The sequence below is a fragment of the Bufo gargarizans genome, chromosome 1 (genome assembly GCF_014858855.1).
Source record: "Bufo gargarizans isolate SCDJY-AF-19 chromosome 1, ASM1485885v1, whole genome shotgun sequence".
Taxonomy (NCBI): Eukaryota; Metazoa; Chordata; class Amphibia; order Anura; family Bufonidae; genus Bufo; species Bufo gargarizans.
In genome coordinates this window covers 737777532-737921710 of record NC_058080.1, presented here as the reverse complement: position 1 = coordinate 737921710, position 144179 = coordinate 737777532, and the positions used below count along the sequence as shown (strand labels likewise).

The 144179-nt window shown below is 45.5% G+C and overlaps 2 long non-coding RNA genes and 1 pseudogene across 2 annotated transcripts; all 3 read right to left on the bottom strand.

The window, feature by feature from the left end:
• Positions 1-11501: 11501 nt before the first annotated feature.
• Positions 11502-12401, bottom strand: LOC122937818. Its single transcript, XR_006389924.1, has 3 exons — positions 12340-12401; positions 11866-11990; positions 11502-11551 (listed from the first exon to the last, which is right to left on the bottom strand). It is a non-coding gene; the product is annotated as an uncharacterized LOC122937818 (long non-coding RNA).
• A 39148-nt stretch (positions 12402-51549) lies between these two features.
• LOC122930355 lies at positions 51550-99889 on the bottom strand (annotated as a pseudogene).
• Positions 58509-59449, bottom strand: LOC122924927. The gene is made up of 3 exons (XR_006387456.1): positions 59392-59449; positions 58865-58989; positions 58509-58549 (listed from the first exon to the last, which is right to left on the bottom strand). It is a non-coding gene; the product is annotated as an uncharacterized LOC122924927 (long non-coding RNA).
• Positions 99890-144179: the final 44290 nt, after the last annotated feature.

The window sequence follows — 144179 nt, the reverse complement described above, 5'->3', positions numbered from 1 at the left end:
TATACCTAGTAGACCGGTAAAAAACAAAACAAAAACAAAAACAAAAAAAAAACATTTGTCAGTTACATTTTATGAACAAATTCACCAATTTGTGTGTGTAATATACCCCTCCTCTACCTAGTTGACAGCTTAATAAATTTCAATAATTTTTATTTTACATTTTCGGGTGACAATAAACAATTGTTTTCTGTCATAGACCCCTGCTCTACCAAGTAGACAGGTTAATTAAATGCTGTAATTTTTCTGTTACATTCTTGGGTTGACATTATACAATTTTAGGACGTGAATAAACCCCTGCTCTGCATAGGTGACAGGGAATACAATTTCTGAAATGCTCCTTTAATTGATGCGCGCCACCTCCTTTGATTCAATGCTTAAACTTAAACAAGTTGTACCACATTTAAGCTTCAATACTTTGTCCCGCATTTCCGCTATACTCTTTTGGCCAACATTTGCGCCTCAATAGCTTTTCCCACAATTGCGCTTGACTCTTTTGGCCCACATTTGGGCTTCTGTAATTTGTCCCACATTTGCACCTCAATAACTTTTCCCACATTTCTTCTTGATGGCAATTTTTTTAAATACATTTATCACCCTTAGATTTGGTCTCTTTTTCTCACGCTCCCTCTCCAGCCTGGAACCCCGATTCCCCGCCACCCGTAATCACCATGGTAGACGCATAAAAGAACATCGAAAGTTGATAGAGCAGATATCAAATTGGATCGTGAACATCACGGGGACGTGCGACATGGTGGGTGGGGCAGTAAGTATGCACACGCCTACACTAACTGACAGGGGTCAGCCCCTGCAACTTCTGGGTCTCCAAATTGGAAGGTGCTGGCCTGCCCTGCAGCCGGTGTATTGTCTGAACGTGTGTTTAGTACGACTGGAGGGTTATATTTCCTAATGTTTTGGGGTGTACCCCAATTAAAAAAAAAAAAAAAAAAAAAAAAGTAAAACCAAAAAGCAGCGTAGGCTACCTCCTCCACTTCCACCTACACCGCCACTTCCACCGCCTCCTCAACCTCCTTCTCCGTATGGACCTGGTCCTCCTAGATCAAGATTATTTATTTTTATGTATTTTGTTATTTTAAGTCATTTGCAGCCCTCTAGCCCTTTCCATGACATTTTTAAAACCATTTTAGTGCTCAAAAGTTCGGTTCCCCATTGACTTCAATGGGGTTCGGGGTCAAGTTCGGTTCGAGTTCGGGTTCCGAACTCGAACTTTTTTCCAAAGTTCTGCCGAACCGAACATCCAGGTGTCCGCTCAACTCTACTTACCACCTGTTTTGGGAGTGACCCTTTGCAAAGGGCCTGTTGGATGCACTAGAACATGAACTCAAAGACTGTGTCCAGGAACAGCCTGCAACACACCTCAGTGTATGGACTATTACCTGGGATTCATACTGTTGGAGCTATCCAGGAGGCCTGGCATCTTATAAACTGTTTTAGGACGCTATATGGCTTGTCAGGCATTGCCTTATTCTCAGGAGGGACAACATGTCCATCCTGGACTGCCACAGGCTCATACACAGCCTGCTCAGGGACTACAACATTTTGGACTGCCAGGATTTCCTCAATGAAGAAGAGTATTAAACCCCTCTTCTTCCTCCCTCTGTCCTTCAATAAAGCTTTGGGCATGTGATTTCCCCTCCCTCCCCGTATCACTGTCTGTTGCTTTGTTGTGGTATGCACTGTGATGTATAGTGTAGGCCAGCTTGTGCTGCCATGCTATGTATGTGGAATGGGTTATTTATTGAGTACTGCCTCACGACCGCACTGCGTCGCAGTACCTTGTATGTTTGCGTGATGATTTGACTGTAATAAATCACTTTTCAATGAAAATAATAAGGTACTGCTGCCTTTACTACTACCCATATACACCTGCACATCTCCTGCCTTGTCCGTCAGGTTCCACACTATACTGCTGCTGCTCCCAAAAAAGGGAAATTTTAGAACACATGTTCAAAACAAGCCATTGCTTCTTCTAACACCACTGTGCATGCATAGATGCTGTCAGACACCTTACCCCAAAAGGGATAATTTTTGGACAATTTATTTTAAAACCATAACTAAGCTGTTTTATTTAAAGGGTTTCTACCACTTAGGCGTCACATATTTGGCTGTCAGACACTAGCGATCCGCTAGTGTCTGCTCTGGCCAACCATCCTAATATAATTGCTTTTGGGGCGGTGGTTTGGCTAAAAAAACTACTTTTATTAATATGCTAATGAGCCTCTAGGTGCTATGAGGGCGTCATTAGCACCTAGAGGCTCCGTCTACCTTTAGAAACTGCCGCCCCCAGCGCGTCCCCCCAGCCCGCCCATCTCCTCCTGAATGCGATCCTCGTATGTATTATGCGCATGCGCAGTAAATGTCTGACAGCTTCCCTGTTCAGACATCTCCACTGCGCCTGTTCCTCGGAGCACTATGGCGTCATCGCGCAGGCGCAGTGGAGATGTCTGAGCAAGGAAGCGGTCAGACATTCACTGCGCATGCGCAGAATACATACGAGGATCGCATTCAGGAGGAGATGGGCGGGCTGGAGGGACGCGCTCGGCGGCGGCAGTTTCTGAAGGTAGACGGAGCCTCTAGGTGCTAATGACGCCCCCATAGCACCTAGAGGCTCATTAGCATAATAATAAAAGTAGTTTTTTTAGCCAAACCACCGCCCCAAAAGCAATTATATTAGGATGGTTGGCCAGAGCAGACACTAGCGGATCGCTAGTGTCTGACAGCCAAATATGTGACGCCTAAGTGGTAGAAACCCTTTAACAGGATGTCTACTACCACCTGATACCATCCGTTTACCCATAGCTATATGTGTCACTGTCACTTTAAGATTACTAATGTTGTCTTGGCATTAAAGAGCTTCACAGTAGTTGCATACAGTCCTAAGAGAAGCCCAAAATGTAATTTACAACTTGTCAGAGCAATTTTAGATTTGGGTATCCAAAACAAATCTGCTGACCAATTCATATGAATTGAACCTAAAACAAATTTCAAGAAATTCACTTATCTCCACTTCCTTCATGTGTGACATCTCTCATATGTAACAAGATCAGATTTTCCACATTCTGAACATGAATTTGGCTTCCCTCCTGTGTGACTTTACTCAAGTTTAACAAGACTTATCTGTAAAGCATTTCCCACATTCTAAACATGAATAGGGTTACTCTTCTGTGTTATTTTTGTGTAAAACATTTCCAAAATTCTGAGCATTAATATGGCTTCTCTTCTGTGTGACTTCTCTGATGTGTAAAAAGCACTGAATTCTGTGCAAAACATTTTTCAAATTCAGAACATGAATATGGCTTCTCTTTTGTGTGACTTTTCACATGTGCAACAAGACTTGCTTTAACAAAAAAACATTTCCCACATTCTGAACAGGAGTATGGTTTCTCTCCTGTGTGAGTTCTCTTATGTCTAATAAGATTTGAGTTAGCAACAAAACATTTCCCACATTCTGAACATGAATGCGGCTTCTCTCCTGTGTGAATTCTCGCATGCGTAACAAGATGTGATTTTTTTTTATAACATTTCCCACATTGTGAACATGAATACGGCCTTTCTCCTGAGTGACTTGTCAGATGTGAAACGAGATGTGCCTTTTGTTTGAAACATTTATCACATTCTGAACATGAAAACGGCTTCTCTCCTGTGTGACTTCTCTCATGAATAATGAGACTTGACATTTGTGTATAACATTTCCCACATTCTGAACATGAATACGGCTTCTCCCCTGTGTGCCTTCTCTCATGTGTAACGAGATCTTGTTTTTTTTTAAAACATTTCCCACATTCTGGACATGGATATGGTTTCTCCCCTGTGTGGATCCTCTCATGTATGACGAGATGTGATTTACATGTAAAGCACTTCCCACATACTGAACAAGAGTATGCCTTCTTCACTGTGCGAATTCTTCTGTTTGTAGAAAGAATTGTTCTCTTTGTGAACTCTTTATCATAGTGAAATCTTTTACCCCATATCTGACCTGTATTTGCAGTAACAATCTGTGATTGGTCAGGAGAAGTTTCCCCATGTTTAGGAGGATTATATGACAGATCTGTACTGTGAAGTCCTGGATGTACATTAAGGGTAATAATATTTTCTCCAGAAGACTGCTGTATGATAGCTTCATCTTCCACTTTATAATTCAGTGATAACGTGAAGTTTTCCTCAGGATTTTCTGTTAAGATAAAAAATTAAATTTGTTTTCTTTTCCAAACTACAGAGTAGAAAAATTATAACATTCCTATTAGGCTGAAAGTTGATTCAGCAGGAAGGAGAAGTAAAAGCCATATGAATGTGTGAATCCAGCCTTATAAAGGTTTGTATAGTACTCTGACAAAGTTCAGTATTCTGGTCTAAATTAAGCAACTACTGATCTTACACAAACTTGGCTTAACATTTTTAAAGACCCGACCATGTATGGCGATCAAGCCTGCCTTCTGCCAACACATCTGGCCTTTCTATGCCAAGTGCTCATCATATTAATACAGGCTACTTTATAGATCCCACAGGAAGACCACTATTCTAAAACGTAACCTTTAATAATTCAATAATAAAAGCCAATACACCCTTAGAACAATGAAAATAAAAATAAAAAGCTAATGCAAAATGACTATGATTGTAGGAGGGTAGGCAGACGTCTCATGAACATTGGATAAGGGCAATGTCCCTGATACTGGCCCTATCTCTGCCGCCCTGCCTGCAAACGGAACAGCCGCCCCGATAGGGGCGATCCCGTGTCTCGTGGCTCCTAATGGCCCTAAGACAACCCTGACACGGGGAAGTATTCCAACTATGTGGAATGGTGGCCTTAAATATGGACCTGGACTAATATAAGTACCAAAAATAATACCTAAAATATAGCTTTTATTAGGAAATGTTAAAAATTACCATAAATCCCACACATGGGGACAATAGAGCTAGACAGACAAACAAACAAGCATAAATGGGCTAAATTAAGGACAGGGGGGAATAGATGGTATAGTAGGGAAAAGGGCAGGCCAGAAGGGTCCCTAGTGTAACCCTAGGGTATCCCTTACTAGTACTCAGCCCAGAGATGCACCCAGATGGTGGGAGCACTCTGTCCCCGTGCCTAACCTATCTGTCCTTAAAACAACCCTACAACACACAATAGACCCTTATGGATGCCCAGGTCATATAATATAGTAAGATATTAAATACCAAAAATAATAACCAGATATAGTGCCCCAGATGGGGTGACAAAAAAAATCCAATACCATATAATAAAGAAAAAATAGTGATACACAAAAAAATAGAAAAAGTGTCCTAAAAGATGTCCTTCACCGTCCCTACGCGTTTCGCCTAGTTGATTTCAGAGCAAGAGCAAAGAAAAGACAGAAAAATACTTGTCTAGAAGCAAAGTAACCGTTATTATGATGACTAACGGACTGCTGGATAAACTATCATTTATAGATCCGTCACCACATAGAAAGTGTCGGCAGATAAGAACCATTTGGCCCATCTAGTCTGCCCAATATACTGAACATTCCTCCACCCAACCTGCATTCATTATTACACAGATCTCTTAGACCTGATGAAGCTGATGGATTCACCAGAAAATCCATACCATAATGCCCACCTACAACCACTTTTTAGTGTACCTCCTCCCCAGCTCCCAAAGTCTCAGTCTGCAAAACCCTTTTATCTATTAAGAAGAAAAATCACAAAAATGTACAGATTGTTTAATATCTCAAAATGATGTTTAACCCTTTCCTGCACAACGAGGTACATGTAAGTCACTGGCGGCATGTAATTCCTGCACAATGGCGTACATGATCGCACAGACACAAAAGCCTTGCCCGTTTAATCCCCAGTGGGTGTGTGGATGTGACTGACCGCCATGTCCTGCAGGAACAGCCGGGATCAGAGAAGAATCTGATCAGAGATCGCCGTCAGCTGGATAAGGGGAACACTTCATGATGTGATGGGGACATCTCCAATTAAAGAGCAGCAGCCGGTGATCAGATTCTCATCCTGCCCTGAAGGCACCAAGGACAGAATCTGAAGTCACTTTCTCTATTCATGATTCCATACCTGTGGTGACATCTCCTGGTATGTCCTCCTCCTCTTCACTCTTACACGGGGGATCGCCCATCATCCACTCTTCTTCATCCTCCACTTTAATATATGTCAGATCTTCCTCCTGATTTGTCATCTGTAACAATTCAGTACAATACAGCGGACAGGTGGGAAATCTAACAGATCCACATGAGAGACCCCCACAATCTATGACCCCTCTATGACTGCAGGACCCCCCTATATAGATGTGTATAGGGCTGAGATCCATCTACCTGAGGAATCTCCAGGACCTTCTCCTCTGGGCAGTCCTGGGAATACAGAGGACGGGGACATCTCTCTGGTGGATTTGTCCTCCTGGATCCATCTGTGGAGACACAAGCACACAGTGACTGAATACATGGCCTCCTGTAGATCTGTCTATTCTCCACTCCATCAAGCACCGAGGTGTTGGAGAAAGCTCTACATCTATATCCCCCTCCAAGTCTCCTTTTCCTGCAAAGACAATTGTTTTCTCCTAAGAAGCTGTTATGGTGAATGGGGAAAAAAATCTCATCAGCTTGAATCTGTCCACCTTCTGTTCTGTCCATTACACCTTTTGTTATATCCTGTACGCCATGATATTTCTTTACTGTGTGGGTGGTTGTGCAGGGGAAGGAGTCGCATCATTTGGAACGTAGCAGCACATAACTGACCATACACTATTCCTGGGAGGCTGTGTTATAGACAGAGTAGGGGGGTGTATCTTACACCAGTCTAAGTAGTGAACTACACTGGTGTGTGATGCGCCCATATTAAGAGGTGTGACGATACCGTACCTCGCAGCCCTGCCTCACATCACTCTACGTCAGGATCACGCGGTACGGTTTTGTTACTGGTTACGTGATGTTACGCCCTCCCTGTGAGTACATAAGGTCAGCTTCGCACACTTTACACAGACAGCTCCTGTCCACATGGGGAGTAAGTGAGGGTGGCCCATGCTGCAACGCACGTCTTGGCCCAACACTCGCTCACAAGCCTGACAAGTTGAGAGAGCCCTTCCACTGCCCCAGTGATACAGAGCCCTTTCCGCCCGGCAGTCTGCCACCAGCTCCTCGTTAGATATAAGCCCGGTCCGTTAACGGTATTATATTGGGTCAGAAACCAACCCGAGTAGCATATAACGTTATGCCAAAACACAGACGTGGGGATTCATGACCGAGATACAGAACAGAGTAAGATGAATTTATATATTTAATTGCCTTTAAGGGCGCACTAGACACAACACTATATACACACAGATATATACAATGGTCAGATGTGCAAATACAGATGGTGGTACAATCAGCAAATGAAAGTCAGTTACCGGATAAAGGCGTAATACTTTAGCTGTGATGGTGAACGCCGTAGCCACATGGGTGGCAGTGACATAAGCATGTTTTCCAAGGTCCCTCCAAACACGCTACACAACGTGACCCCCTTCAGAGAAAGACAATGGCCTGTGCCTTGAATGGGCACTTTAACCCTTAGTTAGTCACGACACTCCATTTCTCTGGGAGGATACCACTTCCCCTCCTTGGTCCCGGTAGCCAAAAATTCACAAACTGATTATGGATCATAGCCCCTCACTGGAAGGTCATAGGGAGATGGGTCTAGTACTAATGGACCGGCTGGGGACCAAACATGGTGCTGTTATTTGGTTCCTACTAGGAGTTCTCCGTATCTCCCCTTCCCTGCGTCCCACAAGCAAATGAACTGGGAGAACGTCCGTCTCAGTCCCAGGGTCGCAAATAAGTAAACGGGGTATTTATGCGATGTACGATCATTTCAGAATTTATGAACTCCTGGTTCCATGATGTCTACAGAATTGGGTCAATTCCCCACAGGCATTTATCCTGCAAGAGGAGCTGAGCTGCCAGTGGGGTGTTAAATGTAAACAGGTGGCCAGGCTTTGAAGCAGGGCCACCTGTGGAGACTGGTTTGCTCTGCCCAACTACCCCTCACCCTGAGCAAATGGCAGGACTTAAATCATAACTCCACATATTCCTCACAAGAGGTAATGATTCCGGAGCATCTTAAGGAGTTCTGTGTGACAGACAGAGAAATCTGAGGATGCCGGGGAGCTGGAGTAGATATCTGGTCTAATGTGCACCAGTTTTCTACTCAACATGTTGTTAAATCAGTGAAGCCGTGGAAGTGTTGGTGCAAAGGAAACACAGGTGGCGCCACTGAGTGAGTGCAGGTCTGAGGCCGGAGAGTGAGTGCCATGAAGGAGTCACAAAACTGTGGCAACTCACTACCTCAGAGCCTGATCCACTATGGAGGATGAACCACAGATCTAGGGTGGAAGACCTAGCACATTACAGGAAGCCACCTGTCATCTACGAATGGGAGAGACAGACTATGGATCCTCCTTCCCTAGTAACTGGGCCAAGGAAGAGATGAAGAGCAATCATCTGCTGCACCAAAAAGGGGCATCTGTCCCCAGACATCCCCAGCAGCTCCTGGAGGAGAATTACTTCAGCAGGAAGCCTCCTGAGATCCTTCAAGTGAATGGAGCCCATCAATATGTCTGACTAATAAGGCAAATGCAGGGACCTAATGTCATGTGTAAAGAGTCTAACTTGTGGTGCTCCTCCATTACACGTCACTGCACACACGTGTATACACTGCACATGACGGGTCTTACCTTGTGATATAAGAGGCTGGTGCTCCTCCATTACATGTCACTGCACACACGTGTATACACTGCACATGACGGCTCTTAACTTGTGATATAGGAGGCTGGTGCTCCTCCACTACATGTCACTGCACACACGTGTATACACTGCACATGACGGGTCTTACCTTGTGATATAAGAGGCTGGTGCTCCTCCATTACATGTCACTGCACACACGTGTATACACTGCACATGACGGCTCTTACCTTGTGATATAAGAGGCTGGTGCTCCTCCATTACATGTCACTGCACACACGTGTATACCTGCACATGACGGCTCTTACCTTGTGATATAAGAGGCTGGTGCTCCTCCATTACATGTCACTGCACACACGTGTATACACTGCACATGACGGCTCTTACCTTGTGATATAAGAGGCTGGTGCTCCTCCATTACATGTCACTGCACACACGTGTATACACTGCACATGACGGCTCTTAACTTGTGATATAGGAGGCTGGTGCTCCTCCACTACATGTCACTGCACACACGTGTATACACTGCACATGACGGGTCTTACCTTGTGATATAAGAGGCTGGTGCTCCTCCATTACATGTCACTGCACACACGTGTATACACTGCACATGACGGCTCTTACCTTGTGATATAAGAGGCTGGTGCTCCTCCATTACATGTCACTGCACACACGTGTATACACTGCACATGACGGCTCTTACCTTGTGATATAAGAGGCTGGTGCTCCTCCATTACATGTCACTGCACACACGTGTACACACTGCACATGACGGCTCTTACCTTGTGATATAAGAGGCTGGTGCTCCTCCATTACATGTCACTGCACACACATGTATACACTGCACATGACGGGTCTTACCCTGTGATATAAGAGGCTGGTGCTCCTCCATTACATGTCACTGCACACACGTGTATACACTGCACATGACGGCTCTTACCTTGTGATATAAGAGGCTGGTGCTCCTCCATTACATGTCACTGCACACACGTGTATACACTGCACATGACGGCTCTTACCTTGTGATATAAGAGGCCGGTGCTTCTCCATTACATGTCACTGCACACACGTGTATACACTGCACATGACGGGTATTACCTTGTGATATAAGAGGCTGGTGATCCTCCATTACATGTCACTGCACACACGTGTATACACTGCACATGACGGCTCTTACCTTGTGATATAAGAGGCTGGTGCTCCTCCATTACATGTCACTGCACACACGTGTACACACTGCACATGACGGGTCTTACCCTGTGATATAAGAGGCTGGTGATCCTCCATTACATGTCACTGCACACACGTGTATACACTGCACATGACGGCTCTTACCTTGTGATATAAGAGGCTGGTGATCCTCCATTACATGTCACTGCACACAAGTGTATACACTGCACATGACGGCTCTTACCTTGTGATATAAGAGGCTGGTGATCCTCCATTACATGTCACTGCACACACATGTACACACTGCACATGACGGCTCTTACCTTGTGATATAGGAGGCTGGTGCTCCTCCATTACATGTCACTGCACACACGTGTATACACTGCACATGACGGCTCTTACCTTGTGATATAAGAGGCTGGTGCTCCTCCATTACATGTCACTGCACACACATGTATACACTGCACATGACGGGTCTTACCCTGTGATATAAGAGGCTGGAGCTCCTCCATTACATGTCACTGCACACACGTGTATACACTGCACATGACGGCTCTTACCTTGTGATATAAGAGGCTGGTGCTCCTCCATTACATGTCACTGCACACACGTGTATACACTGCACATGACGGCTCTTACCTTGTGATATAAGAGGCCGGTGCTTCTCCATTACATGTCACTGCACACACGTGTATACACTGCACATGACGGGTATTACCTTGTGATATAAGAGGCTGGTGATCCTCCATTACATGTCACTGCACACACGTGTATACACTGCACATGACGGCTCTTACCTTGTGATATAAGAGGCTGGTGCTCCTCCATTACATGTCACTGCACACACGTGTACACACTGCACATGACGGGTCTTACCCTGTGATATAAGAGGCTGGTGATCCTCCATTACATGTCACTGCACACACGTGTATACACTGCACATGACGGCTCTTACCTTGTGATATAAGAGGCTGGTGATCCTCCATTACATGTCACTGCACACAAGTGTATACACTGCACATGACGGCTCTTACCTTGTGATATAAGAGGCTGGTGATCCTCCATTACATGTCACTGCACACACGTGTACACACTGCACATGACGGCTCTTACCTTGTGATATAGGAGGCTGGTGCTCCTCCATTACATGTCACTGCACACACGTGTATACACTGCACATGACGGCTCTTACCTTGTGATATAAGAGGCTGGTGCTCCTCCATTACATGTCACTGCACACACATGTATACACTGCACATGACGGCTCTTACCCTGTGATATAAGAGGCTGGTGTTCCTCCATCATGGCCTCCTTGTACAGATCCTTGTGTCCTTCTATATACTCCCACTCCTCCATGGAGAAATACACAGTGACGTCCTGACACCTTAGAGGAACCTGACAACACAATGACACCGTCATCACCCAGACCCCTCCAGTGCTGTTACTGGAGAATTTCCCAGCATTCCCAGCAGTGTCACCTCTCCAGTCAGCAGCTCCATCATCTTGTGGGTGAGTTCTAGGATCTTCTGCTCATGTATCAGGGGGTGAGGGGGAGGCTCTGTGATGGGGTGAGGGGTCCTACTCCGCCCTCCTGACTCCTGGAGATGGATGATGGGAGTCACACAGTCCCCCGATGTCTTCTTCACTATTGTGTACTCCTGTGGATGGAGAGAGACACTTAGGGAATAAACCCTTCAGGGGCCATGTGCTCTCCTCCGGCCCTTTCCTCCTGGTACACCGTGCCTACTTACCTTCTCATGGCTCCTACAACATGACTATTGGTCACTGGTCACATGATACATCACTCACCATACTGGGGGCTGATCTTCAGGTTCTCCGTCACTTGGAAGGTCTGGAGGCCGTTCTCCAGGACCCTGGACTCTTCCTATCACTTCCTATGATGGATTCTCCTTCCCGATGTCTGACTTGTTACAGAATACAATAAAGAGGAGAGAAATCTAGAAAAGTTTACCTCTCCGCTCAGCAGGGAGATGATCTCCAAGGTGAGGTCTAATATTCTTCTGCTGATCTCCTTCCTGTCCATCCTTGGTGGATCATTCAGGAGAAGGGCCGTATTGCTGGTTTTCTTCATGACGTCTCCAAAAAAAGGAATAAAGGTTAATCAGTGAGTCCCATGTCCCCAATAATGAGGCCGAGAAAAAGTACAACTCATCCCGCAAAACTCAGACCCTCATAAAGCTGCACTGACGGGAAGACCCTGAGCTCCGGGTGTATCTAAGCTCCTGGCAGTGAAAACCTCATACTCAAGGAGCAGATTCTCTCATTAAGCACTGAATGATGACAACCCCCACTGTCCCCACTACTACTCCCCCCATCATACTAAGCTGAGGAGCGGAGAAGGATTCCTTGTGTGTAATGGAGGAGAATCTCCAGAGGTGACATGTCTGAGCTCCCCACCACACTGTCTCCTCACAGCTCATCTTACCTGCAGGCTGGAGGAATGGCTGATACCAGAGAGAACAAGAGCTCTGACTACCGACCAGGACCTGCCCAGTATCTGCTGCACTGCCAGAGCTAAAGGACCTGCGGTGATGTCACTGTCATGTGATCAGTGCAGGGGGCGGGGCTTAGCAGTGGAGAGGAGAAGAGGTGGTGACAGGACTGTGATGATGGTCATGTGACATGATGGGCGGAGCTCCTGTGTGAGGAGGAGAAGGCAGTAGAGCAGTGAAGGACAGGTCTCTAGTCGGTGACTATTTCCAGAAGGAGCTTCTCGGTGTCTTCTATGGGGGCAGGTCTCATTGTGTGAGCTCCTCCTCAGTGATGGGATGGACGGGCCTCTCATAGAACTGTCTCCCATTTGCAGCGCTTCTTCATTCACTGGTTCATAGTCAGACATAAGCATTTGCTCGCTCTCTGACTACATTGTTCTCTCTTTGCAGTTTCGCACCCGGAAGGTTCTGTATTTAGTAAGATGTGTGTCTGTTCTGTAAGATCCGGAGAACGAGAGCCCACATCCCTGTATAGGAGATAAAAGGTGAATACCAGGGGACTTCCAGAATAATGCCCTTAATATTAGTCTCATAGGACACTACAGGGAGTGTAGAATTATTAGGCAAATGAGTATTTTGACCACATCATCCTCTTTATGCATGTTGTCTTACTCCAAGCTGTATAGGCTCGAAAGCCTACTACCAATTAAGCATATTAGGTGATGTGCATCTCTGTAATGAGAAGGGGTGTGGTCTAATGACATCAACACCCTATATCAGGTGTGCATAATTATTAGGCAACTTCCTTTCCTTTGGCAAAATGGGTCAAAAGAAGGACTTGACAGGCTCAGAAAAGTCAAAAATAGTGAGATATCTTGCAGAGGGATGCAGCACTCTTAAAATTGCAAAGCTTCTGAAGCGTGATCATCGAACAATCAAGCGTTTCATTCAAAATAGTCAACAGGGTCGCAAGAAGCGTGTGGAAAAACCAAGGCGCAAAATAACTGCCCATGAACTGAGAAAAGTCAAGCGTGCAGCTGCCAAGATGCCACTTGCCACCAGTTTGGCCATATTTCAGAGCTGCAACATCACTGGAGTGCCCAAAAGCACAAGGTGTGCAATACTCAGAGACATGGCCAAGGTAAGAAAGGCTGAAAGACGACCACCACTGAACAAGACACACAAGCTGAAACGTCAAGACTGGGCCAAGAAATATCTCAAGACTGATTTTTCTAAGGTTTTATGGACTGATGAAATGAGAGTGAGTCTTGATGGGCCAGATGGATGGGCCCGTGGCTGGATTGGTAAAGGGCAGAGAGCTCCAGTCCGACTCAGACGCCAGCAAGGTGGAGGTGGAGTACTGGTTTGGGCTGGTATCATCAAAGATGAGCTTGTGGGGCCTTTTTGGGTTTAGTATGGAGTCAAGCTCAACTTCCAGTCCTACTGCCAGTTTCTGGAAGACACCTTCTTCAAGCAGTGGTACAGGAAGAAGTCTGCATCCTTCAAGAAAAACATGATTTTCATGCAGGGCAATGCTCCATCACACGCGTCCAAGTACTCCACAGCGTGGCTGGCAAGAAAGGGTATAAAAGAAGAAAATCTAATGACATGGCCTCCTTGTTCACCTGATCTGAACCCCATTGAGAACCTGTGGTCCATCATCAAATGTGAGATTTACAAGGTGGCTATATTGGTCACTGATTTGTTTTTGTTTTGTTTTTGAATGTCAGAAATGTATATTTGTGAATGTTGAGATGTTATATTGGTTTCACTGGTAAAAATAAATAATTGAAATGGGTATATATTTGTTTTTGTTAAGTTGCCTAATAATTATGCACAGTAATAGTCACCTGCACACACAGATATCCCCCTAAAATAGCTAAAACTAAAAACAAACTAAAAACTACTTCCAAAAATATTCAGCTTTAATATTAATGAGTTTTTTGGCTTCATTGAGAACATGGTTGTTCAATAATAATCCTCAAAAATACAACTTGTCTAATAATTCTGCACTCCCTGTATAAGCCGTACCCTCCGAAGAGGAGATGGAAGGATCTGTCCATAGGACACTATAAGCCGTACCCTCCGAAGAGGAGATGGAAGGATCTGTCCATAGGACACTATAAGCCGTACCCTCCGAAGAGGAGATGGAAGGATCTGTCCATAGGACACTATAAGCCGCACACTCCACAGAGGAGATGGAAGGATCTGTCCATAGGACACTATAAGGTGTACACTCCACAGAGGAGATGGAAATATCTGTCCATAGGACCACTATAAGGTGTACACTCCACAGAGGAGATGGAAGGATCTGGACCACTATAAGCCGTATACCCCACAGAGGAGATGAAAGGATCTGGACCACTATAAGCTGTATACTCCACAGAGGAGATGAAAGGATCTGTCCATAGGACACTATAAGGTGTACACTCCACAGAGGAGATGGAAGGATCTGTCCATAGGACACTATAAGCTGTACACCCCACAGAGGAGATGGAAGGATCTGTCCATAGGACACTATAAGCCGTATACTCCACAGAGGAGATGGAAGGATCTGTCCATAGGACCACTATAAGCCGTACACCCCACAGAGGAAATGGAATGATCTGTCCATAGGACACTATAAGCCGTACACCCCACAGAGGAGATGGAAAGATCTGTCCATTGGACCACTAAAAGCTGTACACCCCACAGAGGAGATGGAGGATCTGCCCATAGGACCACTATAAGCCGTACACTCCACAGAGGAGGTGAAAGGATCTGTCCATAGCACCACTATAAGCTGTACACCCCACAGAGGAGATGAAAGGATCTGTCCATAGGACACTATAAGCCGCACACTCCACAGAGGAGATGGAACGATCTGTCCATAGGACACTATAAGCCGTACACTCCACAGAGAAGATAGAAGGATCTGTCCATAGGACACTATAAGCTGTACACCCCACAGAGGAGATGGAAGGATCTGTCCATAGGACACTATAAGTCGTACACTCCGCAGAGGAGATGGAAATATCTGTCCATAGGACCACTATAAGGTGTACACTCCACAGAGGAGATGGAAGAGATGGAATCAGAAGAGATGGAAGGATCTGCCCATAGGACACTATAAGCCGTACACTGCAGAGAGGAGATGGAAGGATCTGTCCATAGGACACTAAGCTGTACACTCCACAGAGATGGAAGGATCTGTCCATAGGACAGTATAAGCCGTACACTCCACAGAGGAGATGGAAGGATCTGTCCATAGGACACTATAAGCCGTACACTCCACACAGGAGATGGAAGGATCTGTCCATAGGACCACTATAAGCCGTATACTCCACAGAGGAGAGGGAAGGATCTGTCCATAGGACCACTATAAGCCGTATACTCCACAGAGGAGATGGAAGGATCTGTCCATAGGACCACTATAAGCCGTACACCCCACAGAGGAGATGGAAGGATCTGTCCATAGGACCACTAAAAATCGTACACCCCACAGAGGAGATGGAAGGATCTGTCCATAGGACCACTAAAAGCCGTACACCCCACAGAGGAGATAGAAGGATCTGTCCATAGACCACTATAAGCCGTACACTCCACAGAGATGGAAGGATCTGTCCATAGGACACTATAAGCTGTACACCCCACAGAGGAGATGGAAGGATCTGTCCATAGGACACTATAAGCCATACACTCCACAGAGATGGAAGGATCTGTCCATAGGACACTATAAGCCGTACACTCCACAGAGGAGATGGAGGATCTGCCCATAGGACCACTATAAGCCATACACCCCACAGAGGAGATGGAAGGATCTGTCCATAGGACACTATAAGCCCTACACCCCACAGAGGAGATGGAGGATCTGCCCATAGGACCACTATAAGCCATACACCCCACAGAGGAGATGGAAGGATCTGTCCATAGGACACTATAAGCCCTACACCCCACAGAGGAGATGGAGGATCTGCCCATAGGACCACTATAAGCTATACACCCCACAGAGGAGATGGAAGGATCTGTCCATAGGACACTATAAGCCATACACCCCACAGAGGAGATGGTGGATGTGCCCATAGGACACTATAAGCCATACACTCCACAGAGGAGATGGAAGAATCTGTCCATAGGACACTATAAGCCATACACCCCACAGAGGAGATGGAGGATCTGCCCATAGGACACTATAAGCCGTACACTTCACAAATTCAGGCTTTATAGAAAAGCATCCAGTAATCAAGATGTGAATGGATCAGGGCAACAATGAGAGTTTTTGTTGTTTCCACACTAAGAAAGGGGCGAATTCTAGAGATGTTTTGGTGGTATAAGCTGGCAAAAGGTGGTAAAGATGTTAAAGGAAAGATCAGTGTCAAACATAACACCGAGACAGAGGGCGTGCTGCCCAGGCATTATGGTAGTGCCACACATTGAGATGGAGATATCAGGTTGAGGTAGGTTAGTAGATGGAGAAAACATCAGTAGTTCAGTTTTGAAGGATTCCACTTCAGATAGAGAGAGGACTTGATGTTGGAGACAGTGGACAGACCAGAGGTATAGCTAGCAGTGGCGTAGGGATCGCCATAGCAACCATAGCAGTGGCTATGGGGCCCTACGCCACTGGGGGCCCGTCCGGACCGCATAATTTTTTTATTAATACACACAAGCAGCCAGGCCCGACTGCCCGCCCAGTGTAGTGGGCGGGGAGCTGGTGGTCCGCGTCTCGGGCCTGGCTGGGGGGAAGCCAAGGAAGGAGGAGTACTGTAGGCCTGGAGCAGGCGGGCCCGGGGCGCACTGCAGCACAAGGAGAACATGAGGTAGGCGGTGGAGGGGGCCGGAACGGGGGCGTAGCGGAGGCGGAGCCAGGCTGGCACCAGCGCCGCAGTGCAGGAAAGATTTCCTCCGTCTCCTAGTAACTATAGGGAGGACTCAGGAGGCGGACTCAGACTATGGAGGGGGCGGGGCCGGGGGGTTGAGGGGGGACGGTACCTGTTGTGGAGGGAGTGGTCGCACTGGCCGCACTATGCTATCGTCAGGGCAACAGATATCACCCCCCCCCCCAGCCTGTGTGTGCAAGTGCGGCTGTGTGCTGGCTGGGCTGCCCGGCCGGACTCGTATTCAGGGCAACATAGCAGCAGCAGCTAGGCAGGCAGAGCTAGATGATCACAGATGAATGATAGATATTCATTCATTGGCTCAGCAGCGCGCCGCTCTGGCTGCCACTACTAGTGACAACTCAAGTCACCTGACCTGCACAGGGGGGCGTGAGCGGACAGTCACACAGGCGGCTCTAATCAGATTAATCTGATAATTCTGATTCAATTTCTTGGCGGGCGCGGGCCGCGGCTGCCGTCTGAGGTCTGACTGCTGAATGTATTATGTCTGAGGGACTGAATGAATTCTGATCTAATATATTCAGCAGAGTCAGACGGCAGCCGCGGCCCGCGCCCGCCAAGAAATGGAATCAGAATCAGAATTATCATCAGATTAGATCAGATCATGATTCTTCAGTCAGTCAGACCTTCGGACAGACGCACACTGGCACTCTGGCAGGCGGCAGCAGCAGCGCAGGAGACGGCACTCGGCAGCAGCAGCGCAGGAGACGGCACTCGGCGGGCTTTCAGGACTGGACAGGGGTCAGGACTTGTTAGGGTAGGTTCCAATTGAATTTTGAATGTTATTTTACAATAATTAATATGATCATTTGATTTAAAATTAATTCAAAATGATGAGATGAGCGCCAGGGCCATGTGAGCGCAAAGCGCTAGGCTAGCTAGCGCACACACTGACTAGCACCAGAGCAGAGGCGCTCAGGATTAGCACAGCATCAATCATGTGTTACATTTTTTTTATGGGGGGGGGGGGGTGATGCCGTGCTAATCCTGAGCGCCTCTGCTCTGGCGCTAGTTTGTGTGACCGTGACACTGACATGATGAAGCCTGGAGGGAGGGCCGGGGGGGACAATGTAAATGTCTGTACTCTGTATGTGACATGGCAGGGGGGGGGGGCAGGGAAGGGAAGAAATAGCCTATTGTGTGTCACATTTCTCTCCCCCCCCCGGCCGACCCTTCCTGGCGGCCTGGCCCCATTCCCATGAAAAAAAAAATAAGGTGAAAAAACATCTACCGTATGCACAGGAGGTGGGTGCGGTAGGAGCATTGCGTGTTTGCATGGGAGCTCTGGAAGGGGTGGTGGGAGGCCCGATAGATATGTGGGGGCTGGGGGGGCCCCATGCATTTCTAGCTACGCCCCTGATAGCTAGGTTTTCCTGTACCCGGGGAAAGAATTCAAATTTGCACTCAAATGAGCATAAAGAGGGGGTGGCTAAGCGGTGCGCATACATTTTATTTTACACTAAGCCCAATGCATAACTGTACTCACCCAGTCCTACCTAATAACATCTATCATAGGGTACATGGTACCAACACCCCTTGCACTGGTGTCGGCGTGATGTCCTCTGGACCCCGAACTGGGTCCCTGTGGTGATAGATAATAATCACATAAGGAAGGGATGGTGACTATTCCTGGTAAATACTTCCGAGGGGCGCTGTGCTGGCCTGGAAGACCGAGCCATCCCAGTGTATAACAGGGTCATCTAGGCAGTGGCGTACTGCGAATATAGGCAGACCACGCAGCTGCTATGGGGCCCGTGGGAGGGGGCCCGGAGTGCATGGAAGCAAGGGCCGGCTCCCAGCTACCACCACCCGCCCTTCTCTGCTGCTGGACTGCATTTAGTTTTACTTTGGTGAAAGGGGCAGCACAGTACCTTGCAGGGCTCGTTCCTTTCTCATATGCAGACAGCCCCCCCCCTCCTATCTGCAGTGTGATATTCCATCATGTGTGAGGAGGAGCCGAGGCAGCAGCAGGAGATATGGAGACCCTGCCTCTCTGACCTCCGGTGTCACGGTGCCTCCAGTATAAACTTCCGTCCCTCACTGGTCCTACACAGCAGCACTGGGGTAAGTCACTGTGGGAGGGAAGTCAGTCCTGAAGCTGCTGCCCCCGCACTGTATCTTGTGCCCCTCACAGACCTCTGACCACTGACTATCTCACCTATACTTCATGCAGAGGAAAAACTTATGTCTCCCAGCTTTTATCCTCCCATGTATGATGTAATATCTCTGGAGGTTATATCAGCGCTGGAGCGTTATAAGAGGAGCGGCTGATATCAGTCACATAGGATGTAATGTCTCCGGAGGTTATATCAGCGCTGGAGCGTTATAAGAGGAGCGGCTGATATCAGTCACATAGGATGTAATGTCTCCGGAGGTTATATCAGCGCTGGAGCGTTATAAGAGGAGCGGCTGATATCAGTCACATAGGATGTAATGTCTCTGGAGGTTATATCAGCGCTGGAGCGTTATAAGAGGAGCGGCTGATATCAGTCACATAGGATGTAATGTCTCCGGAGGTTATATCAGCGCTGGAGCGTTATAAGAGGAGCGGCTGATATCAGTCACATATGATGTAATGTCTGGAGGTTATATCAGTGCTGGAGCGTTATAAGAGGAGCGGCTGATATCAGTCACATAGGATGTAATGTCTCCGGAGGTTATATCAGCGCTGGAGCGTTATAAGAGGAGCGGCTGATATCAGTCACATAAGATGTAATGTCTCTGGAGGTTATATCAGCGCTGGAGCGTTATAAGAGGAGCGGCTGATATCAGTCACATAGGATGTAATGTCTGGAGGTTATATCAGTACTGGAGCGTTATAAGAGGAGCGGCTGATATCAGTCACATGTGATGTAATGTCTCTGGAGGTTATATCAGCGCTGGAGCGTTATAAGAGGAGCGGCTGATATCAGTCACATAAGATGTAATGTCTCTGGAGGTTATATCAGTACTGGAGCGTTATAAGAGGAGCGGCTGATATCGGTCACATAGGATGTAATGTCTCTGGAGGTTATATCAGCGCTGGAGCGTTATAAGCGGAGCGGCTGATATCAGTCACATATGATGTAATGTCTCTGGAGGTTATTTCAGCGCTGGAGCGTTATAAGAGGAGCGGCTGATATCAGTCACATAGGATGTAATATCTCTGGAGGTTATATCAGCGCTGGAGCGTTATAAGAGGAGCGGCTGATATCAGTCACATATGATGTAATGTCTCCGGAGGTTATATCAGCGCTGGAGCGTTATAAGAGGAGCGGCTGATATCAGTCACATATGATGTAATGTCTCTGGAGGTTATATTAGCGCTGGAGCGTTATAAGAGGAGCGGCTGATATCAGTCACATAGGATGTAATGTCTCCGGAGGTTATATCAGCGCTGGAGCGTTATAAGAGGAGCGGCTGATATCAGTCACATATGATGTAATGTCTGGAGGTTATATCAGTGCTGGAGCGTTATAAGAGGAGCGGCTGATATCAGTCACATAGGATGTAATGTCTCCGGAGGTTATATCAGCGCTGGAGCGTTATAAGAGGAGCGGCTGATATCAGTCACATAAGATGTAATGTCTCTGGAGGTTATATCAGTACTGGAGCGTTATAAGAGGAGCGGCTGATATCGGTCACATAGGATGTAATGTCTCTGGAGGTTATATCAGTGCTGGAGCGTTATCAGAGGAGCGGCTGATATCAGTCACATAGGACGTAATGTCTCTGGAGGTTATATCAGCGCTGGAGCGTTATAAGCGGAGCGGCTGATATCAGTCACATATGATGTAATGTCTCTGGAGGTTATATCAGCGCTGGAGCGTTATAAGAGGAGCGGCTGATATCAGTCACATAGGATGTAATGTCTCTGGAGGTTATATCAGCGCTGGAGCGTTATAAGAGGAGCGGCTGATATCAGTCACATAGGATGTAATGTCTCTGGAGGTTATATCAGCGCTGGAGCGTTATAAGAGGAGCGGCTAATATCAGTCACATAGGATGTAATGTCTCTGGAGGTTATATCAGCGCTGGAGCGTTATAATAGGAGCGGCTGATATCAGTCTCATATGATGTAATGTCTCTGGAGGTTATATCAGCGCTGGAGCGTTATAAGAGAAGCGGCCGATATCAGTCACATAGGATGTAATGTCTCTGGAGGTTATATCAGCGCTGGAGCGTTATAAGAGGAGCGGCCGATACCAGTCACATAGGATGTAATGTCTCTGGAGGTTATATCAGCACTGGAGCGTTATAAGAGGAGCGGCTGATATCAGTCACATAGGATGTAATGTCTCTGGAGGTTATATCAGCGCTGGAGCGTTATAAGAGGAGCGGCTGATATCAGTCACATAGGATGTAATGTCTCTGGAGGTTATATCAGCGCTGGAGCGTTATAAGAGGAGCGGCTGATATCAGTCACATATGATGTAATGTCTCTGGAGGTTATATCAGCGCTGGAGCGTTATAATAGGAGCGGCTGATATCAGTCACATATGATGTAATGTCTCTGGAGGTTATATCAGTACTGGAGCGTTATAAGAGGAGCGGCTGATATCAGTCACATATGATGTAATGTCTCTGGAGGTTATATCAGTACTGGAGCGTTATAAGAGGAGCGGCTGATATCAGTCACATATGATGTAATGTCTGGAGGTTATATCAGCGCTGGAGCGTTATAAGAGGAGCGGCTGATATCAGTCACATGTGATGTAATGTCTGGAGGTTATATCAGCGCTGGAGCGTTATAAGAGGAGCGGCTGATATCAGTCACATATGATGTAATGTCTCTGGAGGTTATATCAGCGCTGGAGCGTTATAAGAGGAGCGGCTGATATCAGTCACATATGATGTAATGTCTCTGGAGGTTATATCAGTACTGGAGCGTTATAAGAGGAGCGGCTGATATCAGTCACATAAGATGTAATGTCTCTGGAGATTATATCAGCGCTGGAGCGTTATAAGAGAAGCGGCTGATATCAGTCACATAGGATGTAATGTCTCTGGAGGTTATATCAGCGCTGGAGCGTTATAAGAGGAGCGGCTGATACCAGTCACATAGGATGTAATGTCTCTGGAGGTTATATCAGCACTGGAGCGTTATAAGAGGAGCGGCTGATATCAGTCACATAGGATGTAATGTCTCTGGAGGTTATATCAGCGCTGGAGCGTTATAAGAGGAGCGGCTGATATCAGTCACATAGGATGTAATGTCTCTGGAGGTTATATCAGCGCTGGAGCGTTATAAGAGGAGCGGCTGATATCAGTCACATATGATGTAATGTCTCTGGAGGTTATATCAGCGCTGGAGCGTTATAATAGGAGCGGCTGATATCAGTCACATATGATGTAATGTCTCTGGAGGTTATATCAGTACTGGAGCGTTATAAGAGGAGCGGCTGATATCAGTCACATATGATGTAATGTCTCTGGAGGTTATATCAGTACTGGAGCGTTATAAGAGGAGCGGCTGATATCAGTCACATATGATGTAATGTCTGGAGGTTATATCAGCGCTGGAGCGTTATAAGAGGAGCGGCTGATATCAGTCACATGTGATGTAATGTCTGGAGGTTATATCAGCGCTGGAGCGTTATAAGAGGAGCGGCTGATATCAGTCACATATGATGTAATGTCTCTGGAGGTTATATCAGCGCTGGAGCGTTATAAGAGGAGCGGCTGATATCAGTCACATATGATGTAATGTCTCTGGAGGTTATATCAGTACTGGAGCGTTATAAGAGGAGCGGCTGATATCAGTCACATGTGATGTAATGTCTCTGGAGGTTATATCAGCGCTGGAGCGTTATAAGAGGAGCGGCTGATATCAGTCACATATGATGTAATGTCTGGAGGTTATATCAGCGCTGGAGCGTTATAAGAGGAGCGGCTGATATCAGTCACATTATTTAACCACCCAGGTGCCATGATCAATGCTGATCGCGGCACCTGTGAGTGAAGGCGGAGAAATGCGGTTTCCTCTAATAAAAAAATAAAAGAATGATTTATCTGTAACGGTTTCAAAAGGTTATTTATACATTGTATTTCTTTACTTATTAGCAAATGGGTGTGACAGGGGAGGAGCCAGGGGTGGGTAATGGGCGGAGTTAGGGGGCCCAATTCTGATTCTTGCTATGGGGCCCAATGATTTTTGTGTACACCCCTGCATCTAGGGCATTTCCCCTTAGTGCTACCACAAAGTACTAATGCCCACATTGTGCCTCCTTTACAGAATAAATGCCCACAATGTGCTCCCCTCACAGTAGTTATTCCCACCTTTGTGCCAGTCACTATAGTTATGCAACTTCAGAGTAGTTATGCCCACCTTTGTGACCCTTCACAGTAGTTATGCCAACTTTTGTGCCCCCTCACAGTAGTTATGCCCACCTTTGTGCCCCTTCTCAGTAGTTATGCCCACCTTTGTGCCCCTTCACAGTAGTTATGCCCACCTTTGTGCCCATTCACAGTAGTTATGCCCACCTTTATGCCCTTTAACTATAGTTATGCCCATCTTTGTGCCCCTCACAGTAGTTATGCCCACCTTTGTGCCCCTCACAGTAGTTTAGCCCATCTTTGTGCCCCTTGCAATAGGTGTGCCCAGTTTGTACCCCTCACTGTAGTTATGCCCACTTTTGTGCCCCCTCAAAGATTTGTGGCCTCCAGTGCTCTATTCAGCTACATGAAGAAAGAACAAATAAACACAAATACTTATCTGCTTCCCAGATGACAGGTTCCCACACATCATCACTGCACTGTAGCGCGATGTGCTGCCTGAGGGGGAGCACGGGGCTCAGCAGAACAGTGAAGCAGGGAGCGGACGGCTCCGTGCTTCACTATGCAAAGGAACTGCCAGGAATTTACGCCAGGAATTTTCTGCTGGATATTTTCAATTTTCAATTTTAACCACTTCAACCCCGCTAGCTGAAACCCCCTTAATGACCAGGCCACTTTTTACACTTCTGCACTACACTACTTTCCCCGTTTATTGCTCGGTCATGCCACTTACCACGTAAATGAATTTTACCTCCTTTTCTTCTCACTAATAGAGCTTTCATTTGGTGGTATTTCATTGCTGCTGACATTTTTACTTTTTTTGTTATTAATCGAAATTTAACGATTTTTTTGCAAAAAAATGACATTTTTCAATTTAAGTTGTAAAATTTTGCAAAAAAAACGACATCCATACATAAATTTTTCGCTAAATTTATTGTTCTACATGTCTTTGATTAAAAAAAAATGTTTGGGTAAAAAAAAAAAAAAATGGTTTGGGTAAAAGTTATAGCGTTTACAAACTATGGTACAAAAATGTGAATTTCCGCATTTTGAAGCAGTTCTGACTTTCTGAGCACCTGTCATGTTTCCTGAGGTTCTACAATGCCCAGACAGTAGAAAAACCGCACAAATGACCCCATTTCGGAAAGTAGACACCCTAAGGTATTCACTGATGGGCATAGTGAGTTCATAGAACTTTTTATTTTTTGTCACAAGTTAGCGGAAAATGATGATTTATTTTAATTTTATTTTTTTCTTACAAAGTCTCATATTCCACTAACTTGTGACAAAAAATAAAAACTTCCATGAACTCACTATGCCCCTCACGGAATACCTTGGGGTGTCTTCTTTCCAAAATGGGGTCACTTGTGGGGTAGTTATACTGCCCTGGCATTTTAGGGGCCCAAATGCGTGAGAAGAAGTTTGAAATCAAAATCTGTAAAAAATGACCGGTGAAATTCTAAAGGTGCTCTTTGGAATGTGGGTCCCTTTGCCCACCTAGGCTGAAAAAAAGTGTCACACATCTGGTATCGCCGTACTCAGGAGAAGTTGGGGAATGTGTTTTGGGGTGTCATTTTACATATACCCATGCTGGGTGAGAGAAATATCTTGGCAAAAGACAACTTTTCCCATTTTTTTATACAAAGTTGGCATTTGACCAAGATATTTATCTCACCCAGCATGGGTATATGTAAAATGACACCCCAAAACACATTGCCCAACTTCTCCTGAGTACGGCGATACCACATGTGTGACACTTTTTTGCAGCCTAGATGCGCAAAGCGGCCCAAATTCCCTTTAGGAGGGCATTTTTAGACATTTGGATCCCAGACTTCTTCTCACGCTTTCGGGCCCCTAAAATGCCAGGGCAGTATAAATACCCCACATGTGACCCCATTTTGGAAAGAAGACACCCCAAGGTATTCAATGAGGGGCATGGCGAGTTCATAGAAATTTTTTTTTTTTGCACAAGTTAGCGGAAATTGATTTTTTTTTTCTCACAAAGTCTCCCTTTCCGCTAACTTGGGACAAAAAATAAAAACTTCCATGAACTCAATATGCCCCTCACGGAATACCTTGGGGTGTCTTCTTTCCGAAATGGGGTCACATGTGGGGTATTTATACTGCCCTGGCATTTTAGGTGAAAAGAAGTTTGGAATATAAATGTCTAAAAAATTTTACGCATTTGGATTCTGTGAGGGGTATGGTGAGTTCATGTGAGATTTTATTTTTTGACACAAGTTAGTGGAATATGAGACTGTAAGAAAAAATTTAAAAAAATTCCGCTAACTTGGGCCAAAAAAAAAAATGTCTGAATAGAGCCTTACAGGGGGGTGATCAATGACAGGGGGGTGATCAGGGAGTGTATATGGGGTGATCACCCCCCTGTCATTAATCACCCCCCCTGTAAGGCTCCATTCAGACGTCCGTATGCGTTTTGCGGATCCGATCCATGTATCCGCGGATCCGTAAAAATCATATGGACGTCTGAATGGAGCCTTACAAGGGGTGATGAAATGACAGGGGGGTGATCAATGACAGGGGGGTGATCAGGGAGTCTATATGGGTGATCACCCCCCTGTCATTGATCACCCCCCTGTAAGGCTCCATTCAGACGTCCGTATGCGTTTTGTGGATCCGATCCATGTATCCGTGGATCTGTAAAACTCATACGGACGTCTGAATGGAGCCTTACAGGGGGGTGATCAATGACAGGGGGGTGATCAGGGAGTCTATATGGGGTGATCAGGAGTGATCAGGGGTTCATAAGGGGTTAATAAGTGACAGAGGGGGGGTGTAGTGTAGTGGTGTTTTGTGCTACTTATTACAGAGCTGCCTGTGTCCTCTGGTGGTCGATCCAAGCAAAAGGGACCACCAGAGGACCAGGTAGCAGGAATATTAGACGCTGTTATCAAAACAGCGTCTAATATACCTGTTAGGGGTTAAAAAAATTGCATCTCCAGCCTGCCAGCGAACGATCGCCGCTGGCAGGCTGGAGATCCACTCGCTTACCTTCCGTTCCTGTGAACGCGCGCGCCTGATGCGTCCAGGAGAAATAAATCGACCACCTTCCGGACGCATCCGTGCGTTAGGCGGTCCGGAGGTGGTTAAGTAAGTAGTCAGCATAAATCTTCATGTATGGGGGCCCTGTAACACCTGCAGCCCAACTGAAATGAACAGTGTGGCCGGTCGGGGGCGCCACTTCACTCATTTCTATGGAAAGTCTGTACATAGGGTCTCAGCAGCAGGACCCTAAAAAAAACAGTTATCCCCTATCCTGTAATAACCGGAATACCCCTTTAAGAAGTGTAGCACAGTGAGCTTGGCTGTATCTGTACGCCATGCCTCCTCTCTCAGCCTGTAAGATTTAAAATACTTCATTACATAAATACATAGAGTATCTCCATATACAGGATTTATTAGATTTTTTTCTATTTTTTGGTCGCTTAATCCACAAAAAAATTAAATAAAAAGTGATCAAAAAGTTGTACGCACCCTAGAATGTTATCAATGAGTTGTATTAAAAAAAATACAGATTGCCGGGGCGGAGCCTGGCAGCAAAGCGGAATGGCCGCAAGTTAGATCATTCTGCTGAGGACCGACAAAGAGAAGGGCATTATTAGAAGTTATCATCAGCCAACATGGGCAAGCCGCTGAGAGATAAATCCAGGGAGGCCCCGGCTCATGCCAAACACGCTTCTGGGCAAGGAGACCTGGACAAATTTGTCAAAAAGACATCGGCGTTGCAGCCTAAGAAACCTGAGAAAATGGCGCCGCCAGAAGATCCTGAACTGCAAACTGACGCTTCGGACTCTGACGAAGGTGAAGGCAGTGCAGTAACTGTCCCATCACTGAAGGAACACCTCCCGGTCTCGAGACCTTTCATGAGGAAACTCCTGGCAGAGGCTCTGGATCCGATAGTGCAGGAGCTGAAAGATTATAAAAAGGATCTCCAGCACATGGGAGAAAGAATGAAAGCGGTAGAAACGGCCCAGACTGCCATTATTGAAATTGGTTCAGCGGTGACACATTCTCTGGACTACACTCAAGCACATATTAACACGCTGTACACGCAGCTGGAAGATCAGGATAACCGGGGTCGCAGGAACAATCTGCGCCTTAAGGGCTTCCCGGAAAGCATCATGCCGGACGCCATTGCATCCACATTAGAAACCTTCTTCACTCACCTCGTGGGACCAGCAACAACTCTGGACTTTACCCTGGAGAGGGCCCACCGGGCGTTGAGGCCGCCACCAGGACCTACAGACCCTCCCAGAGATATAATCTGTAAGCTGGCGAGTTATCAAGCTAAGGAGGGTATATTGAAAGCCGCTCGCGGCAAAGCTCCTCTGAAGTTCGAAGGGGCGTCGGTGGCCATCTTTCAAGATCTTTCCCCTGTTGCGCTGCGCAAGATAAAAGCGCTGAAACCTTTGCTGGACGTACTAAGAGAAAAGAAGCTTCTTTATCGCTGGTTGTTCCCGTTCGGGCTTCTTATAAATGCGCCTGATAAGAAATTGGTTCTCAGGTCCCATAGTGACCTAAGGCGAATATATGAATACCTGGGCATTGGTGATCAAGACATCTAGGACTGGAACCTAGCACAGGAGATTACCGACATTCCACCTTTGCCGCTTCCTACGTCGTGGATACCAGGTCGACAAGCAAAACCCCAGAGGCAGAGGCAGAGAAAGAGAAGCGGGAACGGGGCCTCAAGGAAGGAATCGGAAGGAGAAACCTGAGACGCTAACTCTTCCTAGATGTAATATTCCAGGACTTGAATGTTTTTGAGGAGAGGTGGTGAGAGTTTATAGGTAGTTTGTCGCCTAATTGTATAATTCCCATAATTTTCATAGGATGTCTTCTCCCAACCCCCCCCCTCCCCCTCCCCCCCTCTCACCTGATATTATACTAGTGAGTACACCGTACTTATTCCTGGTTTTAAGCTCATTGAAGGGTCTTTCTGATGCTTATTTTTCCTCACTCCACTAGAGATGTACCTATGTGTCTGTGGATGGGACAAGAATTCTTCTCTCCACGGTCGCATAGGCTGAATCCTCATTATTGATGATTAATGTTATGGTGAATAGTGACTAGTCGGAGTTTGAATATATCTGGAAGCTCCTTATTAATGTGCTTTCCTAGGATATACCTTGTATGATCTAAAAGTAAATACTTGCTCATGACAATTTAGTTGCCCGATCTTTGTCGTTAGTCTGTTAGTCGGCTTCCCCCGCCCACTACAACTAACACTGTCTTCTTTTTGGAAGATAAGTTTTTCATCCTTATGGATGGGAGGGCAGCCCGCGCATTTTCACTCTTGGTTTAGTGGAATGTGCGGAGCTATACTCCTTCTTTTCACAGATTTATGTTATGTTTCTTATGCTGTTTACCTTGTTAACAGTTACACCCGGCGATGTACACATCATAGATTAGGAGCAGAGGGAAAGCTACTGAGACTAATTGTGCTATATAAGATAGGACTATGGATCCCTTAAAAGTAATATCGCTCAATGTGAATGGGCTAAATGGGCCGCAAAAAAGAAGTAGGGTTTTCCAGATGATAAAGAAAGAGAAGGTAGACCTATTGCTCTTACAGGAAACCCACTTCAGACACAATAGGGTACCTGCGCTTTACACGAAGATGTTCTTCACATGGGTGCATAGTACTCATACGTCAGCTTCCAAGGGTGTCTCAATAGGAATTAGGCAAGGTCTTCCCTTCCATGTTCAGGCACAGTTAATAGACCCCCTAGGACGGTTTGTATTTGTGAAAGGGTCACTCTTTGGTAATAGGGTTACACTAGCCAATGTATATGCCCCCAATATCAACCAGGTCAGATGGTTAGGTGATACTCTACAAACCCTTCACACATTTAAAGAAGGAGCTCTAATCTTGGGAGGCGATTTTAACATTGCCATGGACCACCCTCTGGACTCCACTTCTCTTCTCCCAAGACATCCTGCATCACAAGTGAGAAAGCTGAAGAGAGCTTTAGATGCACTTCAGGTCTCTGATGCATGGAGAGTGTTTCACCCTCAGGGGAAAGACTATACCTTTTTCTCAGCTATGCACGGTACTTATAGGAGATTGGATTATATATTTTTGTCTAATCACCTCCTGGAGAGAGTGGAGTCTGTGAGCATCGGTCCAATTACGGTGACAGATCATGCGCCCGTGTTGGCGAGAATCCATTTTCAGGGAGCCCCTCCTAGATCCTGGACCTGGAGGCTTAATGAGACCCTCCTAGAGGATGTCAGACACAGGTCCCAGATAGAGGAGAAATTAAAAATGTTTTTTGAAATAAATGAAAACCCACAAATGGCCAAACCTATCATATGGGAGGCACACAAGGCCTTTGTAAGAGGGGAACTAATCGCCTTGGGTTCATGGGTCCGCAAACAAAGGATGAAGGAGGTTGATTTAGTAATATCCCGGATAGCGATATTAGAAAACCTTAATAAGAAACAGCCCTCCAGGGTAACCCATGATGATATAATCAAACTACGCATACAACTTAACCGCTTGCCGCCACGCTAACGCCGAAAGGCGTCATCGCGGCGGCTCTCCCAGGTCACACTAACGCCAATAGGCGTCATCTCGCGAGACGCGAGATTTCCTGTGAACGCGCGCACACAGGCGCGCGCGCTCACAGGAACGGAAGGTAAGCGAGTGGATCTCCAGCATGCCAGCGGCGATCGTTCGCTGGCAGGCTGGAGATCCGAATTTTTTAACCCCTAACAGGTATGTTAGACGCTGTTTTCATAACAGCGTCTAATATACCTCCTACCTGGTGCTCTGGTGGTCCCTTTTGTTAGGATCGACCACCAGAGGACTCAGGTAGGTCAGTACAGTCGCACCAAACACCACACTACACTACACCCCCCCCCCCGTCACTTATTAACCCCTTATAAACCCCTGATCACCCATGATCACCCCATATAAACTCCCTGATCACCCCCCTGTCATTGATCACCGCCCTGTCATTGATCACCCCCCTGTCAGGCTCCGTTCAGACGTCCGTATGATTTTTACGGATACATGGATCGGATCCGCAAAAAGCATACGGACGTCTGAATGGAGCCTTACAGGGGGGTGATCAATGACAGGCGGGTGATCACCCATATACACTCCCTGATCACCCCCTGTCATTGATCACCCCCCTGTCATTGATCACTCCCCTGTAAGGCTCCATTCAGACGTCCACATGATTTTTACGGATCCATGGATACATGGATCGGATCCGCAGAACACATGCGGACGTCTGAATGGAGCCTTACAGGGGGTGATCAATGACAGGCGGGTGATCACCCATATACACTCCCTGATCACCCCCCTGTCATTGATAACCCCCCTGTAAGGCTCCATTCAGACGTCCGCATGCGTTTTGTGGATCCGATCCATGGATCCGTAAAAAATCATGCGGATGTCTGAATGGAGCCTTACAGGGGGGGTGATCAGTGACAGGGGGGTGATTACCCTGATCACCCCCTGTCATTGATAACCCCCCTGTAAGGCTCCATTCAGACGTCCGCATGCGTTTTGTGGATCCGATCCATGTATCCATGGATCCGTAAAAAATCATGCGGATGTCTGAATGGAGCCTTACAGGGGGGGTGATCAGTGACAGGGGGGTGATCACCCTGATTACCCTGATCACCCCCTGTCATTGATAACCCCCCTGTAAGGCTCCATTCAGACGTCCGCATGCGTTTTGTGGATCCGATCCATGTATCCATGGATCCGTAAAAAATCATGCGGATGTCTGAATGGAGCCTTACAGGGGGGGTGATCAGTGACAGGGGGGTGATCACCCTGATTACCCTGATCACCCCCTGTCATTGATAACCCCCCTGTAAGGCTCCATTCAGACGTCCGCATGCGTTTTGTGGATCCGATACATGTATCCATGGATCCGTAAAAAATCATGCGGATGTCTGAATGGAGCCTTACAGGGGGGGTGATCAGTGACAGGGGGGTGATCACCCTGATTACCCTGATCACCCCCTGTCATTGATAACCCCCCTGTAAGGCTCCATTCAGACGTCCGCATGCATTTTGTGGATCCGATACATGTATCCATGGATCCGTAAAAAATCATGCGGATGTCTGAATGGAGCCTTACAGGGGGGGTGATCAGTGACAGGGGGGTGATCACCCTGATTACCCTGATCACCCCCTGTCATTGATAACCCCCCTGTAAGGCTCCATTCAGACGTCCGCATGCGTTTTGTGGATCCGATACATGTATCCATGGATCCGTAAAAAATAATGCGGATGTCTGAATGGAGCCTTACAGGGGGGGTGATCAGTGAAAGGGGGGTGATCACCCTGATTACCCTGATCACCCCCTGTCATTGATAACCCCCCTGTAAGGCTCCATTCAGACGTCCGCATGCGTTCTGTGGATCCGATACATGTATCCATGGATCCGTAAAAAATCATGCGGATGTCTGAATGGAGCCTTACAGGGGGGGTGATCAATGACAGGGGGGTGATCAGGGAGTCTATATGGGTGATCACCCCCCTGTCATTGATCACCCCCCTGTCATTGATCACCCCCCCCCCCCCCCCCTGGTAAGGCTCCATTCAGACATTTTTTTTGGCACAAGTTAGCGGAAATTTTTTGTTTGTTTTTGTTTTTGTTTTTTCTTACTAAGTCTCATATTCCACTAACTTGTGTCAAAAAATAAAATCTCACATGGACGCACCATACCCCTCACGGAATCCAAATGCGTAAATTTTTTTAGACATTTATATTCCAAACTTCTTCTCACCTAAAATGCCAGGGCAGTATAAATACCCCACATGTGACCCCATTTCGGAAAGAAGACACCCCAAGGTATTCCGTGAGGGGCATATTGAGTCCATGAAAGATTGAAATTTTTGTCCTAAGTTAGCGGAAAGTGAGACTTTGTGAGAAAAAAACAAAAAAAAATCAATATCCGCTAACTTATGCAAAAAAAAAAAAATTCTAGGAACTCGCCATGCCCCTCATTGAATACCTTGGGGTGTCTTCTTTCCAAAGTGGGGTCACATGTGGGGTATTTATACTGCCCTGGCTTTTTAGGGGCCCGAAAGTGTGAGAAGAAGTCTGGGATCCAAATGTCTAAAAATGCCCTCCTAAAAGGAATTTGGGCCCCTTTGCGCATCTAGGCTGCAAAAAAGTGTCACACATGTGGTATCGCCGTACTCAGGAGAAGTTGGGGAATGTGTTTTGGGGTGTCATTTTACATATACCCATGCTGGGTGAGAAAAATATCTTGGTCAAATGCCAACTTTGTATAAAAAAAATGGGAAAAGTTGTCTTTTGCCAAGATATTTCTCTCACCCAGCATGGGTATATGTAAAATGACACCCCAAAACACATTCCCCAACTTCTCCTGAGTACGGCGATACCAGATGTGTGACACTTTTTTGCAGCCAAGGTGGGCAAAGGGGCACATATTCCAAAGTGCACCTTTCAGATTTTGCAGGCCATTTTTTACACATTTTGATTGCAAGGTACTTCTCACACATTTGGGCCCCTAAATTGCCTGGGCAGTATAACTACGCCACAAGTGACCCCATTTTGGAAAGAAGACACCCCAAGGTATTCCGTGAGGGGCATGGCGAGTTCCTAGAATTTTTTATTTTTTGTCACAAGTTAGCGGAAAATGATGATTTTTTTTTTTTCTCTTTTTTCCTTACAAAGTCTTATATTCCACTAACTTGCGACAAAAAATAAAAAATTCTAGGAACTCGCCATGCCCCTCACGGAATACCTTGGGGTGTCTTCTTTCCAAAATGGGGTCACTTGTGGCGTAGTTATACTGCCCTGGCAATTTAGGGGCCCAAATGTGTGAGAAGAACTTTGCAATCAAAATGTGTAAAAAATGCCCTGCAAAATCCGAAAGGTGCACTTTGGAATATGTGCCCCTTTGCCCACCTTGGCAGCAAAAAAGTGTCACACATGTGGTATCGCCGTACTCAGGAGAAGTTGGGGAATGTGTTTTGGGGTGTCATTTTACATATACCCATGCTGGGTGAGAAAAATATCTTGGTCAAATGCCAACTTTGTATAAAAAAAATGGGAAAAGTTGTCTTTTGCCAAGATATTTCTCTCACCCAGCATGGGTATATGTAAAATGACACCCCAAAACACATTCCCCAACTTCTCCTGAGTACGGCGATACCAGATGTGTGACACTTTTTTGATGCCAATGTGGGCAAAGGGGCACATATTCCAAAGTGCACCTTTCGGATTTCACCGGTCATTTTTTTACAGATTTTGATTGCAAAGTACTTCTCACACATTTGGGCCCCTAAATTGCCAGGGCAGTATAACTACGCCACAAGTGACCCCATTTTGGAAAGAAGACACCCCAAGGTATTCCGTGAGGGGCATGGCGAGTTCCTAGAATTTTTTATTTTTTGTCGCAAGTTAGTGGAATATGAGACTTTGTAAGGAAAAAAGAGAAAAAAAAAAAATCATCATTTTCCGCTAACTTGTGACAAAAAATAAAAAATTCTAGGAACTCGCCATGCCCCTCACGGAATACCTTGGGGTGTCTTCTTTCCAAAATGGGGTCACTTGTGGCGTAGTTATACTGCCCAGGCAATTTAGGGGCCCAAATGTGTGAGAAGTACCTTGCAATCAAAATGTGTAAAAAATGGCCTGCAAAATCTGAAAGGTGCACTTTGGAATATGTGCCCTTTTGCCCACCTTGGCAGCAAAAAAGTGTGACACATCTGGTATCGCCGTACTCAGGAGAAGTTGGGGAATGTGTTTTGGGGTGTCATTTTACATATACCCATGCTGGGTGAGAGAAATATCTTGGCAAAAGACAACTTTTCCCATTTTTTTATACAAAGTTGGCATTTGACCAAGATATTTTTCTCACCCAGCATGGGTATATGTAAAATGACACCCCAAAACACATTCCCCAACTTCTCCTGAGTACGGCGATACCAGATGTGTCACACTTTTTTGCTGCCAAGGTGGGCAAAGGGGCACATATTCCAAAGTGCACCTTTTGGATTTCACCGGTCATTTTTTACACATTTTGATTGCAAAGTTCTTCTCACACATTTGGGCCCCTAAATTGCCAGGGCAGTATAACTACCCCACAAGTGACCCCATTTTGGAAAGAAGACACCCCAAGGTATTCCGTGAGGGGCATGGCAAGTTTTTAGAATTTTTTATTTTTTGTCGCAAGTTAGTGGAATATGAGACTTTGTAAGAAAAAATAAAAAAAATAAAATCATCATCATTTTCCGCTAACTTGTGACAAAAAATAAAAAGTTCTATGAACTCACTATGCCCATCAGCGAATACCTTAGGGTGTCTACTTTCCGAAATGGGGTCATTTGTGGGGGTTTTCTACTGTTTGGGCATTGTAGAACCTCAGGAATCATGACAGGTGCTCAGAAAGTCAGAGCTGTTTCAAAAAGCGGAAATTCACATTTTTGTACCATAGTTTGTAAATGCTATAACTTTTACCCAAACCATTTTTTTTTTGCCCAAACATTTTTTTTTATCAAAGACATGTAGAACAATAAATTTGGCGAAAAATGTATATATGGATGTCGTTTTTTTTGCAAAATTTTACAGCTGAAAGTGAAAAATGTCATTTTTTTGCAAAAAAATCGTTAAATTTCGATTAATAACAAAAAAAGTAAAAATGTCAGCGGCAATGAAATACCACCAAATGAAAGCTCTATTAGTGAGAAGAAAAGGAGGTAAAATTCATTTGGGTGGTAAGTTGCATGACCGAGCAATAAACCGCTAAAGTTGTGGAGAGCCGATTTGTAAAAAAAGGGCCTGGTCACTAGGGGGGTATAAACCTGTGGTCCTTAAGTGGTTAAAGACCTTCTAAATATTAGAACAGCTAAAATGCTTAAAATGGCAAAGTTCCAGACCTATGTCCATGGTAATAGAGGTTCGAAACTACTAACGAGATTAATAAAAGGCCAGAGAGAAAAGACACATATTGCACGCATCCAAAACGGTAAAGGTGAATCCCTGACCTCCACTCCAGCTATAGCAAATGAATTCGCATCTTTCTATTCTTCCTTGTATAACTTACAACAAATAGATCCCAAGGACAAACAAGAGAATGACGCCTCCTTTATTCACTCAGTAGCCGTACCCAAACTTAGCGTAGAAGAGGCAGATAAGTTGTTAGCCCCTGTCACGGAGGAAGAAGTGAGCGCATGTCTTTTAAGCATTCCCTCTGGGAAAAGCCCGGGACCAGACGGTCTACCTATATCGTACTATAAAAAACTTCAGAAGACATTGCTTCCTCATCTTACATTACTCTGCAATTCATTATTAGAAGGATCTTCTCTGCCCACACAGTCCCTGATGGCGCATATCGTAGTTTTGCATAAAGAAGGGAAAGATCCAAACAGATGCGGAAGTTATAGGCCCATTTCGCTCTTGAACACCGACGTGAAACTATGGGCCAAGATACTTAGCCTTAGGATAGCCAAATATCTTCCTCAACTCCTCAAGGAGGAGCAGGTGGGATTCGTGGGGGGCAGAGAGGGTAGACATAATGTTAGCAGGATTTTCCATGCCATCCATTATGCCAGAAGAGAGAGGATTCCTTTAATACTTGTAGGGACGGACGCGGAGAAGGCCTTTGATAGAGTAAGCTGGTCATTTATGAGAAGTGCACTTTTGCATTTTGGCTTTCCTCCCGCGTTCGTTACTGCAATTTTTTCCCTCTATGGAAATCCTTCAGCGAAGGTCTTGGCGAATGGATACCTCTCTGCCCCCTTTCGGAATCACCAACGGGACGCGTCAGGGCTGCCCCTTGTCCCCTACTCTTTTTGTATTAGCTTTGGAGATTTTCCTAAATAAAATAAGAGCCTCTGACAAAATAAAAGGGCTACGGATAGGAAATTACACACATACAGACGACCTCTTATTGTTGGTAACCAATCCGGAGGAAGCCCTGCCAGAAATTATGAAATTACTGAGAGACTATGGAGAAGTCTCGAATTTCAAGATTAACTTTGAGAAATCCGAAATACTTAACGTCTCCATAGAGAAGGAAAAAGTAGATACCCTAGTTTCACTCTCGCCATTCCAATGGCCAAATCGGGCCATAAAATTCCTGGGAATTCAAGTTCCTCCAGATCCCCAGCAATTCTATAGCCTAAACTACCCTCCCTTGTTTGCCAAAATCAAGTCCTACCTTGACTCCATAAAAATACCCTTCTTATCTTGGCTGGGTAGGAAAAATGTTCTGACAACGTATGCCCTCCCTCAGATCCTATACATTTTGAGATGTTTACCTATAAAGATCCCAGATAAACTCTTTGCAGATTTCAGGAAGCTTTTTACTAAATTCTTGTGGGCCAGTGGGAAACCACGTCTATCCTACACTCTTCTCATCCGGAAGAGAGGGGCAGGAGGCCTTTCTTTCCCTGATTTAAGAACTTACCACCACGCTTTACATTTAGAAAGATGGACTGAACTGGCAGATACGTCCAATAGCAAACTACATGTGGACATTGAGCGTAGTCTCATGGGCACCTAATGCCACAAGATATATGTGGGTGGCATACAAAGATAGGAAAAGGCCTTTGTTCCTTTCGGACATGACTAATACTATGCTGTCCTATTGTCAGAAAACAGCAGGACTCCAGATGCATCATAACAAGCTTTCCCCACTTGCCCCGCTCTCGGTACTACCTTATTTCATGAGAGGTAGGGGAAGTGTAAATCAGCAGTGCTGGTACAATCTCACAGAGAGGTGAGAATCTCGAACTTGCGGAAAGCTGTTGACCTGGACTCCTTTATTGAAGGTGTATCAGAGACACTCCCGAGACCCCTGAGAAATTCTTTAGCAATAAGAGACCTGACTATTACATGTGGGGAATACAAGAGGAAGTATGCCAGTGGAGCTTTGGATCCAACATGGTTAGAAAACTTATCGTTGTCCTCCAAAAAACCCCCACCGAAATTCTTGTCCTATTTGTACTCCCGGTTGATCCTCGCACCACCTTGTGAGAAGACTTCTTATTTAAGGGCATGGGAAAATGAGCTTGGTATAATCATACCAGACTTAGAAGTCAAAACTATCCTGGCTCACTCGCATGGCTTTTCAAGAAGCATTCGCTTACAAGAGAACTCTTTTAAAATTCTCACGAGATAGTATAGGACGCCAGACTTCTTGCACAAGATAAATTTACTCCCCGATGACAAGTGCTGGAGATGTCTAGTGGATAGGGGTACGATTTCCCACATATGGTGGTCCTGTTCCTCCTTAAATCATTTCTGGGGAGAAATTGGGAAACGAATAAACACAATATGCAACAAGAATATTACACTTACTCCAGAGTTGGTGTTGTTGTGGAAGCCCCAGTCGGATTTCGTGCCCTCATCTAATAATCTACCCACACACCTGATAGCAGCCGCAAAAATTCTGATACCAAGGAGATGGAGGGATAGGGAGCCTCCGGGAGTGGAAGAATGGTTGGAGGAAGTCCATCATATTTGCCTAATGGAAGAACAGGTGGGGTGGTGTTCAGGAAATAGGGGGGCATTCCTCAAGGTCTGGAATCCTTGGCTAAACTTCCACGCAAAGAGAATACAAACCACGAACCCATGAGAACTCGCATTTAGCCTGCTTCTGATAGAAGGGTCATGATCTGGCCTTTGGTAGTACTGAAGAGTGTTGTCTGCCTGCCTCCTGTTGCTAATTAGCCTGCCCATTATAGTGAGAGTTCGCATTGTCCCTCTCAGCATAGTCTACTAATTGAACAGCTGATCCTTTGAATTGTCCGCTTAGCTATTCGCCGAGTTAGGGTGTGTGTTTGTTTTATGTTGTAACTCATTGTTACTTCTTTCCTTTCGTTCTAGTACACTTTAAAGTGTTTTATGCATATAGATGCGCTGTATGTGAGTATGCATTTACATGGGATTTTTGTATACAAGAAAAATCTCCAAGTGTAAAATATTTTCATGAGATTGATGTCAATGTATTTGGATATTTTTTGGATATTAATTTTTCCATGCATAATTATCAATGATACAGTGTAAATGCCAATTACTCTGTCTAAAATAAATAAAGAATTGTTAAAAAAAAAAAAATACAGATTGCCCCGCCAAAAATGAGCCCTCACACAGCTCCGCACATATAACTACAAAAAAGTTATAGGGGTGAGAATTAGAATTGAGCAAATTTTTCTAAAATTCGATTCGGCCAGTTCCCCAAATTTTTTTAAAAGTTCGGTTCTATCTGAATTTATTTGCGGCGAATCGCGTAAAAAAATTGCTATTTCCTGGCTGCACAGAGTCTGTATAGTGGTGTAGAACACTGTCCCTTGAAGTAACCGGCATAGGGAGTCTGCTGTGGTAGTGAAATAATACTGTGAGTCAGTATGACATGCAGATGACAGGCATTGTTCTCAAAATCACTGCAGACTTTACTTATTTGGGCAGTCACGGGGCCAAAACTGACCAAATAACTCAAGTATGAACTCAGCCTTACAGTTTGATTTTACTCCCAAGAAGAAGCGCACTCCTTTTACACCATTGTCAGCTGATTCCACATAGATGTCTACAGAACCTCTTCTAATAAACGCTTATGCAAGTAGAGCCCCCGACAGAGTGGAGAGGGTGTCAGCAGTAAGTTTGTGTTGACGTCACTGATTAATTTGCCCTCCCTCTGATCCATCAGAACAATAGCCCCCAAAAAACTGATCGTGTCTGTGGAACATCTGCCTTCACTCGGTCAGCATTTGCTCAATAATCCATCAGTATTGCTAATGCCAAAAAAACAGGAGTGGATCCAAAACAGAGGTGAACAGAACATTTGCATGTCTTCTGTGTTTTGTACCCACTCCTGCTTTTGGCTACCAAATCATTGGCCAATTCTGATGGGAGCATACAGGCCTTACAGCTGCTACACAGACAGGATCCGTTGTGCGTCTCCTGTCACCTGTGTATAAAAACCACACATTTCGCTACATATTGCTTGTGCTCTAATTTCTTCCTCCTCCTCAGTTCAGCCCCCACAGGGCTCATGTGGCCGTGACATCTAGGTGCCATGTCTTCAATTAAGTCCCCTGACCAGCCAGATTTACCAGCATCTGTTCCATGACATGAAGCAGTGGAATGACATCGTCCATCCCGTAGTCCTGGGGACTGCCAAATAACCTGACGTCCTCAAAGTGCCTGAGCAAACGGCAGCTGTCACGCATGAGCTGCCACTGGCTGACATCGAAGTTACACAGGGGAGTACTCCTGTCTGCTTGCATCATCAAGAAATTGTGTGGTCTTTCTCTGTTCATATAGTCGGTCCAACATATGAAGGGTGGAATTCCAATAGGTGGTAACGTCGCATATCAGCCTATGTTGGGGGACGCCGTTCTGCTGCTGCAGCTCAAAGAGGGTGTGCTTTGCAGTGTACGAGTGGCTGAAATGCATGCAACGTTTCCTGGCCATTTTTAGGATGTCTTGCAGATGGGTGAAAAACTTTAGGAACCGCTTGACAACCAGATTGAACACTTGTGAAATGCAGGGAGCATGGCTCAGTCTTCCTTGATACAGCGCCGACACCATGTTCTTCCCGTTGTCAGTCACCACGGTTCTGATTTTGAGTTGTTGCAGAGAAAGCCAGGATTCGATTTCTTCATGAATGACACAGAGCAGTTCCTCTCGATGTGTGACTCCGTTCGCCCAGGTAAACGAGGTGCAGAACAGCAGAACACCACCGTGCCTGCACATGTGGTATGCCGGAGGGGCACTGTGAATTGTCCCTGCAGTGGAGGCTGAGGACATGGTGGAGGATGAGGAGGCAGAGGCACAGGACCAACAGTGTGAGAATGTGGAGGCGGAAGCGGCGTCACCTGGCCAAGTTGATGGTGTGGCTGTGCAGGAACCCCATTCACCCAGTGGGGCGTAAAGAACATGTATTGTCCCTGACCGTAGTTACAGCTCCACACGTCGGCTCTGCCGTGCATTTTGGTAGACACCGACAGGCTCAAGGACTGACCCACCTTCTATTCTACATGTGTGTGCAACCTAGAGCTTAAAAGGGGTATTTCCATCTCAGACAATGGGGACATATCGCTAGGATATGCCTCCCATTGTCTGATAGGTGCGGGTCCCACTCGCACCTACACTAAGAACGGATCAGGGAAGGTGGTGGCTGGAGGACCCCGAGTTTTCGTCTGCCCCCATAGAAATGACTGGAGGGTGGTTACACATGCGCAGTGTGCCCTCCACAACCTTCAGGGGTCCGTTCTCGATGTAGGTGCAGGTCCCAGCGGTGGGACCCGCACCTATAAGAAAATGGGGGCATATTTTAGCGATATGCCCCCATTGTCTGAGATGGCAATACCCCTTTAACTGACAAGCACATTTTTGTGGACCTCTTACCCTGCTGCTGCTGTTATAATTTCATGTATGCTCTGTACGAGCTGCAGTCTTCCCGTCTCTTCCCCGTCTTCCAGCAGCAGTTTCAGTGTCAAATTACAGCTCTGAATTCCATCTGCTGCTTTATTTTACTGCAGCCTGTAGTGAACATGTCTACGATAGCTGCAGGGGAGGAGCTGCACTGAAAGGAACTAGTCAAATAAGCTAAAAAGTGGACGGAGACTGAGTTTAGCTTGTGAACACAGGACTCCTAATATGCTCATTTTATTATTAGACAAAAAATTTTCAAAAAGGATTATACAGCCATTCTGACATGGAGCTTCAAAGTAAGTACACCGGCCTCATCAGGTCTACGAGATCTATTTCATACTACATGCCGTCTGCATTGTGATATCTACTGTGAGAATTTCTTTAATACTGTTATGGACAATCTGATCAGGGTCATGTACCAGGTGAAGCGCATGTCTCATGCTGAAATCATAGACGTGGCAACGCAGTCTCTATACCCTAATGGCCGTACAGTCACCAGATCTCAGGTTTATAGACATCTTTAGGATGTAGTAGAATAGACAGAGTGAGGTCATCAATCAGAACCTGTAATAAAGGTTTCCAGCACCTTGTTGGGTCCATTACACTAAGAATTCAGGATGTTCTAAGGGGAACAAGGGTCCTAACAATAATTAACCCTTACGGACCAGGCCATTTTTTGCAAATCTGACCAGTGTCACTTTATGTGTGAATTTGTTTAAAACGCTTTTACTTATCCAGGCCGTTCTGAGATAGTTTTTTCGTCACATATTGTACTTCATGACACTGGTAAAATGGAGTAAAAAAATAATAATTTTTATTTATAAAAAAAAAATACCAAATTTACCCCAAATTTTTATAAATTAGCAAATTTCCAAGTTTCAATTTCTCTACTTCTATAATACATAGTAATACCTCCAAAAATAGTTATTACTTTACATTCCCTATATGTCTACTTCATGTTTGGATCATTTTGGGAATGCAATTTATTTTTTGGGGGGATGTTACAAGGCTTAGAAGTTTAGAAGCAAATCTTGAAATTTTTCTGAAATTTTCTAAAAACCCACTTTTTCAGGACCAGTTCAGGTCGGAAGTCACTTTGTGAGGCCTACATAATAGAAACCACCCAGAAATGACCCCATTCTAGAAACTAAACCCCTCAAGGTATTCAAAACTGATTTTACAAACTTTGTTAACCCTTTAGGTGTTCCACAAGAGGTATTCGCAAATGGAGATGAAATTTAAGAATTTCAATTTTTTGGCTAATTTTCCATTTTAACCATCTCAGCTCCCCCAGCTTAAACACCCTTAATGACCAGACCACTTTTTACAATTCTGCACTACACTACTTTCACTTTTTATTGCTCGGTCATACAACTTACCACCCAAATGAATTTTACCTCCTTTTCTTCTCACTAATAGAGCTTTCATTTGGTGGTATTTCATTGCTGCTGACATTTTTTGTTATTAATCGAAATTTACGCAAAAAAAAATACATTTTTCACTTTCTGTCACGGCTGTTTAAGGGTAACAAGAGCATACACAGTAAAAAGAGCTACTGACCGGACCCAAACTAGGGAAGAGAAAGGGTGACCCCTGTCAGACCCTCAACACTCTCCCTATGCTGCTAAAGCACATGCCCAGATCCATGTGGTGGAACGAGGCATGCCCGCGTGCCTAAGACTGATGAGCCCTGTAACCCCTACAATAGTGGAAGGGGCACGGCCACCGATGCCCTGCTCAGAATACGGAGGGAACCGTGGCCACCTCAGATCCAGTCAGAAAATCACCAGGTACACAACAATGTCTGCACACTTAGCTGATGGAGCCAAGGGCCGCTGGCAATATCCGGAGTGCTTGCAGCAACAGAACACAGGTCCAGAGAACTAATAGCTTAACAAGTGAAGATACTCAAGACAGAGCTACAACTGAAAAGAGAAATATAATCCACGCCCTGCAATAGGAGGAGGGGTGATTTAAAGGCAGGGAAATCAAACGCAGGAGGAACAGCTGGGAGTAAAGACCTCATCACAGGGGCGGAGAGACAGAACAGTGAGAACACCTCCAAACTCTAAGTGACATCATCACAGGGGTGGAGACACAGAGCTGTGAGAAAGTCTCAAAGCTCTGGTAGTGACACTTTCAGTTGTAAAATCTTTATTAAAAAAATACATTTCTATATAAAATGTTCTCTAAATTTATTGTTCTGTGCAGCATAGGAGCGTCTGATGTGAGACGCTAGGCCCCGCCCCTCCGCTCCCCCGGCACGCCGGCTGTCCCGTCTGCTCGCTCCTGCTTGCCAGCTAAGCCGCTATGCTGAGGCAGGCAGGGGGGACGTTAACATCGATACCGCTGATACCGGAGATCTGAAGCTGCCACCTGGCCTGTGAAAGAGGTGTAGATGGGGATGCCATGGTCCGCAGGCGGTGTGGTGTGGAAGAATACCCGACGCTGAAATCGGAGCATTGATACCTGGGTTTGCTGCTGACAGGAGGAGCCACTGCTGCCCGCAGGAGTCGAGGAATGAGCCGCAGGTGCTGTGGAACGGTGGACTTGAGCCAGTGGAGGTTGTGAGTTGCACATGTGTGCTAGTGTTTGTAACATTTGTTTAAGGCTCTTTTGGGGATGTTCGTTCTCCCCCTTCTAGAGCACGTTGGAGCGGGACTGTGAGGATTCCTATATAACTATAGGAGTTGTTGGTTTCGAGCCTCAGTCAGAGGGAGCAGGGGTGAAGATACACGGACAGCTGTGGACCCCAGGGTATAACTCCCGGTATATACAGCAATCTATTCGTATCCTTGGAGGAATTTTGGGAGGAATAGAGTAAAAAAAAAAGAAGCGCGAGTGAAAAAAAAAATATATAATAACAAGTGGGAGCGAATATACCGCGCTTATTACCGAGTATACTGCTCACCAGTCGGTTTATTGGCGCTTAAGCCTTTATTTGTTACCTCCACTTTTTTGACCCCGAGACTCCGACTCTAAATCCTCAGAAGAAGTTCTTTTAAAAAGGGACTAACCTCACTTCAACATCTTTAAAAACTCTCCCTATCATGGGTGCAAAGTTAAACTAACCTTACTAAAGAAAAGAAAAGAAAGGAAAACTTTTTTTTTTTTTGGGACTAACTACGTTTTTTTTTATTATTTTTTTTATCACATGTTTGGACTATACGTCTTTGGTTCCTGGTTCTTTTGAGAGGCGTAGGCTTAAGGATTCTCTAACATTGTGGAATTTTTATTTATTTATTTATTTATTAATTTTTTATTTTTTTTTGTGTTTAGATATGGTATAATTATTGTACACTGTTTGTTTTTTGATGTTTTTGACTAATTTGAAAATGGGAAATATTATTATTATTATTTATTTTATTTATTTTTTCTTTTCTCTTGCTTTATTTTTACTAATAACTTTGTGACTAACTGTTTGATAAGATAGGTAGGGGGAGGGGAGAGAGGAGGAAGAGAAGGGAATAGAGTTTTTTTTTTTTTTTTTTTTCCAAGGATTTATATAGTAAAGGGTGCAGGAAGGTAAACAAATTGAAAAATGCCGTCAAAAAAAAGGGAGGAACAGCGTGGCCCTACAGGGAGTACCGCTAGGCGATCAGTAACAGGGCTAGAAAGTGGATCTAAGCAACAGGGTTTAAATAAATACTTGCTCCCTAACTCACCAGGGCCTAGATCTCCACAAAAATAAAAAAATGCAGATGTTAGACTTCAGGGCCCAACACATGAGACAACACCTGAGGCCGGAGAGGGGGAGAGGGGAGCCCCAGTGACATACACCGAAACAGATGTAAGAATGGTCCAGGACATACTTTGCACTGTCTCACGGATGGAGAACTTAATGGGTAATTTGGTAACGCAGCTTGGGGCAGTGCAAACTGATGTTATGGTGATACGAGGTGAAATGGAGAAAGTAAGGCAGCGCTTGCATGAGATGGAGAAAAGGATCCCTACCCTAGAGCAATCTGTGCAGAAGTTAGAGAAGGAGGTGGTATCTTTAAAACAGATAAATGATAAGATGGAACAAAAACTGGTTGATCAGGAGGATAGGCTAAGAAGATCTAATATAAGATGTGTGGGGGTCCCAGAACGAGCGGAGGGAGAGAATTGTACTGAATTTATGGAGAAATGGATAAGGGACAATAGCAAAGAGGGTACTCTCTCCCCCTTATTCTCTATTGAAAGAGCACACAGGGTCCCCACAAAAAATAGGGTCCCAGGGGACTATCCTAGGCCTATCTTGGTGAAATGTTTATCGACTAAGGATCGTGATGGAATATTATATGACGCCAGAACTTCAGATAAATATCATATACAGGGTGTAAAGAAAACTTTTTCCGGACTACTCATTTAGCACTAATGCACAAAGGAGAGAATTTATAACTGTTAAAAAAAGATTAAGGGAGGCAGGTCTTAAGTATAGCTTGCTCTTCCCGGCGAAATTAAGGGTGGAATATAAAGGCAGGAGTATTTTTTTCCAGACTCCGGAAGAAGTCAGCGAATGGGCGGATGGGGAGGGCCTCTGAGGCCGGGGGTGGGGGAGGGGAAAGGGGTCTTTATGCTAAGTTATGGAGTCGCCCAGACTGCTGGTTAGCAGACGGGGTGATTATATGGATAGGGGGGCTAAATATGGGTTGCGGGAGGAGGGGATGTGTGTGGTGAGTCACCCTGACTGCTGGATGGCAGGGAGGGGGGCGATTTGGGATGGCAGGGTGGGTGTGGGCCGTGGGAGAGGGAGACGTGTTTTTTTTATTTTTTATCAAATTTTTTTTTTTTTTCTTCCCCCTCTGCTAGATGGTTAGGATTGTCTCGCTGAATACAAGGGGTTTACGGGAGAGAGTGAAGAGGTATGCTATCCTTGAGTGGATGAAGAGGTGCTGGAATCAGGTACATCGGGGAGAAATAGCACTGGAAATAGAGTCTTAAACTTAATGGAATACATATGGGTGGAGATTAAAAAAATACTAGAGATTAAAGGGTTTTTGCAATACACACCTATAAGGAAAAATATTAACCTTAAAGAACTGCAGGGGATTAAGATGTATATAAACTGGGAAAAAAATGGGATGAAATACTTAAACCAGATATTTGAACAGGGTAAATTGAAAGACTTTAATACAATGGTTAGAGAGTTTGGTATACCGCATAAGGACATATATAAATATCTTCAGCTTAGGAATGCATTGAGGTCAGCTATGCAAGAGGAAAAATATAAGATGGAAAGCTCTGAGCTATTGCACAAATTCACTAATGAGGGTAAAAGAGGAGGAACAACGGCAAAAAGATACAAGATACTGATGGACGGAAAAAAGAAACGGGTCACAATATTAGCTAGGAAAAAATGGGAGAATGAACTTCAATTTTTTACAGAAGAAAAATGGAATGATGCATTAAAGAACTACTCTCGAGTCTCAAATAGGGGTTCACATAAGATTTCACAATTCTTTGTAGTTCACAGGTTGCACAGATCCCCATGGATACTGAAAAGAATGGGTGTTAGAGCCTCAGATGATTGTGTAAAATGTGGGGGAGAGAGAGCTGATTTAATGCACAGTTTTTGGAGATGCCCCAGATTATTTAGATATTGGACAGAAATAACAGATACTATATATCGAATTTTGATGGTTCAAATATCAGAAGATCCCATGATTTGTATTTTGGGGGCAACCGAACACCTGGGTCTAAATAGAGATATAAGTACGGTCCTGAGTAAGGTGCTATTTCGAGCTAGACTCTTCTTAATACTTAAGAAATGGGTAGGTGCTGACCCTCCAACAGTTCGGCAGTGGAGAAAAGCAGTGGATGATCTGATTAAAGAAGAACGGGTGATGGAGGGCCATAGCAGAAAAGAAAAAACTATGGATGAAATATGGAAGAGGTGGTTACTCTAGGGCTTGATAGACAAAAAAAATCTTATTATTATTTATATTTTTTTTATTTTTTTTATTTTTTATTTTTTTTATTTACACGTCTCCCCCTCCCACTCCCCAAGGGAGCTGGGAGGTTGGGTAATTGGGGAGAAAAAATATTTGGGTATTTACAGAATTTGATTGCAAAGGGAAGAGAATCTCCTGTTACCATTTTCTATTGTTGAGAGTGTGTAGATTAGTTATTATTATTTATTTTCTATTATATTCTTTTGGTATATTTTGTATTTTCTTACATGATTCCACATGGTTGGAGCACCACTCCTGTGCGTGTACATTTTGGGTATATTTATCAACACTCTGGATCATTCACATCCTGTGCACAGACATCTATGCTTTTATTCATTCGCCAGACGAGAGATCTTTTGTACTTGTATGTATAATTATTAACTAAATCTGGAATGTCTGTTACTATATGATGTTCTGTTGTAATGATGAAAAATGGTTACATTGTTTCTCTACTTGAACACTTTTAAAACCTAATAAAAATAAAAAATAAAAAAAAAAATAATAATTTATTGTTCTACGTGTCTTTGATAAAAAAAAAATGTTTGGGTAAAAAAAAATAAAAATTGTTTGGGTAAAAGTACAAACTATGGTACAAAAATGTGAATTTCCGCATTTTGAAGCAGCTCTGACTTTCTGAGCACCTGTCATGTTTCCTGAGGTTCTACAATGCCCAAACAGTACAAACACCCCACAAATGACCCCATTTCGGAAAGTAGACACCCTAAGGTATTCACTGATGGGCATAGTGAGTTCATTTTTTTTCACACGTTACCGAAAAATGATGATTTTTTTTTTCCTTACAAAGTCTCATATTCCACTAACTTGTGACAAAAAATAAAAACTTCCATGAACTCACTATGCCCATCACGAAATACCTTGGGGTGTCTTCTTTCTAAAATGGGGTCACTTGTGGGGTAGTTATACTGCCCTGGCATTTTAGGGGCCCTAATGCGTGAGAAGAAGTCTGGAATCCAAATGTTTAAAAAATGCCCTGTAAAATCCTAAAAGTACTCATTGGAATTTGGCCCCCTTTGGGGTGTATTTTTACATATACCCATGCTGGGTGAGAGAAATATCTCTCTAAAAGTCAACTTTTCCCATTTTTTTTATACAAAGTTGTCATTATAGAGAGATATTTCTCTCACCCAGCATGGGTATATGTAAAAAGAACACCCCAAAACACATTGCCCTACTTCTCCTGAGTACGGCGATACCACATGTGACACTTTTTTGCAGCCTAGGTGCGCAAAGGGGCCCAAATTCCAATGAATATCATTTGGATTCCAGACTTCTTCTCACACTTTAGGGCCCCTAAGATGCCAGAGCAGTATAAATACCCCACATGTGACCCCATTTTGGAAAGAGGACACCCCAAGGTATTTCGTGAGGGGCATGGCGAGTTCATCAAAGTTTTTTTTTTTTAGGCACAAGTTAGCGGAAATTGATTTTTTTAGTTTTTTTCTCACAAAGTCTCCCTTTCCGCTAACTTGGGACAAAAAATTAAATTTTACATGAACTTGCCATGCCCCTCACAAAATACCTTGGGGTGTCTTCTTTCCAAAATAGGGTCACATGTGGGGTATTTATACTGCTCTGGCATTTTAGGGGCCCTAAAGCGTGAGAAGAAGTCTGGAATATAAATGTCTAAAAAATTTTACGCATTTGGATTCCGTGAGGGGTATGGTGAGTTCATGTGAGATTTAATTTTTTTGTCACAAGTTAGTGGAATATGAGACTTTGTAAGAAAAAAAAAGAAAAAAAAATCTATTTCCGCTAACTTGTGCCCAAAAAATGTCTGAATGGAGCCTTACAGGGGGGTGATCAATGACTGGGGGGTGATCAGGGAGTCTATATGGGGTGATCACCCCCCTGTCATTGATCACCCCCCTGTAAGGCTCCATTCAGAGGTCCGTATGTGTTTTGCGGATCCACGGATCGGATCTGCAAAACACAAACGGACGTCTGAATGGAGCCTTACAGGGGGGTGATCAATGACATATAGCCAATATAGACTCCCTGATCACCCCCCTGTCATTGATCACCCCCCTGTAAGGCTCCATTCAGACGTCCGCATGTGTTTTGCGGATCTGATCCATGGATCCGCAAAACACATACGGACCTCTGTGTTTTGCAAATGACAGGGGGGTGATCAGGGACTCTATATGGGGTGATCACCCCCTGTAAGGCTTAATTCAGACGTCTATATGTGTTTTGTGGATCCGATCCATGGATCCGTGGATCCACAAAACACATACGGACCTCTGAATGGAGCCAGCCTTACAGGGGGGTGATCAATGACAGGGGGGTGATCAGGGAGTCTATATGGGCTATATGTCATTTATCACCCCCCTGTAAGGCTCCATTCAGACGTCCGTATGTGTTTTGCGGATCCGATCCATGGATCCGTAAAACACATATGGACCTCTGTGTTTTGCGAATGACAGGGGGGTGATCAGGGAGTCTATATGGGCTATATGTCATTGATCACCCCACTGTAAGGCTCCATTCAGACGTCCGTATGTGTTTTGCGGATCCGATCCATGGATCCGTGGATCCGCAAAACACATACGGACCTCTGAATGGAGCCAGCCTTACAAGGGGGTGATCAATGACAGGGGGGTGATCAGGGAGTCTATATGGGGTGATCACCCCCCTGTAAGGCTCCATTCAGACGTCCGTGTGTGTTTTGCGGATCCGTTCCAGTGATCCGTGGATCCGCAAAACACATACGGACCTCTGAATGGAGCCAGCCTTACAGGGGGGTGATCAATGACAGGGGGGTGATCAGGGAGTCTATATGGGCTATATGTCATTGATCACCCCCCTGTAAGGCTCCATTCACATGTCCGTATGTGTTTTGCGGATCCATGGATGTGGTTAATTTTTTCCAGTAACAAAGCAAGGGTTAACAGCCAAACAAAACTTTATATTTATTGCCGATTCTGTAGTTTGTAAAAACACCCCTATTGTGGTCGTAAACTACTGTACGGGCACACGGCAGGGCGTAGAGGGAAAAGAGTGGTTTTTGGAAGGCAGATTTTGCTGGACTGGTTTATTTACACCATGTCCCATTTGAATCCCCCCAGATGCACCCCTAGAGTAGAAACTCCATAAAAGTGACCCCATCTAAGAAACTAACCCCCTCAAGGTATTCAAAACTGATTTTACAAACTTTGTTAACCCTTTAGATGTTCCACAAGAGTTATTGGCAAATGGAGATCAAATTTAAGAATTTCAATTTTTGGGCAAATTTTCCATTTTAATCCATTTTTTCCAGTAACAAAAGCAAGGGTTAACAGCCAAACAAAACTCAATATTTATTGCCCTGATTCTGTAGTTTGCACAAACACCCCATATGTGGTCGTAAACTACTGTACGGGCACACGGCAGGGCGTAGAGGGAAAGGAGCGCCGTGTGGTCTTTGGAAGGCAGATTTTGCTGGACTGGTTTATTTACAAACTAAAGTTACAGATACAAAAGCAGTGGTCATAAAAATCCAGCACAATGCAAGTAATGTGTCACTGCGTCTTGAGTGTGACTTTTCTGCATGTGGTATAACAATCCGGTCAGCACTAGATCCAGTACTCGCACTGCAGCAGGATGGGACAATCCCCAAGTCAGTAGCAGAGAAGTCCCAGCAACCGATGTGAGATTAAGACGGGTTTATGCTTTATTATATTCCATAAGACACAAAGACAGGATGCATTTTGGTTTGAAGAGCCAATCGGTTGGAAAAGGCTGAATGGGCCAAAACACGACCCGTCATTGTGGCTTATAGAATATAATGAAGCTTAAACCCGTTTGAATCACACAGCACTTGCCGGTACCACCTCCAGGTGGTACCGGACACCCAGAGGGCGCTGGGAGGCCAGAGGGTGATTAGGCGGAAGCGTAGTCAGGGTAAGAAGGCAGAGGTCAAAACGATCAGCAATAAGGTAAAGTCTGTGAACATAGTCCTAGATCAGGCAGGAAATAGGCAGAATCCGTTGAAACAAGAAGCAGGGTCCGGTACACAGTAAAGCAGAATAACACTAAACACCTTCACACAATAGGGCTAGACAAACTAGTGACCAAGTTGCTCAAGCATCTTCCTGTAGAAGGAGGCGACTTTAAATATATCCTGCAGACCCGCCATAGGCTGGGGTACGTAGAGGGTATGTGAGCACTGCCTCACATAAGGAGGACACACATCCTATATGCACATACAGAACTCTGAGCCAGAGTGCAGGAAGCAAGAATGCAGACCACAGCTAAGAACCCCACTGTCTGCGCCTGTCAGCATGGCACACAGCAGTGTGGAGGAATGAGGAAGCCTGGTTCCCAAATTTTGTATTTGTTTCCAGAAAATAAAAAAAACTGGTTAAAACAGTATTGTCTCATTTATAAAAGATAAGTAAGTACACAAACGTACAACTGAGACAGCATAATATACATGGCATATTACCCATTGTCTGGGCATGGTGAACAGATGAGTAAGAAAACCTAATTTGGTAAAGCCAAAAAGGCTGCATAGGCAAGAAGAGGAACAAGGGAAGAGCAGGCAAGAGAAAGCCGAGAGAAGGAAAGAAGAGGGAGAGAGGGGGTTACAAGATAGAGAGAGAGAAAAAAAAATAACATTTTTGAGGAAGATGTAAGAAATCCATTTCTATGAGGCCAGCAAAGATCTGAACTCTGAGGAGCCCTGAGATAGTATAATTTTATTTCTTTCCAAAATATTTTCCACACATAAAATATTAAAATTGTTTCTCTGCTCTATGGCTTCTCTCATGTGTAACAAGATGTGATTTATATATAAAACATTTTCCACATTCTGAACATGAATATGGCTTCTCTCCTGTGTGATTTTTCTCATGTCTAACAAGATGTGGTTTATGTGTAAAACATTTTCCACATTTTGAACATGAATATGGCTTCTCTCCTGTGTGATTTCTCTCATGTATAACAAGATGTGATTTATGTGTAAAACATTTTGCACATTCTGAACATGAATATGGCTTCTCTCCTGTGTGAGTTCTCTTATGTCCAACAAGAACTGATTTATGTGTAAAACATTTCCCACATTCTGAACATGAATATGGCTTCTCTCCTGTGTGAGTTCTCTTATGTGTAACAAGATGTGAATGATTTGTAAAACATTTACCACATTCTGAACATGAATATGGCTTCTCTCCTGTGTGACTTCTCACATGGTTGGCAAGATGTGATTGATGTGTAAAACATTTCCCACATTCAGAACATAAGTACGGTTTTTCTCCTGTGTGAATTCTCTCATGTATAAAAAGATGTGATTTTTGTGCAAAACATTTCCCACATTCTGAACACTGATACGGCTTCTCTCCTGTGTGACTTCTCTCATGTATAAAAAGATTTGATTTTTGTGCAAAACATTTCCCACATCCTGAACACTGATATGGTTTCTCACCTGTGTGACTTCTTTCATGTATAAAAAGATTTGATTTTTGTGCAAAACATTTCCCACATTCTGAACATGAATACGGCTTCTCTCCTGTGTGACTTCTTTCATGTATAAAAAGATTTGATTTTTGTGTAAAACATTTCCCACATTCTGAACATGAATATGGCTTCTCTCCTGTGTGACGTCTCTTATGTTTAACAAGACTTGATTTACTTGTAAAACATTCCCCACATTCTGAACAGGAGTATTGCCTCTCTACTGTGTGAATTCTGTGTGTAGATAGACTTGATCTTTTTGTGAGTTCTTTGCCACACTGGAACCTTTTACCCTCTCCTTTCTTATTTGTGGTAACAATCTGTGATTGGTCAGGAGAAGGTTCCTCGTGATTAGGAGGATTATACGACAGATCTGTACAGTGAAGTCCTGGATGTACATTAAGGTTCTTCCCCGAAAAGCACTGCATGATATCTTTATCTTCTACTTTATAATTTAGTGATAACATGAAGTTTCCCTCAGAATTCTTACTGGGATTTTCTGTGAAGATAAACATATACATTTATGTTTTCTCTCTACACCATGAAGCAAACTTATAACATTCCTATAAGGCTAGATATATAGCAAGCCATTGATTTTTAATGCACTTCTAGCTTTTAATGGCATCACCATTATCACTCCAGATGAGACGGACAGCATACAGCTCAGTACACAGGTCTGAAAGGACTGTGTACTGCACCACATGGCTGACAACAACATAGAGGTAAGTATTTGAGTTTATTTTTTTGTCAGCATGCCGTTGGGCCACAATGGGGGGGGGGGGAGATGAGAAATAGAGAAGATGAGGAAATAGAACATCTACATCAGAGGAGATGTCACTGGATGACAGAGGTATGTGGTGCTTTGTTCTGTATGTTTGGTAGTGCCGAATGACATTTAAATAATAATAGTCATCCACCATGGGTCCTAATGTGGTGTTTGTCTTGCTGACAGCAAGATTAGTGCTGCACTCACTGATGTTAATTCTGTTGGCCATATTGCCTAGAAACTGCCGAGTGTGATTTCAGCCTTAAAAATCTTTCTAACACTATGACAAAGTTCAGGATTCTGCTGTACCCAGTCATCACTAAATTACACAAACAGCTCACAAATTTGGAAAAACCAACTACTTCTGGCAATCAAACCAGCCTTCTGCCAATGCATTTGGCCCAACAATGCCAATCACATTAATACGAGTTAACTTATAAAGGATCTGTCACCAGCTTCCTGAACACAATCTGCATTTATTATTCAATAGGTCTCTTGGACCTGACAATGCTGGTGGATTCACTAGAAACGTTATGTGATAAAACCAACCTAGAGCTTAAAGGGGTATTCCCATCTAAATGAGGGCATATCACTAGGATATGCCCCCATTGTCTGATAGGTACGTGTCCTACCTCTGGGACCAGCACCTACACTGAGAACGGAGCAGGAAAGTTGGTGGCTAGAGGACCCCGAGTTTTCTGCTGCCCCATAGAAATTAATGGAGAGTGGCTGCGCATGCGCAGTGCATCCTCCACAATCTTCAAGGGTCCATTCTCGATGTAGGTGCAGGTCCCAGAGGTGGGACCCGCACCTATCAGAAAATGGGGGCATATCCTAGCGATATTTCCCCATTGTCTGAGATGGGAATACCCCTTTAACTGACGAGCACATTTTAGTGGACCTCTTTCCCTGCTGCTGCTAAAATTTCATCTATGCTCTGTACGAGCTGCAGTCTTTCTGACTCTGCAGTGACAGATCCTCCGTCTTTCAGCAGCAGTTTCAGTGTCAAATTACAGCTCTGAATTCCATCTGCTGCTTTATTTTACTTCTGTCACGCATGTGCTATGGGAGGAAACTCCACACCGACAACAGGAGGTAAGGGGAAAAGCCACTAGGCCTCAACGCTAGGGAATGCCTAATCCTAATCTTTGCCCTGACTCCTAACCATATGAACAGACCTTTAAGGTAGGACTGTTCATACACCGGAACCTGAGGCCCTGGAGACCCTATAGATCCCTAGGAGTAGTGGCAGGGCTTGAGATGACCAGTTCCTTCCCTGATGGACGAACAAGCGTCTCCCTGAGGCCTAGTAACAACAGACATGGGGAGGAACAACAAAATACAAAGGAACGTCAGATAACCTCTCGTGCAGCCAGTCTCTAAAATCTTCTGACATCTGTCACGGAAGGGACCGTGACAACTGCAACCTGTAGTGAACATGTCTACGATAGCTGCAGGGAAGGAGGTGCACTGAAAGGAGCTTGTCAAATAAACCAAAAGGTGGACAGAGACTGAGTTTAGCTTGTGAACACAGGACTCCTAATATGCCAATTTTAATATCAGACAGAAAATGTTCAAAAAGGATTATACAGCCATTCTGACATGGAGCTTCAAAGTAAGTACACCGGCCTCATCAGGTCTACGAGATCTATTTAATACTACATGCCGTCTGCATTGTGATATATACTGTGAGAATTTCTTTAATATTGTTATAGACAATCTAATCATGGTTGTAAATCTACATTCAACAGGGTAATCTGCCATGAGGTGAAGCGCACGTCTCATGCTTCACCTCTGGCTGTCTGATGTCGGGGAGCAAGGAGAATATTCTGAGAATGCGGGGCGGTGCTGGGCTCCTTCACGCTGGACTCATCTCATACAGGACACATATCAGGGTAATTGGCATATGGATTAAATCGCTTTTTTCCAAACAAAAAGCACACAGAACTATGGGGACTGGGTATTGCAGATGTGCTAGCGGCCATCTAGCATCCCATGTCATCACCTCTATACATTAAATCCCGGTGACAGGTTCCCTTTAAACTTTTATATATGTCTCTTCATGTAGCTGTACGGTACCAGGGCTTGTTTTATGTGCGATGACCTGTATTTTTTAATGCCACCAATTATATGTAATTTAATGTTTTTGTTCCTTTTTTTGTTGAATGAGAAGAAATTGTTCCAGCAATCCCACTATTGTTCTTTTAAGTTTTTTTCCTGTTTACTGTGTGTCTGTCTTGACACCTTTTTCTGGGAAGTCTTCATCACCTACTGACTTTAATTAGGATAATGGAATCAACACCTTTGACACAATGCTGGGTATAATTACCAGATGTTGATTCAGTTACATATTTATTCCCAGAATTTTTGTACAGTCACTCAGAATTGAGAAAGCTCGTTGGATGAACGAGTGAAACGTTTTCAAGAAATCAGCAGTACGTCCAGTTGCCTTGATTTAATCTTTACAGATACAAACCGGATTCCAAAAAAGTTGGGACACTAAACAAATTGTGAATAAAAACTGAATGCAATGATGTGGAGATGGCAAATGTCAATATTTTATTTGTAATAGAACGTAGATGACAGATCAAACGTTTAATCCGAGTAAATGTATCATTTTAAAGGAAAAATACGTTGATTCAAATTTTCACGGTGTCAACAAAGTAGCAATAAGAGGCTGGAAAAAGTAAATTTGAGCATAACGAAGAGCTAAAAGACCAATTAACACTAATTAGGTCAATTGGCAACATGATTTGGTATAAAAAGAGCTTCTCAGAGTGGCAGTGTCTCTCAGAAGCCAAGATGGGTAGAGGATCACCAATTCCTACAATGTTGCGCAGAAAGATAGTGGAGCAATATCAGAAAGGTGTTACCCAGCGAAAAATTGCAAAGACTTTGCATCTATCATCATCAACTGTGCATAACATCATCCGAAGATTCTGAGAATCTGGAACAATCTCTGTGCGTAAGGGTCAAGGCCGTAAAACCATACTGGATGCCCTTGATCTCCGGGCCCTTAAACGACACTGCACCACAAACAGAAATGCTACTGTAAAGGAAATCACAGAATGGGCTCAGGAATACTTCCAGAAACCATTGTCAGTGAACACAATCCACCGTGCCATCCGCCGTTGCCAGCTGAAACTCTACAGTGCAAAGAAGCCATTTCTAAGCAAGATCCACAAGCTCAGGCGTTTTCACTGGGCCAGGGATCATTTAAAATGGAGTGTGGCAAAATGGAAGACTGTTCTGTGGTCAGACGAGTCACGATTCAAAGTTCTTTTTGGAAATCTGGGATGCCATGTCATCCGGACCAAAGAGGACCAGGACAACTCAAGTTGTTATCAACGCTCAGTTCAGAAGCCTGCATCTCTGATAGTATGGGGTTGCAAGAGTGCGTGTGGCATGGGCAGCTTGCATGTCTGGAAAGGCACCATCAATGCAGAAAAATATATTCAGGTTCTAGAACAACATCTGCTCCCATCCAGACGTCATCTCTTTCAGGGAATTTTTCAACAAGATAATGCCAGACCACATTCTGCATCAATCACAACATCATGGCTGCGTAAGAGAAGGATCCGGGTACTGAAATCGCCAGTCTGCAGTCCAGATCTTTCACCTATAGAGAACATTTGGCGCATCATAAAGAGGAAGGTGCAACAAAGAAGGCCCAAGACGATTGAACAGTTAGAGGCCTGTATTAGACAAGAATGGGAGAGCATTCCTATTTCTAAACTTGAGAAACTGGTCTCCTCGGTCCCCAGACGTCTGTTGGGTGTTGTAAGAAGAAGGGGAGATGCCACACAGCGGGGAAAATGGCCTTGTCCCAACTTTTTGGGGATTTGTTGACACCATGAAATTCTGATTCAACATATTTTCCCTCTTACAATGGTACATTTTCTCAGTTTAAGCTTTTGTTCCGTGATTTATGTTCTATTCTGAATAAAATATTAGAAGTTGGCACCTCCACATCACTGCATTCAGTTTTTATTCACGATTTGTATAGTGTCCCAACTTTTTTGGAATCCGGTTTGTATGTTTACTGTGTGGAAAAACAGCCTGCTAATATTATGCCCCTTGCACACGACCAAATGCCCTCCGCGGCGTTATTGTCCCTCACTCATAAGATCATATGAGTGCAGGACAATAGCCCTGCGGGCGGCACGACGTGAACAGCATCATTGCAATTTATAATGCTGCTTTCTCCCATGCGCACGATCACTGCTGCTCCAGGACATATGAACTGCTCACGGACCGTATATCTCGGAGGCAATATGGTCGTGTGCAAGAGGCCTAAATGAGTGTAGCCGTGGAGGTGTTGGTGCAAAGGAAACACAGGTGGCGCCACTAAGTGAGTAAGGCTGGAGGTCTGAGGCCAGAGAGAGAGCGTCATGAAGGAGTCACAAAACTGTGGACACTCACTACCTTAGAGCCTGATCCACTATGGAGGATGAACCACAGATCCAGGGTGGAAGACCTAGCTCATTACAGGAAGCCACCTGTCATCTACGAATGGGAAAGACAGACTATGGATTCTCCTTCCCTAGTAACTGGGCCAAGGAAGAGATGAAGAGCAATCATCTGCTGCATCAAAAAGGGGCATCTGCCCCAGACATCCCCAGCAGCTCTTGGAGGAGAATTACTTCAGCAGGAAGCCTCCGGAGATCCTTCAAGTGAATGGAGCCCATCAATATGTCTGACTAATAAGGCAAATGCAGGGACCTAATGTCATGTGTAAAGAGTCTAACTTGTGGGGCTCCTCCATTTTATGTCACTGCACACACGTGTACACACGGCACATGACGGCTCTTACCTTGTGATATAAGAGGCTGGTGCTCCTCCATTACATGTCACTGCACACACGTGTATACACTGCACATGACGGCTCTTACCTTGTGATATAAGAGGCTGGTGCTCCTCCATTACATGTCACTGCACACACGTGTATACACTGCACATGACGGCTCTTACCTTGTGATATAAGAGGCTGGTGCTCCTCCATTACATATCACTGCACACACGTGTATACACTGCACATGACGGCTCTTACCCTGTGATATAAGAGGCTAGTGCTCCTCCATTACATGTCACTGCACACACGTGTATACACTGCACATGACGGCTCTTACCTTGTGATATAAGAGGCTGGTGCTCCTCCATCATGGCCTCCTTGTACAGATCCTTGTGTCCTTCTATATACTCCCACTCCTCCATGGAGAAATAGACAGTGACATCCTGACACCTTATAGGAACCTGACAACACAATGACACCGTCATCACCCAGACCCCTCCAGTGCTGTTACTGGAGAATTTCCCAGCATTCCCAGCAGTGTCACCTCTCCAGTCAGCAGCTCCATCATCTTGTGGGTGAGTTCTAGGATCTTCTGCTCATGTATCAGGGGGTGAGGGGGAGGCTCTGTGATGGGGTGAGGGGTCCTTCTCCGCCCTACTGACTCCTGGAGATGGATGATGGGAGTCACACAGTCCCCCGATGTCTTCTTCACTATTGTGTACTCCTGTAGATGGAGAGAGACACTTAGGGAATAAACCCTTCAGGGGCCATGTGCTCTCCTCCGGCCCTTTCCTCCTGGGTACAACGTGCCTACTTACCTCCTCATGGCTCCGACAACATGACTATTGGTCACTGGTCACATGATACATCACTCACCATATTGGGGGCTGATCTTCAGGATCTCCGTCACTTGGAAGGTCTGGAGGCCGTTCTCCAGGACCCTGGACTCTTCCTATCACTTCCTATGATGGATTCTCCTTCCCGATGTCTGACTTGTTACAGAATACAATACAGAGGAGAGAAATCTAGAAAAGTTTACCTCTCCGCTCAGCAGGGAGATGATCTCCAAGGTGAGATCTAATAATCTTCTGCTGATCTCCTTCCTGTCCATCCTTGGTGGGCCATTCATGAAAAGGCTCGTATTGCTGGTTTTCTTCATCCCCCCTCCAAAAAAAGGAATAAAGGTTAATCGGTGAGTCCCATGTCCCCTGTAATGAGGGCGAGAAAAGTACAACTTATCCCGCAAAACTCAGACCCTCATAAAGCTGCACTGATGGGAAAGACCCTGAGCTCCGGGTGTATCTAAGCTCCTGGCAGTGCAGTGTGTGAAGGCAGGAGACTCTGAGCTCCGGGGTGTATCTAAGCTCCTGGCAGTGTTTTCCTCATTCACACGGAGCAGAATCATCCAACACTGAATGATGAAAACCCCCACTCTACCCACTACTACTCCCCCCATCATACTAAGCTGAGGAGCGGAGAAGGATTCCTTGTGTGTAATGGAGGAGAATCTCCAGAGGTGACATGTCTGAGCTCTCCACCACACTGTCTCCTCACAGCTCATCTTACCTGCAGGCTGGAGGAATGGCTGATACCAGAGAGAACAAGAGCCCTTACTACCGACCAGGACCTGCCCAGTATCTGCTGCACTGCCAGAGCTGAAGGACCTGCGGTGACGTCACTGTCATGTGATCAGTGCAGGGGGCAGGGCTCGGCAGTGGAGAGGAGAAGAGGTGGTGACAGGACTGTGATGATGGTCATGTGACATGATGGGCGGAGCTCCTGTGTGAGGAGGAGAAGGTCAAGGCAGTAGAGCAGTGAAGGACAGGTCAGTCCTGTAAGATCCAGAGGAGAAGCATTGGATTGTGCGCTACTACGAGACGTCCTGTGCACAGCGGTGACTTGTGCTTCACACATCGGTCTTCGTGGTATAATGTGCCGTAGTGATGCCGCATCCGGTCATTTTCGGTGCAGTTTGGCGGATCTAGTTTTACAGAAATCCCCTGCTCCGGCTCGCAGCACAAGAGGCCGACTAGGAGTTGGTATAGATTAGAGAAAAGTGTTCACCCCGCACCAGAGCTCCCAGTATGAGCTACTGGGGTAAATGTGGGGAGAGGTCACCGGGTCTACGATTTGGACAGGATCAGGAAATCTGCCACTATGTGTTGTCTGAGGAGAATGGCGGTCACTGTAATGCGGTTCATCAGTATTTCATAGTGCCCATGGTTAGGACAGCAGGAATCTGCTCAGAGAATTGTGAAAGTATTTACCCATGGCTATGTTTATCCTGCGGAAAAAATTCCTTGTTTAAAGGGAACCTGTCACCTAGAAAATGCATATTAAACCGCTGGCAGTACCTTATTGAAGTCTGTAGCTGCTCTAGTGCGGATGCTGTGCAGTTCAAGAGAATGTGCCTAATGGATAGGTTGTCTTCCATGCCCCTCCATCACTGGCCATTTTCAAGAACCTAGTTAATAAAAGGCCTAACTGAGGGTCCTTTATATTGCTCTTTGGGATCCTCCCATTTAACCTTCCTGGGGCTCCTCACCAGCCTAATTCTCCTCTTTTATTCCAGAGGCTAATATATATACTGGATATATAAGATTTGAATGCTTACTAATACAATTTTACTTTCAAGCTTTATTAGTTCCTCCATCATTACAGGTCTCTATTCCTTCTTTTGATGGGTGAGCAGAGGACATTTTGAATGGCAACATCACTAAGGAAATGAAGTCTACTGTTATGTGCCTTCACAAAGGCAAATCCTCCGGCCTCGAAGAATACACAGGTGGATTTTATAAAGTGCTGGTAAAACTAAAATGTCCTATGCACAGGCTCAATGGAGGATTCCTATAAAGGTGGCTTACAGAAAACTGCAACCCAAAGATGGAAAAATCCCTAATGCTCCTAAGTTCATATCAGCTGATTTCCTTGATAGACTGTCACAGGTAATGGGGAAGGGGAAAACACCAAATACACACAAAAGGAAATAACAACAGTCTAGGCCTCAAAAGCTAAGGAAGAGGGATGGTGACCTCCTAGTAATCCCTAGGCCTTACCCTAACTCCTGCCAATATGAGCAGATCCTGATGGTGGAAATGCTCATACTCCGTATACCTATGCCCTGCAAAGAAAAAGGGGGGGTCAGTCAGCACATCCCAATACGCGGGGGAATGTTGCTATGGCTGAAAACAACACTGTAAAAGAAAACATGCAATGCAACAGCTCTCTGCAAACCAAATAAAGTACAAAAATGCACAATAATTGCTATTGCTAAACTTATAAATTAGAGATGCTTGGCAAATCATTTTGTACAAAATTATTTGAGCCCGTCTGCCGCATGTCAAGGCGATCTCTGTAAGACGGGTTCCTAACACTAAATTCTACCTGTTATGTGCCATAACAGCTACCATACAATTCAGGGAGTGTAGGTTCCACATGCATGCTGGGCCTGCTTTAATTTTAATTAGTGTGAGTATATAGCTTAGCCTGCTCTCCCTCATTCACTGGAAGCCATTTGGCACCAGGAGAGGTATAGTGTGGACTCTCATTGCATTCTTTGGTGGCCATTTGGCACCAGGAGGGGTATGGAGTGGGCTCAGCCTGCATGTTGGTACCTGCATTCCTTGGATATAATGAAGGCCATTTTGGCACCAAAGATGACAGAAATTAAAGCAGGCACAGCATGCATGTGGAACCTACACTCCCTGAATTGTATGGTAGCTGTCATAGTATACCTATGCCCTGCTAAAACTGACAAGCCCTAGGATAGGTAGCAGGAGTTGAGACAGCTGGTTCCTTCCCAGATGAAGAAACCCCATGTCTCCCTGAGGCCTAGAACCAAAACACACCAGAGAACAGCAAACAGAAAAGGCAACTAGTACTTAGCCTTGAGATGTATGGAGAAGCCGAAGATCCAAGACAAACAAGCTCTAGCAACTCCAAGAGGAAATATCAACCGCATGGTCAGCAGTGTGAGGCGGACCTAAATAGAGCCTCTTCACTGATAACAAGCAGAACCTGAGAAGAGGTGAGATCCTGCCAACATATAGGAAGGACAACATACAAAGAGGAAAACAGAGAGACCAGTTATATAGCCTTACGTGCAGCAAGTCTATCAGATCTTCCCACCTCTGTCACGGGAGGGACCGTGACATAGACCTTGACTGGAAGCAACTGTCAAAAGTGCTAGCTAATAGATTGTCCTCTCTGCTTCTTAGTATAATTATTACATCCCAAGTGGGATTTGAGTGGCTCTTATGAACATCTGGAAGGTCTCAGAGCTCTAGACATGATCCATAACCATCCTTACACAGGTGAGTATACCACATTGCTAGCATTGTACACAAAGAAAGCTTTTCATTCTATTAGGTAGAACTGGCTGGGGGTGGGTCAAGACAAGATGGGCATTAGGAGCAATTTCAGAGTACTCATCTTGGACCAGTACTGTGGGAAATGACATAATACTTATTCTTGAGAAAACCCTCACAAGCCAAAAACTAATAGCTTAGCTGCAGAAATTGTTGGGTGTAGAGAGGACATGTGTGGAACAACACATGGAAACAAAAAAGTATGATAATATAACAATACACTCAATGGCTTGTTACAGGGAACTCTGAGTGTCATTAATCTAAATTTTTCAGCTCCAGTTGGAAGCACATGGAGCAAGTCCATGCAGGATTTCACTTCAGAGCAAAGCTACATAATGATATCCGAGATATAATTAAAACAGCAAAGTTGCTTTATTCTCATTTCAGACATTTATGGCATATCTGAGATGAGGTTCCCATCTTTGGGATCTGCACCTATGTCTGGATTGCGGGTAACTTGACCTTGCCCAATAAGGGACCCGCTAAAGATGGCGCCGAGCTCTGCGGAGCGTTGTCCCCGCCGGCACGTCCCTACAGCTCATCTGTCGCCTCAAGGGACCTCTGGTGCAAATATCCCATTGAATGTCACACCTCCCTCCTTACCTCCGACGCCGGAGGATGTCAGAGCTCCCACAGGCGCCGCTCGCAAGATCCAAAATGGCGCCCAGACTGATAAACCGCTGGAACCCCCTTCACTCAGCCAGCAACGGCTGAGAATGGGGAGAGAGATGGGGGACCAAACTCAGGTCAGTGTAAGCAGCAACACTGTTATGCCTGCCACCTTAGCCACTGTCTCCACATTAAAGAATATGCTCCTCCATGCACGCAGACATAGCAGATTTGATTAACACTCTAACTGCCAGAGTGCAAGGAGCAGAAGACAGAATCCTCTATGTTGAAAATAAACTGGAGGAGTTTGCTAATTCCCAGAACTCTATTATTGATGCCCATAATGATATGGCAGACAAACTAGAAGCCATTAAGTTGAAGATACCAGACATGGAAGATTGTTCTAGGTGAAACACTGTAAAATTCCAATGCATCCCAGAAGACATCCCACCTCAAGAACTACAACCCTACCTGAAAGGCCTTAGAAAGACTCTCCTACCACATATTCCTGCCCCTGATATGATAATTGACAGGGCACATAGGGTACCAAAGCCCCCTCCTCTAGGTCCCAGCGTCCCAAGAGACACCTTGACCCGCATCCATTTCTTCCATACCAAAGAGGCATTGATGTCTGCCGCCAAGAAGCAAGGGACACTACCATCGCATTATCAATCTGTTAGGCCTCTTTCACACGGGCGTCTTATTTTTGGCCCGGATAAGAGGCGGGTGCGTTGCGAGTGCAAAACATTGTAATGCGTTTTGCACTCGCGTGAGAAAAATCGCGCATGTTTGGTACCCAAACCCGAACTTCTTCACAGATGTTCTGAAGATTGTATTATTTTCCCTTATAACATGGTTATAAAGGGAAAATAATAGCATTCTGAATACAGAATGCATAGTATAATAGTGCTGGAGGGGTTAAAAAAAATAAAAAAAAAGTTAACTCACCTTCTCCTCTTGATCGCGTATTTCCCGGTCTCTTTACTTCTTGAATGATGAGCTGTGGGCTAAATGACCTGTGGTGACGTCAGATCACATGCTCCAATCACATGGTCCATCACCGTGGTGATGGAGCATGTGATCTGACGTCACCACAGGTCCTTTAGCCCACAGCTCATCATTCAAGAAGTAAAGAAGAGACCGGGAACTACGCGATCAAGAGGAGAAGGTGAGTTAACGTTTTTATTTTTTTAACCCCTCCAGCACTATTATACTATGCATTCTGTATTCAGAATGCTACTATTTTCCCTTATAACCATGTTATAAGAGAAAATAATACAGTGAATAGACTGTCACCTAGCAACCATGCGTGAAAATCGCACTGCATCCGCACTTGCTTGCGGATGCTTGCGATTTTCACGCACCCCATTCACTTCTATGGGGCCTCTGTCACGTGAAAATCGCACAATATAGAGCATGCTGCGATTTTCAATTAACGCACAAGTGATGCATGAAAATCACCGCTCATGTGCACAGCCCCATAGAAATGAATGGGTCAGGATTCAGTGCGGGTAAAATACATTCACCTCACGCATCGCACCCGCATGGAAAACTCGCCCGTGTGAAAGGGGCCTTAAACTCTTTACTTACCTATCTATGGCAACCCTCTGCCAGCGTAGGTCGCTACAACCCATCACATTGGCCCTCCGTGCACACAGTGTTCTGTACAAGTGGGGATTCCCCTTGAAATTGTTGATCCACAAAAATGGCCAAGTTCACGGCGTCAAATCCTTGGAAGATAGAAAGAAGCTACTGCACACCTGGCAGATTCCAATGTCTTCAGGGAAACCCCAGAGAAGCCCTCAGTTGAACTGAATTCTTCTAATCCATTCTGGAACCATGAGGAAGGATCGCTATGCTCTGGTCCGGGGTTGGTATTGATATAAGAGGACTCTGGCTGTTGCGCTGCTATTCCTCTACCTAGCGCTGAGCAGAAGGGAGCGTTATGGAATACATCTCTTGGGAACCTACATAGCGTCTCCTAGCATGGTGCTGATCCTCCTCGGATGCATACCACACTATACCTACTACTCTCACAATCTAAAGGATCTTACACCCTATACTACACTGAGAGGTCGATTACTGAACCGATCTAATCTTTCCTCTCTTTCTCTTCTTTCTTTCCTTTGGTGTGTGTTTCTGTGTTTTGGTTTTAATTAGTTCAGATAGTTTTCTGTGATCTTACTTCGTATTACATCGCATTTCAGGTATTGCATTACGTGTACAACAGCCTTCTCTCCACCATTATGGGGCTTAAAATTCTTTCTTTAAATGCCAAGGGGCTCAATTGCCCTCAAAAACGGTCCTATATCTGGAAAGCAGCATCTGCATCCAATTCTGATATTTTATGTATTCAGGAAACTCACTTGTTGCAAGGTGATGCGGGGAGAATACGTCACCACCTTTTTCCTAACGTTATGCATTCCCATTTCAGTAAGAAGTCCAGGGGGATACTGATAGCCATTAAGAACTTAGTTGCCTTCACTTCGATCTCTACCAGAGCTGACCCGGAGGTCGCTACTTCATATTGGTATGGTCCATTAACAATATTACATACACGCTGGTTAACATTTATACACCCAATTCAAGCCAGTTGCCTTTACTTCAAAGAGTAATGCGCCATGTTAACAAAATGAAAAAAGGAAAGGTCATTATCTGTGGAGACTTTAACTCCATATTAGACCCATCCCTGGACTCTATGTCCCCAACACGTAAATCTGACATGGGAATTGCTTCATTCTTACATTTATAAGGCCTTATTGATGTCTGGAGAGCTCAACACGGTCAGGAGAGGGATTATGCCTTCTTCTCACCGCCTCATTTATCGTATTCCCTTATAGATATGTTTTTGGTTGACCACACTACTCTGCTATACACCCTCTCTTCAAATATCGGACTCATTCAGTAGTCTGATCATGCCCCCGTTACCATTACCTTGAATGAACTTTACTAATCCCAAAGAGCCCCTATATGGAGGAACAATACGTTCCTATTTAATAACTCCAAGTATGTTGAGGAACTCAGTATAGACCTGAAAGAGAACTTCTAGTTCAACGAACTGTCCATCTCGGACACATTTGTCTTATGGCAAGCTCATAAAGCATATATCAGAGGGTCCCTAATTAAACTGGGCCATAGAGCGAAAAAACGTAGAGAAAAATATATCAACCAAACGCTTGAAAAAAATCGCCTACCTAGAACGAGTTAACAAAACTTCCACCACAATCCATTGCTCCGACGAAATAAGAGCCGAACGAGACAAATTAAGAGGCTTACTACTCTGTAATTCTAAGTCTCTATTACTGCTCAAAGCCAATCATTACTACCAAGGTAATAAGGCGGGAAAACTGCTTGGGAGACAACTTAAATCCCATATCTCATATAATCTACCTTCATACAAATGTCAAACTGATAGACCCCAGAGACATTGCAGAGAAATTTCGTGTGCATTACCAGGGACTTTACAACCGCAAAGATGTCATATCCTCGCCTCCTGATTACTCGGCTCTGGTGGTTGATTCCTAACACAAGCAGCACTCCCTACCCTTTCCTCCGCACAACTACAGTCTCTAAATACCCCCATTACTAAAATGGAGATCAAACGACTTATCTCCTCTCTCCCAAAGGGTAAATCCCCAAGCTCCCCCCCCCCCCCTGCTGTTGGAGAAATTGTGGTAATACAGGTTCTCTATATCACATTATGTGGGCCTGCCCCAAGCGCTCCCAATTTTGGCAACAGATATTTGCGTTGATATCTGATATCACATTGGAAACTGTATCTCCACTCCTGGAATTTGCCCTGTTATTTCTTGGCATCCAGACCATGCACCCTAAATACAGGAGTCTCATAGGCCATATACTACCGAGTGCTAAATTAATAATAACTCGCCACTGAAGGCAGACAGACCCACCTTCTTTGTCGGAGGTGATTCATGAGCTGAACACAACATGTCGCTACGAGCATTCCCTTCCTGCTACAGTAATTTCCCCCAACTCCTGTAACATTACATGGACCCCTTGGATGATCAATCCTAACTACTCCCCATAGAAGACTGTACACAGAGACGCGGAAGCCTCGTGGTGTAATGTGAGAACACCGCTGTGCACCTGTAGTGAGGAGGATGGGACGGCGTCTCCTGCAGCATGGTGAAACAAAGGAGCAGAGGATGAAAGTATGTTATTAGGGACTATGGAGTGGGCAATATGTAAATGTTTATAAAAAGCAATGAGGGGGTTAAAGGGTAGGGCTCAGCAGTAACCAATGCGGAGCCAGGGGACTGTATTTAATGTTCACTGTGATATTTGTGTAATGGGAGCTTGACAAAGACCATTAGGTTGAAACGTTGCTACACAAGGTGTAATAAAGAAAATTGATTGGAATCCCTCTGGAGTGCCGTGGCTTATTCAACATTGTCTACTACGGAAACCCTAGGACCAGGGTTTAATACTACAGGCACCACCACATACTGGATTTGCTACAACAATAGTGAGTAGTGCTGGCCTATTTTCTATCTAAGTTAATGAAGGTCTGAGGACATGCACGCTCACCTAGCATAGCCTTCTGATATCTATGCTGGAGATCGTGGGAGGAGAAAAATGGATACACCAAAAAGTCTACTCTACACCAGTGAACAGATTTCGCACATCTTGAGCGGGAGTGAGGATGAGGGAGCTTTCCTGAACAAACCCACAGTGGATCTGATTAAATGTAAATATGAAATGGAGAAAAAACAGCTTATTAATACCGAACTTCACCTGTCCACATTAAGGGAGTATTATAAGGCTGAACGCATACCGAGAGGACTAAGGACGCATTTGAGACCAATTCTGTTTCCTAACAATCCAGAGTTCCTGACTAAATTCGCCTTTTTAGCGGATAGATTTTCCATGGACATGATGCTATTAAATATGGACTTTTTACAACAAGATCTGTTAAAAATACAAGTAAGAATAATAGAACATGAACGACAATTGCAATCTCTACAAACTGAACAGGAATATCAAACAGTAAAAGAACGGATGGAACAAGATCTAAGGAAGTACCGTGAAAATATTGAGACAACAAAGAGGCAAAAGTGGAGCAGGGACCAAGACGATTATAGCAAAGGAAGTATCTATAAAACAATAATAACAAATAGGAACAGAAATCCAAGGTCTCAAAGAAAATTTAAGACGCAAATACCGAGACCCAATCGTGGGAACTTGACAGATACAGAGTCCTCAGGGGAACAAAGTGAAGCTTTTTTTAGGAGAAAGAACAAGAGAAGCACACGGAGAGGGGGACGAAAATGCCGGCGCTGGGGACAAGGAAGAGGAAGAAATGAGAGTCACACGATCGAAAAGGCCACCGACGGGCTCCAGATTCACCAGGAAATGAATGAGGAAGCTGATAACACCCTAGTGGTAAATATCTCCTCTTGTGAACTATCTAGAGATGAAATGTTGCTGTTGAATAGGGGATTAACCTTCAGTCCAGAAATAGAGATTGACTGGTTCCAAGTGGAAATGGACCTGCATAATTTCTTTAGGCGCATTAAACTGAAGGTGCACTTCAGTGAAATGGCGCCCACTGGAGATAAAGAAGTCCAGAAGGAGGTCCTGTCGTTAAAGAGTGTGGGCCTTTTTCTTAAGAGTGACTTTCAACCGCCTGTATACAACAAAGCTATCGATACCTTTGTCTCCCTTGTCAGACTGGAGATTGAAAAGCTTAAGAGATCAAAGGTAGATCTAAATATCACCAATCTGACAGGGGGTGAGAAAGCAGCACTAAAATCCCTGAAAAATAGGAGGGAAATTACCATCAAAAGGGCGGATAAGGGAGGAGCCACCGTGGTGATGGACACAGATAAGTATAAAATGGAGGTGATGAGACAAGTTAATGACAAGGAGGTATATAAACCTCTAAATAGTGATCCAAAATGGATCATTATACGCAAGATTAGGTTATTGGCAGACAGTGCCTTTGCGAATGACCTGATCGATGCCAATTTGCATACTTACCTTGTGCCACAGAACCCGGTGACTCCTCTCTTATATATCCTCCCTAAGATACACAAAGGGTTGAAAGACCCGCCAGGACGCCCCATTGTGTCCGGCATGGGGTCAGTCTTCTCCAATGCTGCAACTTTTTTAGATAAAATCCTAAGATGTTATGCTATGGAAGCTAAATCCTATGTGAAGGATACTACGGATTTTCTGTTAAAAATTGATGCACTGGAATTTCAAGAGGGAGATTTTTTGGTTTCATTCGATGTAACCAGCCTCTATACCAGTATCGATCATGAACTGGGATTGGAGGCAGTTAGATGGGCCCTAGAGAGGTCAGATTATGAGCCTGACATCATAACATTTTTAATCTCCCTACTTGAAATTCTACTGTATCATAATTATTTTCTGTTTGATGATATGTTTTATGAGCAATGTCGGGGCACCGCGATGGGGTCCAACGTGGCCCCGACATATGCGAATATATACATGTCAAAAATAGAGGAATCGTCTATATACCCATCCACCCTCTACAGTAATGTGAGGGGGTGGATGCGGTATATAGACGATATTTTCCTCATATGGAACGGTACGGAAGAAAAGTTACAGGAATTTCATGATTACATTAATCAGCTGCATGACCAATTGAGATTTACAAAAGTGTACTCAGTGGAATCATTACAGTTTCTGGATACGTTGGTTTATGTAAGGGAAGGTAAGTTGGAAACCGATCTCTTTATTAAGCCAACGGACAGGAATAGTATGTTATGTTATGATAGTGCACATCCTAGGAGGTCAGTAGAATCTTTACCGTTCAGCCAGTTTCTACGAGCAAGAAGAATAGTGTCAGAAGAGAGTTTAGTAGATGATAGATTGAAAAAAATGGGACAAAGATTTAGGGATAGAAAATACCCCAAAAAATTGATAGATAGACATTTAGAAAAAGCCAGGAATAGTAACCGACAGCATCTATTAACTAATATAGAGAAGAGGGAGGAACCAAAAATAAATAGGATCCCATTTGTATCCACATATAGTAAAATGAGCAATCGCATCTCAGACATACTGAGACATAACTGGCACATACTGACACATTCCTTTCCTAAGGTTATCGAATTTCAATCCCCCCTCTGATGTCATATAAGAGGCCCAGAAATCTTAAAGATAGTTTTAACATCAGCTGATGTCAGGCTAAGAAAAAGGAGGCTGGCAGAAGGGGCTGTTACCCTTGCTTGGGCTGCTGCAATTGCGGCAGCTTAATCAAGGGTGACGCCTTCTGCCACCCCCAAACGGGGAAGAAATATGACATTAAAGGACACTATACATGCAATACAGATTTTGCCATCTATAGCTTGCAATGCCCGTGTGGTCTTCTCTATATAGGAGAGACGACACAGCCCTGTAAAAACAGGATTAACCAACATCGGTACACTATACGTAAGCTATTAGCTAAAAAAGAAAAAGAAAGAAATCAACAAAATCAAAGTGATGATGAAGTAGAATTACCAGTGCCTGAACACTTTTGGAAATATAGGCATAATGTCTCTCAATTGAGATTTAGGATTATTGACAACGTCCCAACTTTAAGGAGAGGTGGAGATAGGGAGAGGCTGTTAAAACAAAAAGAGCTAAGATGGATCTACGAGTTGGAGACATTAGAGCCGAAGGGCCTAAATAGGGAATTTAAAGTGGGTTCCCTTTTCTGACTCCCGTTCGGGCTGTGCGTAAATGTGCTCCAAATACCAGGCTAAGAAGCCAGTTTTTTTACATTGTATATATGAATATATCTAAACTCCAGTTTGGCCCATATCTCCATTTTTATGATGATAGTTTTTCTAAAGAATTTCTTTTCTTTTGTCTTAGATTCTGCTTGGACATACATGCTGCGGGAGAACCGTCTTTTTATCTTCATGATGCCTTCTGAGTGAAAGACCCATGGTGGATAGGTTAAAAGGGGAACCGGTCATATAGACCCTTCAATGACGATGTGGGATAGTCAAGGTTTGCACCATATATAATATAACTTTAGAGTGATATGCATAGTAAATGGAGACTGCTGCTAAAAGGGTCCGCTTGTGTGATAATTCACATGGTTTGAGAATTTTTCTCTAATAAGTGATCAAGTGAAATGGTACTAGAGGTAAATCAAGAAGTTACAGGTTTTCGCCATAAATTTTTTTTTAAGGGAGATTGTGAGGGAGTGTGGGCGACTCCCCCAATGGAGGAGTAACCTTAAATTCCCCCATTTAAACTCTCTCATGGAATGAATGATAGTATGAGACTGGATGGGCTGGCGTACTGAGGGTTAATCACCCCATGAACGCTTACCCTATATACCAGTCACTGGATGAATGGTGGCAAACCTATATGTATAGCCTCTGAATAAAATACCATGATATTCATATTGAAGACTGGACGCTATAATAGAAATTAAATGAATGTAACAGTGGCCCTGATAATAGCAGCCTCCATAAGATAGGTAATATACTATGGCATAACTAATGGCCTTACAAAATGTTGATCAGTGTATGGTGGATGCCAGACAGCCCACATCGTCTAATTAGGGGTCTTATCAGTAATCTTAGGCAACTATGTTAAAATATACAGTAGGACCGGGCCTTGGAATCTGATGGCATTTAGATTGAATAGAACGGAGTATGATCGTGTGATAACGCGTCATCAGAGCGACGGGATCACATGACCAGGAAGTGGGGCATAGTCTGGAGATGGAGATGCGCAGAGAAGGGCGGAAGTGACTTCGCGCATGCGCAGACTGTACACAGAGACGCGGAAGCCTCGTGGTGTAATGTGAGAACACCGCTGTGCACCTGTAGTGAGGAGGATGGGACGGCGTCTCCTGCAGCATGGTGAAGCAAAGGAGCAGAGGATGAAAGTATGTTATTAGGGACTATGGAGTGGGCAATATGTAAATGTTTATAAAAAGCAATGAGGGGGTTAAAGGGTAGGGCTCAGCAGTAACCAATGCGGAGCCAGGGGACTGTATTTAATGTTCACTGTGATATTTGTGTAATGGGAGCTTGACAAAGACCATTAGGTTGAAACGTTGCTACACAAGGTGTAATAAAGAAAATTGATTGGAATCCCTCTGGAGTGCCGTGGCTTATTCAACATTTTCCCCATAGAAGAACACACATGCCAACGTTGGCTCTTAGAATAGGCAACTGTTGTCTACCCATGTATTGTATACCTGCTCTGTTGTTTCTTACCCTGTATTTTCTTTCCTCCTTTTATTTTCGAAACGTATTTTTATTTGCTGTTATGCACTTTGGGAATGAGACTCCAGGTTCATTTCACCATCTGCGAATGGTGTTACTGGAATAAATTTTTTATGGATGTTGTACTGCTTACTTTTATTGACATGTGAAAATCAATAAAAAACTATTCACTCTAAAAATAAAAAAAAAACAGCCAAAGTAGTTGCACTATGGTTTCTGTAAACTCCTATAGAAGTGAATGGGAGTTAAGGAGTGTAGCACAGTGAGCTTAGCTGTATCTGAAAACCAGGGGACCCCTCTCACCCTGTGGATATGCCATTTATATGGTAAGATTTATAAGAGGTCATAAAAAAAAAAATACAACCTACCTTGGTTTTGCTGCTCCCTCAGCTAGCCAAGTAATGATAGCTGCCGGCTATGCTCTACTTTTCCGCTAGATGAGCTTTGACAGTCAGAATTTATAGGCCAGCCCAGACTTGGAGGAGAGGTCCGCTGTGGACTCCTTTAGGGGTGCAACTATTGATTATGACAGTCAGGTGGAAGCACATGTTGTGAGAGGTCAGGGATGTGCGCATAAGGCAGGTTAGGGTGACACAAATGACGAGCAAACAGATGTAGATGATGATCTATCCAGTCACACAAGGGAGCCGGGTGAAGAAGGGGGCATCGTCATTATCAGGGGGCGAGGGTAGCAGCATACCCGTGAAAAAGCAGGGTGGAATCAGTGGAAAATCTGGAACCAAAAGCGGGGGTACACCGAATGCTACCCAGGAGACTACCTGTGAGGAACACACTAGCAAGTGCACTAAAATTTCATAAAAGCAGCGACAAGCAGGCATCACACAGTGATGGAGTGAAAATGCCCGACTACATGAGTTACCAGAAGACGACACTGAGCCACAGAAAATGGGTCACCAGCCCTGGAGGAGACTGGAGAAGCCAGTTCTACACCTCACATATTATTTTGCACCTGAATTCCAGTAAAGAAGCACATTGGTTAACTGCAGACCCTGACTCTCTGGACTTATTTCGCTTAAGGGTGCAGCACGTCTTAATTATCCCTTCCAAAGAGCAGCAACACCTCAATGGTCTCCGGGGGACCAAGCATAGCATTGGGGCCACCCCAAACCCAGCCACTGCAATGGCTGCCACCTTCCCCACTCTTTGGGCCACTACTGTCACTGCTGTCATTCTGCCCACCCTGTCATGGGACCACTACTTAAATCTTGGTGTAATGCACAGTTCAGTACATGACGATAAATTAGACCAGATGGTAACTAATACTGACAAACAGTAAATCTATAGCTAAAAGAAGGGATGTATGGGGCTAATTATCACAATTTACAAACAAAATAAAGATCACCCGGTCAGATAAATCAGTGATATAGTCATCATGCCACCAATATCACTGTCTCTGCACAGGAGGGTTAGTCTGTAGGAGCAATGAAGGTCACAGCACTAGCAGAAAGTATAATACGAGCCAAAAAGAAAATGTTAGTAACAATGATGACGCTGTAGTGGAGCCAAAAAGATTTTCTTTAACCTTTAAATCCTGTTTGAAATATTAACATATCCACATACATTATTTAAAAAAAATTACATGGAGCGTCGTTACTTTCCCCATAGTAAAGGAAATTCTGGTCAGGCGCAAAATCACTGGTTCAAGTAGGTCTCTGTAGGTGAATCTTCTTTATTTGCATAACAAACGTATATACATAGAACAACAGGTTTCGGGGCTCAAAATGTCCCCTTCATCAGGTTAATAAGTAATCACCTGATGAAGGGGACATTTTGAGCCCCGAGACGCGTTGTTCTATGTATATACGTTTGTTATGCAAATAAAGAAGATTCGCCTACAGAGACCTACTGTCACGGTCTGGAGTCAGGCTCAGAGGCCAGTAGCTATAGCAGCAGTATCAGATATTTACACTGGTCACCCTGGCTAATGACACGGGTTCACCTGAGGTGCGGGGTCTAAGTACTAACCGGTATTCGCCAGAGCTCCTGATGGTGGAGATGGACTTTGCTGCGTGTTAGTACCAGGTCGCGGTCCTCAGGATAGCCCCAGCAGGAGGTGAGCAAGCCGAGGTCCAGTAGCAGATATAGCAGACAGGGATCAAGCAGAAGCGTGGTTGAATAACAAGCCAAAGTCGGTAACAAATAGTGCAGGTTGGGATTAAGCAGGAGCGTAGTCGAGGAACAAGCCAAATGTCAGTAACGGATGGTAGCAGAGATACGGTCGGCAGCAGTATAGACAAGAGCAAGATATTGGCTGGTAAAGGCACAATAATCTGGCAACCAGGAAGTGCAGAGACATGGCTTAAATCAGGAAGTTCATGGGAGGAGCAAGGGGTTCAAGGTTCAAGGCAAACAAGATTCAAGACAAGATCATTCAAGGAATAGTCTAAGGAACTGTCCAGCACTTCAGGTGGCTCAGCAAGTAGAGGCACCGCCAGACACAGGAGAGGTCCCAGGTTCAAGTCCAGATCCTAACAGTACTCCCGTCCTCCCAGGACATCCCCTGGATGTCTTAGGGCCAGGTTTGTGAGGAAACCTCTGGTGGAATTCCTTTGTTAATCTAGGGGCATGAACATTCTCATCCGGCTCCCAAGAGTTTTCTTCTGGCCCATATCCTTCCCATTGAACCAGATATTGTAATTTTTTCCGAAAGATCCTGGAGTCAAGAATTTTTTCCACCACAAATTCTTCTTCACCCTGTACTTCAACAGGTGGAGGAGGAGGATGAATTCTTCCAGAAAAAGTATTTTCATGAAACGTTTTAAGTAGCGATACATGAAAAACAGGGTGAATCCTCATATTGTCGGGAAGTTTTAGGCGAAAAGTGACCGGGTTGATTTGAGCAGAAATCTCAAAAGGTCCCACAAACTTTTGACCCAACTTAGCACATGGAACCTGAACCTTCAAATTTTTGGTAGATAACCAAACTTTGTCACCTACTTGAAAGGTGGGGATTGATCTCCGATGTCTGTCAGCAGCTTTCTTGTAATATTCCTGAGCCTCCTTCAATGTATCCGTCAATTTCTCCTGGATCTCCTGTAATGAAGTTAATCTGTCTGTAACAGCAGGAATTGGGGTTGAAATAGGTAGACCTGGAATAAAAACTGGATGATACCCAGTGTTTAGGAAAAAGGGGCTTTGGGAAGTGGAGCTATGTTTAGAGTTATTATAAGCAAACTCTGCCGTAGGAAGGTAGTCCACCCAATCATCCTGAAGATAACTCACAAAACATCGAAGGTATTGCTTCAAGGTTTGATTGGTCCTCTCGGTCTGACTATTAGACTGTGGATGAAAAGCTGAGGACAGATTAATTGTTACACCCAATGCTGAGCAAAAACTTCTCCAAAATTTAGAGGTAAACTGTACTCCTCTGTCAGACACCACATCATCAGGAATTCCATGTAGTTTAAAAACTTCCCGGACCATTACTTCTGCAGTATGTTCGGCAGAGGGTACCCCCTTAACTGGAATAAAATGAGCCATTTTAGTGAGACGGTCCACAACTACCAGGATGGTGGTCATCCCTTTAGAAAGGGGAAGGTCGACCACAAAGTCCATCGAAATTGACCCCCATGGTCTTGATGGAACAGGCAGTGGTTGAAGTAACCCCAGAGGAGACGATCGGGGTGTCTTATTGCGAGCACAGGTTCGACACGAAGCCACATAACTCTTGACATCTTTCTTGTACCCAGGCCACCAAAAGGAACGTGATAAGAGTTCCTCTGTCTTAGAAACCCCAAAATGACCAGCAAGTTTAGAGTCGTGAACCAACCTGAGGGCTTCTACTCTAACTGATTCAGGTACATAGAGGCAATGCGCTTGAGTCCAAAAACCGTTGCTGTACTTGAGGTTAAAGTCTTTAGGAGGATGATTAAGAAGTGGGTCATTCTCATACCCCTTCTTGAGAAGATTAAGAAAGGTCTTAGAACTCATGGCCCCTAGAAAGTTCTTTTGAGGCAGGATCGTACATTCAGAGTTGCTTTCCTGGAGAGGCCCAGACAACATCCGTGACAGGGCATCAGCCTTACCATTCCTTGACCCAGGGCGGTACGAGATAACGAAATTGAACCTCGAGAAAAATAGGGTCCAACGTGCTTGTCTAGATGACAACCTCTTGGCAGAACGAATAAATTCTAAATTTTTGTGATCCGTGAGAACGGTTACAGGGTGCTTAGCCCCTTCCAGCAGATGCCTCCACTCAGAAAATGCTTGCTTAATTGCCAGCAGCTCCTTGTTTCCAATGTCATAATTCTTCTCGGCTGGAGACATCAGTCGAGAGAAATAAGCACAAGGATGAAGCAGCATTTTTTCTCCAATTCGCTGAGAAAAGAATAGCTCCCACAGCAGAATCTGAAGCATCAACTTCTACGATGAAAGGTAGTTCAGGATCTGGATGTACCAGTATTGGTGCAGTAGTGAAGAGAGTCTTTAGTTTAATAAAGGCAGCTTGTGACTCAGATGACCACAAAAAGGGTATTCCTTTCTTTGTCATCTGTGTAATTGGAGCTATTACCTTGGAGAAATTCCTTATAAATCTCCTGTAAAAGTTGGCAAATCCAACAAATCGTTGTATCTCCTTAACATTCGTAGGGACAGGCCAATCCACCACTGCTTTGATCTTATCGGGATCCATGCTTACCCCTTCAGAAGAAATTATGTAACCCAAGAACTGGATCTGACTTTGTTCAAACTCGCATTTCTCTAGTTTTATGTAAAGTTGATTCTGCTTTAGTCTCTTGAGGACAATACAGACATGCTTGTGGTGTTCTTCCAAATTATCAGAAAAAATTAGAATATCATCCAAATAGGCTATTACAAACTGATCCAGCAAATCTCGGAAAACATCATTAATAAAATGCTGAAAGGTTGCGGGAGCATTGCACAGTCCAAAGGGCATGACCAAAGACTCAAAATGTCCATATCTGGTTCTGAAAGCAGTTTTCCATTCATCTCCAGGACGAATGCGGACAAGGTTGTATGCCCCCCCGTAAATCTAATTTGGTAAAGAGCTTGGCGGAGCGGAGTCTCTCGAGCATTTCTGGAATCAGTGGAAGTGGATAGCGATTTTTAATTGTGATTCTGTTTAAATCTCTGTAGTCGATACACGGACGCAGGGTTGAGTCCTTTTTCTCCACAAAGAACAAGGCTGCCCCAGCAGGAGAGGTTAAGTGTCTGATAAAACCCTTTTCCAGATTCTCATTAAGCCACTCCCGGAGCACCTTCAGCTCAGGTTCTGATAAAGAAAAAAGGCGGCCAAAGGGTATTTCTGCCCCTGGAAGCAATTCAATGGGGCAATCATACGAGCGATGAGGAGGCAGCTGATCGGCGTTCTTTTTATCACAAACGTCACGAAACTCAAGATATTGTGGAGGTAGCTTGTCATATGACTGGGTAGTTACCATAACTGCTTGTGAATCCAGGGTTGGTGGAGGGCTTATTTGATAAGATTCCCTGCAATGTTTTTTGCAATGGTCAGAGGTAAAACTTAAAGAACGTGTTTCCCAGTTGATGGAGGGATTATGGATAGAGAACCAAGGAATGCCCAGGATGATAGGGAACTTGGGTGATGTGATCAGCTGAAAACTGATAGTCTCCTGATGGTCAGTCTCAATTAGAAGTTTAAGTGAAACAGTCTCATGGGTAACAGGTCCTGAAGATAAGGGTGAGCCATCCACAGTTTCCATATCAACAGGGGTGAGTTTATTTCTTATTTGAATGTTATGATTTTGGGCAAATTCAATGTCCATGAAGTTTCCCCCGGCCCCTGAGTCCAGCATAGCAGAACAAGGTATTTCACCATCTTCAACGATAAGCTTTATAGGGATGATAAAATGAGTTGATAAAGAATTGACTTTATTTGCTTCCTGAATCAAAGGAGAGACAGACTGAGAAATTGAGTTTATTTGTTCAGATACAACATCAGTTGCCGCAATTGTTCTTCTAAATTTATTGGGACAATTAATTGCGTAGTGTCCAGCGTTTCCACAATAAAGACATAAGTTCTCTGAACGTCGTCTTTCTTTCTCCTGAGTAGTAATAGATCTTTTAATAGCATCCACCTGCATAGGTTCTGGACTGTCAGAATCTGGAAGAACTCTTGGACCCTTAGGCGTAAACTGGCTAGTAGAAAAACGCATGTCACCATTACTGCCTAGGATTCCCAGTCTCTCTTTTCTCCTTTCAGTAAGCCGCTGATCAATTCGAATACATAATTTAATAAAAGCCTCAAGGTCTTCAGGACTTTCTACTCTGGCTAGCTCATCTTTTACTTGTTCAGAGAGTCCTTGACGGAACTGACTCTTTTGTGCTGCTGGATTCCAATTGGTATCTGAGATCCAACGTCGGAATTCTGTGGTGTACTCTGCAACAGAGCGTCTACCCTGCCTTAATTTGTGTAATTTTGCCTCAGCAGTAGCGCAGCGGTTAGGATCATCGAAAACTTGATTCATAGCAGCCACAAAATTATTGAAATTATCCAGGATGACATCATCTTTCTCCACATAAGGGGAGGCCCAGGCTAAGGCTTCCTCAGTCAGGAGATTAATAATAAACAGCACCCTTTTCCTGTCAGAAGAAAATGCAGCTGGTTGCATCTGAAAGTATATACGACACTGATTAAGGAAACCTCTGTAATGGTGATGGTCTCCATTAAACTTGAGTGGTAGGGGCATTCGTGCGTTAGTATCTACAGCAGCAGTATCACGGGAACGAAAGTCCCGCAATTGTCTATGCAGATCAAGGATGTCCTCTTGTAGCCCTTTCACTTCAATTTGTAAATCAGCAAACTTTTCCTGGTAGTTAACACCAAATGCCTGCAACTCAGAGATTTGTACCCTGAGAGGAGCCACAGCAGCTGCTACAGCGGCCTCCATGTTTTGGGCCAGATTATTCTGTCACGGTCTGGAGTCAGGCTCGGAGGCCAGTAGCTATAGCAGCAGTATCAGATATTTACACTGGTCACCCTGGCTAATGACACGGGTTCACCTGAGGTGCGGGGTCTAAGTACTAACCGGTATTCGCCAGAGCTCCTGATGGTGGAGATGGACTTTGCTGCGTGTTAGTACCAGGTCGCGGTCCTCAGGATAGCCCCAGCAGGAGGTGAGCAAGCCGAGGTCCAGTAGCAGATATAGCAGACAGGGATCAAGCAGAAGCGTGGTTGAATAACAAGCCAAAGTCGGTAACAAATAGTGCAGGTTGGGATTAAGCAGGAGCGTAGTCGAGGAACAAGCCAAATGTCAGTAACGGATGGTAGCAGAGATACGGTCGGCAGCAGTATAGACAAGAGCAAGATATTGGCTGGTAAAGGCACAATAATCTGGCAACCAGGAAGTGCAGAGACATGGCTTAAATCAGGAAGTTCATGGGAGGAGCAAGGGGTTCAAGGTTCAAGGCAAACAAGATTCAAGACAAGATCATTCAAGGAATAGTCTAAGGAACTGTCCAGCACTTCAGGTGGCTCAGCAAGTAGAGGCACCGCCAGACACAGGAGAGGTCCCAGGTTCAAGTCCAGATCCTAACACCTACTTGAACCAGTGATTTTGCGCCTGACCAGAATTTCCTTTACCACAAGCACCCTTTGGGGGATTGGGCATCCGATCCCAAAGATACTTCTTCTGCGGCTGCATTCCTGGATCCTAAAGGTATATATATATATATATATATATATATATATATATATCTACCTACAAGTCTACAATAGAGTTGTGTCTATTTTTAGCACAACCCTAAAAGGTGAGCACCTTTATCTTTCAATTTACTTTGTTTTGAACGTACTACCCTATTGTGCGCCCCCACCCTCTTTTTTGTTTGTCTATTCCACCGAGTGGAACTTAGATTCGCCCGGAGTTTTTAAGGTTACTTTCCTCATGTCACTATGGTTTCTCCCGCAGTGTGGGTGGAGATATGAATACAGAGATAAGAAGCAAGGTTCATGGAAGTTTTCACTGCTCTGGAAGAAGATAAAGGTCTTATTTTTTATGAGAAATATAATTTGGTAGATCCAAAATAATTCCACCCAAAAATAAAGATTATAGGCTGGAGGTACACAGAGACATGTCACATAACATGATTTATTGATTGTCAATAGGGTCACAATGCAACTTGCCATGGCAGTAACAAAAGAAACAAACACCACAAGTAAAAAATATCTGCAGTTATTTCCCTGTCTGTGAATAGGTACTTTCACACTAGCGTTTTTCTTTTCCGGCATAGAGTTCCATCACAGGGGCTCTATACCGGAAAAGAACTGATCAGGCATATCCCCATGCATTCTGAATGGAGAGTAATCTGTTCAGGATGCATCAAGATGTCTTCAGTTCAGTCATTTTGACTGATCAGGCAAAAGATAAAACCATTGCATTCTACGGTTTTATCTCCGGCGAAAAAAACTGAAAACTTGCCTGAATGCCGGATTCAGCATTTTTCCCCATAGGAATGTGAAAAAAGATACAAGACGGATCCGTCTGTCCGCATGACAAGCGGAGAGACTGATTCGCTCTTGCAATGCATTTGTGAGACAAATCCGCATCCGGATGTGTCTCACAAATGCTTTCAGTCACATCCAGATCGGCGAATCCGGCAGGCAGTTCAGACGACGGAACTGCTTGCCGGATCACACTGCCGCAAGTATGAAAATAGCCTAACATAGTTTAAATAATGGATTTTCCCATATTCCAAAAATAATATTGTTTCTTCTGATCTATGAGTTTTAGAATTTTATTTTGTTACAAAACATTCTCCACACCTAAAATATCAAAAGTGGCTTCTCTCATGTGTGACCTCTCTTATGTTTAACAAGATTTGATGTTTGTGTAAAACATTTCCCACATTCTGAACATGATTATGGCTTTTCTCCTGTGTGAGTTCTCTCATGTGTAATAAGATCTGGTTTATTTGTAAAACATTTTCCACACTCTGAACACGAATACAGCTTCTCTCTTGTGTGACATCTCTCGTGCCTAACAAGACTGGATTTATCTCTGAAACATTTCCCACAGTCTGAACATGAATATGGTTTCCCTCCTGTGTGGCTTCTCTCATGTCTAAGAAAACTTGATTTATGTGTAAAATATATCCCACATTCTGAACATGAATATGGCTTCTCTCCTGTGTGACATCTCTGATGTATAACAAGATATGATTTTTGTCCAAAACATTTCCCACATTCTGAACATGAATATGGTTTCTCTCCTGTGTGACTTCTTGAATGTGCAACAAGCTGTGATTTATGTGTAAAATATATCCCACATTCTGAACATGAATATGGCTTCTCTCCTGTGTGACATCTCTGATGTATAACAAGAGATGATTTTTGTGCAAAACATTTCTCACATTCTGAACATGAATATGGTTTCTCTCCTGTGTGACCTCTCTTATGTCTAAGAAAACTTGAATAATGTGTAAAATATTTCCCACATTCTGAACATGAATATGGCTTCTCTCCTGTGTGACGTCTCTCATGTATAACAAGGTATGCTTTACGTGAAAAACATATCCCACATTCTGAACATGAATACGGCTTCTGACCTGTGTGACTTCTCTTATGTGTAACAAGATGTGATTTTTGTGTAAAACATTTCCCACATTCTGAACATGAATATGGCTTCTCTCCTGCGTGAATTCTTCTCGGTGTATAAATACTTTTTTTGCCATACTGGAACCTTTTACCCCCTTTATGACCTGTACTTGTGGTAATAATCTGCGATTGGTCACGAGAAAGTTTCTTACAATTAGGAGGATTATCTGACAGATTTGCACTGTGAAGTCCTGGATGTACATTACGGGTTTTCCCTGAAGAGCGCTGCATAATGTCTTCATCTTCTACTTTATATTTTAGCGATAACCTGAAGTTTTCCTCAGAATTCCTACTGGAATTTTCTGTAAAGATAAAAATTTTAATTTGTGTTTTCTTTCCAAACTATGAAGCAGACAAACGTATAACATTTCTTTTAGTCTAGAAGTGAATCCATCAGGAACTATAGGTTTACAGCAAGTCATTGATTTTGAATGTGCTTCTGGATTTGGTTCAAAAACCAAATGTGTGATCAGGGCCATTTCTGGGACTAATTAAAGATGAGTTCTGCATTTCTAAAACATAGGATGGTGCAAACTGGAGAAAATAAGTTCATACTGGTATAGTATAAACTGGATTTATACAGGATATATTCATAAAGGATTCATTTGAACCACACTGACAGACTTGGAGGCCCTCTGTAGACTGTCCCAAATTCCAGAAAATAGGGTTTCCATAACACAACATGGTGCTGAAACCTGGGACTAGCAACAGGCTTCTTTTACCCGACCAGGAGAATCTCCCACAAAAACACTGAAATTGAACAATAGCGGTAACACTTTTTTTCAGTACTCTGTGGTGGTCTGGGACGGATATGTAGGGGTCTAACAAGACCTTCCTTAATGAACCTCTGTCAGTGTGTATTTGTAACTGTAAAACTTGTTTGTTGCCAGCTGAATCGTGTGGAGTTGAGACGATCTCTACATGCCAAGGTCCACTACCCACATATTTCACGACTACCGGTATGTTAGGTGGCCCTGTGGATCCCCAGAGTTTCAGCGAGCACCTCAGTCCCATAATCAGCTTAGCTTATAATAGTATTTTATAAATAGGTCATATTGTCATAGCTGTATATATAGTATTACTGTACAGTCCATAGGAAAACAGAATTATAAAATCTCTATGAATAGATGTCATACAATAGAAACCTGACCTCAGTTTATTCTGGGAGGAATCCGATGAACTTTGAATTTACATGAAGAAATCCCTCAAGACTACAAAGGGCTACTTCTGTGTCAGCTGCAGGGGTTAATTTGTTTTTTGTGCATTCAGTTTTTTGCGGAACGGAACATCTGGCCACTACTAGAACAGTACTATCCTTGTCCGTTACGCGGACAATAATAAGACATGTTCTAGCTTTAAATAGAACAGAAACGGAATGCATACAGAGAACATTCAGTTTTTTTTGCGGACCCATTGAAATGAATGGTTCCGTATATGGAACGCAAAAAACGGTACGTAAACGAAAAAAAACGTTTGTGTGCATGAGGCCTTAAAGTGATACTCTCATTAAACTGCCCTGAATTAAGAATCTCCTTACAAGTGCAGTGTGACTGGAAAGATCTAGGACTCTCTCAATAGGTGAGAAATTTGGTACCTTTAAGGCTATGTACACCATCAGAGGCAATTTTATTTTGACGGTATTTTACTTATTTTTGGCTAAAAATCTTTTTTTCTATTTGCCTTTATTACAAATATTGAGCCATTCTGTTAGAGAGTTAACCGTTTTTCTTACTGTGTGACTGGTACTTTCACTTTGTGCTGGTCATCTAATAACCCTTATCTCTAAATTACTAAGAGGTCATAAACAGGTATTTAAGTCACCTTCATATCAGTAAGATAAGAACTGAGTCTTAATGAGTGTTTATAATGTCAGAGAGCAGAGATAAGGAGCCCACCAGCTCCCTGGCTGACTGAAAGAGAGAAAATCCACAGGCTGCTAATAGAGCATCTCAGCTCTGTACAGAAAAAAAAACAATGCAATAATAAAAAAAATTGCCCCCAAAAGGTGTACATAGTCTTTAACCCCTTAGGAACTGGGCTAATTTTCACCTTAGGGACCAGGCCATTTTTTGCAAATCTGACCAGTGTCACTTTATGTGGTGATAACTTTAAAGCGCTTTGACTTATCCAGGCCATTCTGAAAATGTTTTTTTGTCACATATTGTACTTCATGACACTGGTAAAATGGAGTAAAAAAAAAAGCATTTTTTTTTATAAAAAAAATACCAAATTTACCGAAAATTTTGACAAATTTTCACATTTTTAAGTTTGAATTCCTCTACTTCTATAATACATAGTAATATATACAAAAATAGTTATTACTTTACATTCCTCGTATGTCTACTTCATGCTTGGATCATTTTGGGAATGACATTTTATTTTTGGGGGCTTAGAAGTTTAGAAGCAAATCTTGAAAAGGACTAGTTCAGGTCTGAAGTCACTTTGTGAGGCTTACATAATAGAAACCACCCAAAAATGACCCCATTCTAGAAACTACACCCCTCAAGGTATTCAAAACTGATTTTACAAACTTTGTTAATCCTTTAGATGTTCCACAAGAATTAATCAAAAATAGAGATATAATTTAAAAATTCATTTTTTTGGAAGATTTTCAATTTTAAGATTTTTTTTCCCGTTACAAAGCAAGGGTTAACAGCCAAACAAAACTTAATATTTATGGCCCTGATTCTGTAGGTTACAGAAACACCCCATATGTGGCCGTAAACTGCTGTACGGGCACACGGCAAGGCGCAGAAGGAAAGGAATGTCATACGGTTTTTGGAAGGCAGATTTTGCTGGACTGGTTTTTTGACACCATGTCCCATTTGAAGCCCCCCTGATGCACCCCTAGGGTAGAAACTCCACAAAATTGACTCCATTTTAGAAACTACGGGATAGGGTGGTCGTTTTTTTGGTACCTAGCAGAAAATTGAATAGAGTACTCAGACTGCCAATAAGGTTATCCCATAATAGGGAATATAGGAGATAGTGCTAGTTGGAGCACGCACAGATATACTGTAACATACAGTGAACTTGTCACTCCTGAATTTCACATGTAGTAGATCAACAACTTGAAATATAAAGGCTGTTGATGTGGACCGGTCATAATTACCCCATAAAATATAATACATAAGAGGTCCTCTATAGTATGCATTTGCATGTGCCTCAACAATGCACCCCATAAGCATAAGGGAATATCCCAATATCGCTAAGAGTCATTAGCGCATAGAAATAACAGCCTATTATTATCTCACTGAACCCTGATAATTTTAAATAAGTTTTTGTGTATGTAAGTCTTATATTGGCATTAATAAAGATAAGTTTATATATTTTTTTAAATATCAGTTAGTGACCCCTATAGGGATTTGTTGGTCTAACAAGACCATAGTAGAATTTTAATACCTAATATGTATACAATTTTTTTTATTTATGTAAGTTTTACACAATGATTTTATTTTTGAAACAAAAAAAAAATCATGTTTTAGTGTCTCCATATTCTGAGAGCCATAGTTTTTTCAGTTTTTGGGCGATTATCTTAGGTAGGGTCTCATTTTGACTTTTTGCATATGACTTTTTGATCGCTTGCTATTACACTTTTTGTGATGTAAGGTGACCAAAAATGGCTTTTGTTTACACTGTTTTTATTATTTTTACGGTGTTCACCTGAGGGGTTAGGTCATGTGATATTTTTATAGAGCCGGTTATTACGGACGCGGAGATACCTAATATGTATTTTTTTTTGTTTTAGTGTCTCCATTTTCTGAACCATATTTTTTTTCCGTTTTTGGGCGATTATCTTAGGTAGGGGCTCATTTTTTGCAGGATGAGGTGACGGTTAGATTGGTACTATTTTTGATCGCTTGCTGTTGTACTTTTTGTTATATAAGGTGGTTTATTTAGCACAGTTTTTACGTTTTATTTTTTACGGTGTTCATCTGAGGGGTTAGGTCATGTGATATGTTTATAGAGCCGTTAGATACGGACGCGGCGATACCTAATATGTCAACTTTTTTACCAATTTTTTTTACTTTATTTGGGGGAAATTATGTTTTAGTTTTTGCTTTTTACTTTAAACTTTTAATTTTTGGGGGGGAAAACTTTATTTTTTCAACTTATATTTTTTCACTTTATTTTTTGTCCCACTTTGGGACTTCAACTTTTGGGGGTCTGATCCCCTTTACAATGCATTCCAATACTTCTGTATTGGAATGCATTGGCTGTATGAGTAATACTGTGTGTATTACTCATACAGCTTCCTGCCTGTGAGATTCAGGGGGCTCGATCTCACAGGCTCTTCACCGGAAGGCAGCGCCGATGCCTAAGGAAGCCATCGCGCTGCCTTCCATGCCATCGGGTCCCTATTACAGCCGCACGGGGACCCGATGGCACCTCCGACCGCCCGCCACTACTCCCGTAAAACACTGCAAACCGCAGGTATTCACACATCAGTGTTTCAGCACGGTCCGTGGGTCAGTTTTTTTTTACCACGGATGCATGCTCTATTTTTTCCGTCACGCCCATTATAGTCTAAGGGTCTGTGAAAACCACGGATGCCATCCGTATTTCACGGATCATTAACAAGAGAGTCTTTGAAAATTATTTTTCAGCTGTTGAGTGTTAGTGAAACACAGATGCAACATAGACAGCAAAAAACTGACCCACGGACCCAACACGGATCTGTCTCGGAAGAAAAACACGGATTGAACACGGTCCGTGTTACCACTTATCCAAAACTGACACGGACGTCTGCATGAGGCATAACACAATGAACATTTAGAAACGCTCAGTGAGTGAAGGTAGCATAGTAGAGGTGACAGGTTCCCTTTAATCCCCGTTTTGAACTCTTGCGAGGCTAGACATCGGATCTGGGAGCAAAAGGAGGTCTCCATAGGTGAGACTCGATTCTCTGTATTGTAGTTCTTGTGAGGCTTGTCAGAGAAAAGGCGCAGACATGGAGTCCAGCAACAGTAAAAGGTCAGGCAAACAGTGTATTCGCTTTTAAACCAGTATGTAACTTGGTCTAGCACATGAAAGGGAAAACAGCAGTGGAAGGACGTGTAACAATGGTGGAAAAGTAGGTAACATGGTACATAAGGCCAAAAAAAGACATTTGTCCATCCAGTTCAGCCTGTTATTCTGCAAGTTGATCCAGAGGAAGGCAAAAAAAAAAACTGTGAGGTAGAAGCCAATTTTCCCCACTTATGGGGAAATAAAATTCTTTCCGACTCCAATCAGAATAACTCCCTGGATCAACGACCCCTCTCTAGTAGCTCTAGCCTGTAATATTATTACACTCCAGAAATACATCCAGGCCCCTCCTGAATTCCTTTATTGTACTCACCATCACCACCTCCTCAGGCAGAGAGCTCCATAGTCTCACTGCTCTTAACATAAAGAATCCTCTTCTATGTTTGTGTACAAACCTTCTTTCCTCCAGACGCAGAGGATGTCCCCTCGTCACAGTCACAGTCCTGGGGATAAACAGATGATGGGAGAGATCTCTGTACTGACCCCTGATATATTTATACATAGTAATTAGATCTCCCCTCAGTCGTCTTTTTTCTAAAGTGAATAACCCTAATGCTGATAATCTTTCTGGGATCTGTAGTTGCCTCATTCCAGTTATGACTTTAGTTGCCCTCCTCTGGACCCTCTCCAGCTCTGCTATGTCTGCCTTGTTTACAGGAGCCCAGAACTGTACACAGTACTCCATGTGTGGTCTGACTAGCGATTTGTAAAGTGGTAGGACTATGTTCTCATCACGGGCATCTATGCCCCTTCTGATGCAACCCATTATCTTATTGGCCTTGGCAGAAGCTGCCTGACACTAGTTTCTACAGCTAAGGCTACTTTCACACCAGACGGATCCGCACCTATAATGCAAACGCTTGTATCCGTTCAGAACGGGTCCGTTTGCATTACCATGAAAAAAATTAAAATAATCCGGATCCGTTCATGATAATGCAAACGGATCAGTTTTTACTTACACTGAAAGTCAATGGGAGGCGGATCAGTTTTCAATTGCACCATATTGTGTCAGTGAAAACGGATTTGTCCCCATTGACTTACGTTGTAAGTCAGGACAGATCCGTTTGGCTCCGCATCGTCAGGTGGACGAGCAGCGTTTTGGTGTCCGCCCCCAGAGCGGAATAGAAGGCAGAACGGAGGTAAACTGATGCATTCTGAGTGGATCCTTATCTATTCAGAATGCATTGGGGCTAAACTGATCCGTTTTGAGCCGCTTGTGAGAGCCCTGAAACGGTTCTCACAAGCGGACCCAGAAATGCCAGTGTGAAAGTAGCCTTAGTTTGCTGTTTATTAAAATTCCCAGGTCCTTTTCCATGTCAGTGTTACCGAGTGTTTTACCATTTAGTATGTATGGGTGACTTGCATTATTCCTTCCCATGTTCATAACTTTACATTTGTCAGTGCTAAACCTCATCTGCCACTTATCTGCCCAAGCCCCCAATATGTAGTGATGAAGTAAGTAAGTAAGACTTGAAATGTTGGTTATTAATTGTCTTTATTTGGTTTAAGAAGAAGAAGAGACAGAGGGAAGATGAATCAGTAATTTCTTTCATTTCACAGTCAAAAGCAGCTTTCTTATACAGGGAGTGCAGAATTATTAGGCAAGTTGTATTTTTGAGGATTAATTTTATTATTGAACAACAACCATGTTCTCAATGAACCCAAAAAACTCATTAATATCAAAGCTGAATATTTTTGGAAGTAGTTTTTAGTTTTAGCTATTTTAGGGGGATATCTGTGTGTGCAGGTGACTATTACTGTACATAATTATTAGGCAACTTAACAAAAAACAAGTATATACCCATTTCAATTATTTATTTTTACCAGTGAAACCAATATAACATCTCAACATTCACAAACATACATTTCTGACATTCAAAAACAAAACAAATCAGTGACCAATATAGCCACCTTTCTTGGACACTCAAAAGCCTGCCATCCATGGATTCTGTCAGTGTTTTGATCTGTTCACTATCAACATTGCGTGCAGCAGCAACCACAGCCTCCCAGACACTGTTCAGAGAGGTGTACTGTTTTCCCTCCTTGTAAATCTCACATTTGATGATGGACCACAGGTTCTCAATGGGGTTCAGATCAGGTGAACAAGGAGGTCATGTCATTAGATTTTCTTCTTTTATACCCTTTCTTGCCAGCCACGTTGTGGAGTACTTGGACGCGTGTGATGGAGCATTGTCCTGCATGAAAATCATGTTTTTCTTACCTTGCAGACTTCTTCCTGTACCACTGCTTGAAGAAGGTGTCTTCCAGAAACTGGCAGTAGGACTGGGAGTTGAGCTTGACTCCATCCTCAACCCAAAAAGGCCCCACAAGCTCATCTTTGATGATACCAGCCCAAACCAGTACTCCACCTCCACCTTGCTGGCGTCTGAGTCGGACTGGAGCTCTCTGCCCTTTACCAATCCAGCCACGGGCCCATCCATCTGGCCCATCAAGACTCACTCTCATTTCATCAGTCCATAAAACCTTAGAAAAATCAGTCTTGAGATATTTCTTGGCCCAGTCTTGACGTTTCAGCTTGTGTGTCTTGTTCAGTGGTGGTCGTCTTTCAGCCTTTCTTACCTTGGCCATGTCTCTGAGTATTGCACACCTTGTGCTTTTGGGCACTCCAGTGATGTTGCAGCTCTGAAATATGGCCAAACTGGTGGCAAGTGGCATCTTGGCAGCTGCACGCTTGACTTTTCTCAGTTCATGGGCAGTTATTTTGCGCCTTGGTTTTTCCACACGCTTCTTGCGACCCTGTTGACTATTTTGAATGAAAAGCTTGATTGTTCGATGATCACGCTTCAGAAGCTTTGCAATTTTAAGAGTGCTGCATCCCTCTGCAAGATATCTCACTATTTTTGACTTTTCTGAGCCTGTCAAGTCCTTCTTTTAACCCATTTTGCCAAAGGAAAGGAAGTTGCCTAATAATTATGCACACCTGATATAGGGTGTTGATGTCATTAGACCACACCCCTTCTCATTACAGAGATGCACATCACCTAATATGCTTAATTGGTAGTAGGCGTTCGAGCCTATACAGCTTGGAGTAAGACAACATGCATAAAGAAGATGATGTGGTCAAAATACTCATTTGCCTAATAATTCTGCATGTAGTGTACTGTTCTTATATATGTAGCACCCCAGAGCAGGCATTACCATTCCTGCACCCTGCTACTGTCTCTAATGGCTAACAAATAATATAATCTGTGTACATGATTCCAGGTCCTTTTATATTGTGCCTTAATAAGGCAGGGTTCACACGGGCGTCACATTTTGGCTGAGGATGCGTCCCGGGTGCATTGCGGCAAACCCGTGCGAGTAGGTACGCAATTTCAGTTTTGACTGCGATTGCGTTCTCTTATTCAGTTTTTAAACTGAAGCGCCCTGCAATCCTCGGTGGTGGAAGGACATGCGCCAAACTGCTATCCGGCTCAGGCCCAGGCGCCACTGCATTTACCCAGTGTGCTGTTAGGGAGATATAACGTCCCTGACCGTGCTTACTGGTCCACGTATCCGTAGTGAGGTGCACCTTGCCACAGATGGCGTTGCACAGTGCACACCTGATTTTGTCCCCTACTTGGTTGTGCAGGGAAGGGAAGGCACGCCTGGAAAAGTGGCGGCTGGGCACAACGTACTGTGGGACAGCCACCGCCATAAGGCCTTTAAAACTCTCCATCTCCACCAGATGGAATGACAGCATTTCAAATGCCAGTAATTTAGAAATGCTGGCATTCAGGGCCAGGGATCGCGGGTGGGTAGGGGGGTACTTCCACTTCCACTCCAGTGTTTGGGAGATGGAGAGCTGAACGCTTCTGTGGGACATTGTGGAGATGCTTGGTGACCCAGGTGTTGGTGTTGCTGGCAGATCCTCTGTTTGCGGGATGGCAGGTGGCACTGTCACTCCAGAGGTGGATGAAGAGGCCGAGACTGCAGCAGAAAAGGAAGCCGGAGGAGCCAGAGAACTTTCTTGGTTTTTGAGGTGTCTACTCCACTGCAGCACGTGCTTTGCACTTAGATGCCTGGTCATGCAGGTTGTGCTCAGGTTGAGAACGTTAATGCCTCGCTTCAGGCTCTGATTGCACAGCGTGCAAACCACTCGTGTCTTGTTGTCAGGACATTGTCTGAAGAACTGCCACGCCAGGGAACTCCTTGGAGCTGGCTTTGGTGTGCTCGGTCCCTTGCTGCGGTGGGCAGTAGCAGGCATACTGTCTAGGGGACGGCCGCTCCGCTTTTGCACCCTGCTCCCTCTTCTGCTGTGCTGGTGGCTCTGTGCGACCATCGCCTCTTTCTCCGAACTACAATGGTCACTCGCATGACCTTGATTCCATGTGGGGTCGAGGACCTCATCGTCCTCATAATTTTCCACCCAGTCTGCACCCCTGCCCTCCTTGTCGGTCTGCACACTTTCAAAAGCCCCAGCAGTTGGGACCTGTGTTTTGTCATCATCCGAGACGTGCTGCGACGGTCCTCCCATGTACTCATCTTAAAACATAAGTGGTTGGGCCTCGGTGCACTCAATCTCTTCCACTTCTGGGGCAGGGCTAGGTGGATGGCCCTGGGAAACCCTGCTAATAGAGTCATCAAAAAGCAGAAGAGACTGCTGCATGACTTAGGGCTCAGACTTCTTGGCTGATTTGCAAGGGGGTGAGGTGAAAGACAGATTCCCATGGGCTGCAGATGCCAACTCTGCGGTTTCAGCAGGAGACTGGGTGGGAGACAATGTGAAGGAACTGGAGGCACTGTCAGCCATTCAATCTACTATCGTCTGTACTTGTTCAAGCCTCACCATTCGTAGAGCCACATTAGGCCCGACCAAATACCGCTTCAGGTTCTGTCGCCTACTCGCAGGAAGGAGTTTCACTTGTGCGTGTAGCTGGCACAGATCGACCATGTCCTCTCCCTGCAACAGGAGCTCCACCAGCAGCACCACGACCGGGGCCACATCCCTTATTTGACGCTCTCCTCATATTTCTCAAATTTAGGATCTTGCCCTAAATGGGTGTTTCATTAATAGTAGAATAGAACCACAGTATGTAAAGGGTGTATCTCACACGCCCTGATCCAGACTAGGCCGCAATTAAAGATTTGTGCCCAAAACGGGTTTTTGTTTAGTTTAATAACTGAATATGACAGCAGTATATAACCCTTGAATTTCACACGTGCTGATGCTGCAAAATATTTTTTTTTTGCCCAAAAAGCGTGTTTTATTAATAGAAGAATATAATCACAGTATCTAAAGGGTGTATCTCACACGTACAGATGCAGACTAGGCCGCAATTAAAGATTTGTGCCCAAAATGGGTGTTTTTCAAATTATTGAATAGAACCACAGTATATAAAGGGTGTATCTCACACGCCCTAATCCACACTAGGCCGCAATTAAAGATTTGTGCCCAAAATGGCTGTATTTCAAATAACTGAATAGAAAGACAGTATGTGAAGGCGGTATCTCACAATGACATATGCACCAAAAGCTGCAAAATAAACTTTTTTCCCCCAAACGGGTGTTTGTTTAATAACAGAATATGAAAGCAGTATATAACCCTTGAATTTCACACGTGCTGATGCTGCAAGGGCTGTAAAATAGTGGATTTTGGCAAAATTATGGCTGTATTTCTAGCTTAAATTGCACACTGACTAATCCTGCAAATGCACCAGATGTTGTATATTGCCAAAAATCGGTAGTTAGTCTTACCGGTAACGTTCTTTCCAGGAGTCCAACATGACAGCACATGGGAGGATGTCCAATCCAATCTCTGTTGGGACAGGAAGTGAGACAGATTAAAAGCCCCCCCTTCCCTCCAATCTCCAGTGTCTTCTAAATTACTACACCGGATGGATGCAACACAATTTTATTACTAATATGATAAGCAATGTTAACATCACACTGAATCACATATTAGGGAGGGAATTAGTAGTGCTGTCATGTTGGACTCCTGGAAAGAACGTTACCGGTAAGACTAACTACCGATTTCCAGGACGTCTCCCATGACAGCACATGGGAGAGTTACCAACTTAGCCATCAGGGAGGGACCACAGCCTGTAGAACCTTACGCCCAAAGGAAACCTGACGATTGGACGGTAGGTTCAACCTGTAATGTTTACAAAAGGTGTTCTAACTTGTCCAGGTGGCTGCCTGACAAATCTGATCTATAGAGGCGTTCGCCTTCTCCGCCCAGGAAGCTGCGACTGCCCTAGTAGAATGTGCCCTGATAGAGATAGGACAGGGACTATCCTGAAGACGATATGCTTCCACAATTGTTGACTTGATCCACTGTGTCAGAGTCCTCTTAGTCACTTTCTTCCCTCTTCCTGCTTTACCAAATTGTACAAAGAGGTTTGAGTCCTTCCTATCAGGTTCTGTTCGGCGAAGGTATTCAAGGACTGCCCGATGGACGTCCAGGCAATGGAATTTCTCCTCTTCCGGATCTCTAGGAGAGGCGTAAAAAGAAGGTAAGAATATTTCTTGTTCCCTATGGAAAGTAGAGACGACCTTAGGGAGGAACGCTGGGTCTAACTGAAGAATTATTCGATCTGGGCAGACTCTTAAGAAAGGTTCCTTCATGGATAAGGCCTGAAGTTCACCAATTCTGCGTGCTGAAGTGATGGCTACCAAGAAGGCCATCTTCCAGGAGAGTAATTTTAACGGAATGGTGTCCAAGGGTTCAAAGGAGATCATACAGAGGGTATCTAGAACTATAGATAAGTCCCAAGGAGGAACAGTCTGTCTCAGAGTGGGTTTTAGTCTGGATATAGCCTTTAAGAACCTTTTTATCCAACGATGCTATGCTAGTGGGTAGTCCAGGAAGGATGATAAGGCTGATATCTGCACCTTGATCATGCTAGGGCGTAGCCCCAGGTCAAAGCCCCTCTGTAGGAAGTCAAGAATCTGCGCGATGGAAGGAGTTGATCTGGACGGATGTGTATCAGCCAACCAGGAATTAAATCTGCTCCAGATCTTCCTATAAATAGCATTTGTCACTGGTTTCCTACTTTTTTTGTAATGTGGAAATCACAGCATGTGACAAGCCCTGCCTGCTCAGCATTCTCCTTTCAGGATCCAGGCTTTCAGATTCCATTTCTCCAGATTCGGGTGGAGAAGGGACCCCTGAGTGAGAAGGTCTGGCTTCAGAGGGAGTGATATTGGTTCTTCTACCTTTAGCCTGTCTAACAGGGGATACCAGCTCCTCTTCGGCCAGGCTGGGCCTATGAAAATGAACTTCCCCGAGCTCTCGCTGATCTTCCTCAAGGTGGCCGGGATAAGCGGGATTGGCGGGAAGGCATAAGCTAGATCCATGTCCCATGGTTTTGACATGGCATCTATCCCCAGAGGATCCCCGCTGGGATCTAGGGAAAAGAACTGAGACGCCTGGGCGTTTTCTTTGGAGGCTAGGAGATCCACCTGGGGGTACCCCCATTTCCTGCAGATCTGATGAAAGACTTGCCTGTTCAGCATCCATTCTCCCGGATGGAATCTTCTTCTGCTCAGGTAGTCTGCTGTAACGTTGTCCTTCCCTCTGATATGGAGGGCTTAGATAGATAGGATATTTTCCTGTGCCCAAAGAAAGATTTTTTCTGCGACCTCCTGAAGGCCTGGGTTCTGAGTTCCTCCTTGATGCCTTATATAGCAGACTGTAGTTATATTGTCTGACAGAACTTGAACGTGATTCCCTTTTAAGAGAAGTTCTGCTGCTTGGAGAGACTTTAGTACCGCCATTAATTCCCTTACGTTTGAGGAACGCTGACTCTCTGCCAGGGACCATGAACCCTGAAAGAGATGATCTTCTATGTGTGAACCCCAACCGGTCATGCTGGCATCGGTCACCACCGTCAAACAAGGTCTTCTCAACCAGTGAACCCCTCTCTGCAGGTTGTCGGGAGTTATCCACCAGTTCAAGGACTCTTTTATGGACATTGGGATCCTGATCTTCCTGTCTAGAGACCTCTGGTCTTTGTCCCACTTGGTGAGAACTAGACCCTGTAGTGGCCTTGAGTGGATCTGGGCCCACTGGACCATCTGTATACAGAATGTCATCAAGCCTAGTATCCGCATAGCCTCTCTGATGGAGCAGAGGTTTCTTCTTTAGAAGGTGGATATTTCTTCTATGAAAGCGTCGCGTTTTGAATCTGGAAGGAAGGACATCTGTCTCTGGGAGTCCAGAAGGGTGCCTAGAAAGATCTTCCTTTCGCTCATGCAAAGATGATTTCTCTAGGTTGATTATCCAGCCTAAATCTTGTAGAACCCGTAACGTCGTCTGCAGATAGTTCCGCAGAAGGACCTCTTAGGATGCTGTCAGGAGGAAGTCGTCTAAGTACGGGACTATTGTTATTCCCTGTTGTCTCAGGAAAGCCATTATCTCTACTATTAGTTTCGTAAAGATGCGTGGAGCACTTGAAATCCCGAATGGAAGACATTGGAACTGGAAGTGATGAACTATGCCGTCTAACGTCACCGCGAACCTGAGGAACTGATGATGGCTTGGATAAATGGGGACATGACAGTAGGCATCTTTGAGATCGATGGTGCACATCAATGCCCCTGCTGGAATCAGTGGAACCGTTGAACGTATTGACTCCATCTTGAACCTGAAATATTGAATCCATCTGTTCAGGAACTTCAGGTTTATGATAGTTCTTAGTGAACCGTCAGTTTTTTTTACCCAGAACAGTTTGGAGTAGTGGCCTCTGCCCTGTTGGGGTCTTGGAACAGGAACTATAGCTTCCATTGCGCAAAGTTTCTCCAAGTCCTGAACCATCTGGTTCTTTAGAGACGGAGACTGGGGAGTGGTAACATAGAATCTCTGAGGGGGAGGACGACAGAACTCTATTTTGTACCCCTCTCGTACAGTCTGAAGTACCCAGGGGTTCTGAGTTACTAAAGACCATTGATGACTGAAGAACCGAAGTCTCCCCCCCCACTGGTCTGGCGTCATTTATTCTGGTAAGAGGAAGTGTTGGGTTTGAGAAGGAACCCCCTCCCCTTCCCACCTTTGGGGTAGCTCCACCTGCCCGATTTGCCTTTCCCTCTACCTGAAAAATTCTGTGTCTGTCCCTGGCCTGAATCCTTCCGAAAGGATTGAGTCTTCTTAGATCTCTCTTCCGGAAAGCCCTTTTTCCTGTCCGCGGCACTCTCAAGGATTGTATCTAGGACTGGGCCAAACACATGTGAACCTGAGAAAGGGATCGAACAGAGCTTATTCTTTGACGCTACATCCCCTGACCAACTTCTTAGCCAAAGGGCCCTTCTAGCCGTATTCGCCAGGGTGCTGTTTCTAGCTGAAATCCTGATGGATTCGGCCGAAGAGTCCGCCAGATAGGCCGTAGCCATCTTAAGAAGGGGAATGGATTCTAAAATGTCCTCCCTTGGGGTTTTTAGTCTAAGGTGGTTCTCTAGCTGATTCAGCCATAACCCCATAGACCTGGCTACCGAGGTGGCAGTAATATTGGCATTAATAAGAGCAGACGAACACTCCCAGGCCTTCTTAAGTAGACCCTCCGCCTTCCTATCCATAGGGTCCTTTAAGTTTGAGGAATCTTCAAAGGGGATGGTGGTCTTCTTTGTGACCTTCGCCACCTGAATGTCTATCTTGGGAACTTCATGCCATAGTTTAGTATCCTCAGGATTAAAAATCAGCCGATTTTTAAATTCCCTAGGCATAACTAGCTTCTTTTCGGCCTCCCTCCATTCCTCCAGAATTATCTCCTTCAGGTGGGAATTTACTAGGAATAGGCGAGTCTTTTTTGCCCCTAACCCCCAAAACATCTCGTCCTGAACGGATATGGGAGAGCTAGCTTCCTCTACTTGCATGGTATCTCTAACCGCATGGAGGAGGGCGTCTAGGTCTTCAGTAGAAAATAAAAATCTTTTAGGGTGGTCTGAAGAACCGGAAGCAGAGATGGTGTCCTCCTCAATCTCTCCGTCCGAGACTTCCTGATTATCAGAATCAGAGTCCTCCTGAGTCCTCCTTCTTTTTGGGGGAGGGGAGTCAGGTTGAGAAGGAGGTGGCGGAGGGTTTAGAGAAGAAACCGTAGCATGTACTTCTTCACGAACGATATTCCTAAGTTCTGTTCGAAAGGACGGCTGCTCCTCCTTCATTAACCTGGCAATGCAATCGGCACATAACTGCTTCTTGTAAGATATATGCATCCTTTCCCCGCAAGTCGCACATTTTCTCGGTTTCCTTCTGGGATCTTGGGGAGCCGACTGCCCAGAACTTTTTTTATCCTAGGAAAAAATCTGAGAAACCGTGCTCAATGACTGGGGAGAGTACACCAGGGTATAAGGATAAGGACACTTACATGGGCTGCAGCAGAGGGGTCAGACACAATCTCGGATTTGGCTGACGCTTGGGGCTCCATGGTGGCTAAGCAACACACACCAGCTCAAAACTTCCCCACTGGGGCTTACCTCCACCTCTGCCGCCGCGCTGCTCCGTTCTTATAAGAGGGAACTCAACCCCCCAGGGGGAGGGAGTCAACCCCTGAGCGCGAGACCGGGCTTCCGGGCCTCCAGCGCTTGTGCTGGGCGCCGCCATCTTGTTTCCGGCTGACCCGGAAGTGACGTCATGGCCGCGTCACGAGATGTGCAACGACGACGCCGTCAGGAGCGCGCTGCTGAGCCCAGAGCTCCCGGAGGAGAAGCGGCATCAGCGTCCTGCCTGCCGCCGTCCAAGGCAGGCCGGGACAAGCTAGAGAACCCCCGGAGGGGGAGCTAGCGGGGCCGTACGGGACGCCGCCCGACCTGGCCTGAGAGGGGAGTGCCAGACCCCCGACCCGACCTGGCCCCCGGTGCCTAGGTAAGCACCACGATTCCTAATAGAAAAACCTGCTTCACTTGCCCATCCCTGTAGGGACAGGAAGACACTGGAGATTGGAGGGAAGGGGGGGGGGCTTTTAATCTGTCTCACTTCCTGTCCCAACAGAGATTGGATTGGACATCCTCCCATGTGCTGTCATGGGGGACGTCCTGGAAAAGGGTGATTTTTGACAACCAGATTATTAGTGCAGTTTTTCAAGCTTGGATTTCAATGTCAGAAAAGCACATATGCAGTGCTGGTGCACTGAGCTTGCAGTTATTTTTTTCGGTCATTGGGCTCAGGGCAGGGCAAAAAGATTGTGCACTGCACCAACACAACTAAATGTATGTAGATCGCTGAGTTAGATTCGAGTTCTGATCACAGATTCTGTCCTATTCTCTCCCTCACAGCAGCAGCATCCTCTCCCTACACTAAGCACAGCAGAGTGACGTGCAGCGCTACGGGACTCCAGCTTATATAGAGCCTGGGTCACATGCTGCTCTGGCCAATCACAGCCATGCCATTAGTAGGCATGGCTGTGATGGCTTCTAGGGGCAGAGAGTTAAACACTTGTTGATTGGCTGCTGTGCAGCCTTTCAAAAAGCGCCGAACACCGAACCCGAACTTTTACTGAAATGTTCGGGTTCGGGTCCGGGGTCTAAAAATCCTAAAGTTCGGTACGAACCCAAACTTTACAGATCGGGTTCGGTCAACCCTAACCACAGGTCCTTTGACAGGTTCTGAAGAAAGAACAGGAGACCGGCAGCTATGCGATCAATTGGAGGAGGGGAGTTAATTTTTATTTTTGTTTAACCCTCAATTGACCTTCTACTAAGCATTCTGTATTCAGAATGCTATTATTTTCCCTTATAACCATGTTATAAGGGAAAATAACACAGTGAATAGACTTTCATCTTAGCAACCAATGCGAGAAAATCGCACCGCATCCGCACTTGCTTGTGGATTCTTGCGAGTTTCATGCATCCCCATTCACTTATATGGGTCTTGCGTTGCGTGAAAAACGCACAGTATAGAGCATGCTGCGATTTTCACGCAACGCACAAGTGATGCGTGAAAATCACCGCTCATGTGCACAGCCCCATAGAAATGAATGGGTCCGGATTCAGTGCGGGTGCAATGTGTTCAACTCACGCATTAGCACCCACGTGGAAATCTCGCACGTGTGAACCCACCCTAACACTGCTATGTAACTTATGTATTGTATTATTGTTTTTAATATTACGAAATTGTATGTCATAAAGGATACGTATGTTTATTGAGCGTGTACGTCCCCATGTATGTACGCCTTGAAGAAGTATGTAATCATGTGAAAGTGCTGCCTGCTGTTCATCCACATCTGTCATTTTATGGATTGTTGCACATGACAGGTTTTACCTTGTGATATAAGAGGCTGGTGCTCCTCCATTACATATCACTGCACACACGTGTATACACTGCACATGACGGGTCTTACCTTGTGATATAAGAGGCTGGTGCTCCTCCATTACATGTCACTGCACACACGTGTATACACTGCACATGACGGCTCTTACCTTGTGATATAAGAGGCTGGTGCTCCTCCATTACATGTCACTGCACACACTGCACATGACGGCTCTTACCCTGTGATATAAGAGGCTGGTGATCCTCCATTACATGTCACTGCACACACGTGTATACACTGCACATGACGGCTCTTACCTTGTGATATAAGAGGCTGGTGCTCCTCCATTACATGTCACTGCACACACGTGTACACACTGCACATGACGGCTCTTACCTTGTGATATAAGAGGCTGGTGCTCCTCCATTACATGTCACTGCACACACGTGTATACACTGCACATGACAGCTCTTACCTTGTGATATAAGAGGCGGTGCTCCTCCATTACATGTCACTGCACACACGTGTATACACTGCACATGACAGCTCTTACCTTGTGATATAAGAGGCTGGTGCTCCTCCATTACATGCCACTGCACACACGTGTACACACTGCACATGACAGCTCTTACCTTGTGATATAAGAGGCGGTGCTCCTCCATTACATGTCACTGCACATGACGGCTCTTACCTTGTGATATAAGAGGCTGGTGCTCCTCCATTACATGTTACTGCACACACGTGTATACACTGCACATGACGGCTCTTACCCTGTGATATAAGAGGCTGGTGCTCCTCCATTACATGTCACTGCACACACGTGTATACACTGCACATGGCGGCTCTTACCCTGTGATATAAGAGGCTGGTGCTCCTCCATTACATGTCACTGCACACACGTGTATACACTGCACATGACGGCTCTTACCCTGTGATATAAGAGGCTGGTGCTCCTCCATTACATGTCACTGCACACACACGTGTATACACTGCACATGACGGGTCTTACCCTGTGATATAAGAGGCTGGTGCTCCTCCATCATGGCCTCCTCGTACAGATCCTTGTGTCCTTCTATATACTCCCACTCCTCCATGGAGAAATAGACAGTGACGTCCTGACACCTTATAGGAACCTGACAACACAATGACACCGTCATCACCCAGACCCCTCCAGTGCTGTTACTGGAGAATTTCCCAGCATTCCCAGCAGTGTCACCTCTCCAGTCAGCAGCTCCATCATCTTGTGGGTGAGTTCTAGGATCTTCTGCTCATGTATCAGGGGGTGAGGGGGAGGCTCTGTGATGGGGTGAGGGGTCCTGCTCCGCCCTCCTGACTCCTGGAGATGGATGATGGGAGTCACACAGTCCCCCGATGTCTTCTTCACTATTGTGTACTCCTGTGGATGGAGAGAGACACTTAGGGAATAAACCCTTCAGGGGCCATGTGCTCTCCTCCGGCCCTCTCCTCCTGGTACAACGTGCCTACTTACCTTCTCATGGCTCCTACAACATGACTATTGGTCACTGGTCACATGACACATCACTCACCATATTGGGGGCTGATCTTCAGGTTCTCCGTCACTTGGAAGGTCTGGAGGCCGTTCTCCAGGACCCTGGACTCTTCCTATCACTTCCTATGATGGATTCTCCTTCCCGATGTCTGACTTGTTACAGAATACAATAAAGAGGAGAGAAATCTAGAAAAGTTTACCTCTCCGCTCAGCAGGGAGATGATCTCCAAGGTGAGGTCTAATATTCTTCTGCTGATCTCCTTCCTGTCCATCCTTGGTGGTCATTCAGGAGAAGAGGAGAGAACTGGAGGAGCTGGAGGCTTCTAGTACTGCAGGCGCCTGTATGAGAAGAGGAGAGGAAATCATCCAGGGGACAAGACCAGATGTCACCTCCAGAATCGCACTTCCTGAGCCTGGAGGGGCCCCGCTTCTCAGAGCCCCTACCACATGGATTCCAGGGGCCCCAACATGGAGATCTCTGGTGGCTCCACAGGAGATAAATGTCTGATAGATGCAGGTCCCACCTCTGGGCTGTGCTCAGCTGTGTCCATAACTCCTAGAGAAGAGACTAGAGAGAGCTGAGCCCAGGCCGGGCCCCGCTCCATTCATTCTCCTCCTGGATACAGGGGCCCCTCACCAGGACAGTCAGGGGCCAGTGAATGATGACAACCCCCACTATCCCCACTACTACTTCCACCATCATACTAAGCTGAGGAGCGGAGAAGGATTCCTTGTGTGTAATGGAGGAGAATCTCCAGAGGTGACATGTCTGAGCTCTCCACCACACTGTCTCCTCACAGCTCATCTTACCTGCAGGCTGGAGGAATGGCTGATACCAGAGAGAACAAGAGCCCTGACTACCGACCAGGACCTGCCCAGTATCTGCTGCACTGCCAGAGCTGAAGGACCTGCGGTGACGTCACCGTCATGTGATCAGTGCAGGGGGCGGAGCTAGGCAGTGGAGAGGTTAATTGATTGGGAAGGACCTGGGGGCGGGGTGACATCACCATCATGTGATCAGTGCAAAGGCGGGGCTCAGCTATAATATAGACCAGATGATGTTGACATCATCATAGGTCCGTCATCACCTAAGAATGGAGTTGTTAGATATCTGCTACACAGCCTGAGCTTAAGGACCTGCGGTGATGTCACCGTCATGTGATCAGTGCAGGGGGCGGAGCTCAGGATAGAAGAAGAGATATTTAAAGGACTGAGATGACTGTCATGTGACTAGAGGGGCGGGGCTCAGCTGTGGAGAGGATAAGGCTGCTGTCAGGCTTTGGATTGGCAGTGTAAATATCAGACAGCTCCCTGCCTGACCTCCCAGCACTGCCGGGGTCACATAGCCACCCTTCCCAACAAAAAATAATGGCCAAGATAAGCTTTACACAGGGTATTAAATCACATACGGTGGCTCCCAATAATACTAATGCCCCCATTAGTGCCCCTCCCCCCCCCAATTAATATTGCCCCCAGTAATAGTGATGCCCCAATTAGCCCTCCCGGAATTAATACTGCTCCCATTAGTGCCCCCAGTAATATTAATGCCCCCAGTAATAGTATTGCCCTTATTAGTGCCCCTCAGTAAGAATAATGCCCCAATTACTGCCTCCCAATAAGTTTAGTGCCCCCCAGTACAAATAATCCATCAGTGCCCCCAGTAAGAATAAAGCCCCCATCAGTGCCCCCAGTAAGAATAAAGCCTCCATCAGTGCCCCCAGTAAGAATAAAGCCCCCATCAGTGCCCCCAGTAAGAATAAAGCCCCCATCAGTGCCCCCAGTGAGAACAAAGCCCCCATCAGTGCCCCCAGTAAGAATAAAGCCCCCATCAGTGCCCCCAGTAAGAATAAACCCCCCATCAGTGCCCCAGTAAGAATAAAGCCCCCATTAGTGCCCCCAGTAAGAATAAAGCCCCCATCAGTGCCCCCAGTAAGAATAAAGCCTCCATCAGTGCCCCCAGTAAGAATAAAGCCTCCATCAGTGCCCCCAGTAAAAAAAAAACAACAACACTCATCTCCTCCATTTGCTCGCGCTGTGGCCAGGGCCGGCTCCAGGTTCATGTGGGCCCTTGGGCGATATATCCTAGTGGGCCCTCTTGAGGTATTTTTTTACATTTACATGTCCTCCTGTGGCTCCCACACCATATAATGACCCCCAGTGGCCCTCCATTCAGAATAATGACCCCAGTTGCCACCCATTCAAAATAATGACCCCCAGTGGCCCCCACACTGGGGGTTATGCTGTATGGAGGGGGCACTGGGGGTCATTATACTGTATGGGATCACTGGGGGTCATTATACTGAATAGAGGGGGGATTATTATACAAAATGGGGTCACTGGGGGTCATTATACTGTGTAAGGGGCCCTCACAGCGTAATGACCCCCAGTGGCCCCCTCATATGCCCATCATTGCTGGAGCGCAGGATAGCCAGCGGTCCTGTCAGTCACTAACCGCAGCTCCCTGCGCTCCTTCTCTCCTCCGGCCCGCTGCAGCAGTGAGACACACAGCATGACGTCACCGCTGGGCCGGGCCTGGAGGAGAGAAGGAGCTGTGCAGTGATGTAGCTAGAACTGACCGGGTTCACTCCCCGTTTTTCCTATCGGTTTGATGTATACCAATGTGCAGCGCTCCCCGTTTTTCCTATCGGTTTGATGTATACCAATGTGCAGCGCTCCCCGTTTTTGTATCCTGCAGAATCCAGTAAAAAATGAATACGTTAATGTAAAAAAAGTTCTACCATGGAACTGAACGGACGGCGCTGTACGCCACCAGTCTGAGGATTGTATGGTGACCGGACGCCGCTGTACGCCACCAGTCTGAGGATTGTATGGTGACCGGACGCCGCTGTACGGCACCAGTCTGAGGATTGTATGGTGACCGGACGCCGCTGTACGGCACCAGTCTGAGGATTGTATGGTGACCGGACGCCGCTGTACGGCACCAGTCTGAGGATTGTATGGTGACCGGACGCCGCTGTACGGCACCAGTCTGAGGATTGTATGGTGACCGGACGCCGCTGTACGCCACCAGTCTGAGGATTGTATGGTGACCGGACGCCGCTGTACGCCACCAGTCTGAGGATTGTATGGTGACCGGACGCCGCTGTACGGCACCAGTCTGAGGATTGTATGGTGAACAGACGCCGCTGTACGGCACCAGTCTGAGGATTGTATGGTGAACAGACGCCGCTGTACGGCACCAGTCTGAGGATTGTATGGTGACCGGACGCCGCTGTACGGCACCAGTCTGAGGATTGTATGGTGACCGGACGCCGCTGTACGGCACCAGTCTGAGGATTGTATGGTGAACAGACGCCGCTGTACGGCACCAGTCTGAGGATTGTATGGTGACCGGACGCCACTGTACGGCATCAGTCTGAGGATTGTATGGTGACCGGACGCCGCTGTACGGCATCAGTCTGAGGCACCTGGTAATGTATATGTTAAACGGATGGAAAAAATGTGATGTGAATCCAGCCTTAACGCCAGAATAAGAACCAGTACACAGCGGAGCGGAGAGGGGAGGCCGCCATGTACTCACACAGCGCTACCTGGTCCTGGTGGTTGGCGATGAGGACTGTGTTTCCTACAGGGCACAGTATAAAACACTAGAATCGATATACTATAAAGATATTGGCCCTACCCTGGAATAATAACACAATTTGGGGGTCTTCTATTAAACAGAAATACGCCTATATTTGGCGTATTTCTGACACAGATTATGGCACAAAGGTCCTTAGCACCGCAATCTGCAACTTTTCCCCTCTCATGCCGGGTCTAAAAAAGGTGGTGTGGGCAGGGAAAGGGATACAGCTATTGGATACCACCGCCATACAGTAACTGGATAACACCGCCATACAGTCACCGGATAACACCGCCATACAGTAACTGGATACCACCGCCATACAGTAACTGGATACCACCGCCATACAGTAACTGGATACCATCGCCATACAGTCACCGGATAACACCGCCATACAGTAACTGGATAACACCGCCATACAGTAACTGGATACCACCGCCATACAGTAACTGGATACCACCGCCATACAGTAACTGGATACCATCGCCATACAGTCACCGGATAACACCGCCATACAGTCACCAGATAACATGCCATACAGTAACTGGATACCACCGCCATACAGTCACCGGATAACATGCCATACAGTAACTGGATAACACTGCCATGCAGTCAGCAGATAAAACCGCCATACAGTAACTGGATACCACCGACATACAGTCACCGGAAAACACAGCCATACAGTAACTGGATAACACCGCCATACAGTCACCGGATAAAACCGCCATACAGTAACGGGATACCACTGACATACAGTCACCAGATAACACCTCCATACAGTAACTGGATACCACCGCCATACAGTCACCGGAAAACACAGCCATACAGTAACTGGATAACACCGCCATACAGTCACCGGATAAAACCGCCATACAGTAACGGGATACCACTGACATACAGTCACCAGATAACACCTCCATACAGTAACTGGATACCACCGCCATACAGTCACCGGATAACACCACCATCATGTGGGCCCTTGGGCGATAAAGTCTCAGTGGGCCCCCTTACACAGTGATAACTCTCTGAGTACAGATAATACAGTAGATATCACCTGCAGTCCTATGTAACAGCATAGATAACACAGTGATGGCTATCTGAGTACAGAAAATATAGTATTGTTACCTGCAGTCCTATGTAACACCACAGATAACACTAGTGCTGATAATGTGTTAGAGTTACCTGCAGTCCTGTGTAAAACCACAGATAACACTAGTGTAGATCATGTGGTAGTGTTACCTATGTCCTTAGTGTGCCTCCCTGCGCCTCTACCACGGACTCCATGCTGGCGGCGCTGCCTCCTCTTCCATCTTCTTCTTCTTGCCCCGCACAGAACATCCTGATGCAGCTGCGTCAAGGCATAGGAACACTGTGGGCATAGTGATGGTGACACACACAGGGACGGTCAAATACACATAGGGAGAGATACCTGTGCGATAGTAAGAGCGTCAACCAATTTCTATCTAATGTGTGTGGCCACCTTTAGTTATACTCCAACCTTTTGGGGAGGGAGTTATCAACATTTAGGGGGTCTAAACTGTAACCCATTAGGCACTGGCTAGACTGTGGTATGGAGTCTAAGCAATGCCTTAGGCGCGCACACACAGGGACAGACAGACACACACACACAGGGGCACACACATACACACACACACACTCAGGGACAGAAATACATAGCTAGGCCTCACCACACTCCAGCCTGGCTCCTCTCCATAGAGCAGGCATGCTCAACCTGCGGCCCTCCAGCAGTTGCAAAACTACTACTCCCAGCATGCCTGAACAGCCTACAGCTATTAGCCTACAGCAGGGCATTGTGGGAGTGTCACGGCCTTTTGTTTGACTATGTTGACTCCTCATGCTGTTGCCATCCTCACCACTCTGTGACTGACCACCATGTTGACTCTTCATACGGTTGCCATCTCACCACTCGCTGACTGACCACTATGTTGACTCCTCATACGGTTCCCATCCTCACCACTCTATGACTGACCACTATGTTAACTCCTCATGCGGTTTGCCACCTCACCACTCTGTAACTGACCACTATGTGGACTCCTCATGCGGTTGCCACCGTCATCACTCTGTGACTGACCACTATACTGACTTCTCATGCGGTTCCCACCCTCACCACTCTGTGACTGACCATTATGTTGACTCCTCATGTGGTTCCCACCCTCACTGCTCTTTGACTGTCCACTATGTTGACTGCTCATGCGGTTGCCACATCACCACTCTGTGACTGACTACGATGTTGACTCCTCATGCGGTTGCCACCTCACCAATCTGTAACTGACCCACTGTGTTGACTCCTCATGCGGTTCTCACCGTCACCACTCTGTGACTGACCACTATGTTGACTTCTCATGTGGTTGCCACCTCACCACTATGTAACTGGGCCACTGTGTTGACTCCTCATGCGATTCCCACCCTCACCACTCTGTAACTTGGACACTGTGTTTACTCCTCATGCGGTTGCCACCCTCACCACTCTGTAACTTAACTACTGTGTTGACTTCTCATGCGGTTGCCACCCTCACCACTCTGTAACTTGGCCACTGTGTTGACTCCTCATGCAGTTGCCATCTCACCACTATGTAACTCGGCCACTATGTTGACTCCTCATGCGGTTGCCACACTCCCCATAATGTAACTTGGCCACTGTGTTGACTACTCACGCGGTTGCCACTCTCTCCACTATTGTCCCTGTTTGGCCTTGTTGACATCGCCATTTATTTTACCCTTCTTATGATCTGTCAGAAGGACGGAAAAATTAGAAACACAACGGATCCTGCCTTAGGAGAAGCCGTAAGCCTGTATCACACAGTCTCTATTTTGCATCAGGATTTGCTTATGATTTGGAAGCCAAAAGCAGGAGTGGGTACAAAACACAGAAGATATGCAAACTTTCCAATCACGTGTCATCTCTGTTTTGGATCCACTCCTGTTTTTTTGGCCTTAGCAGTACTGATGCATTATTGACCAAATGCTGACCGAGTGATGGAGAATGCTCAAAAGACAGGATCCATTTTTTGGGGCCTATTTTAATGGTGGATCGGAAGAAAGGCTAAATAATTGGTGACATCAACACAAACTTGCTACTGACACACTCTCCACTCTTACTACTGACACACTCTCCACTCTTACTACTGACACACTCTCCACTCTTACTACTGACACACTCTCCACTCTTACTACTGACACTCTCTTCACTCTGAGCCACTACATGTCTCAGCGTGTAACAGAACAGGTTCTGTAGAAATCTATGTGACGACGGTGTAAAAGGAGTGTTCGCTTTCACTCTATCGTAGAATCTTGGGCCACTGCATGGTTGCTTATACCTGGCGCTAACATTAACCTGTAAAGCTAAGTTCACACTTGAGTTATTTAGTCAGTTTTTGCCCTGTAACTGACCAAATAAGTGAAGTGTGTGCAGTGATTCTAGGAGGATTTTGTCACAGGTGACATCCTCAATTGAATTCTTGGTTATTCCTGCATGTGAGTTCAAGAAAAGACATTGGGAGCGGGAATCAAGAAGATTGGCCTCATATGAGTTACATGCCGTGACCCTTGCGGAGAACTTCAAACTAAACCGGATCCCCAGGGGGAGGCGCGTACATTTGCGTCCCACTTTCTTTTTCGATGACCTGAATTACTGCGCGGACTTTGAGAAAATTATCAATAAGTGTTCACTGGATTTGATCTTACTGACTGTGTATAAATTACAAAAAACCATAGTGGACTTGAAGGAGAAGATCGCAACCACAGAGCAACAATTACAGGACTCTCTGAGTTCTGAGGAGTTCACCAAATTAAAGAATACTGTTGACAATTACATTGAGACCTACCATAAAGAGACCTAAGAGAAGAAGAGATCCAAGTTCCTACGGGACGGCGAAGATTATCTGTTAAATCGAGTGTACCGATTGCAGGATCCATCGCAAAGATCTCGGCCTGGCTACAGAGGAGCAGAAAGCATCGTCGGAGGTCTGTGACGACCCCCGCAACCGAACGTGACAACGCAGTCTCAGATAGGCGACCCTCGGTGGTGATTAATCTGTCATCTAAGTCTATTGATGTAAACACCATAAACATGTTGGAAAGGGGCTTGTCCTTCTCCCCGATCAGTCACTTTGACATGTTCCAGATGGATATTGATCTCCAACAATTTTTTCTGAGGGTTAGAGTAAAGGCACACTTCTCCATGAAGGATCAGCCCTCACGGATAACGAATGCCAGTGAAAATAAAGAGGGAGCGATGTTAAAGCTGATGGACATAGGCTTACGTCTGAAAAGTAAATTTACACCCCCTAAAACTTATCACCCTGTTGAGACATTCGTCCATCTAGTAACTAATGAGGCCCAATCTAAGATGGAGGCGGCAAGAAGGGGTGAGTTACGTATAACTAGTAATGTCACTATTGAAGAAGGACAGGCAGTACATAACCTGATGGAGGACCAGTCCTTGGTGGTCAAGCCCGCCGACAAAGGCTGTTCCATTGTGATTATGGATAAGGATAAATACGTACAAGAGGCTAATCGCCAACTGTCTGATACCATCACGTATAAAAGACTGGACTTTAACCGTCATCAAATCGAAGATCATGAAACTGGTATCAGGTTATAAGACCCATGGGGTCATCGATGATAAGTTGTACGATTTTTTCATCAATCATTCACCAGTGACACCGGTGTTTTACCTTTTGCCAAAGGTGCACAAAACACTTGAAAATCCGCCCGGACGGCCAATTGTGGCCTCGGTAGACTCTGTTCTGTCTCTCTTGGCAGTTGTGTTGGAGAAAGTTCTGACACCATTGGTCAAAAATACTGACTCATTCCTGTTAGACACGTCCCACTTTCTGAATGTGATTAGGGAGCTACAAAATATTCCAAATGATTGTTTGCTCGTAACAATAGACGTGGTTAGCCTCTATACCTCTATAGAGCATTCTAAGGGTATGGAGGCTACTACCACTCTATTACAGTCAAGTGGCTATTCCAGTGAACAACAGCAATTTTTTGCGGACTTGTTACACTTAGTTCTCCATGATAATTATTTCCTATTTGGTGACTAATTTTACCTGCAGCAAGGTGGGACGGCGATGGGCGCGAATGTGGCCCCACCCTACGCAAATATATATATGTTGTCATTTGAAAAGCACCATGTTTATACACACGAATACTTTCAAAGATTTGCCAAGGTATGGAAAAGATATATTGACGACATTTTTTGCGTGTGGGTGGGGCCACTCGAGCCCCTCCTCTTACTACTGGAACATCTAAACAATGTCTGGGAAGAGTTAAAATTTACTATGACATATGATTACCATACTGTTAGCTTTTTGTATATAAAAATATCCAAACAGGCGGGTGGGTGTTTGGCCACAGATTTGTATCGCAAAGAAACAGACAGAAATAGGTGTACGCATACCATTTGTTCACAAATATCACCCATATAACCACTTTTTTTATAATATTGTGCGCAAACACTGGCACATCCTGGGTAAATCCTACCCTATGGTGGAGGAGTTCAAAAAACCACCCCTAACCTGAGAGACCACTTAGTCCACTTAGATATAGGAACCACCATAAATACACGGATTCAGAGAACTTTGATCAGCCAAAAGGGAGGTACATTTCCTTGTCTCCACTGCATGCAGTGCAGTAATGTACAGAAGGGACAATATTTCTATCACCCACGCACTGGGAAGGCCTAAAAGATTAGAGGCTATTATACTTGTGACACAAAAAATGTCATTTATCTTATTAAGTGCCCGTGCGGCCTGCTGTAAGTGGGGGAATCCAAGAGCAGGTCTGTCAACCAAGGAGGGGAGGCGATTTGAAGAGACTGGTATTGCGCAGGGAGGCCTTTTGGATCCATACTTTGGATACGCTATACCCAAAAGGGCTAGACAGAGATTATGAGGTCATGTGTTTTTAATTTGCGTTTTTCAAATTTATTTATTTATTTGCAGACTGCAGTGCCACGAAGTTAGTCTGGATGTACATGAATCAGGATATGATTTTTTTTTTCTGCCATTATATAGTGATGTTAGTTCCTGTGTTACTAATTGATTGATGATGTCATGACCATGTGACTGTGATCTGTGCCTATAAAATGTGAGAAAGTGTCAGTTCACATGTCACGGATGGTGTAACAGAAAACAAGAAGTTACAAATAAGGATCCGACTAGCTTGATCCGAAACTAAGGAACAAAAGGGTGACCCCTATTTAAGCCCTGAAACTCTCCCTGTCTTCTCAGCCCATGCAGAGATCTCTATGATAGAAAATTGCATGCCCTCGTGCCTCAACTGTATGACACCTGAACACCCTATAATAGTGAGGGGACACGACCACCGGCTCCCTACACTAAATACGGAGGGAGTCAGGGTCACCTAGGATCAATCAAACAGGAAAGCACAAATCAATTAACAGACTTATCTGTAGAAGGATCAGTTGTAGCATCCAGCATGCACACACTCCAGGAAGTTGTATAAACCACAAAGTGATGCAGTATGGGAGGGGATTCAAAGGGATGCAATCAGTGCAACTATATGACAGCTGAGAGAGGCTAACGAGATGACAAAACAAAAGCAAAACAAAAGAACCTCAAGCAGGAGGCTCTGAAAAACGTCTGTCAGAGCTTCTCAGATGTCTGGTGGTGACATCACATTGTGCAGTTGAGGAAAGCTGGACAAGCCGAAACGCGTTCTCTGTGAACCGTTGTTTTTGGAATAAAGAATACCATTAGGGCAAGTACGTCTGCAGGGATTATCTTCTATGAATCGTATGGGGATTGCTCCTTTCCCGTGCAGACATTGATACAAAGGTTGTGAGCTTTCTGATCTGGAATTTCAGTATAAGACAAGTAGACTATCGTGGCGAACTTTGAAACATTGTACAAACCGGATTCCCAAAAAGTTGGGACACTATACAAATCGTGAATAAAAACTGAATGCAATGATGTGGAGGTGCCAACTTCTAATATTTTATTCAGAATAGAACATAAATCACGGAACAAAACTTTAACTGAGAAAATGTACTATTTTAAGGGAAAAATATGTTGAATTAGAATTTCATGGTGTCAACAAATCCCCCAAAAGTTGGGACAAGGCCATTTTCACCACTGTGTGGCATCTCCCCTTCTTCTTACAACACTCAACAGACGTCTGGGGACCGAGGAGACCAGTTTCTCAAGTTTAGAAATAGGAATGCTCTCCCATTCTTGTCTAATACAGGCCTCTAACTGTTCAATCGTCTTGGGCCTTCTTTGTTGCACCTTCCTCTTTATGATGCGCCAAATGTTCTCTATAGGTGAAAGATCTGGACTGCAGACTGGCCATTTCAGTACCCGGATCCTTCTCATATGCAGCCATGATGTTGTGATTGATGCAGAATGTGGTCTGGCATTATCTTGTTGAAAAATGCAGGGTCTTCCCTGAAAGAGATGACGTCTGGATGGGAGCAGATGTTGTTGTAGAACCTGAATATATTTTTCTACATTGATGGTGCCTTTCCAGACATGCAAGCTGCCCATGCCACACGCACTCATGCCACCCCATACCATCAGAGATGCAGGCTTCTGAACTGAGCGTTGATAACAACTTGGGTTGTCCTTGTCCTCTTTGGTCCGGATGACATGGCATCCCAGATTTCCAAAAAGAACTTCAAATCGTGACTCGTCTGACCACAGAACAGTCTTCCATTTTGCCACACTCCATTTTAAATGATCCCTGGCCCAGTGAAAACGCCTGAGCTTGTGGATCTTGCTTAGAAATGGCTTCTTTGCACTGTAGAGTTTCAGCTGGCAGCGGCGGATGGCACGGTGGATTGTGTTCACTGACAATGGTTTCTGGAAGTATTCCTGAGCCCATTCTGTGATTTCCTTTACAGTAGCATTCCTGTTTGTGGTGCAGTGTCGTTTAAGGGCCCGGAGATCACGGGCATCCAGTATGGTTTTACGGCCTTGACCCTTACGCACAGAGATTGTTCCAGATTCTCTGAATCTTCGGATGATGTTATGCACAGTTGATGATGATAGATGCAAAGTCTTTGCAATTTTTCGCTGGGTAACACCTTTCTGATATTGCTCCACTATCTTTCTGTGCAACATTGTGGGAATTGGTGATCCTCTACCCATCTTGGCCTCTGAGAGACACTGCCGCTCTGAGAAGCTCTTTTTATACCCAATCATGTTGCCAATTGACCTAATTAGTGTTAATTGGTCTTCCAGCTCATCGTTATGCTCAAATTTACTTTTTCCAGCCTCTTATTGCTACTTGTCCCAACTTTTTGGGGATTTGTTGACACCGTGAAAATTTGAATCAACGTATTTTTCCTTTAAAATGATACATTTACTCGGATTAAACGTTTGATCTGTCATCTACGTTCTATTACAAATAAAATATTGACATTTGCCATCTCCACATTATTGCATTCAGTTTTTATTCACAATTTGTTTAGTGTCCCAACTTTTTTGGAATCCGGTTTGTACTAACAACTGCATGTATCGGAATAAGGCGTAGAAGTTTCTTCGTGGAAGTTCTATTTTTATTGTAGTTGATGTGATAGGTATCGGTGGGTTTGGAATATTAAAACTAAACTAGCATCCAACTGTTATCAGCACCAACACCCCACAAAATAAAAATAGATAGGTTCCTACTAGTAAGCGCGGGTTGATTGTTATTCATTGTTGTTTGTTCACCACATCAAGTACGGGCAGGTTACTCTTATTACAACCTAGCAGCTACACAGAAGCCAATACGAAAATTATATAAAAATATCTATACTGATAGGTTATTTGCTACAACACACTAAAAATATTAAGGAGTGTAGCAGTGGAACGTAGCTTCACACCACATCAAATTCAAAAGTAAGTGGTGCCAATAGAAAATACAATTTGTCCCGCAAAAAAAAACAAAAAAAAAAAACGACAAGCCATCATTAAAGTTAATTTGAATGGAAAATTATGAAAGTTATGGCTCTGGGAATGCCAAAAGTAAAAAATGAAAAATGGCCTGGTCCTGAAAGGGTTAAAGGGGTTGTCCTTCCATATATATTAATGACCTATCATCAAGATAGGCCATCAATATCTGATCGGCAGGTGTCCGACACGTGGCACCCCCGCTGATCAGCAGTTTGAAGAGGAGGCGTTGCTTCCTGGTGATTACACTATGCGTCGTCTCCTCTGGAGCAGCGGCGTGGCTCCATTCACCTGAATGGAGCGAGAGTGCTTAGATTACACTGCACTTGCAAGACGACAAGCAGTGTAATGAAGAGGAAGCCACACTCGCATGGAGCACCGCCTCCTCTTCATCCAGCTGATCGGCGGAGATGCCGGGTGTCAGACCCCCACCGATCAGATACTGATGACCTATCCTGTGAATATGTCTTCAATACAGTGAGGAGCAGAAGTATTTGAACACCCTGCGATTTTGCAAGTTCTCCCACTTAGAAATCATGGAGGGGTCTGAAATTCACATTGTAGGCGCATTCCCGCTCTGAGAGACAGAATAAAAAATAAAAAAATTCAGGAATTTATTTGTCTTGCACTGCTATACATACCGTATTTTTCAGTATACAAATATAAAATGTCTCATTCAATTAAAAGTGATTACACATGCCCCCTCACTCCTAATAGTAACGTACACCCTAACAGCTTCTGTACAACGCAGGCAGGCAGAGCGGTCGGTGCGTCACTCACTGACGTCACGTGCCTGCGCCGCCTGCTTTATTCATAAAGTAGGCGGCGCAGGCACGTGACATCAGGGAGTTACGCTGCCGCTCGTCCGGCCTGCATTCTACAGAGGCTGTTAGGGTGTACGGTAATATTAAAAGTGGGGGGGGGGCATGTGTAATCACTTTTAATTGAATGAGACATTTTATATTTGTATAATGCAGCACTGGAGCGGCGGGGCCGGAGTACAGTGACTGCACCGGCCCCGCTGCAATTGCCGGCCCCAGCTCCTCCTTCCAGTCCCTCCCCGCTCACTCATACATCGCAGCCTGCAATGTAAAAATGTCAGCATTCGCCCGATTAGACGCAGGGGCATTTCCCCCCCCATTTTTGGAGGGGAAAAAGTGCGTCTTATGGGGCGAAAAATACGGTAAGTATTTGAACACCTGAGAAAATCAGTGTTAATATTTGGTACAGAAGCCATTGTTTGCAATTACAGAGGTCAAACATTTCCTGTAGTTCTGGACCAGGTTTGTACACACTGCAACAGGGATTTTTGCCCACTCCTCCACACAGATCTCCTCTAGATCTGTCAGGTTTTGGGGCTGTCGCTGAGCAACACTGAGTTTCAGCTCCCTCCAAAGATGTTCTATTGGATTTTGGTCTGGAGACTGGTTAGGCCACTCCAGAACCTTGATATGCTTCTTACGGAGCCACTCCTTGGTTATCCTGGCTGTGTGCTTCGGGTCGTTGTCATGTTGGAAGACCCAGCCACGACCCATCTTCAATGCTCTGACTGAGGGAAGGAGGTTGTTGCTCAAAATCTCACAATAAATGGCCCCATTCATCCTCTCCTTAATACAGTGCAGTCGTCCTGTCCCCTTCGCAGAAATGCACCCCCAAAACATGATGTTACCACCCCTATAGTAGGGATGGTGTTCTTGGGATGCAACTCATCCTTCTCTTTCCTCCAAACACGATGAGTGAAGTTTAGACCAAAATGTTCTACTTTGGTCTCATATGACCACATGACTTTCTCCCATGCCTCCTCTGGATCATCCAGATGGTGATTGGCAAACTTCAGACAGGTCTGGACATGTGATGACTTGAGCAGGGGAACCTTCCGTGCAATGCATGAATTGAAACCATGACGGCGTAGTGTTCTACCAACAGTGACCTTTGAAACTGTGGTCCCAGCTCTCTTCATGTCATTGACCAGCTCCTCCCTTGTTGTTCTGGGCTGATTTCTCACCTTTCTTATAATCAGTGATACCCCACGAGGTGAGATCTTGCATGGAGCCCCAGTCCGAGGGACTTTTCCACGGGCAGGGGGCAGGGCAGGGGGCCTCACCTCTGAGGAGGCAGGTGTTGAATTACTGACTTGTTCAGCATCGGTCACCTCCACATGACACCCCCTGCCCCACCTTCATCTTCGGAGCTGCGATGCTCATGTATAACTTGGCTGCTTATTTAACATGGCTGCCTGATCGGTAGAGCAGCCATCGCACCACGGTTCACGAGCGTTTATGTAGAGGGGACCGGTTGTTTGTTGCGCCCTAATAGTACGGCACTGGGCGTCAAGTCACGTCCCGCTGCACTGTACTATTATGGCGCTGGTCGTGAAGGATATAAAAGGGACAACAATGAAGGGACAACACAAGCTACAGTAATAGAAAACAACAGCACTGCACAATAACTGTGTAATTTACATAAAATAACATAACTAACCCAAAAATAACATTATACTCTACTAAACTCTCAACAAATAACCAACTATATAAAAATTGTAAATATCGTTAACTAAACAATTGAGATGTAAATCGTCAGCGCTAAACCAAATACTCCACAAAATGCACTAATTTTGCTTTTTATTCTAAATTGTAATTATTTTTTTTAAATCCTAATAGTAATCAATAAAATTTCCAAAAATGGTTTTATCTCTAAATGCAGTGACACCCGCGCTCCCGCCTTATCTTATCCACACTCCTATCTGTGTTAGTTCAGAGGGGGATGTGTGGCCGCAGCTGGGTATCGATGAGAGGTCTGCTGTTCTGACCCCAGGATGATGTGCTTACAAGTAGGGAAACTCTGAATCATAAATCAGAGAGGGAATACCCGCGCTGGTGAGATAATAGGATTAGTCCGTAAAAAAAGTGGTAATAACAGATGTTAATCAGTCCGTTTGATGGTGCTCATAAATTGTCTATAGTTGTTTCCTTTATTTACCTGTCCGGACAGGGGTAGTAGGTGGATCATAGGTGGAAATATCTTCTTTGCTCCTCCGCTTGGCTGCAGTGCAGGTCCGGGGTGTAAATAACTTCTTGCTCTAACCTTCAAGCGTGGCATTGCTCCGGCCGGCCGAGACGCTCACGCGAGGGTGCTACAGGTCTGTTGCTAGGTGACTTCAGCTTGTGACGTCACAGCCCTTGCTACGGATGCTGTAGAGGGACAAAAAAGTCTACAACGCGTTTCTGAGCCTAACGGGCTACCTCGTCAGGGATAGTGTCTCCTTACTAACTATAGGTATGTATAGGCATCCAGTTTCTATGGCAACGCCTGTTTGTTAGGTCAATCTACTTTTTGTGATCTTCTTTTGGATTTTTACCCCTGCATGTCAGGTTCCTAAGGGAGGGGATGAAGTTATTTCAGTTAAGCTTAGTGAGGATACTGTCATGCATAGTTTGCTAAGCACCCTTGGTCAGCCTTTTTCATTTATTCATTTGGAAATATTATGTGTGCTTCATTGCTGCTTTTTCATATATTAATCCTGGAAAGCAAACAGTTCAATGTCCTGGTTTAGACCATTTGGTGCAAGGCTATTGAGTCTGAAAATCCATTTTGTTTCACTGCGGGACAATTGTTTGATATAGTCGCCCCCCCCCCCCCCCCCTTTTGTTCTTGACCACTTTCTCTATCCCTTCAAAACGGGATCCTTTAAATTTTCCTGCATGATGTTGTAAGTAGTGGCGTGACAGTGGGTGGCCATCAAATTTTTTTATTTATATTTCGGATATGTTCCTTTATTCTGTTTTTTAGCTCCCGCTTTGTCCTTGCCACATACATTTTTTGGCAGGGGCAGATAATGCGGTATGTGACTCCCTTTGTGTTGCATGTAATATGGTTCGCCTTTATTTCCAATAGTGGGTTTTTGGTATGGTGTCCATTTTTTGACAATTTACACACATTTTACCTGGGAAGAAGCCTTTCTTGAAGACATCCTTAACCACCTCCGGACCGCCTAACGCAGATGTGCGTTCCGGAGGTGGCAGCGTTGCGCACAGTCACGCATATACGCATCATCTCGCGAGACGCGAGATGACGCGACTATGCGCGCGCGCATGCGCAGTTCGCGCCGGCATTTCGCACAGAAGTATTTCGTCAGCAACCTGCCAGCCAATGATCGTGGCTGGCAGGTTGCTGATTTTTAAAAAATCCAATCAAAGTGCCAGATAGCAGATCATATTAGTAAATATGATCTGTTATATGGCTGCTGTGCTCCTCTGCTGGTTCTTTTGGTCGGTTGGATCCAGCAGAGGAGCAGGCTTCACAGTGAGTACACCAACACTACACTATAGCCCCAGATCACCCCCTGCACCCCTATTAACCCTTTGATCACCCCTTTGATCGCCCCTGTCAATCACAAGTGAAAAGAAAAAAGTGATCAGTGCAAACTGTCACTTTTTTTTTTCACTGTTATTGACCGTTAGGTTTCAGTATAGTTTAGGCCCCTTGGTTAGGTAGTTTAGGGATCAGTTAGCGCCCAGCCCACCGCACCGCAGTCCGTTATTCGCTGATTAGCGTATCGCTAATCAGCATTTGTACTTTTATAGTATCTGGAAGTGATCAAAACTGATCACGGTCAGATCTATAATTGTATTAGTGTCACTTTAGTTCGCCCTCCACCCAAAACGCAGTGTTTGCCCGATCAGGCCTGATCGGTCGCCCACACGTGCGTTCACCCACACCCGCCCCACCGCAGTGACTAAAAAAAAATTTTTTTTTGATCACTGCACATTCACTTTACACGCACTGCGGCGATAAAAAAAAACAGTTTTGATATTTTTTATCAACCGCAGCGGCCTCCGGTACTTCGCTAGCCTCCCCTTTGTAAGACAGGCTTGCTTTTTTTTTCTTGGGTAGTCTCAGGGAATACCCCTAAATTTAGTTGCCCACATGTCTAACAGGGGTATTCCTCTGAAGAGGCCTACAGGCTTCTGACCCAGTCGGATGAGGAGTGGGAACCCTCATCTGATGAATCCAGCGGGTCAGAATACGAACCTGTAGAAAGCAGTGGCTCTCTGACCCAAAGTTAGGACGAGGAGGTTGAGATCCCTGATAGCACCAGGCGTACCCGGCCCCGTGTCGCTAGACCGCAGGTTGCGCAGGATCCGCTTCAAGAGCAGCAGAGTGGGGCTGGTGCTGTCGGATTACGTGGTGAGGCATACACCAGCAGCCCAGCCCTCCCTGGACCTAGTACCAGCACTGCCGTACAACCTGGTGAAGTAGCGAGCACCAGAAGGGCAGTTGAAGCTGGTACGGTGGCACGTGCAGTAGTGACCCCGTCGCAGCCACCGCAAAGACGTGCCCGTAGAGCCCCTAGAATCCCAGAGGTGCTGGCAAACCCTGATTGGCAGTCCCCAACTTCAGCCGCACCTGTAGTTTTCCCTTTCACTGCCCAGTCTGGAGTTCGGGTTGAGACAGCTCAGATCGGTTCGGCCCTGGGATTTTTTGAGCTGTTCTTGACTGCGGAGCTTTTAGACATAGTTGTGGCCGAAACAAACAGGTATGCCACACAATTTATCACCGCTAACCCGGGAAGCTTTTATGCCCAGCCTTTCCGGTGGAAACCAGTCCAAGTTTCCGAACTTAAAACTTTTCTGGGCCTCCTCCTCAACATGGGCCTGACAAAAAAGCATGAATTGCGGTCATATTGGTCCACGAACCCGATTCATCACATGCCCATGTTCTCTGCTGCCATGTCCAGGGCACGTTTTGAGGCCATCCTGCGGTTCCTGCACTTTAGTGACAACACCGCCTCCCGTCCCAGGGGCCACCCTGCTTTTGACCGGCTCCACAAAATTCGGCCCCTCATAGACCATTTCAACCAGAAATTTGCAGATATTTATACCCCAGAGCAAAACATCTGCATAGACGAGTCCCTGATACATTTTACCGGGCGCCTTGGCTTCAAACAATACATCCCAAGCAAGCGCGCCCGGTATGGGGTCAAATTGTATAAGCTCTGTGAAAGGGCCACAGGCTATACCCACAAATTTCGGGTCTATGAGGGAAAAGATCAGACCCTGGAGCCGGTCGGTTGCCCTGACTACCTGGGGAGCAGTGGGAAGACAGTTTGGGACTTGGTGTCACCCTTATTCGGCAAGGGGTACCATCTTTATGTGGACAATTTTTACACAAGTGTGGCCCTCTTTAGGCATTTGTTTCTAGAACGGATTGGCGCCTGTGGTACCGCGCGAACTAGTCGCGCGGGCTTCCCCCAACGGCTCGTTACCACCCGTCTTGCAAGGGGGCAGAGGGCCGCACTGTGTAACGAAGAACTGCTCGCGGTGAAATGGAGAGACAAGCGTGACGTTTACATGCTCTCCTCCATTCACGCAGACACGACAATACAAATTGAGCGAGCAACCCGTGTCATTGAAAAGCCCCTCTCAGTCCACGACTATAACCTCCACATGGGAGGGGTCGACTTCAATGACCAGATGTTGTCTCCGTATTTAGTTTCCCGACGCACCAGACGCTGGTATAAGAAGGTGTCTGTATATTTAATTCAATTGGCTCTGTACAATAGTTTTGTTCTCTACAGTAAGGCTGGGAGAACTGGATCCTTCCTCAAATTTCAGGAAGAGATCATCGAGAACCTCCTGTATCCAGGAGGTTCCGTGGCCCCAACCACCAGTGTAGTTAGCCGTCTACACGAGCGACATTTCCCCAATGTCGTTCCTGGTACCTCAACCCAACAGTCACCCCGAAAAAGATGTTGTGTCTGTAGCAGGAGTGGAATAAGGCGTGACACCCGCTATTTCTGTCCTGACTGTCCGGACCACCCTGCCCTATGCTTTGGAGAGTGTTTCCGGAAGTACCACTCACAGGTACACTATTAGCATAGGGATCATCTCACCAGGACAGGCACACAGGGCTATTAGGGCCCATTTACTCACTGCTGCTGCAAACGTCTCCTTTCACATGGGACAAAGTGCATAACGCACTTCGCCACATCTTTGGGCGATTTGCGCTTTGCACATTGACCCATGGGGAAGGAGAGGTTTGTTCTATAAAGGTAAAAAAACAAAAAAAAACAAAAAAAAAAACACCAGTAAGCAAACACGTTAATGTTCAGTTAAAAAAGTTTAAGTTTATATGTTCTGTTGCAAAGTTAATAAAATTATTGCGTTGCGGCCTGGTTTTTTCTTTTTTTTTTTTTTTTCTTTTTTTACCTTCCAGGTGGACCAACCGATCGACCAGCTGCAGCACCGATGTGCATTCTGACAGAAGCATTGCGCTGCTGTCAGATTACACGCAAGGCGGTGTATGCGGCGCTGCAAGACGGGATTTTCTCCTCTGCAGTGACAGATACGTTTGCCGAGGCATACGAGCTGAGGAGGAGGCGGCGTTCCTATGCTTTGGCAAGCACTTTGTATATATATATATATAAAAAAATATAAAAAATCCCGGCAATGATTTATTCATCCACATCGATTGATGTGAATGGAGAAATCTGGTTTGCCAGGGCATACGAGCTAAGTGGGTATGGATGTTGGGCGGAGCTCCTATGTCCTGGCAGACGCCTTACCCCTCCATTTTTTTTTTTTGGCAGAGATTTTTTCATCCACATTGATCGATGCGAATGAAGAAATCTGTGCCGTTCATTTTTTTCTTTCAGCCCAGAGGCTGAACGGAAAAAAAAATCTCATTACCTGTATGCTCAATATAAGGAGAATAGCAGAAACTCCTAATGCTGGCCATACATGTAATGATTGCGGAGACCCTCAAATGCCAGGGCAGTACAAACACCCCACAACTGACCCCATTTTGGAAAGAAGACACCCCAAGGTATTCGCTGAGGGGCATATTGAGTCCATGAAAGATTTAAATTTTTGTCCTAAGTTAGCGGAAAGTGAGACTTTGTGAGAAAAAAAAAAAAAATCAATTTCCGCTAACTTATGCAAAAAAAAAAATTCTATGAACTTGCCAGGCCCCTCATTGGATACCTTGGGGTGTCTTCTTTCCAAAGTGGGGTCACATGTAGGGGTATTTATACTGCCCTGGCTTTTTAGGGGCCCTAAAGCGTGAGAAGAAGTCTGGGATCCAAATGTCTAAAAATGCCCTCCTAAAAGGAATTTGGGCCCCTTTGCGCATCTAGGCTGCAAAAAAGTGTCACACATCTGGTATCGCCGTACTCAGGAGAAGTTGGGGAATGTTTTTTGGGGTGTCATTTTACATATACCCATGCTGGGTGAGAAAAATATCTTGGTCAAATGCCAACTTTGTATAAAAAAATGGGAAAAGTTGTCTTTTGCCAAGATATTTCTCTCACCCAGCATGGGTATATGTAAAATGACACCCCAAAACACATTCCCCAACTTCTCCTGAGTACGGCGATACCAGATGTGTGACACTTTTTTGATGCCAAGGTGGGCAAAGGGGCACATATTCCAAAGTGCACCTTTCGGATTTCACCGGTCATTTTTTACAGATTTTGATTGCAAAGTACTTCTCACACATATGGGCCCCTAAATTGCCAGGGCAGTATAACTACGCCACAAGTGACCCCATTTTGGAAAGAAGACACCCCAAGGTATTCCGTGAGGGGCATGGCGAGTTCCTAGAATTTTTTATTTTTTGTCGCAAGTTAGTGGAATATGAGACTTTGTAAGGAAAAAAGAGAAAAAAAAAAAATCATCATTTTCCGCTAACTTGTGACAAAAAATAAAAAATTCTAGGAACTCGCCATGCCCCTCACGGAATACCTTGGGGTGTCTTCTTTCCAAAATGGGGTCACTTGTGGCGTAGTTATACTGCCCTGGCAATTTAGGGGCCCAAATGTGTGAGAAGTACCTTGCAATCAAAATGTGTAAAAAATGGCCGTGCAAATCCTGAAAGGTGCACTTTGGAATATGTGCCCCTTTGCCCACCTTGGCAGCAAAAAAGTGTGACACATCTGGTATCGCCGTACTCAGGAGAAGTTGGGGAATGTGTTTTGGGGTGTCATTTTACATATACCCATGCTGGATGAGAGAAATATCTTGGCAAAAGACAACTTTTCCCATTTTTTTATACAAAGTTGGCATTTGACCAAGATATTTTTCTCACCCAGCATGGGTATATGTAAAATGACACCCCAAAACACATTCCCAACTTCTCCTGAGTACGGCGATACCAGATGTGTCACACTTTTTTGCTGCCAAGGTGGGCAAAGGGGCACATATTCCAAAGTGCACCTTTCGGATTTCACCGGTCATTTTTTACACATTTTGATTGCAAAGTTCTTCTCACACATTTGGGCCCCTAAATTGCCAGGGCAGTATAACTACGCCACAAGTGACCCCATTTTGGAAAGAAGACACCCCAAGGTATTCCGTGAGGGGCATGGCGAGTTCCTAGAATTTTTTATTTTTTGTCGCAAGTTAGTGGAATATGAGACTTTGTAAGAAAAAAAATAAGAAAAAAAATCATCATTTTCCGCTAACTTGTGACAAAAAATAAAAAGTTCTATGAACTCACTATGCCCATCAGCGAATACCTTAGGGTGTCTACTTTCCGAAATGGGGTCATTTGTGGGGGTTTTCTACTGTTTGGGCATTGTAGAACCTCAGGAATCATGACAGGTGCTCAGAAAGTCAGAGCTGTTTCAAAAAGCGGAAATTCACATTTTTGTACCATAGTTTGTAAATGCTATAACTTTTACCCAAACCATTTTTTTTTTGCCCAAACATTTTTTTTTTATCAAAGACATGTAGAACAATAAATTTGGCGAAAAATTTATATATGGATGTCGTTTTTTTTGCAAAATTTTACAGCTGAAAGTGAAAAATGTCATTTTTTTGCAAAAAAATCGTTACATTTTGATTAATAACAAAAAAAGTAAAAATGCCAGCAGCAATGAAATACCACCAAATGAAAGCTCTATTAGTGAGAAGAAAAGGAGGTAAAATTCATTTGGGTGGTAAGTTGCATGACCGAGCGATAAACGGTGAAAGTAGTGTAGTGCCGAAGTGTAAAAAGTGCTCTGGTCATGAAGGGGGTTTCACCTAGCGGGGCTGAAGTGGTTAATGATTGTCTTATTTTTATTAGGTGTTACTGTAGGGGCTATAAGGTTTGATAAATTGGGGGCCCGTCTGAATATAAAGGTGGGGTATGTTGGAATTTTGTCACCAATCGTTTTATCCTGCTTTAGGATATCCCAATGTCTCTTTATAATCCCCTTAAAGGTATGGGAACCCTCACTGTATCTAGTGATTATAGGGACCTTAATGGTGTCAGAGTTCCCCGTGTCAGCTGCCCTGTTTGTATATGCTACTTTTTCCTTTTTGTAATTTTTACCTATTAGGAGTGTGTTCCGATCCAGTTTTCTCACTTGTTCAACAACAGGTTCCAGTTGTTCAATCTGGTATCCTTTCTCTGTAAATTTTTTGTTTAACAGATCTGTTTCTTCGTTAAAATGTGTTACGTGGGTGCAGTTTCTGCGGGCTCTGATGTACTGGCTCCGCGGAATGTTTGTCAGCCATGTTAGTAGGTGGCAACTGTCCAGAGGGATATAACTGTTGGAGTCCGTGGGTTTATGGAATGTTTTTGTCTGTATCTGTCCATTTTCTATAAATATGGTTAGATCCAGGAAATGTATTTGTTGTTTATTCCAACCAGAGGTAAAATGAAGATAAAAGTCATTTTTATTCAATTCATCTAAAAAAACTCAGTCAGTAGTGTTTCCATATAAAAACAATGTCATCAATAAAACGCTTCCAGAGGACCAGACTCGCACCGATCCTTAGCCGCGGGTGTATGGTTAGCTTCTCCCACAGACCCATATAGAGGTTAGCGAAGCTTGGTGCGAATCTGGTCCCCATCGCGGTCCCCCACGTCTGTGAGGAAAAAGTCATTTCTGTATTTAAAATAGTTGTGTGTCAGAATAAAAGTGATACTATCCCCGATAAATGTGATTTGTTCTTCCGACATCTTTGTAACTTTCCTTATAAAATGTTCCGTAGCGTATCTCCCTTTTTTATTTTCGATGAAGGTATAGAGGGAGGTTACGTCCAATGTTCCCAGTATGTATCCGTCCTGCCATTCTACCTCCTTCAGTATTGATAAAATGTGTTTAGTATCCCTAATGTATGCTGGTAAGTCTTGTACATGTTTCTGTAAAAAAACATATTTTGAAAAGTTGGAGGTAAGACCATCTATTCCTGAAATTATAGGTCTACCTGGGGGATTGGTTTTGTTTTTATGGACCTTTGGTAAGTAATAAAACATAGGTATTTTAGGGTTTTGGTTGTTTATGTATGAAGCTTCTTCTGTTGAAAGGATCCCCATCCCTTTCCCTTTTTTGACCAAGCTATTGAGTTTCTTTTTGTATAGTGTAGTAGGGTTGGCGGGGAGTTTCTTGTATGTTTTATGATCCATGAGAAGCCGCAAGGATTCTGTGTGATATGCTTCCTTATCTAGGATCACAATCCCCCCCTCCCTTGTCCACTGGTCTGATAACAATGTTATTGTTATCCTGCAAATTTTTGATTGCTATTTTCTCTCTGTTTGATAGCTTGTGTGGGCCTCTTCTCCTATTGGGGTTGATTTTATGTAGATCCCTTTATAACAAGAGTCTGAAAGGTCTTGAAGGAATCTGAGCATTCCCCGATAGGATTAAAGTTAGATTTTTGCTTCAGTCCGGTATGGAGATAGGTGAGGTGACCACATCTTCTTGTTTTGGTGTCTTGGTGGTTTCCCTTGTTCTATTAATAGGGTCACTAGTCTCAATGTTGGGGCAATTTTCTTTTGATGTAGTGGTTAGTTGTTCAGGTTTATTTACCCTGTGCTTTTTCATAAAGTATTTCTTGAGGTCTAGGTTATGCCAATAAATGCGTCAAAAGGACAGAATTTGGAGGTAGGGGCGAATTTAAGGCCCTTTTCTAATAATGAAAATACCCTGTCCTCTTGTTTTTGTTTTTCTGGCTTTATTGGTTAGTCCCTTGCCTCTTTTTCCTCTTTTGATTTTTTTCTTGTAGATTTTCTTGCCTGGAAAAAATCCCTATTAACAGTTTTTTTTTTATGTTATTCTTTTTTGTGTTAGTGGGTTGTTTTGATGTTACTTTTTCAGTTGTATTCCCTTTATGTTTCTTTGGGGTTCTTTTTACTGCCGCACTGTAACTAGTCTGTTTGGTGATATCGCTATTGGTAGTACTAATCATGTCTTTCGGTGTGTTTTTATGGTGATTGGATTCTCCCATAGATTCCTCCTCCGTTGCTAGCTCTAACATGTCGTACCTATTTTTTGTTGTTATTAGTACAGAGCCATTTTTTTCTGGGATCATATATAGTATTTTTCTGTATTTGTATTTCTTGTAATAATGGGATGTGGCGAGTATCGCCTCTTAGTACCCCTTCCATTATATCGTAGTTTACGCTTTCCTAATTTACAGAGATGTTATCTAAGGTGCAGTTACAGTCACAGACCGTGTCATCTATTGTATTAAAGTCTGAGATGATACTGTCTCCCAGATTTTTGGGATCCATCTCCGTCATGCTCCTGGTTAGTGGTAGATCCCTGTGGAATTCCTTCACTTTTTTCGGCATAATCTCCTCTTCTTTTGCTTTAACCCTCCTTTTGACAGACTCTGAGATTTTAACCACTTCATGGGATATCCGAAAGCAGGATAAAATGATTGGTGACAAAATTCCCACATACCCCACCTTTATATTCAGACGGGCCCCTAATTTATCAGCCCCTACAGTAAAACCTAATAAAAATAAGACAATCATTAAAGATGTCTTCAAGAAAGGCTTTTTGCCATGTAAAATGTGTGTAAATTGTCAAAAAAATGGACAGCATACCAAAAACTCCCTATTGAAAATAAAGGCAAACCACTGCACGTATAAAATCAATCAGCATATTACATGCAACACAAAGTGAGTCATATACCGTATTTTCTGCCCCTGCCAAAAAATGTATGTGGGAAGGACAAAGCGGGAGCTGAAAACCAGAAATATGGAACATATCCGAAATATAAATAAAAAATCTGATGGCCACCCACTGTCACGCCATTACCACTTCTGGACCTGAGCCTGTAGTGTGGCCAGAACATCAGGTCCAGTGTGTCTCCGTTCCCCTAAGCTCACAAGCTGGAGAACGGCCTGGCAGCGGACATGCCCCACGCTTGCATAGCTACGAGGACGCTTGCTGGGGGGCTCAGCAGCCATGGAGACAGTGGCTTGAGGGAGAGCAGTAGTTCTTCCCTGGACACCCCGGGTTGGCACCACAAACTCAGATGCTGCTGATCCCTCCCCGGTGCCTCGGAGGGACACCAATGGGCTGTAAAACTGATGTATCATCCCTGCTGGTCCAAGCATCCATTGTCAGATATCACTGACAGCATGATCCAGCGACAGGGATACATTCTGCACAACATGCTGGTGTAGGGCAGGGACGCCGGTCCTGGCAAAGAAATGGCGGCTAGGGACACTCCATCTGGGTTGTGCCTGCTCCAACATCTTTCGGAATGGATTGCTGTCCACAAGATTGAAGGGCAGCAGATGTTGGGCGATAACCTTGCCAGGAGCCCTGTAACAGACCGTTTCAGCAGACAAGGGGTTAAGATCCGTTTAGGCGATATGCCCCTTTCTGAGAGACAGGCACAGCTACTGCAGAACACCAACCTCCCGAACTGGATACAAAATAGCACTCCAAACTGGAACCTCGCAAATAGCTGCCAGCAGACGAACAGGAAAAGCATTCAGTCAGCTTACACTCCTGGCAATCAGTCTCCAACAGCATACAGGGAATCCCCCCAATAACGAGACAAGGCTCCGTCTTGAGGGTCAAACAGTGCTCTGAACTGCTGGCACACCCAGCCTGGTTTTTATTACAGTTTTGCAAATACAGAACAGATGCAACACATCCCCACAATGCATCATGGTTTCCTCCTCTCTGTCCCAGAGACAACCGAGAGCAATCCAATTATCTCTCAGGACAAAGGGGAGATCTCCAATACACATGTGGAGACAACAGGACAGACATCACCATTTAAACACACAATGGGACAATAGAAACACACCCACACAAAATCCTCCCCTCTGCCGATGATGATCATTTGAACACAAGGGCGAATATAATTATCAAAGGCAGAGAAATACAGTTTTATAAAACATATCACAGGAACCCCAAAACATGCAATAACCCCATAACCAATATATCCTCGGAACCGGGGGATCTGGGTGAACCACATGTCCAAAATTCACCCACATCCGTTCAGTAGTTTGGAAGATACAGTTACACTGAAAATATACAAGTTATACAGAAAATAGTCACTAATAAATGTGTCCCCTGTTTGGTAGTTTCAAACTACTGAATGATGTCTCTGTGCACCAAATACAGGCAATATAGCACCATGTGGAAAAGTCAGAACAGTGTCTGTGAGCTAAAATGGCCGCTATCTATTGTTCTCACCATGTGCTTCATCCAAGCAAGTAAGGCAGAGGATGCAATCCAAGGACAGAGGGTTCCGTCCCAAGTGCCTTAAGACCCAATAACTTAAGGGACCATAATCCCAGGGCAGGAGGCTGGTAAACAGCCCCCTCCAAAACACCGTGGCGAGGTTGGTTTCGCCACACATCTCCCCCCCCCAGGGAAGACTAACCAGATACCTGACCTCACGCCGGTCGGTACCTGAGTTAGTCTGGCAGCCCACCCACAACCCAATACTGGACCTGTTGAATTTAGTAGGCTGTCTCTGTCCAGTGAATCCACTAAGGTTATATTGGTAGCTGGTACTCACGGTCTCTGAGTTGTTCCCTGGCTTGGAGTGGAGGTTGCCTTGTGGGCAGGGATCAGCGGGACTCTGCCCTGGTACCAGCGCTACCATGGAAGAAGCCTGGTTGGAGTCTGGTTGTTGGAGGGAGAAACCGACTGTCTCCCCTTTGGCAAAACAGCCCTGTTGCAGGGGGGCAGGACCGACTATCCCTACCCCCTGTGCTGTAAGTGCAGAGACCACGGTCCCATCTGCACTGTTGTGGGGCTTACTGTCTCCCCCTGGTGCGTTAAGCTGCCGCTGGGGAGAGGGGGTAACAAGCTCCTCTCCCATACATACTTCCAGCCGCTGGGGAGGGCGACCGACCGCCTCCGCTCCCAATACAGTGTCCTGCTGCTGGGGAAAGGAGACTGGGCTCTCTATTCCCTGTAGGACACTCTGCCGCTGGGGGACAGGACCGACTGTCTCTGCCCCCTGTAACTCCGCCTGCCGCTGGGGAATGGAGACTGGGCTCCCAATTCCCAAAAAATCATGCTGCTGCTGGGGGGCAGGAACAACTACCTCTGCCCCCTGTAACTCAGCCTGCCGCTGGGGAATGGAGACTAGGCTCCCAATTCCCTGCAGGACCGGTGGAGAGACCTCGGTCCCATCTCCACCGGCTACCTGGGGTTCTTCCCAGTAAACATCCACAATATCCTCCCAGCTGAAGGGCTCTGGACCTGGGTCTGCCTTCTTGCTGTCCTGCTGAGCCTTCCCAATGGAGTGGAAGAGATCTCGGTAGTCCTGCTCCAGTTCCCACTCCAGGGTTGCTAGGTGAGCCAGGTCTTGCTCTACCTCATGGGGGTCATCCCACTCATGCCTAGCCTCCCTCTCATAGAAAATGTCCTGAAGTCTGGACTGTGCAGGGCTCCCGAAGTCAGGCTCTGCAAAGGACTCCCATAACAAGCCAGGACCATCAAACTCCTCTCCCTCTGGCTTGTCATGCTCAGCTGTCCAGGGTATATACTGTGTCATATACCACCAGAGCGCCTGGTAGGCATCCTCCAGCCATAGCTCCTGCCATACCCGGTGCTCTAGTTCCTTCACCCATTCCTCCAGGGGCTGCTCTCCCAGGAAGGGCATCCGCAGGGCCACTTGCTTCTGCAACCGCTGCTCTTCACTGGGGAGACTCTCACCCTGCTGGTATTGTACATTATCCAGGGCCTGGTACCAGATGCCTTTCCTTAATGCATCCCGGCCATCCAGGTCCTCCTCCTCGTATAACACTGCTGTTTCCATCCTGTTGCTTTTAGGGTCGCTGTACTGGGACATGCGTTGCCCTTAAATTGTAGAATCCACAGAAATGGTGTCTCCTGTAGCTGTCCTTCTGGCTGTAGGAACGATCCCGCTGCTTGCCACCAATGTAATGGACCGTTTCAGCAGACAAGGGGTTAAGATCCGTTTAGGCGATATGCCCCTTTCTGAGAGACAGGCACAGCTACTGCAGAACACCAACCTCCCGAACTGGATACAAAATAGCACTCCAAACTGGAACCTCGCAAATAGCTGCCAGCAGACGAACAGGAAAAGCATTCAGTCAGCTTACACTCCTGGCAATCAGTCTCCAACAGCATACAGGGAATCCCCCCAATAACAAGACAAGGCTCCGTCTTGAGGGTCAAACAGTGCTCTGAAGTGCTGGCACACCCAGTCTGGTTTTTATTACAGTTTTGCAAATACAGAACAGATGCAACACATCCCCACAATGCATCATGGTTTCCTCCTCTCTGTCCCAGAGACAACCGAGAGCAATCCAATTATCTCTCAGGACAAAGGGGAGATCTCCAATACACATGTGGAGACAACAGGACAGACATCACCATTTAAACACACAATGGGACAATGGGACAATAGAAACACACCCACACAAAATCCTCCCCTCTGCCGATGATGATCATTTGAACACAAGGGCGAATATAATTATCAAAGGCAGAGAAATACAGTTTTATAAAACATATCACAGGAACCCCAAAACATGCAATAACCCCTTAACCAATATATCCTCGGAACCGGGGGATCCGGGTGAACCACATGTCCAAAATTCACCCACATCCGTTCAGTAGTTTGGAAGATACAGTTACACTGAAAATATACAAGTTATACAGAAAATAGTCACTAATAAATGTGTCCCCTGTTTGGTAGTTTCAAACTACTGAATGATGTCTCTGTGCACCAAATACAGGCAAGATAGCACCGTGCTGAAAAGTCAGAACAGTGTCTGTGAGGTAAAATGGCCGCCATCTATTGTTCTCACCATGTGCTTCATCCAAGCAAGTAAGGCAGAGGATGCAATCCAGGGACAGAGGGCTCCGTCCCAAGTGCCTTAAGACCCAATAACTTAAGGGACCATAATCCCAGGGCAGGAGGCTGGTAAACAGCCCCCTCCAAAACACCGTGGCAAGGTTGGTTTCGCCACAAGGCCATTGAGTAAACGCACGCGTCGGTCCACAGGAGCGTAGGGTGCGGTGCATTCAAATGCGTCGGCAACCAATGGCTGTCGCCAGACGGCAGTGGAGGACATAGAGGAGGGTGCAGTGGAGGCAGAGGTCTGGCTGCCCATACCAGTACCTCTAGGAGAGGGAGCGGGGGAGTGGGAATGCATCGTTGGAAGGGGTTGGGGTGGCTGCAGTACAGTGGCAGGAGCTGCTGTCCCCTGCACTCTGCTGGTGGCGCTGCTACGACCACCCTGCATCTGTTCTCACTCTCAACAGTGGTTGACTCTTAGGTGCTGGGTAAGTGCAGTGGTACCCAGCCAAGCCACAGACCTCCCTCTCCTCACCCTGGCATGGCACAGCTGACAGATGGCTATAGTTACATCGTCTGCTGCCAGGGTGAAGTAAGCCCAAACAGGCGACTTACGCACCAACCTTCTTTCAGATGGGGTGGTGCTGACTTGCGCCTGTTCGGGCTCGGTGCGCACAGGTGGAGCTGGCTGCTGCTGCCTCCTCCTGCTGCTATTACCAGTGGAGCCCCTGACGCTGGGCTCCCTGGCAACCTGTCGCACCGTTTGCCTCGGGTGCCTACCTTCTTCCTCATCAGTGCTGCTGATGCCTGACAAGGGAGGTGGCACTCATTCTCGGTCACCCTGCTCTTCGTCCTGCGATATGTCAGACCCAGGGCCAACCAGTGGTGGACTGAGGGAAACCAGACATGGAGCCCCTGACCTGGCTCCGCTGTCGCCTCGCTGACGACTGGGTCTGACTGGGTGCAGAGGTTCAGTGGCTGAAACCAACTGCACCAGTTGGAAGGGATGTCATTGGGGTACTTGACAGGCATTACCCCCTCCTCCTCCTCCTCCATCCCTTCCAAAAGGTCCTGAGCATGAGGACTGAACTGCAATTCAGCCTCCTGCATTACCTCCCCCAAGATGTCCCTCTCAGTGTTGCTGTCAAACAGGATCAGGCTAGATTCTTGTGGGCTGGGGGTTGGTCCTGCAGGAGGAGGAGTGCTGCTGCTGCTCGGAGCCGGGGCAGAGGACTCCGTGGCACTGGCTTGTGCCACGAGAACCACTACTTCATCGGCATCCTGAGAGGAATTGGGGCTGCTGCCACGGCCAAAAAAGTCACAAATGAGGTGGATGCCCCTGACACCTGTGCCCTCCCCTCCGTGGCAGCGGTCCAGCACTGGAACCAACTCCCCTACCACTAATACGAATATTAATAAACTTTTTTTTGTTTTTTGTTTTTTAACTAACAAAAGACGCAGACACTACCCCAACTAAACAGTAAGAAACTAACACTAAACTAAAACACTAAAACACACCTAAAGCCTACACTATACTATACCTAACCTACACCCTGCACTTGAACCTATCAGCTTCAGCTACACTATTCCCTAACTAACCTATACTATCTCACACTAACTAAATGGATATCTTTCAGCTAACTATACCCTACACTAGACCCTGCACTAGAACCTATTAGCTACACTATTCCCTAACGTATACTATCTCACACTAACTAAATGGATTATATCTTTCAGCTAACACTATACTCTACACTAGAACCTATCTGCTACACTAACCTACCCTATCTAAAACTATCAGTTTAGTATTTGTGGTCGTGGTTAATGATGGCGAGAAGGAACTGACCACATCTACGGCCCCCTCAACTCTAAAGCGGCTAGAATTATGCCGTAACCACTTCAATGTAGGGACGCCTGAATAGAGGGCATCCCCTTAAGAGTAGTAATATGAAAGGGGGGGTGGGAGGGGGAAACGAGACGAGACGTTCATTGAGGGAGGGGCGTATGCCGGACATAAAGGCAGCTACACCCCTCCCACAAATGCAGGCCAATAAATCGGCCTTTACACTTGTGGTCGTGGTTAATGATGGCGAGAAGGAACTGACCCCATCTACGGCCCCCTCAACTCTAAAGCGGCTAGAATTATGCCGTAACCGCGGCGATGTAGGGACGCATGAATAGAGGGCAAAACAGCAAACTGAAAGGCAGGATTTCCTTTATTACAACACAAAATTACAGAACCAGATTCTGAAAAGCAAGCAACATTTCGACCTTAGGATGAGGAATATACCTGCTAAAACACGATGACCGCCAGCCACCTAACTTTTGGATGACGTGCATCGGCACCTGATTTTTTGAAGCTGCGGATGCAGCCCCGATGCGGAATGAATGACCCGACACCGAAGCTGGAACAGAGGGCGTATATGGGACACAAATTGGTGGGTTGTGAGAGGCGATTGGCCGAAAGGCAATAATGGACTACTTGGCCCAAGGCCATCTAATGCTGCCAGTAACTGATGGAGTACACGGACGGGGCACCAACGGTGTTCTGTGGGGAAGAATGACACCTGAGCCGGAGGACCCACCTGTGACATTTTCGACACTGGCAATAGTAAAGAGAAACCCTCAACACTTGGAACCAGTTGGCTTATAGCTACGAACTTACTGCTGTTGGAGGAGCTTGTGAACTCACCAGGTCTCAAAAACCCATAAAAGGCTAAATAAATAGCAGCTTTGAGCACTAGGCTAAGGAGGAAACCATAAGGACCCTAGTCTAAGGCGTCAGAGAGATCACGGAAAACCTGACCTGAAATGGCTTGTCTACGGACCCGTCCTTTCACACTACATTTAACCAGACCCCTCAAAGCGGCCTTAACAGCGTGGACAGAGAATAAGGAACCCAAATCCGGGTAGCTCACAGCCAGAAAGTGCTGAACCCCTGCTAGGTAGGACCTAACCGAATTATGGGATAACTTCAACTTGGAGTGACAAAACCCTATGAAGGCAAGAACATATTCTACAAAGCTGGACTGCCCCTGAGGGAACCGCTCCTGGAACCTACAATATGTGTTCCACCCTGTGTGGTAAGCTCTGGCCGTATTATGTGAGAGAGATTTAGCAAGCAACATGTGAGCAGTAGCTAGGTGTTCAGTTAGACCAGGACTAGTGACTCGTGCGGAGGAATCATGGCACCTGTGATGTCCGCTTCTGGCATGATCTGAAAGAAAAGGGAGGTATTAGCTCGTGACAAGGCGTCCGCTGCCATGTTTTGTGTACTAGGCAAGTGTGCACAACAGAAATGGAAATGATGTATTAATGAAAGTTGTACTAGACGCCTTAGGAGACTCATAATATGTAAGGACTTAGACAAACCGCTGGTTAAAATATCGATAACAGCTGCGTTATCTGTTACAAACAAAACTGAGCAATTAGACCAATTGCTACCCCAAACACGGGTGGCCGCGACAATGGGATACAACTCAAATAGTGCTGAGGTCTGCAAGAAACCCGGGATTCGTCTGACTTCGACTGGCCACTCGCCTGCCAACCAATGGGTGCCAAAAATGGCTGCAAACCCTGAACTTGCAGCTGCGTCAGAAAAAATTACAGGAGAACTACTACATATTGCGGGAATGAAAAGAAAGTGATCCCACATGTGAAGATCCGCTAGAGCCAGACTGTCTAAGTGCACCAGGGTGCTGAGGGGAGGAGTGTCAACAGATGAGAAATTAATGACCTGCCTTGTGGGATTATATGCATGGTAAAGTTCCGCATGCCCAACAGTGATTGTAACTCGGCCTTAGTGGTCACAGTAGTAACCGTGAACCTGTGTATCACTTCCCTGATCCTGACCAGTTTATCTGTGAGTAACTTCGCTAGAATGTTCTGAGAGTCTAAAACAATGCCCAGGAAGGTGATGACAGTGACGGACCCTCAACCTTCTTAGGGGACACTGGGACGTCTAACCGAGAGAAACAATCCAGAAGCTTCTTGAGACCTACTGGGGCAACTCCTGGCCTCTCTATCAGCAAGAAGTCGTCTAAACAATGGATTACATGCTCACACTGTACCTTGTTCTCTAACACCCAGTGGAGGGCCTGTGTCAACTGATCGAATAGCCACGGGCTGCTTTTAGTGCCAAACGTGAGCTTCGAAGAGAAGTAATACTAGTCTCTCCACTTATTGCCATGCCACTACCAGAGGGCCGGCATGATCGGGAGAAGCTTAAAGGCGTCGGATATATCCGCCTTAGATAACGCTGCTCTAGGACCTAAGTGCATGATGATAGCTATGGCTTGGTCAATGGAGGAATACTTCATGCTAACCTCCTCCGATGGGATGAGGGATTTGAGACAAGCAATATGGGACCCATGCGGGGCTGACAAATCAATGATGAGTCTTTCTTTCTTTCTGAATTTGCCTGTGACTACCCCAACCGGGCTGACTCGCCACTGCTGAAAAGTATTTTTTTTTTTTTAAAGGGACCGATAAGGAAACCTTTGTCCAACTCAGGTTTAATCAACGCGTCTACTGCGCTGGGCTTTCTACCAGCTGACTGCAGATTTTTACACTCGTGAGTAGACTCTGGCAATGAAACCAACCCGGTGTGAAAACCTATGGAAAAACCTGATGACAAAAACTCCACAAAATTAGGATCGGGATGCCCTAGCAGATACCACCGAAGGCAATCAATATTGATGACACTCATATAGGCTTTGATTGATTTTAATGTACAGGTAACCTTAGGATATGCCCTAAAACAGTTAGTACAGATGTGCAACAAACAACATTGGCTGAAAATACATACAGCAAAATTATAGTTGTTGCAAATCTGAGCCTTACCCAGGTATACAACAGGCCGACCTAACTTATCAACTGACCCTGAAGGCCTGAGGGCATCCGGTCCAGACAGTGAACTAGAGGGGCTAGTCTGAAAACCGGCAGCGGACTTGTGACACCACTCTGTAGAGTGGAAAATGGATTGACACAACGTACAAGATGGTGCTTTAAGACCAGCAAAGTGTCTACAAAACAGCTCGGTATCTAAACTTGCCCAGTTTGTTACAAACTGAAACTGCGAGAGAGCCGCGGCGGCCTTGGCGGAAAAAGAACAGTGGTAATCATAAAAATGAATTACCACCATACTTATACCCCAACTCCGTGACTCTAAACAGATGTAAATCAAGCTCCTCCCTTCTGTCGGGTCTGACAGAACAAACAACATCTCTGTACAGGCTGAAGGCCATGACAAATTCAGGGATTGTCAATTTGCGGTTCAGTCTCTGATCGCGACCCCTCAATACAACAGATACTTCACCACAGGCAATAACCTTATTGTCAGAAATATCCCTGGTGGCAATTAACAGAGAAGCGAGATTAACATCCCTACCCTCAAGAATGTCCTTTCTGATATTCGTCAGGGACAAAATGGGCGGGAGCGAGTACCGGCACAGACGTCGTTGCACGAGGGGGATCTGCTGCTGACGTCGAAGCCACAGGTACGTCTGGAGGTGAAACCGGAACGACAGAGCTGCGAGATTCTATAGCTTCCAACCTAGCCTGGAAACTATTAACGGTTGACGTGAGATTATTTAACATGGCGTGCAATTGACCATAAGACGTCTGTATTGTAGCCACAGGAACCTCATCTTGACGTGGGCCCACTGAGCTTGTTAGCAGTCGGTACAATTCGGCCTTTCTGGCGGTAGCCGGGAAAGGGATACCCCTCCTGGAAAGCTCTGACGTTAGTCTAGATATAGTCCAAGAGTGCAAGGACGGTATACTGCCCCCTTCTGACATGGCGGTGACATTTTCGTCCACGGAAGCTTCAACAATGTCTAAAGTGCGTGACATCACAACCGAACTGGATTAGCCTTGAAGACTGACAGCTGCGATAGGAAGAAAATAGCACACCCTGATCTGAAAGAAAAACTCTGGCGATACTCGAGAAAAGGGAAGCACGGACCTAGAAATGAACATCAAATCATGAAACACCAGTGTACAAGCGTAAACAGGAATTTAAACGTTACAATAGTAACCAGTAGTACCAAACTGAGAATAAAACCTGATTAACCTACACTCTCAAAAAATATATACAAAAAGTTCATATAAAAGTTCAAAATATGATCGAGAGTGAAAAAAAGTTGATTTGCAAATTGATCAAAATATATTCGATATGATTATCGAATATTATTTGATCAATTTGCAAATCAACTTTTTTTCACTCTCGATCATATTTTGAACTTTTATATGAACTTTTTGTATATATTTTTTGTTTCACTATTAGAATTTAGTCCCCCTCCACCCAGGTGTCCACATCAACCCCTTCCCTCATCGGGATAATATTTTCAGGTTACACCTTGGTACCCAGACCACACCACCCTTCCCCCACCATAACAAATAAGTAATTTCAACATTTTAATATATTTCTAAATTTTTTAAAAAATAAATAGCAAAATTTTTAATAAAAACCTTGTACAATATTAACCAATAAATATCCTTTAAAACCAGATATAGAGTGCCTGTCGACTTTTCTTACTTTTATCACTTACATACTTACCAGTGGGCAGGTGAACCACCTCCGACAAGAGCACCATTCCAGGGAATAATTTGGGAGAGCCACTATTACTCTAGTACAATCTTCTAACCTACACTCTCCTTTTCTTTCTTTTTTTTTTTTTTAAATATGACACAATGTGCTGCAACTTAAAGAGAAGCCTGCTGACAAACTACAAACAGGGTGCTTAACATAATTGCCTAAACCACATATGTACCCCCCCCCCCCTTATATACTAAATATTTTATTTTAATCTTCACCAGCAAGCAGGGATCTGACCTGTGCACTGAGCTGGAGCAGGCAGACTAATAGACCACCGAGCCTGCTCCAGCTCTGCCCCTCTACCTCTCTATCTAACTGCACGGCGGCCTATGCAAGACTTTACTGCTGCGTTGGAGTTGGGAACACACTGTCCCCTGTAACCCTACGATGAATGGCCGCGTGGGGAGCCGCACGTAGCTCCCTTGCCGATTGTTCCGGTGCAGTGGTGCTCCCCCTCACTTGGGGAGCCGAGACACCACCGGCCGGACTACGTGGACATGACTGCTGGATGAGGCAGCATACTCACCTTTGACCGCAGACCCGTGCGCCAGGAACTCCGCCGTCATCTGCCTCTACGTGTGGTAGGTAGAAACGAGACGAGACGTTCATTGAGGGAGGGGCGTATGCCGGATATAAAGGCAGCTACATCCCTCCCACAAATGCAGGCCAATAAATCGGCCTTTACACATATCAGATATGTGATTTGCTTTAAAAAACACAGCACAGTATTCAAGCTTCTCACAACCAATGACATGAAACTGCACAAAATGTCTGCTGGACAGGATCTTATATAGTGAAGGGGTGGGCAACCAACCTATTTGTTGCTAGGGATGTTGCTAACCTCTGAAAACTATATTTACATCCTTCTCATTGGCCCACAAGCTAAAAAAATGGAGGGATCAGTGTCCTCTCGAAGTGGCAATATTCACATTGCAATAAATATTCGCCCTACGAATATTCTCGCTCCACTCACTGACTCACTGTAAGTAATATTGGAGCCTTCTCATTTGGACCACAAGCTACAAGCAGGGAGGGATAATCAAATTTTTTTTTACACAGTACACATCATTGTGATGAATATTCGTCATTACGACTATATAGCGCTATATTCTAAATATTCGCGAAATATTTGTATAGCAACTGTCTGTGGTGGGGGTGTGAACCATTTTATCTCTTCAGGTTTCCTGTCCTGGATGGGAGGTCCTAGTCGCATGGGTGCAGTAATGGGTTTTAAAAAAAAAACAATTACTGGTAACAGTAATTATTGTTTTCCAGGAGCACGCTTCACAGGATCCACATTTTCCTCCATCAGCACTCTGGATGTTCCAGGTACGCTTGTAGTCTCAGGTTTCTCCGGTTCTTTCATAGCGGGTGCAGCTCCAGCCTTTTTGGGGGCCTCCGGTATTTTTGTAGGTCCCTTGCCTACAGCAACATCCGCATAGGACCGAGCTCCATTCCGCTTTGGACAGTCTTTAAAGGCATAGCCTTCCATCTTGCACAGGTTACATATAAGCACATTCTGACAGTCGACGCTTTTATGCCCTGCTGTCATGGTCTTACCTTCTCACTGTTCTCCTTCGTTTGACATGTGCTGGCGGCCATCTTGGTTTCTGGGTTTCTTGTAGCCTCCCACCCTGCGGCTCCTCCTTCCCACTGGGAGGAGCTGGATGCCTAGCTCATATATATAGAAGGTCTGTGGCTTCAGTTCCTTGCTTGGTCCTCCTGTGTGCACATGCTTCAAAGACTGCTGCTGCTTCTGGTTCCTGATCCTGGCCTCGTCTGACTACCCCGTTGGTTCCCGATCCTGGCTTCGTCTGACTACCCCGTTGGTTCCTGATCCTGGCTACGTCTGACTACCCTCCTGGTTCCTGACCTCCGTCTACGCAAGACCCTGCTTCAGTTTAGCCATCCGTTTGGACTTTAGCTACGGCTTGATTTTCAATAAAGCCTTCTTATTCCACCTATCTCTGTTGTACGTCTGGTTCATGGTTCCATGACATTAGGACCAAGCCATGAATTCTGACGGTACAGGGCCATCCTCGCTACCTACGCTGGTTGCCAGACTTGATCAGCAGGATCACCTGTTGGGTCGGTTCGCTGTGGCGTTACAAACCCTGCTTGAACGCACGGCTCATTTAGCTTCCGTTGCCGATGGGTCGGTTGTCGCTCCTGGGCCCGCTCCTACTGCCGCTCCGGTTGTTGCGCCAGAGTCTACCCCGACACCTGTTGCTGCACCTGCGGTGTTTCGGGGTATGACCGGTTCTGCCCCCCTTCCACAGCGCTTTGGGGGAGAGCCAACTCAGTGCCGAGGTTTCCTTAACCAGGTGGCCATTTATTTCGAGTTGCTGCCACATGCCTTTCCTACTGAGAGATCAAAGGTGGGCTTCTTGATCTCGCTGCTCTCGGACAAGGCCTTGGCCTGGGCCAGCCCTTTATGGGAGAACAACAATCCGGTGGTTGCCGAGTTTTCCGGTTTTGTTGCTTCTCTTCGGAAGGTATTCGATGTGCCGGCTCGTGCTGCCTCTGCTGCGAAGCTCCTTATGTCCATCAGACAGGGTTCACGATCCGTAGCTGAATACGCCATTGAGTTTCGTACCCTGGCAGCAGAGGTGGGCTGGAATAATGAGGCTCTGGTCGCTGCTTTCTCTCATGGTCTCTCGGATGCCTTGAAGGATGAGATTGCAGCCAAGGACCTACCAGTGGAGCTCGAGTCCCTTATTTCTTTCCTGATTTTGATTGACACCAGACTCAGGGAGAGACCTTCCTTTAAGGAGAGCCTGCGGAGGCCTTCTAACAGATTGGCGCCTACGTTTGCTGTCCCACCCGTGCCTCCCTCTCCTCCCACGCCTCCTGGGGATGACTGGTCTGGGGGTCAACCCATGCAGCTGGGGGTTGCTCGCCTGTCCGAGGGGGAGAGGGTACTCCGGAGACGCGAGGGCCGATGCATGTACTGTGGTCTCGGTGGGCATTTTCGGTTGGCATGCCCGAACCGTCCGGGAAACGCTCGCACCTGAGATCCTGTCGGGGGCAGATCTTGGGTGGAGTCTCCTCGTCCCCGGTTTCCCGTGTTGACAAACCACTGATTACTGTTGTCCTCTCCTGGGTCGGGGGCTCGGTGACGACCCAGGCGTTGGTGGACTCTGGTGCTGGTGGCTTGTTCATTGATAGTGTGTTCGCCGCCGCCAATTCCATTCCTCTGCAGCCTCGAGGTTCCCCACTGGCTCTTGAGGCGATAGACGGCAGACCCCTTCTGCCGCCACACGTGACTCAGGAGACCCTTCCAGTGGGGATGGCCATTGGTGCCGTTCACAGAGAGTCGGTCTGTCTCCAGGTTATTTCGTCTCCACACTACTCGGTGGTCTTGGGGTACCCCTGGCTCCAGAAGCATAATCCGACTTTCGATTGGAGATCAGCCGAGATCCTCTCGTGGTCACCGCAGTGTGGGGCTAGTTGCATCCATGGGCCTGTCAAGTTGCTGTGTACTTCCTCGGACTCTCTGTTGCCTCCTGAATACGAGGAGTACCGGGATGTATTCGATAAGGTGCGTGCGGTTGCCCTACCTCCGCACCGCCCATACGATTGTGCCATAGAGTTACAATCTGGTGCCGTTCCTCCTCGTGGCAAAGTCTATCCACTGTCGGTAGCGGAGAATGAGGCCATGGAGGAGTACGTGAGGGAGGCGCTTTCACGCGGACACATTCGCAAATCCTCGTCCCCGGCAGGGGCTGGATTTTTCTTTGTGAAAAAGAAGGGCGGTGAGTTGAGGCCTTGCATCGACTACAGGGGTCTCAATCGCATCACGATCAAGAACGCTTACCCGATACCCTTGATTTCCGAGCTGTTCGATCGCCTCAAAGGGGCCACGGTCTTTACCAAACTCGACCTGAGGGCGGCATATAACCTGGTAAGGATCAAGGCGGGCGATGAGTGGAAGACCGCGTTTAACACCAGGACCGGTCATTATGAATCCTTGGTTATGCCCTTTGGGTTGTGCAATGCGCCCGCAGTCTTCCAGGAATTCATCAACGATGTTTTCCGTGACCTGTTGCAGCAGTGTGTGGTGGTCTATTTGGATGACATCTTGGTATATTCTGCATCCATGGAGGCCCACATTCTGGATGTCAGACGAGTGTTGCAACGCTTACGAGAGAACAAGCTGTTCGGTAAGCTTGAGAAATGCGAATTTCACCGATCCCAGGTAACCTTCTTAGGTTACATCATTTCCGCTGAGGGGTTCTCCATGGATCCTGAGAAGGTTTCGGCTGTCTTACAGTGGCCCCAGCCCAGTGGGCTTCGTGCCCTGCAGCGCTTTTTGGGCTTCGCCAATTATTATCGGAAGTTCATCAGGGACTTTTCCATGCTAGCCAAGCCTCTCACGGATCTGACCAGGAAGGGCAGTAATCCTCAGGTCTGGCCGCTCGAGGCCATCCGAGCTTTTGAGGCTCTAAAGTCCGCCTTTGTGTTGGCTCCGATTCTGTCGCATCCCAACCCTGGGTTGCCTTTTGTCCTCGAGGTGGACGCGTCTGAGACGGGAGTAGGCGCCCTCCTGTCTCAGCGTAGAACACCAGAGGGTCCTCTGCTTCCTTGTGGGTTTTACTCCCGGAAACTGTCTTCCGCGGAGTGCAACTATCAGATTGGTGACAGGGAGTTATTGGCCATCGTGCAGGCCCTTAAAGAATGGAGGCACTTGCTCGAGGGCTCGGTGGTTCCGGTTCTCATCCTGACGGACCACAAGAATCTGACCTACCTCTCTGAGGCCAAGAGATTGACACCACGTCAGGCCAGATGGGCTCTGTTCTTGTCACGTTTTAATTACGTGGTCTCCTACCTACCCGGCTCCAAGAACATCAGAGCGGATGCCTTATCACGGCAGTACTCCGAGCTGTCCGGGGAGGAGTCGATTCCGACTACGGTCATACCCCCGAATCAGATCCTGGCTGCTATTCGCACCAGCCTGACCTCTCCTCTGGGTGAGCAGATTTTGGCGGCTCAATCTGGTGCTCCCTCTGGGAGACCCAACGGCAGATGTTTTGTGCCTGAGGAGTTGCGCACTCGGTTGTTGCGAACCTACCATAACTCCAAGGCCGCGGGGCACCCTGGAAAGAATCAGCTGTCCTGGGCGGTTTCACGTCTGTTCTGGTGGCCTTCTCTACGTTCCGACATCGCCGCATATGTAGCGGCATGCTCCGTTTGTGCCCAGAGTAAGTCCCCTCGGCACCTTCCGTTGGGCCTTTTGCAACCCATAGCCACCGGGGAGCGTCCATGGTCACACCTGGGGATGGATTTCATTGTGGACCTTCCTGCATCCCGAGGCCATACGGTCATTCTCATGATTGTGGATCGGTTTTCCAAAATGTGCCACTGTGTTCCTCTCAAGAAGTTACCCTCTGCACAAGAGTTGGCCTCGATTTTTGCCAGGGAGGTCTTCCGGTTGCACGGTTTGCCCAAGGAGATTGTGTCGGATCGGGGGAGTCAGTTTGTGTCCAGGTTCTGGCGCGCCTTTTGCTCCCAGTTGGGGATTCATCTCTCTTTCTCCTCGGCCTACCACCCTCAGTCCAATGGGGCCGCAGAACGATCCAATCAGGCCTTGGAGCAATTCCTTCGTTGCTATGTCTCCGATCACCAAGACAATTGGGTTGACCTCCTGCCTTGGGCTGAGTTTGCCAGGAACACGGCGGTGAACTCTTCCTCTGGGACGTCTCCCTTCATGGCCAATTATGGGTTCCAACCTGCCGTGTTACCGGAGGTATTCTCTCCCCAGGATACTCCGGCTGTGGAGGATCACCTTTCCGTCCTACGTACTTCTTGGGTACAGATCCAGAGGTCCCTTGAGGTCTCTGCGCAACGCCAGAGACTCCAGGCTAATCGCAGACGAGCGCCCGCTCCTTCCTACCAGGTCGGAGACCGTGTATGGTTGTCCACCCGCAACCTCAACCTTCGAGTGCCCACTCCCAAGCTGGCGCCTCGCTTTGTTGGTCCCTTCCGAGTGCTTCACAGGGTAAACCCGGTAGCCTATGCCCTTGCGCTTCCTCCTGGCATGCGGATCTCCAACGTGTTTCATGTCTCCCTGTTGAAGCCATTGGTGTGTAATCGTTTCACTTCCTCGGTTCCTCGGCCCCGTCCGGTCCAAGTGGGCAATCGTGAGGAATATGAGGTGAGCAATATCCTGGACTCACGCCTGGTCCGCGGTCGGTTGCAGTTTTTGGTCCATTGGCGTGGTTATGGTCCAGAGGAGCGTTCCTGGGTTCCCTCCACAGATGTCCATGCTCCTGCGTTGCTCCGAGCCTTCCACGCACGCTTCCCTCTGAAACCGTTCCTTACTCCGCGGAGGAGGGGCCCTTGAGGGGGAGGTACTGTCATGGTCTTACCTTCTCACTGTTCTCCTTCGTTTGACATGTGCTGGCGGCCATCTTGGTTTCTGGGTTTCTTGTAGCCTCCCACCCTGCGGCTCCTCCTTCCCACTGGGAGGAGCTGGATGCCTAGCTCATATATATAGAAGGTCTGTGGCTTCAGTTCCTTGCTTGGTCCTCCTGTGTGCACATGCTTCAAAGACTGCTGCTGCTTCTGGTTCCTGATCCTGGCCTCGTCTGACTACCCCGTTGGTTCCCGATCCTGGCTTCGTCTGACTACCCCGTTGGTTCCTGATCCTGGCTACGTCTGACTACCCTCCTGGTTCCTGACCTCCGTCTACGCAAGACCCTGCTTCAGTTTAGCCATCCGTTTGGACTTTAGCTACGGCTTGATTTTCAATAAAGCCTTCTTATTCCACCTATCTCTGTTGTACGTCTGGTTCATGGTTCCATGACACCTGCTTCTTTGCACTTCCCGCTAAATCCTGCCTCCTCTTTACAGTCGGCTTGTATGTGGCCAAATTTATGACACTTTCGACAAAACTCCGGCATCCCTGGATAATAAATATACCCTCTGTCTCTTCCAATTGTGAAGCTTGATGGGGGTGATTTAAAGGGGTTGTCCGGGTTCAGAGCTGAACCCGGACATACCCTTATTTTCACCCCGGCAGCCCTCCTGAGCCTGGCATCGGAGCATCTCATGCTCCGATGCGCTCCAGTGCCCTGCGCTAGATCGCGCAGGGCACAGGCTCTTGTGTTTACAATAACACACTGCCGGGCGGTAACTTCCGCCCAGCAGTGTGTTCGGTGACGTCACCGGCTCTGAGGGGCGGGCTTTAGCTCTGCCCTAGCCGTTTTACTGGCTAGGGCAGAGCCAAATCCCGCCCATCAGTGCCGGTGACGTCACCGGGCTGCCTGTCAGCCCCATAGAGAGCCCGGTATGTCACCGGAACTCAGAAAAATGCCTTTGCCCTGCGCGATTTAGCGCAGGGCAAAGGAGAGCATCGGAGCATGAACTGCTCCGATGCTCATGTCAGGGGGGCTGCCGGGGTGAAAATGGAGGGATGTCCAGGTTCAGCTCTGAACCTGGACAACCCCTTTAATCCTCCAATTTCTCCAGGGTCCTCCATGAAGGTGACAAAAAATTTATACTTTCCGGTCCATAAGTACGCTTTATTCATGAGCTTCCGGCCAGATTTCAAAGTTAAACAATATCTCTAAAGAAAAAATTCAATGTCACATATGGAAAAAAAGGGATTGTACATGTGTACAATTAGTGGAATTTACCCCGTCAAGTAGAGTAAAACAAAATTAAATCTATTTAGAATGGGATCAGCGAGATGGATTTTCAGCTGCTCGTACAAGTTGTGACAGTCCG